The sequence below is a fragment of the Phocoena phocoena genome, chromosome 15 (assembly GCF_963924675.1).
Source record: "Phocoena phocoena chromosome 15, mPhoPho1.1, whole genome shotgun sequence".
Lineage (NCBI taxonomy): Eukaryota > Metazoa > Chordata > Mammalia > Artiodactyla > Phocoenidae > Phocoena > Phocoena phocoena.
This window is the reverse complement of record NC_089233.1, coordinates 66,595,744-66,727,487: the sequence shown is the minus strand read 5'-3', so window position 1 is coordinate 66,727,487 and position 131,744 is coordinate 66,595,744. Positions and strand designations below refer to the sequence as shown.

The 131,744-nt window shown below is 46.9% G+C and overlaps 2 protein-coding genes across 2 annotated transcripts; both read right to left on the bottom strand.

Moving 5' to 3' along the window:
• Positions 1–28,151: 28,151 nt before the first annotated feature.
• LBP (lipopolysaccharide binding protein) lies at positions 28,152–56,692 on the bottom strand. The gene is made up of 15 exons (XM_065893677.1): positions 56,530–56,692; positions 52,248–52,362; positions 50,963–51,091; positions 48,072–48,227; positions 47,401–47,464; positions 43,630–43,693; positions 41,259–41,350; positions 39,694–39,870; positions 38,056–38,115; positions 35,706–35,873; positions 34,250–34,317; positions 33,672–33,714; positions 31,448–31,511; positions 30,561–30,637; positions 28,152–28,531 (listed from the first exon to the last, which is right to left on the bottom strand). The coding sequence occupies exons 1-15, from the start codon at positions 56,651–56,653 to the stop codon at positions 28,487–28,489; spliced, it is 1,446 nt and encodes a 481-aa protein (XP_065749749.1). The 5' UTR covers positions 56,654–56,692; the 3' UTR covers positions 28,152–28,486.
• Positions 56,693–64,792: 8,100 nt separating this feature from the next.
• Positions 64,793–94,689, bottom strand: BPI (bactericidal permeability increasing protein). Its single transcript, XM_065891819.1, has 15 exons — positions 94,507–94,689; positions 91,899–92,013; positions 90,546–90,674; positions 88,905–89,066; positions 87,062–87,125; positions 81,486–81,549; positions 80,024–80,115; positions 76,630–76,806; positions 75,565–75,624; positions 73,967–74,134; positions 72,810–72,877; positions 70,631–70,673; positions 67,762–67,825; positions 66,632–66,708; positions 64,793–65,153 (listed from the first exon to the last, which is right to left on the bottom strand). The coding sequence occupies exons 1-15, from the start codon at positions 94,634–94,636 to the stop codon at positions 65,115–65,117; spliced, it is 1,452 nt and encodes a 483-aa protein (XP_065747891.1). The 5' UTR covers positions 94,637–94,689; the 3' UTR covers positions 64,793–65,114.
• Positions 94,690–131,744: the final 37,055 nt, after the last annotated feature.

Sequence of the window (131,744 nt, the reverse complement as noted above, 5' to 3'; positions counted from 1 at the left end):
TTGGGTTTTTCTGTAAGATGATACAAAAACCCGAACGAACTTTTTGGCCAGCACAATAATTGCTTTTTAAAAATGCAATGCAGTATTATTAACTAGAGTTACCATGCTGTACATTATATCCCCATGACTTATCTATTTTATAACTAGAAGTTTGTACCTTTCGACTCTCTTCACCCATTTTGCCCACTCCCTGCCCACCACTTCTGGCAATCACCGATCTGTTCTCTGTATCTATGAGCTTGTTTTTTCTTTCTTTAGATTCCACAGATAAGTGAGATCATACAGTATTTGTCTTTCTCTGTCTGACTTATTTCACTTGTCATAATGCCCTCAGGGTCCATCCATGTTGTCACAACTGGCAAGATGTCCTTTTTTATAGCTGAATATATATACCACATTTCCTTTATCCATTCGCCCTTTGGTGGACACTTAGGTTGTTTTTATGTCTTATAAATAATATTGCAGTGAACATGGTGCATATATCTTTTCAATTTAGTGGTTTTGTTTTCTTTGGATAAATACCCAAAAGTGAAATTGCTGAATCATATGATAGTTCTATTTTTAAATTTTTGAGGAAACTCCATGCTGTTTTCCATAGTGGCTGTACCAATTTATATTCTCACCAACAGGGCATGCACAAAGGTTTCCTTTTCTCCATGTTGAGCCGAAACTTGTTATTTCTTGTCTTTTTGATAATAGCTATTATTAAATATTATTTGATAACAATTCCAACAGGTGTGAGGTGATATCTCATTGTGGTTTTCATTAGTGATGATTAGTGATGTTGAGTATCTTTTCCTGTACCTGTTGGCCATCTATATGTCTTCTTTTGGAAAACATCTATTTAGATCCTTTGCCTATTTAAAAATCAGATTTTTTTTTCCATTGAATTTATGAGTTCTTTATCTATTTTGATTATTAACCTCTTATCAGATACATGATTTGCAAATATTTTCTCCCATTCAGTAGGTTGCGTTTTCATTTAGTTGACAGTTTCCTTCACTGTGCAGAAGCTTTTTAGTTTGATGTAGTCCCACTTGCTTATTTTCGCTTTTGTTACCTCTGCTTTTCATGTCAAATCCAAAAAATCAGTGCCAAGACCGATGTCAAGGTTACCATCTATGTTTTCTTCTAGAAGTTTTCTGGTTTCAGGTTTTACATTCAAGTTTTTAATCCATTTTGAGTTAATTTTTGTGTATGGAGTAAGAGTGGGGTCCAGTTTGATTCTTTTGCATATATATTTCCAGTTTTCCCAACACCATTTATTAAAGAGACTGTTCTTTACTCATTGTGTATTCTTGGCTTCTGTGTTGTAAAGTAATTGACCTTATACACGTGGGTTTACTTCTGGGCTCTCTATTCTGTTACATTCATTTATGTTTCTGATTTTATGCCAATACCACACTGTTTTGATAACTACAGCTTTGTAATATAGTTTGAAATCAGGATGTGTGATGCCTCTGGCTGTGGTCTTATTTCTCAAGATTGCTTTGGCTATTTGGGGTTTTTTATGGTTCCATATAAATTTTAGACTTGTTTGTTCTATTTCTGTGAATTATGCCATTGGAATTTTGATAGGAATTGCATTGAGTCTGTAGATTGCTTTGTGTAGTATGTATGTTTTATTATTAATTTCCTTCCAGTTTTATTGAGATATAATTGACATACAGCACTATATGAGTTTAAAGTGTACAGCCTAATGATTTGACTTACATACGTCATGAAATGATTATCACAATAAGTTTAGTGAACATTCATTATCTCATATAGATGCAAAATTAAAGAAATAGAGGAACTTCCCTGGTGGCACAGTGGTTAAGAATCCGCCTGCCAACACGGGGGACACAGGTTCAAGCTCTGGTTTGGGAAGATCCCGCATGCCATGGAGCAACTAAGCCCATGCACCACAACCACTGAGCCTGTGCTCTAGAGCCCGTGAGCCACAACTACTGAGCCCGCATGCCACAACTACTGAAGCCCACGCACCTAGAGCCTGTGCTCTGCAACAAGAGAAGCCATCACAATGAGAAGCCCGCACACTGCAATGAAGAGTAGTCAACGCTTGCCACAACTAGAGAAAGCCGTGTGTGGCAACAAAGACCCAATGCAGCCAAAGAAAAAAAGTTTTTCTTGTGATGTGAACTCTTAAAATTTGCTCTCTTAACAACTTTCATATATACCGTACAGCAGTGTTCATTATATTTATCATGTTGTACATGACATCCCTAGTACTTATTCATCTTATAATGGAGAATTTGTACCTTTTGACTGCCTTCATTCAGTTCCCCCTTTCCTCACCCTCTGCCCCTGGTAACCACAAATCTGATCTCTTTTTCTATGAGTTTATGTGTTTGTTTTTGAAGTATAACTGACCTACAACACTATGTTAGCTCCTGTTACACAACATGGTGATTTGGTATTTCTATTCATTTCAAAATGATCACCACCATAAGTCTAGTTACAATATGTCACCATACAAAGATACTGAATAGTTATTTACTATATTCCCCCCACTGTATATAGCAATCTATATGTGATTATTTTGAGTTCCTGATCTCTTAAGTTCAAATACATTTTTACAACCCTGCATTTTTACTTTCCCCACCCCCACATTTACTGTTTTCAACATCATATTTTACATCTTTTTTTGTGTGTATCGCTAAACTACTTATTGCAGTCATAGATGATTTTACTACTTTCGTCTTTCAACCTTCACAGTAGCTTTACACACTGCTAATTTACCTTTGTTGTGTATTCGCCTTTATCAATGAGATTTTTTCCCATTGTAATTTTCTTGTTTCTACTTGTGGCCCTTCCTTTTTCACTTAGAGAAGTCCCTTTAACATTTCTCATAAGGTTGGTTTGGTGGTGCTGAACTCTTTTAGCTTTTGCCTGCCTGTAAAACTTTTTTTTAAAGATATTCGCCACGTATTTCTTCTTTAGGTCTTCTTTAAAAAATTAGTTTATTTTTATATTTATTTTTGGCTGTGTTGGGTCTTCGTTTCTGTGTGAGGGCTTTCTCTAGTTGCGGCAAGTGGGGGCCACTCTTCATCGCGGTGTGCGGGCCTCTCACTATCGCGGCCTTGTTGTGGAGCACAGGCTCCAGACGCGCAGGCTCAGTAGTTGTGGCTCACGGGCCTAGTTGTTCCGTGGCATGTGGGATCTTCCTGGAGCAGGGCTCAAACCCATGTCCCCTGCGTTGGCAGGCGGATTCTTAACCACTGCGTCACCAGGGAAGCCCAGCCTGCCTGTAAAACTTTTGATCTCTCCATCAAGTCTGAATGAAAAGAGCCTTGCTGGGTACAGTGTTTTTGGTTATAGCCTTTCCCCTTTCATCACTTTGAATATGTCATGCCATTCCCTTCTGGCCTGCAGAGTTTCTGCTGAAAAGTCAGCTGGTATTCTTATTAGAGTTCCCCTGTATGTAACTAGTTGTTTTTCTCTTGCTGCTTTAAATATCCTCCCTTTAATTTTTTCCATTTTAATTATAATGTGTCTTGGTGTGGTCCTCTTAGTGTTGATCCTGTCTGGGATTCTCTGTGCTTCCTGGACCTGGATGTCAGTTGCCTTTCCCAGGTTAGGGAAATTTTCAGCTATTATATCTTCAAATATGTTCTCTGCCCCTTTCTCTCTCTCTTCTTCTGGGACCCCTATAATGTGAATATTGATATGCTTGATGTCTCAGAGATCTCTTAAACTGTCCTTATTTCTTTTTAATCTTTATTCTTTTTTCTTTCAGCTTCATTGGTTTCCACTAATCTGTCTTCCAGCTTGCTGATCAATTCCTCTGTATTATTTAGTCTACTGTTGACTCCTCCTAGGAAATTTTCTAGAAATTCCTTCTAGGTATTTTTCATTTCAATTATTGTATTCTTCATCTCTGGTTCTTCTTTATATTTTCTAACCTTGTTAAAAAATTCTAACTTCTCACTCTGTTCATCCAATATTCTCCCAAATTCTCTGAACATTTTTATGATCATTACCTTGAACTCTCTGTGGGGTAGATTGCCTATCTCAGCTTCACTTAGTTCTTCTGCTGGGGTTTTATCTTGATCTTTCATTTGGAAGATATTCCTCTGTCACCTCATTTTGCCTAATTTGCTCTTTTTATTTCTGTGTATTTGGTAGGTTGTTTACATTTCCCATCCTTGGAGAAGTGGCCTTTTGTAGGAGATGTCCTATGTATCTCAGCAGCACACGCCTCTCTGGTCACCAGAGCCCTATATGCTCTAGGGGTGCCCACTATTTGGGCTGAATGTTGTGGCAGACTGACTGCTGTGGGCCATCTGGTAGGTGTGGCCGGCACTTGGTCTGGTTTGTTGTCAGGCCCTACCTTGTGTAGAGGCTGCCAGCCACTGGTTGGCTGGCAGGGCTGGGTCATGGGGCTGCTGGCTATGTGATCCTGGGGGGTTCTGGAGCTAGTGCTGGCTCACTGGTGGGCAGGGCTGGGTTCTGGAGTGGGTGATTATGGGGCTGGGGGCCTCAGATTTAGTGTCAGCCTGTTGGTGGTGGGGCCAGTTCCTGATACAACTGGCTGCAGTATCTGGGATGTCCCAAGGCTAGTGTTGGCCCGCTGGTGAGGGAGACTGGATCCTGGACAGATGGCTGAGGGGTCCAAGGTGTCTCTTCTGTGAACTTTGGCTTGCAGGGGGAAAGGTGCATTAGAGGGAACACTGAGGACAGGAGGGAAATCATTTACTCTGCTTCCCATTTAGCAATCTGAAAGAAGCCACTTCTTGAACTATCCCCTGTCCTATCCTGTAGTATATCTAGGACAACTGGACAGCCTGGTGGGGTCAAGCAGAGGGAGCTATCTTCATTATCTTGGGCTGTCAAAACAAAATACCATAGACTGGGTGGCTTAAATAAAATAATTTACTTTCTCACAGTCCTGGAGGCCAGGAAGTCTAAGATTATTGTGCCAGTCAGTTTGGTTTCCCGTGGGGTCTCTCTTCCTGACTTGCAGATGGCCGCCTTCTCACCATGTCCTCACATAGCAGAGACAGAGAGAGACAGAGAGTGGCCTCCCTGGTGTCTCTTTTTGTTGTTGTTATTGTATTCATTGACCTGTTTTATATTTTAGGTTTCACGTATAAGTGATAACATACAGTATTTGACTTTCTCTGTCTAACTTATTTCACTTAGCATAATACCCTCCAGGTCCATCCATGACGTTGCACATGGCAAAAGTTCATTCTTTATTATGGTTTAGTAATATTCCATTGTATATATGCCTGGTGTCTCTTATGAGGACACTCATTTTACCAGATTAGGGCTTCCCTCTTATGACTTCATTTAACCTTAATTAGTTCCTTACTCCAAATACCAGCGCACTGGGGGTTAGGCTTCAACATATGAATTTTGGGGTTACACAACTCTGTCCATAGCAGGAGGCTTTGAAATTTAGTTTTCCTGAGCTGCCTGGGATCCTGAGTGGTCTAAGTAGACCTAGAGATGGCTGTGGAGCTGGATGGAGAGCTTGCTAGAAGGGACCACAGTACCAGAGTGAGATACCAGATCTGCCCTCTGCCTAAAATTCAGCATGTGCCGTGGTGAATTGCAAATGTTTATTAAAAGAATCAGTTGACTGTGCCTTCTTTTTGTAGGTGTCACATGAGTGTCCCAAGTTCTCCAGCCTTCAGGAGTCACCCTTTCCTTGAACATCCTCTGAATATCAGCTCCCAGATCTGCAGGAAATCCATTCAAGAGCCCAGTACATGCTCGTGTGTTTCCATAGATCCATCCTGTCGCTGTTGCATTTTTCTCTGCATGGCTCCATTGTGCCAGGCCTCTTTGTGGTCACCTACAGCCATTTCTTCACCTCTTCTCTCAGTTGCCGTTCTTTCCCTAAGCTATTTTGCTCTGAGCCCTCTGAGCAGCCATGGCTGGCTCCAGGACAGCAGACTCCAAACTCTGGCCTGATCTTGTTTCTGCCTCAGAAGCATGGGGTGCTGTGGCCTCAGATGCCATCAAGGTGTCTTCTAGCTCATCCAGGCAGGCCTGTTCTCAAACGTTCAGCTGGGAGAATGTGACAATTTTCTGGAGTTTGATAATCTTCCATCTTTCTTGGTGATCCACAGATGGTCTCACAACCCAGCTGAGTACTTATATTCAATCCCAGGGGATTCTGAGAAGGTGTTGGTTTGTAGAGGAGAAAGGATGGGAGATGATGGGGAGGAAGAGAAGATGTGGGGAAGCCAGAGAAGACAGAAAGAGGAAAACGTATTACAACTTAACCGAATTTAACTCAAACTTGAATGTGCATCCAAATCACCTAGAAGGCTTGTTAAAGCACAGCGTGCTGGATCCCACCTCAGAGTTTCTGATTCAGTAAGTTTGGGGTGGGGACCAAGACTTCGCATTTCTAACAAATTTCCAGGTGATACTGATGCTGCCGGTCAGGGGACCCTACTTTGAAGACCACTGACTTCATCCCCAAACCGTATGGGAGGCAGTGCACCCCCTTCAGACACAGTGTTTTGCTTCTCACAATGGGTAGACAGATCCGTTCCTTCTTAAATATCCTTGTGGCCAACAGCCAAGTCCATCTGTTTGTTCACATAGTAGCAAGATGTCCAACAAATCCCTAAAGAAACTAATGAGCAGCTTGGATCCAACTCTTTATTGTCTGCCAGAGGAAAGGCATCCATGCTTGGTAATGAGCCTTTGGTCTCTCTGCCAGGCTCTGTGGCCAGAATTAAGCACTTTGTCATCTAGCTGGTAAAGGACTTTCTTGACAGTATTGAACCAGAAAGTCTAACCAAGTCATGTACTTACATCCCATTATATTGGGGGAACAGTGGATGGTCTCTACTCTCAGAAACCTGTTAGTTTCCATCTTGGTGGTGTGCAGGACAGGAGAGGGTGTGTGTCCCACATCATGCAAAGTCCTGGGACGTGATGGCCGCTGCTCCCGTTCACACATTCCACCAGCATTTTGTAGCCTCCTGCATAGTCTGACTCTGAACTAAGTCAGAACAGGGCACAGTGACAAAATACATCCAGGATCTGCTTCAAGGCTAGGCCTGTGACACAGCTCCGTGCTGGGTGTATAGTGAACCCCCACGAAATGTCAGCCTTGATTATTATGAGTTTGATTAAGAGCAGAGCGTTCCCATCACGATCTGGTATAGAACTCTCTTGCTTGATGCAATTCACAATCTCCTTCTGGGAGGAAATTAGCATTCTTGATAAATGTTTAAGCAATTTTCTGATTAACTCTAACAAGATTAAAACCTCCTTGGAGAAATCAGCTACCCAAACACTCAGCTGATTATCAGACATTCTTTATCTTGTATTCAAGATACAAGTTTAATAATGCTTCTCCAGCCATTCTGTTTTCCTGGGAAATGTCCTTAACAAAAGGGAACTCTGACTTGGCTTTGTGGCATGATCAAAGTAAAACTTTGTCACAAGCTTATAACTAATTTATCTGAAAAAATTTAAAACAGTCATTATGGAGGTAGGACACAGGAATAGTAATTAACATTTTTAAGTACTTGCTGCTTGCCACATATTATAGGAAATGTCTTATATAGCTCATCTTTCTTTCTCTTTATAATGAGTTGGGTTATCGTAGCTCTGTTTTACTTATAAGATGCTCAGAGAGGTGAAGTGACTTGCCCAAGATCACACAGCCAGTAAACGACAGAGCCAAGTTTCAAATCCAGGTCTGTCTGAGTGCAGAGCTAGAGCCAGCAATAGCTTCCCTCTTCTGCCTCTGCCAAAGGATTATAGCGGGAGATGGAGAACAGGATATTCTCTGAGAGAAGGACAAGTATAGGGCTGTGGGACTGCACAGCAGGGACAGGTCCCTCCTAGGTACAGGGCTTGGGAAGGAGCTATGGGGGAAGAGGTTTCTCAGCCCAGAAGAGGATGTAGGGGAGGGGACACTAAAGACAGCAAAAAAGGCAGTCAGGAGCAATGGTCTGCACAGAGGCAGAGTCAAGGCCCAGGTATGTTTGGAGGATATGGTAGAGTTCAATCTGGCAACTGCAGGAGTGGTCCCCAGTCCTTTCAATAATGAGAACCGTGTCTTCTAGTGTTGTGGACCCTACGTGCTGCTAGTTGGATTCTTATGACTCTGGATTGACAGAGCCCATCCCATTTCTGTCACCTACTGGCTGTGTGATCTTGGGCAGATTACTTCACCTCTCTGAGGTGAAGCTTTCTTCATGTGAAAATTGGAAGGTAATAGTAGCATTTCTCTTATAGGATTGCTGTGAGCATTTAATGAGATAAACCATGAAAAGCACATGTCCAGCACCTACTAAGTGCTCTGTAAAAAGGTGAGGTTTTAATGTGTAACTGATTTATGGTGGCATTATGTCACTATTTTCTCAGTAGGGCTGTGAAATTTTTTTTTTCTTAGTGTAATTTCAGACTGCTAAAAAAGTTGCAAAAAGAGTACAAAGAATTCCTGAACACCCTTCATCAATATTATACATATATATACATAAAATTCCCTCCTGAACTGTTTGCAGGTCAGATGCAAACCTGTTGGCCTTTTACCCCTAAACACTTAAGTGTGTATTCCCTAAAAGCAAGGACATTCTCTTATATAGTCATAGTACAATGATTAAAATCATGAAACTGACACTTATACAATACTATTTTCAGCAGACTATATTCAGATTTTGTCAACTGTCCCATAACATCCTACATAACGAATGAAAATCTTGGATCATATATTACATTCAGTTTTCCTTTCTCTTTAGTCTCCTTGTAACAGTCTCCTGGTAACAGTTTCCCAGTCTTCTTGTCTCTCATGACCTTGACATTTTTGAAGAGTGTATATAGGCCAGTCACTCTCTTTAGGTTTGTCTGATGTTTCCTCATAATTAGATTCAGGTTGTGTTTTGGGCCAGAGTGCATTTCAGTGCATCACATCATTGTGAATATTTTTGTTCGTGCCTTGAAATAGGGTCCCCTCATGGGAAGAGGTGGGGGGCACTGGACCACCAGCACAAGAATCCACTGAAAGACTCGATAAACATGCAGACACCCCAGTACCCCTGAGAGTGTGGGCCAGGAATCTACTTGATGAGCCAGCAGCAGTGTGACCAGTTGTCTACTTGTCTACGTTCCTTCCAAGACATGGCCAGTAGATGGCGGTGCAGTGTGCACTTTCAGTGCAGCTTCTGCATTTCTGGAAAGATCTTGTGAAACTTCCTGTGAATTCAAGTTAACATCCACCAGGAGAGCTTGGCTGCTTAAGCTGCTCTCCCCTCCTGTCCCTTCGGAGTGACTTATCTTTTTTTTTTTTTTTTTTTTTTTTTTTTTGCGGTACGCGGGCCTGTCGCTGCTGTGGCCTCTCCCGTTGCGGAGCACAGGCTCCGGACGCGCAGGCTCAGCGGCCATGGCTCACAGGCGCAGCCGCTCCGCGGCATGTGGGATCTTCTTGGACCAGGGCACGAACCCGGATCCCCTGCATCAGCAGGCGGACTCTCAACCACTGCGCCACCAGGGAAGCCCCAGAGTGACTTCTCTTAATGCCCCAGGACCTCAAAGTGGTCAGAACTCACTTGGAGGTTCCTAAACTCCTCGAGGTGAGAGACCCCTCTTTCTGAAGAGCTAGCCAAGCAACTGTAAGATCATAATACCCCAACTAGCATTTACTGAGAACTTACTGTGTGACTAGCAAGACTCTCACCTTCTCATTTAACTCTCACAGCTACCCCTGAGAAGGAGATTGTTAACCTTCCCACAGTCACACAGCAAGTTCCCATCACCGCCTCCTGTTTCCGTCTTGGCTGGAACTTGTGCTTGAGTCAGAGTTGCAGACTGGGAGCAATAATGTCTGTGTCTCAGGCCCAGGCTCTGAGAGCTTGGGGAGCGTCCTGAGAAAGGAGGGGATGCCCTTCCCTGCCTTGGGGGCCAGGGTGACTGGGCAGGGAGCTGCAAGGGACAGACACTGGGTCAGTCCCCCTGTTAAGGGGGCTTCAACTGTTTAGGGAGGCAGACACGACATGGGTCACAGCACATGGAGGGCCAGTGGGCAGGCTGTCTAGAGACTGAGAGGCTGGAGGGACTGGGGGGCTTTCAAAGACTGGGGGTGAAACCGCACAACTCAGGTTGGGATTTGAACCCATGGGCCGGGACTCGAACCTGGCCAAAACCCAGATGGGGACTTGAATCCACTGTCTTTTAATTAAAATCACATATCTGGTCTCAGGACCTACTGAAGTTCAGGGTCTTTATGTCTCAGCAATTCAGTGAGAGACAAAGCAATAGGTAAAAGCTGGATTTCCTTCGAGGGATACACATTCCATAGACGGAGCATGGTGTGTCTCAAAAGGTGAGAGTGGCCCTGGGAGAAACACCCTCCACAGACAGAGTGTGGGCCATCTCAGAAGGCGAGAGGCCCCGAAATACGGGGTGGTTAGTTTTTATGGGCTGGGTAATTTCATAGGCTAATGAGTGGGAGGATTATTCCAACTATTTTGGAGAAGGGGTGGAGATTTCCAGGAATTGGGCCACCGCCCACTTTTTGGCCTTTTATGGTTAGTCTCAGAACTGTCATGGCCCTGGTGCCATTTAGCATATGCTAATGTATTACAATGAGCATAAAATGAAGCTCAAGGTATACTGGAAGTCAAATCTTCTGCCATCTTGGACCTAGTTGGTTCTAACCAGTTTATGTCACATCCAAAGGCTATGTCATTCTTTTAAAGGTTGTGCCTTGCCCCCTTCCCACCTGTTTCAGGAGGACACTGTGGGACATTCAGTCTGTGTAATGCTCATGATAGAGCAAATCATACTTGTTGAATTTGTTTCCGCTTATTTAATCCTTTTCTAAGAGGACTGAGGGGATTTTCAAGGGAAGAGATCCATGATATCGGGAGGATGTTGTGAAATGAGCCTGGAGACGTGGACAGGTGAGAATGTTTACTTGGAGATGTAGGAAGGTGGGGATTTTCACCAATGGGTGTGGTCAAGGGAAATGTCCTAGAAAGCAGAGAAGTTTGACTGGAGATCTGGAAGGCATCCTTATCAGTATGTACTTGTGTTGAGGTCAAAGCTGCACATTGTTTACGCAAGACCTCAACTCCCCTTCTTTGTTGTTAGCAGAACCCTGGATTAGTTGAAGTGGCCACCTGCCCAGCTAAAGAGCTACATTTCCCAGCACTGACAGCTAGTCCTGGCTAATGAGATGTGAGCCAACAAAGCTGGGCTGGTGTATTAGTCTGGATTCAATCAGGAGAGAAAAACCACATGGTAATTTGAATAGGGAAAGTGTAATATAAAGAATTATTGACTATAACAGAGGATTGAAATAATGAGGGGTTGCCTAGTAAGAGGTAAGGAGAACTCTGAAGAATACAGGTGAAGTAGCAGATATAAGGAGCAGTCATGACTCTCAGGGCTGAGAAAGAGCTTTCCCTCCCCTATGCCCTCCCCCCAGTGCTGAGGTCCAGACTTTGTTGGATTGGGCACAGCTATGGTTCACTGAACAGAGAAGTTACTGAAGTCTGCCCTAGTGGAACTTGCCAGAAAACTGCCCTCTATCATACAAGGGAAAGCTATCCTGATACCACTGAGGTATCTCAATGGAAGCACTTGAATACAAAATTGCCAAAGGTGGGGGTGCTGGAGGAAGCTACTGGCCTTTCAGTGCTTCTGGCTGCTGTAGACCAGGAACAGGTGCTGGAGCAGCTGCCTGTGCTGTAGGAGGCTGCTGAGTGACCCACCTGAGCCAGGAAAGGGTGGGCTCCTGGAAAAGCCCTCTAAAAGGGATTAGATTTGGCTAGTTTGTCCCTTTTGCACTTGGATCTTCCCTTTCTTCCTGCATCGTGGATCCAGAATGAAGAGGACTTGGCACAGAGCTGCAACTGACATGTCACGTGAGTGAGAAATAAACCACTGTGGTGGTTAGCCACTAAGATCTTGGGGTTGTTTGTTCTGCAGCACAACATGCTGAAACCTGACCAATACACATAAAGAATGTTTATATAATAATTGCCAGTTACAGTAAATAGAAATTTCCTGTTTTGTAAAATACTATGAGGAGGTGAGAATTATGGTTAAAGAAAGAGCCAATAAGGTCTAAAGCAAAGAAAAAGAGTCATAAAAATACTTCCTGGACATTAGAAACACTGATGCTTTCAAATTTATTACAGGAACAGGAGATGAAAGAAAAAAGAACAAAATGGGAAGGAGAAAGAGAAAGGTAAAACAGTAAAGAAAAAGCAAAGAGAATTTGAGAATACTGTGTTTATAGACAGCTCAACTGACTCCTTGGTATTGCTCGGGAAAATAAGAGGAATATTATTAAACCAGAGCAGCCCGGTTGCTGCTTATCTAGAAGCCACTTCGAATTGCCTGTGGGAGACACAATAGGGAGAATCTCTCTGTCCTCAAGACATGATTGAAGCCATTGTGCTCTCTCTCAAAGGCATCTTAACATGCCTTGTCTGTCCTCATCAGCAAGCACATGGGCTTCCCGCTGAACTCTAGTTTCAGAATGACCTTTGAGGTGTCCCCAAGGATCCATAAAGTTAATAGCTTTTATTTTGAGTCACACACTTCAGCACACAGTTTCTCAATTCAGTGAGGATCCAGCTATTGGCTTTCATAGAACGTGGCAAGAGACAGAAGCAATTGGCTTTGATGGGTATGAGGAGGAAAAGGTGGCAGAGTGAAAGCCCCGCTGACCCTCTCCAGCACCTTTCAGGTGAACAACAACAGCAGAGACAAATTGATGGAGCAAGTAACAGAAGCACGTGTCATCTGAAATGAACGCGGCAGAGTTGAGCAAATTGGCAAGAGTACCTTCCAGACACACAGAGATATCTGTAACACATTTAAGGAAGACATGGAGAGTCCCTGCCTATCTCCCGGATATTAAGTAGGTACAGGTTTCCTAAAAGCAAGTAAGAGGGTCTGGAAGGGTCTGGCCAACATCTTTACTTGGAAAGATGAGAACTCAGCAAAAGAGGACTCAAGAGTGTTAGGGAAGGTCACACCTTGCGACTGTGTTCAAGCCCTGGGTTGATGGGAACCAGGGCTGTAAGGATGACCCTGTAACTTTACCACCCTTGTAATTCTCTGAGCTGGGCTCCTATATCAAGCCAACAAGCTAAGGGCAAGGTGAGGAGAGAGGTGAGAATCACACTCTGATATCACCCTTGTACAATGCCAGCTGAACAGAGATGAATCAGCTCAACCACACTGGCTGAAGGGCTTTACGAAGAGCCACAGGTCACAAAGGGATACAGAGGATCCGAATCAAATAATGAATCAGGTTGCTATTAGTGATAATATGGCATCATGCAAACAAATGGATATGTAAACAGCGAATATGTCTCCCATTGAAACACCCATGAGAATAGGTACAAAACTTGACCATGGCTATAAAGAAAATACCAGTAATTTTCCCCCAAATAGAAATAGTAGAGACTTCTTTGACCACCAAGTAATAAAACCAGAAATTAAAAAGTAGAAATGAGACAAAAGCCCAACCATATGGGAAAATTAAACCCCCTCCTCAGGACTTCTCTGGTGGTGCAGTGGTTCAGACTCTGCACTCCCAATGCAGGGGGTCTGGGTTCGATCCCTGGTCAGGGAAGTAGATCCCACATGCATGCGGCAGCTAAGGGTTTGCATGCCACAACGAAGGAGCCAGGGAGCTGCAACTAAGGGGCCTGCATGCCTCAACTAAGACCCAGTGCAACAAAATAAATAAAATACTTTTTAAAACCCTCCTCAAAATTTATTTACTCATTTTAAAATCAAAGTATAGTTGATTTAGTGTTGTGTTAATTACTGCTATACAACAAAATGATTCAGTTATACACATGTATACATTCTTTTTAAAAATATTCTTTTCCATTATGGTTTATCATAGGATATTGACTATAGTTCTCTGTGCTCTACAGTAGGACCTTGTTGTTTATCCATTCTCTATATAAAAGCTTATCTGCTAACCCTAACCTCCCACTCCATCCCTCCCCCAACCCCCTCCCCTTGGCAATCACCAGTCTGTTCTCTATGTCCATGATTCTGTTTCAGTTTCATAGATAAGTTCATTTGTGTCATACTTTAGATTCCACATATAGATGATATCATATAGTTTTTGTCTTTCTCTTTCTGACTTACTTCACTTAGTATGATAATCTCTAGTTGCATCCCCTCCTCAAAATTTAAAACTCCATTTGAGAACAAAAGAAAGTCAAAATTGTAAGTTCAAACAAGATTGGAAAACAAAGATGAAAACACTATGTGTCTAAAACAATGAGATACAGCTAAAACCATTATGGGAGGGACTTCCTTGGTGGCCCAGTGCATAAGAATCCGCTTGCCAATGCAGGGGACACGGGTTCGATCCCTGGTCTGGAAGATCCCACATGCCACGGAGCAACTAAGCCCATGTGCCACAACTACTGAGCCTGCGCTCTAGAGACCTTGAGCTGCAGCTACTGAGGCCCGTGTGCCTAGAGCCGGTTCTCTGCAACAAGAGAAGCCACTGCAATGAGAAGCCCACGCACTGGAACAAAGAGTAGCCCCTGCTCACTGCAACTAGAGAAAGCCCACGCACAGCAATGGAGACCCAACACAGACAAAAATAAAAAAAACATTATGAGGGAAATTTCTTCTTAAACACTTATATTTCTGAAAAAGAAAAAAGACAAATATAAATGAATCAAGCATTCAAAGCTGGAAGGTACAAAATGAGCAACAAAATACATCTAAGGAAAGGGCTTCCCTGGTGGCGCAGTGGTTGAGGGTCCGCCTGCTGATACAGGGGACACGGGTTCGTGCCCTGGTCCAGGAAGATCCCACATACCGCGGAGTGGCTGGGCCCGTGAGCCATGACCGCTGAGCCTGCGCGTCTGGAGCCTGTGCTCCACAGTGGGAGAGGCCACAACAGTGAGAGGCCCGCGTACCAGAAAAAAAAAAAAAAAAAAATTTAAGGAAAGAAGGGCAGAATGAAGACAAGCAGAAATTAATGAATTAAAGTACGAAACAAAGGTAGAATTGGTAAATGGAAGAGTTGATTCATTGTGGAAAAAAACCCTACACAGTAAAATAGAGAAGGCACTAGCCAGCCTAATCAAGAGGAAAAAGACCACATACAGAGAACCCATAATTAGGATGAGAAATGAAAGACAAGCACGATAAGAGAACATTTTAATATGTAATTTTTAATTACATAAATAATTCATGGATACATAGGCATTAGAAGTAAAAGGTCAAAGAAGAAGAAAAAAAAGAGTAAAAGGTTAAAGTCAGCTCAGGCTGCCAGAACAGAATATCACAGACTGGGTGTGGCTTAAACAACAGAAATTTATTTTCTTATAGTTCTGGAGGCTGGAAGTCCAAAATCAAGGTGCCCACACATTTGGTTTCCTCTGAGGCCTCTCTCCTTGGGGTGCAGACAGTTCCCCTCTTTACACGTTTGCCCCTCTGTACACGAGCCTCTGGTGTCTCTTTGTGTGTCCAAGTCCCCTCTTCTTATAAGGATACCAGTCAGTTTGATTAGGGCCCAGCCTAATTTTAAGTTCATCGACACATTAAAAGTCCCCATCTCCAAACAGAGTCACATTCTTAGGTACAGGGGGTGGGGTGGGGTTTTGGGCTTTAGTATATGAATTTTGCGGGACACAGTTCAGCCCATGACACACTCTCTCCCTTTCCCCCCCTCAAGTTCCACGTCTCTCCCAGAAATAATATGATTAACCCCATGACATTTGCAGGGCCCAGGACAAGAGTCAAACCGAGGCCCACATACCATATATCTACATACTTTTTGTAAATCCAGCTAACAAACTATTAAATAGAAACGTTCTGTCCTTCTACCTGGACAAATATACCTTCATATTGACCTGAGAAACCACGTTTGGATTTAGAATTCCTGGACTCTCCAGCATTTCTTCCTAGAATGTGGTGTAGGGCCTCCCTTCTCTTCCCTTGCCTGGCTCCGTCTACACCACCAGGGCCTCACGCATACACAGATGGAGACTCCAACCTGCACATCCAGGTTTCTCCACACACCCCTCAAACGACCTAGCAGTGGTCACAGCAGTGGTACACTCCATCCTCAGGAAGACATACCTGAGGCAAGGTCCCCACAGACTCTGGAAGGAATGCTGGGGTCCCAGGAATAGGAAGGCTGGTCTAGAAGGAAGGTTCAGACTCTAGATGGGCATGTCCTCTGTGGATGTGGTACATCTGGAAGGAGGATGAGCAGCCCCTCTAAAGAGCAAGCCCGAGGGGGAGGTCCCTCTTGCTCAGGTCTAAGGGGAATACTGCTACAACTAGATATTAGTGGGTATCTTTTTAGACCATTTTACATCCATTTAATACATAAAAAGGAGATTCTAATTCCAAAATAAAAGCTTATTTTAAAAAACGGATTCTCGGGCTTCCCTGGTGGCGCAGCAGTTGAGAGTCCGCCTGCCGATGCAGGGGACACGGGTTCGTGCCCCGGTCCGGGAGGATCCCACGTGCCGCGGAGCGGCTGGGCCCGTGAGCCATGGCCTCTGAGCCTGCGCGTCCGGAAGCCTGTGCTCTGCAACGGGAGAGGCCACAACAGTGAGAGGCCCGCGTACCGCAAAAAAGAAATGGATTCTCTCTTTTTCTGAGACTTGCTTTTTTTCCCCATTCTATCTTGTAGATCTTTCCATGTCAGCATATATAGATCTACTTTATTCTCTTTAATTGTTGCATGATATTATACAGTATAAAGGTAAGGGGGAAATGATGAAGGCCCATTTAACACAATGCAATGTTAATCCTCTTGAAAATTTGGATGATTTAAAACCAAAATAAATTAAAAAAATAAAAATTCCCAAGACTGGCTTAAGAAGAAATAGAAAACCTGAACAGACTAAATGGAAGTAGCTGAGGAAGTTGTCCAAGACAACCCCATGGTTGACCATCTGTAAGCCAGGAATTAGACCCTAACCAGAAAGCAAATTGGTGGGACTTTGATCTTAGACTTCTCAGCCTCCAGAACTGTGAGACATAAGTTTCTGTTGTTAAAGCCACCCCAGTGTTTTGTTATAGCAGCCTGAGTTGACTAAGATAAATACCGAAAACTGACAAAGCAACAAAAAGAAATCCATAGACTAATTTAATCTACGAATATTGAAGCAGAACTTCTTCATGAAAGATTAAGAGGTAGAATCTAGTAATATAGTTAAAGAATAAAAAACTATAGTCAAGGGACTTCCCTGGTGGCACAGTGGTTAAGAATCCTCCTGCCAATGCAGGGGACATGGGTTTGAGCCCTGGTCCGGGAAGATCCCACATGCCGTGGAGCAACTAAGCCCGTGAACCACAACTACTGAGCCTGCATGCTGCAACTACTGAAGCCCACGCACCTAGAGCCCGCGCTCTGCAACAAGAGAAGCAACCGCAATGAGAAACCCACACACTGCAAGGAAGAGTAGTCCCTGCTCACCACAAATAAAGAAAGCCCGCACACAGCAATGAAGACCCAACACAGCCAAAAAAAAAAAAAAAAAAAAAAAAATACTTGGAACAGCTGTGCTTATTTTGCAAACTCAGCGAGAAGTTGACTTTTGCATAACTAATTAAAAACCCATTGGTGGGACTTCCCTGGTGGTCCAGTGGCTAAGACTCTGCACTCCCAATGCAGGGGCCCTGGGTTCGATCCCTGGTCAGGGAACTAGATCCCACATGCCTTGAATAAGAGTTTGCATGCCGCAACTAAAGATCCCGCATGCCACAATGAAGATCGAAGATTCCGTGTGCCGCAACTAAGACCCGGCGCAGTCCAATAAATAAATAAATGTTTAAAAAATAAAAATCCACTGATATTTTTATCTCAGCAAAAAGCCTCCCACTCTTGTGAAGTTGACATTAGGTGCCCATTTTATGGATGGGGGCAGGAAGCATGGAGAAGATAAGTGTGTTAGTTTCCTAGGGGTGCTGCAAAAAAGTAGCACAAACTGGGTGGCTTAAAACAACAGAAATTTATTGTCTCACAGTTCTGGAGGCCAGAATTCTGAAATCAAGATATCCATGGGGCAATGCTTCCTCAGAGATTCTGGGTAGAATCCTTCTTTACCTCTTCTTAGCTTCTGGTAGCCTCAAGCATTTTTTGACTTGAAACTGTATGTCTGATCTCTGCCTCTGTCATCATCTTGTCTCTCTGTGGGTGTCTATGTCCAAATTTATAAGGACACCAGTCATATTGGATTAGGGACCACCTGAATGACCTCATTTTAACTTGATTATCTCTATCAGGATCCTATTTACAAATAAAGTCACATTTTGAAGTACTGGACGTTAGGACTTCATCGTATCTGTTTTGGAGGATACAATTCATCACATAACGGTAAGTAATTTTGAATCATGGAGTAGTAGATCTAAAAGGGACTTTTTCTATGAAGCCACCCCACTCTATAGTTCCTCTCTGCATGACCTTAACCATGCCCAGGCTCTCCTAAAATGGAAAGTCACCAAAATATTAACTATGCTAATCCCTGCAACCCTTGATGACCCTTTAAAATGTAGGCCTCTCAGATCCTCTCTTGTTTCCTGCTGACCTGGGTTTCCACCCTCCTGACTTAACAGTTCATGGCTCATCTACCTCCCGAATATCCTCTGGAGCCCCAACAGAGGGCTTAGACCTGTCAGAAAGAGCGAGAACCGGGTGAGATATCCTTTGGGGAGCTCTGTGATCTGAACGGGAGTGATGTGAAAGTTAAGCGCAGGGGCACTGGGCATGTGCAGCACAACATAGACAAAGATATGGAGACAATTAACAGCAGACTCGAAATTGGAGGAGCTATGTGAAAAGGGCCTGCGGCAGCCCATAGCCGGGGAAAAGATGGGAAAATCAGGTTAAGTGACGAGAGACTTCAAATCAAATCACCAGATACATATTAAGTGCCCAACTCAGTACTGCAATGAGGCATGGGTGATACAAAGACGTAGAATATCAAAAAAAAAAAAAAAAAAAAGACATATCATATCTGTTTCCTGCCCTCAAGGAAAGTGTAATCTACTTACAGAGGTTAGACATAAAACTCAGGAGACGTAAGATAACAAAATATTTAAATAGCAATTCACAGTGCCACACAATCATTTGCTAAGTGAACTGTAGAGCTGATGACAAGCTTTTAGAATTCTGAACCAGGAGAGATTATCTGGTTATTTATGGTCTAGATAGGCTGCATATTTTCTTGCTGGGGGGAAACGAAGGGTTAACTGAGCAGGGCAAATCAATGAAACTAAGAGCTGCTTTCTTTACAGAGATCAATGAAATTGATAAACTTTTAGCTAGACTTAAAAAAAAAAAGATCCAAATAAAATCAGAAATGAAAGAGGAGACATTACAACTGATGACACAGAAATAAAAAGGATGATAAGCGACTACTATAAACAATTGGGTAAGCCAGAAGAAATGGAAACATTCCTAGAAACATACAACCAAGCAAGGTTGAATCATGAAGAAGTAGAAAATCTGAGCAGACCTGTAACTAATAAGAGATTGAATCAGTAATCAAAAATCTCCCCCAAAAGAAAAGCCCAGGACCAGATGGATTCACTGAGAATTCTACCAAACATTTAAAGAAGAATTAATGCCAATACCTCTCAAACTCTTCCAAAATATGAAAGAGGAGGGGATACTTCTTAACTCCTTTTATAAGGCCAGTGTTACCCCGATGTCAAGACCAAAGTCAGTACAAGAAAAGAAAACTACAGGCCAGTATCTCTGATGACTATAGATGTAAAAATCCTCAACAAAATACTAGCAAATCAAATTCAATGGCACATTAAAATTATCATACAACATGACCAAGTGGGATTTACCTGTGTGGGGCAAGGACGGTTCAACATATGCAAATTACACACCACATTAATAGAATGAAAGATAAAAATCACATGATCATCTCAATAGATGGAGAAAAAGCATCTGACAAAATTCAACACTCTTTCATGATAAAAACACTCAACAAACTAGGAGAAGAAGGAAATGACCTCAACCTAACAAAGCCCATATGTGACAAGCCCACCACAAACATCATACTCATTAGTGAAACATTGAAAGCTATTCCTCTAAGATTAGGACTAAGGCAAGGATGCCCACTATTATCACTTCTATTCAACATAGTACTGGAAGTCCATGATACAGAATGATTCAGGAATCCAGGCTGCTGGAGGCTCTGTCATCGTCAGTACATTTATCTCAAGTTACTATGGGTGTCAAATCTGGATGGGGAAGGGGAGAGAAAGAGAGAGAGAGAGAGAGAGAGAATGAGACTCAAATAGGGGTGTTTATGGGCTACACCCAGAGTGGCACACATCACTTCTGCCCACATTCCACTTGCCAAAGCTCAGCTACATGGTCACATCTAACTGCAAGGGAGGCTGGGAAACAGCTGTGAGCCCAGGAAGAAAGAGAAATGGTTTTGTGACTAGCTATCTCATCAGACTCTTTCATACCTACTCTTTTTCAGGTGAGGGAACTTAGGCTCAGAGAGGTGCTAGGTCACAGTGAGTAGAGAAATTGAGAGACCCCAGCTATATATAGTTGATGGGGCAAAAAACAAATGTGCGAACATAGTATCTGAAATTATAGACTGACCAACAGAGAAGCCAAAAATACGAAGTTACATAACTATTTTGAGAGAGGGACTGTAAGTGGGGCGGGTTAATGAAGTCAGTAATTTTGTTTAATATTGGTGAATAAAAAGAGAGAGGAGAAAGAGAGAGAGAGAGAAACAGGAACAGTACTTAATATTTGGAGGTATCCAGAACTAAAAACAGAAACGTTTAAGGAATTAAAAGTTCCCTCTGAGACCATTGCTGCTTATTATGGACCCTTTTGTACATTGATGTTTTTGTTCTTTTTTTTAGTTTAATTTTTATTTTATATTGGAGTATAGTTGATTTACAATGTTGTGTTAATTTCAAGTGTACAGCAAAGTGCTTCAGTTATACATATATCCATTCTTTTTCAGATTCTTTTCTCATATAGGTTATTAGAGAATATATTTTTTAAATATTTATTTATTTATTTGGCTGTGCCGGGTCTCAGTTGATGCATGTGGGATCTTCGTTGCCACATGCAGGATCTTTAGTTGTGGCATGTGGACTTCTTAGCTGCGGCATGTGGGATCTAGTTCCCTGACCAGGGATTAAACCGGGGCCCCCTGAGTTGGGAGCGGGGAGCCCTAGCCGCTGGATCACCAGGGAAGTCCCTATTACAGAATACTGAGTAGAGTTCCCTGTGCTATACAGTAGGTCCTTGTTGATTATCCATTTTGTACATTGATTTTTTTTTAAACATGTGCCTAAATTGCTTTGATTGACATCTTACAATTTTTATTTTTAAAAAGTAATATTCGCTTATGTAAAAAAAATCCAAACTACAAAATGGCACAAGGAAAATGAAAACTTCCCAACCTAATGAACCCTTTATTTCCACTCTTCAGAGGTAACCTCTGTTTCCAGTAACGGGTAACCTCCTAGAAATTTCCTGTGTACATATAAGCATTCATATGTCTATATCATCTTAAATAAAAGGAGATGATACCGTACCTACTGTTCTATAGCTTACACGTTCTACTTAATAACGCCTTGACATCTTTTCATGTCTGCATATGTAATCATTCTTCCCAGTGACTGCACAGCATTCTTCTGTGTGGATGCACCATAATTTATCTGTTAGTCTTTATCGAGGGCCACATGGGTTGCCTCCAGTTTTTGTTTTGTTGGGTTTGGTTATTGTTCTGCTATCACAAACAATGCCACAATAAACAGCCCACACAGCTCTGGTATAGTAGATGAATAAACCCAGAAAAATCGAACTTTGTTTCTAGGGGGCCTACATAACAAAAGACACTATAAGAAGTCTCGTAAATACAGACTGACGCATGTTTTGTATACTTCTTTGAATACATGCAGAAAAGTGTACAAATAATAAGTGTGCAGATAGATTGCTGTTCACGGAGTGAACTCACCCATGTAAGCAGCACACAGATCAAGAAGTAGAACACTGTCAGACCCCCTTAGGAGCTCTTCATGTCCTCTTCCGGTCGGTCCCCCTCCCAGGCAGCATGAGCTCTCTCCTGACCTCTGCTTCCATGAATGAGATTCACCTGCTTCTGAACTTGGTGTCAGTGGGCTCATCCAGCAGGTACTCCTTTGCGTCAGGTTTCTTTAACTCGGCGCTCTGTTTGTGGGCGGTGTCCACGTTGCTGTGCGCAGTTGAAGTTCTGTTGTGCGAATCTTCCACCACGCATCCATCCACTACTGATGGACATTTGGGTTATTTTCAGTTGGGGGTTATGGTGAAGAGTGTATATGAACACACCAGTATGTGTCTTTGGTGAACATAGCTGGGCATTTCAGTTGGGTGTCTGACTGCTGGGTGATGGGGCACATCCATGTTCAACTGTAGCTTATCCTTCCAATGGTTGTACCAACTTACATTCCCACCAGCAGTGGACAAGTGTTGCGGTTACTCCACATTCCTGATAACACCTGGATTTTTTCAGGGGGAGTTCTTAGAGAGGCACTTTTGATTGAACCGCAGGTCCTAGAAAGCTAGCTGGGGTTGGAGGGGTAGGGCTGAAAGAAAGCTGGGCTTGATTGGGTCTGGGGAATGCCAGTGATGGCTCTGGGACTAGCCCTGCACCCCAAGATGTGGTGGCAGTGGTGAGAGCATCCTTTCAAAAACAGCCTACCTGTCCCTGGGGTTTGTGATGATAGGTCTGCACTAAGGGTCCCATGAGATCACTTGAGGTGGGAGGAAAGCCTTCTCTAAGGGATGGAGAGAATCCAGCTCTGGGTTCTTTAGTGGCCATAAAGCAGACATCTGTTCTGCTGTGTTTTAATCCTCTGTGGGCTGGGAAAAGCAGGCCCACGTAGATATGCTGTGAGGGAAGTTATGTACCAGACTCCAAGGGAAATCCTCAGGATACCTTGACAGGTTCCTTTGTCACATGAGCCAGGTGCAGCCCCCTAATACAGTCAGCTGGAGGTGAATGTCAAGCCTATAGTTATGGGACAGGTGGGGATCTCAGAAGAGAGGTCTGGACCAAAGGCATATACTCATGAGTGGGGCTCATGGCAACCACTGATGGTCTTCAAATCCTTGGAGACTGAAACCTCCTTCTTGCTTATATCAACCAGAGTGGATTCTGAAGTTTGAAGTTAGGGATCCTGACCAGTACAGGACTTGTAGCACCAAAAATAACAGAGCTGGGGATGAGTCAGGGGGGCAGGAGATGAGGGCCCTCCAGGCCTGGTCAGATCACAGAGAACAGATATCAGTGTCACTGGCCTTGAGCTCAGTGTCTGAGGCCAGCAGTGTTTCGGAGCCGGAGAATACAAGACCCCTTGTGAAGTTAGAGGTAGCACAGTCACAAGACCACCCACCCTCACTTCTGATATCAATTGCAAGTTTGAGGGTCCCCAAGACCACCCATAAGTTCTATAATTGGCTAAAGGGACTCTAGAACTCACGGAAATCTGTTCCACTCCTGGTTACAGTTTGTTAAAGGGAAAGGATACCAATTAAAGTCAGCCAGTGGAAGAGGGGCAGAGAACAGAATCCAGGGAAGCTGCAAACACCGAGCTTCCAGTTGGCCTTTCCCTGTGGATCCGTGGATGGCCTTACTTTCTTAGCATCACACTGTGACAATATGCACAGTGTTGCCAACTGGGGAAGCTCACCCAAGCCTTGGTGTCCAGTCTTTACTGGGGCTCCATCTGTAGACATGGTTGACCACCCACGTGGCTGACCCCATCTGCAGCCCCTTTGGAGGTCCAGATGGTACCATGTCACCCAAAGTCCCCACCATAGTTCACACCGTTAACTGTCGGGAATGTGCAGTGCTCCCAGCTAGACAAGACACTCTGATCAGGCAGGACTTCCCAAGGGCCTAGAGATGACGTCTCAGGGGCTGAGGGCAAAGACCAGCCCCCTCTCTGAGCCAAGGTGAATTCTTTACTACATAACCCTCCCCCACGCCACTGCCACTGTCATGAGCCCACGTGAGTCCCCGCCCCTGCATACTCAGGAGGAGGGGGGAGGGTGAAAGAGGAGAGACTGAGAGCAAACACACGATTGCTAAATTGATGGAAGGGTCTCTTTAAATGGTTGGATTCCATTTCTGGACATTTATTTCACAGATGTACGTGCTCCTATGTTTCTATGGATGCATGAATAAGAAATGACGTATGGGTAAAGTTTTTCACGGAAGCACTATTTATTGTCAAAGAGTTCAGCTGAACTGGAGAAAGCTGGGCTGCCAAGTGTCGGAGGAGTTGATTAAAGCAACGACAAGCCAAAATGAAAACCACAGTGAAACCTTCAGTCACTCACTCCAATAGCATAAGCGAGCGGCTCAAACCAGAGAAAGCACCGACACCCCTGTTCCATTTCCCCCATGGGACAAGGTGCAGGTGGATCAGGGGTTTCGGTGCAAGTGCTGGGGTCGTCTCACTGATGAGGATCCCCAAAAAGAAACCACTGTCAGGTTCCTGGACCCTGAGCCAGGGAGGCAGGGGGAGGGAAGGGGGAAAGGGCTGGGAGTGGAAAAGTACTGAGTGTGAGTCATTATGGGGAAAATATCTTCAAGGTTCCCCCTTCTTTCCCTGACAGAGTCCTTGGCAAAGGCCTCTGGAAACCTCTGCCTAAGGTTTCAGGTAAAGAGACTTAGGAACGAGGGCTTCCCTGGTGGCGCAGTGGTGAAGAATCTGCCTGCCAATGCCGGGGACACGGGTTTGAGCCCTGGTCTGGGAAGATCCCACATGCCGCGGAGCAACTAAGCCCGTCCACCACAACTACTGAGCCTGTGCTCTAGAGCCCGTGCACCACAACTACTGAGCCCGCGTGCTGCAACTACTGAAGCCCGTGCACCTAGAGCCCGTGCTCCACAACAAGAGAAGCCACTGCAATGAGAAGCCCGTGCACCACAACAAAGAGTAGCCCCCGCTCACTGCAACCAGAGAAAGCCCGCGTGCAGCAACGAAGACCCGATGCAGCCAAAAATAAAAGTAAATAAAATAAATTTATTTTAAAAACCCCAAAACTTAGGAACAAAGGCTTCTGGGCTAGGAATCCAAATATGCAAAGAGCATAACTGTCCAGGGTGTCTGAGTCCTTGACTGCAACTCCCCTCAGAGACCACAGTGCCTTGTCTGGGCACCGAGACTGGGATGAGGAGGGTAGCTTTCCTCCACGAGGCCTGTCAGGTAAAGCCTTTGTAATTGCCTATGGTCAGGCCCCAGAAATCACACGTAAGATTTTGGTTAAAATGCTGGACTTCAGTTAAAATAAGGAGCTGGACTTCTCATTCATAAAAGCCAAATATCAGAAACAACCTAAGGACCCATTAGTAGGGGGTTGGTTAAAAAAATTGTGGTCCATCCCCACCAGGAAATCCGATTAATCTCTAAGAAAGAGGAAGTTGTCTTGTATGTCCACAAGTGTGGAACATTGTGTAGCTGTACGAGGGCTCTTGGGAAGTTAGTGAAGCGCAGAGCGGGAGTCAGTTTGTAACCAGGAGGTGCAGCATCTCCAGGGTGGCGTCTTAGTTTGTGTGGGCGTGAGCTCTATGGCACCATAACTATCAATGGTTCTTCTATAGTCTCTCGATGGTTCTTTGATAGCCCAGAGTTCTGATCATTAATATCAGAATGTGCTGTCCCAAGGCCAGTCCTCCTATAAGGTCTGAGCTGTTGAGGATACTTGCATGTCTATAGTCGGATTTCAGGGTGTCAGAACCTGCTAGGGGACCCCAGGACCAGCAGTGGTTGTCCTGGAGCTACCCCAGCAAGACATGATGACACTAACTTGAGGCTCTGTTACTGAATGAATGTGTTTAGTCTCATTGGGTAGGAATGGCCTTTCCTTGCTTTGCGAATGAGAAATATTTTGTTCTTTCACAAAGAATTGGTTTTTCCCCCTGTTTCATAGCAAACCCGGCTGCCCCGTACTCATCAAGTACGTGCCTGGGCTTCCCAGAGTCCTTTCTTGGGGCCATCCCCTGGAATGTCCTGGAGCGTTCTAGAATGCTCTGAAATGAAGACTTGCTTGAAAACTAGGCTGAGTTTCTTACAAATATGCAGAGGAGACCAACCCACAGCTTTTCCAGGCAATGTGGCCAACAGTCTCATATCACATCCAGGATTTTGAGCTGGTGAACTCCTACCCTATTGTACAGCCACGCGTGGGCCCCACCCATCTTACCAGTCACATGCCAACCTGAGTTCTACTTGCTGCCACTTGTGTTTCTTTGCCTGAGAGGTTTCTACAGATGCTAGAGCCCGCCCTGCCCAGACTAGAAGAATCAGAGAACTGATGTCCCCAGGAGCTCCCCTCAAACAGTGGTTGATGGGAGACGATGTACAAGCATCCCGGCAATCTCAGCCCTTGGGTGGATACTCTGAGTGTTCTACACTGGCTCCCAGAGTTTCCTGAGTGGGATTAAGGTGGTAATTGGTTTGATCATGAACACTTTAAAGGCTGCCTTCCCTTCCCCAATTTTTTTTCTTACAAATTTTTAAAAATTAATTAATTAATTTATTTATGGCTGTGCTGGGTCTTCGTTTCTGTGCAAGGGCTTTCTCTAGTTGTGGCAACCGGGGGTCACTCTTCATTGCACGCACAGGCTCAGTAATTGTGGCTCACAGGCCCAGTTGCTCTGTGGCATAGTGGGATCTTCCCAGACCAGGGCTCGAACCCGTGTCCCCTGCATTGGCAGGCGGACTCTCAACCACTGCGCCACCAGGGAAGCCCGTCCCCGCCCCCCATCACATTTTCTCTGCTCTACTGGTTATTTCCCTGGGATCCTCTTCCCAGTAAACTACTTGTACCCGCCTCCTTGTTTCAGAGTCTGCTTCTGGGGAGCCCAAAGGAAGGCAGGTGATAATCGCATCAGCTGTTTACCAGGACCTGGTTATGCCCTATCCTCCCCTCACCCCCAGAAGCTGGACGTGAACCCGCTGAGTCCCTAGTCACCCTGCAAGGAGGTATTCCCAGCAAATTTGACCGGGGAGGACACAGGCTTTAGAGAGGCCTTTCCCTGAGGCCCAAAGCAAGTAAGTTGGAGCCAAGACTGGCTCTTTCCACGGTGAGGCAATGTCCTGAAAAACAGACATAGGAACTGGGTCTGTGCTGCCTCTAGTTCCCCTGTGCTGACCGACTCAGTGCCTGCAAACAGGAGGATGTTCAGTAAGCACGTCCAGCCAATAAATATTGAATCCCCACTAGGGTTAAATAAATCCTTTTACATGGATTACCTAATATCACCATTATAAGAGTCCTAGGACATGGCTACTATTATTATCATCCTTATTTCACAGGATAAAGTGGGGGAAACGGGGAAAGGGACCGGTCCAAGGCCACGTGGCCAGTGCTGGATGAAGCCGAGCCCTTCACAGTCCATCACAGGATGGATGATGGTGGCAGACAAGTGAACAAAAGGGACGAGGCGAAGCCATGGCTCACCCCGCCTCCAGCTGGGTGACAGTGCATCGTCCCATATTGGAATGCATCTCTGTCACACGCAGCGTAAATGGGTCTATTCCCTGTGAATTATCTGCTAGCCGGCAGCTCCATCCACCTGCTCATTTACACAATTAAGAAAGCATCCAACGAGCTTTCTGATTCCCAGTCCCTGGGGGCCCAACTTGGAAATGACTGTTTGGTAAAGTCTGATCAAAGGCTGGCTGTTCAGTGATTAGAAATCACGGCCTCTTCCTCCAGGCTTGGGGCTCATAAACAACAGTTGGATGAGTCTTTTATTCGGGTCAGACCCAAAACCTAGACAGATCCATTTCCTCCTAATTTACACCCGTTTCAATGGGGAGGGCAGCAGGAGGCTGAGTTTTTGCTCCCGGAGACCCTCTGGCTCCTGTGTCTGCAGCAGACAGAGGGGGAGGGAGAGAGGGAGCACGTACTGAAATGAGCCCATGAACTGCCCCCAAACTGAGATGGACAATTGTCTTAGAGAGCCAGCATCAGCACCAGGTCCAGGGCTGAGCAGGGAGTGAATCCCATGTTCTCTCATTGAGGTCCCCACAGCAGCAGCGCTGAGAAATGGGAATGTGGTCAGGGTTCATCCTTGAAGACCACAGATGGAGCTGACCATCCAAAGACCCCTTAAATAAGAGAGGGTTGGCAGTAGGGGGGGTTCAGCTAGAGTACCAGATGGTTCCTTCACTGAGCCATTCAATAAATATTTATTGAGGACCTACTAAGTGCAAGCACTCTGCTAGGCACAGGGATCTGATGGTGAATAAAAAAGACCTGCCCTTGAAGATAGTACAGGCTAGAGGGGGAGGACGGTCCATCCTGGTGGGAAAGTAAAATCCAGAGTTAGAGGGGGTGTGGGTGTACGTGCTGAAAAGGAGGAGTGTGGGGACAGAGGCCAGTCCCCCAGAGCTGATAACAGAAATGGTCTTCATCCTCCCAGAATCTCCAGGAATATGCTACACATCTGGAAATGCAACTTGGCAATCCAGCTGTGGCCCCCAAGCCCTGTCTTTTGCCCTGTCCTCAAACTCTCAGGTACCGGACGTTGGTGCCCAAAAACAGGAAGTCCTAGGAGAGAAAAGACAGGACAGGATGGTAAAAGCATCCTCTACTCCAAAAAGATGCATCTCTGATTTAAAGGGAGGCCCATGTCTGGGGAAGCACAAGCTCTGCCAGAAACCAGGTCAGTGCATAAATCGAGCGTGTGCCTCTGTCCCAAGGTCTCCATAAAGCACAGCTTTTGCCAGCTACCTTCTCTAACGTGGCAATTTATCTGTCATCTCCCAAGCTGCTGCTTCCTGGAAGACCTTATAAATGTCCCCTGTGTCACCTAAATTCTCTCTCCTTGGTGAATAAGACAAAACTGTGAGCCGCTGGGGTTTATTCTCCTACTTCCTCGTAGGTTTCCATCACCAAAGGGGTGGGAATTCTGAACTCAGAGCAAAATCCAATTCTTTCCCACAGCAACCATCCCCTGCCTTTGGGGGTCAAACACATGGGCAGAGCTGACCTCAAATTTTTATTGGATATGATAGTATATACAGTTGACCTCTGAACAACTGCGGGGTTAGGGGCACCGATGGGTGGGAAAATCCACGTATAATTTAGAGTCAGCCCTCCATATCTGCGGTTCCTCGCGGCCGCAGTTCCTCATACACAGATTCAACCAACTGCAGAGATGGTGTAGTACCACAGTATTGTATTTATTATGGAAAAAAATCTGCGTATACACGGACATGGGGCCATTCAAACCCGTGTTGTTCAAGGGTCAATCTAACAAATTCCTAATGACTTCCATGGTGCCAAACTGAGCTAGAAGCTCTAATCTTCATAACTGCCCAGTGAGGTTTGGGCTACACCCCACTTTACACAGGGGAAAACTGAGGCCAGCTGCATGAATTGTCACTCAGTCCTTGCTTTGAACAATGATCTGTCTCACTCCTTATAAACTCTCAGCAATAGTTGGATGTTGAGTATCTCTGGATGCAAAAGGGCTCGGAATATTTGTTTTTCAAATGTCTCTGTTGATCTCTGTTTCAATGTTCCTGATCACTCTGCTGCCTGTCCCTCTCTTTAGTAGCTGTTGTTTGCTGGATGTTGACTATGTACCAGGCACAAAGCAGCCATCTCCTTTAATGCTCACAAGCCTGCCAACCCAGTCATCCCACCTTACGGATGCTCTTCTAGAAAGATAACCTGAAGCGTGGGGCACAGATGGCGCATAAAATGCTTGGTCAGAAGAGTGGAGAGTCTGGTGAAGAATCAGACATATTCCTTGGTATTCAAATAGTTAAGTAAATTATGGTCCCTTGCATGCTTGGGACAGAATTTAGCATTGGTGGGGGGAAGGAAGACTAGACTGCAACCAAAAGAAAACAGGTCTGAGCGCTAGCAAGGCAACTATCCATAACAAGAAAACAATTTCAAAAAATGCTTGCAGGAGACAAAAGGCTGGAAGGAAGTACACCAGAAGTCAAGCTATGAGTGTGGTGGGGCAATGGGTCTCTGAGGGACGGCACACCAAACATGTATCTATTAATACATCAAAGCTCTTCTACTTAAGAAATTAGAAGAAATTTTATTTTAATTAATTAATTAATTAATTTTGGCCTCACCACACGGCTTGTGGGATCTCAGTTCCCAGACCAGGGATTGAACCCGGGCCCTCAGCAATGAAAGTGCCGAGTCCTAACCACTGGCCCACCAGGGAATTCCCAAGAAATTAGAAGACATTTTAAAAACTTACTAATGGCTTTCAGAACCTGAGCTGTTGGCATGGCTAGGATTGCTGTATTTTTAAAACGAGCTGGTCTTGAGGTTCTCCCAGGTCACCCACGGCCGGGGGGCGGGGCGGCAGGGGGTGGAAAGTTGTGACACAGGTTGTGTCAAATCCCACCTGCCCCCATAGAGGTGGCACTTCTAAAGGACACGTGGACGGCCTCATGGCATCCAGCTGACCCTGAACCATCCCACCCCCGGGGAGGCTTTCCCAGCTGCAGGGCTGGCTGGGTCCCACCCACTGAGTTATAGCCTGCAAACCAGGAAAGCTAACCAACCCCCCTCCCCAATTCCTCAGAACCCTGCTGAACCCACTGACCTTGTGGATCTGGAGAACAGGGTCATAGAGCTGAATACGCTTTAGCAGAGGGAGGGGGAAGCCTTCTGCCAACTTATCTGGAGGTTGCGGCAGAACATCGAGAGACATTTGTTAATAAATAATTACAGAGACAATTTTACATCAAAAAGTTCCTCTCTGCAAACCCTATACATGGTATATTCCCATTTAATTATCACCAAAGATTGGGATTATTATTCCCATGTTACAGATAAGGAAATTGAGGCATAGAGTGGCCAAGTAACCTGTCCTAGGTTCCATAGCTAGAAAGTGGAAGAACTGGGATTTGATGCCAGGCAGACTGACAGAGGAGCCTGAGCCCTCAGCCATGGTGCTCTGTGGAGACAGTGGCAGGGATGGGGCAGCGTCTACTCATGATAAGAATCCAGTGGGCATTTGTTCTCTGCCCCCCACCTGCATCCTGCTTTCTACTGTAGCCAAATGAAGCAGGGTCTCATGCAAAGAGGGTTTAGGTCTTTAAGTTTTATTTTTTGACCAGGGAGATGGCAACTAACTGGGGAATGTGATTTTAGAGGTGGGCTGCCTTGTACCCTGTATATTAACTTGGTTCTCAGTCTCACCTGTCACTTCAGGGTGTGTATGGGCACTTCTGTGAGCCCCTCTTTCTCTCTTAGGAGGAGGTTTACTGTGTTCCAAAAACTGCCCCTATCCTCAACCCTCCTTAGAGGCCTGGAATGAGGTGGGGCTGACTTCAACACTCCTGTCTCACAGACAGGACACTGAAGCTCAGAGAAGAGAAGTGACTCGCCCAAGGTCACACAGCCTGCAGGAGAGCCCTGGTCCCAGCTTTCTTTCCCCGAAAGAGCAGTGTCCACTCTTGACTTGGAAAAATCCATAGTGATACTTACCATTGACCTTGGGGTAGAGGGTGTTGAGAAGGTAGTAATTGAGCAGCGCCTCCAACAGCTCCACCTGGTGGAGAATAGGAGAGGTACACCATAACCACATGTACCATCTTGCCCACCAACAAACCTCCAGAGAGGCCACCCCGTGGGTGGGGTGGTTTTGTATGTGTTGACATGGCAAAAGGCTTGAAAAAAAGCAAGTTTCAGGTAGATACCTACATCATGCTACTAACTGATAAGATAAAACTATTTTGAGATGCACATTTATATGTGTACAAAGGGATAGAAAAATTTGGAAGACTACCCACCCAACTATCTATCCTCCAGGAAGAACATCAAGGTTTGGCTTAGCCTTATCTTTAGTAGTTAATTTTTCTTTTTACAGTGGAAATGTTTTCCCAAGTTACTTATATAATAAAAAAGATTTTTAAGTCAAAACAAAAATTATGAAACCCAACTTTTGACACTCACTATGTGCCAGGTATAGGGCTCAGAGCATTACTTCTACACCTGATTCAATTTTCACTAGAACACTTCGAAGTTAATATTAATGTCCCCATTTCACAGATAAGAAAACTGAGGCCCACAGAATGAAAGTGACTTGCTAGAACTCAGGCAGCAGGGTCTGAATTTGAATCCAGATTTACCTGATTCTACAGGTCTTATTTTATTTTATTTTACTTTTTGCGGTACGCGGGCCTCTCACTGTTGTGGCCTCTCCCGTTGCGGAGCACAGGCTCCGGATGCGCAGGCTCAGCGGCCATGGCTCACGGGCCCATCCGCTCCGCGGCGTGTGGGATCCTCCCGGACCGGGGCACTAACCCGTGTCCCCTGGATCGGCAGGCGTACTCTCAACCACTGTGCCACCAGGGAAGCCCTACAGGTCTTATTTTTTACAATTGATGTTCTGGAAACATGATAGGATGTCTTTTTGTGACTCTTTACACATGAATAATTTACTTCATAGAACATTTTTACATGCCATGCACAGATACAATATTAGTGTGTCATTATTCACTTTAGCCTTTGTTCTCTGAAAGGAGTCATCCTTCAGGGTCCCTGTGGGCAATGTTTCTCCCCACACTCGATGTATTTTTTCCATTTCTACTTGAGGGAAAGTCTTGGAAGTGGGGGGCAGGTAAAGTGTGGTCAGAGGGAACCAGTATCCATAGGATGGTAAAAAGGTGTGAGCAGCTGCCATCACCCCACTTTCCCTCTTTTCAGAAATCTCTCCTCGATTGTTTCAGCCCACATAAAACTTCCCATTCTTTTTCCTCCTTTAATATGGCACCACCTATTTCATCACTTTTTCCTCTTTGTGGAAATCATCTTTTGGTTTTGCCTGCCCAGCACTCAATTCCTTTTTTTTAATAATAGTCCCTATTTTCTCCTGGGGAACCCTCCTTTCCAGTCTCAGTCCATGTGGTTTGGGACTGCAAATCCTGGCTTGGGGAGTGTAGATTAAACCAAGCTCAGCCAACTGACCTTGTCCAATTTCCGACCACGTGATTGGCTAAAGAATGGGCACATGACCAAGATTAATCCAACGAGGGCTTTTTTTTTTTTTTTTTTTTTTTTGTGGGTAAAAAAAAAAAGAAACTACAGGAAATTTGTGAGTTTTCCACCAGTGGGAAGAACCTGCCTGAGAATGAAGCCAACACAGATGAAAGCAGAATGGAGAGATATTCTTTTTTTTTTTTGGAATATATAGATTTTTTCTTTCTAAAAAATTGAATGAAAGATTCTTTAAATTCTGTAGTGCTCTACAATTTTCAAAAGTTTCACACGATTTTATATAATCCCTTAATAACCATTCTCCCCCTATCCCTATATCGCCCCTCTCCCCTCCCCTTGGAGATTCTTGATGTACTAATTTGAACACCTGGATCCAGCTATGCCTGAAACCTCTAGCCTTAGCTTTTTTGTTTTTTGGTTATGACCTATACATTCCTTCTGCTTGCTTAAGACACTTTTAGTTGGCTTTCTATTCTTTGCAGTTAAAAGAATTCTGTCCAATAGATGATTTAATTATACTGTCTTATATTGGGAGGTAACTGTTCCTCTGCCCTATGGTTCCTGTCTTCAAGAACTTCTATGCTTTTCTAGGGCAGAGAGTAACTCTTCTCCTTTTCTATTTTCTATTATAGGTGCCAAAGCATTATTTAGTAAATACTCTAAATTAATTATTACCCTAATCATTTCATAAATAAAAACAATAATAACTTACATTGAATACTCCAACTTTAGATTCTTTCAGTTCCACTTGTATCCTATAACAAATCAGAGAAGATTCAGAGATGTGGGCATTATGTTCAAGGGAAACCTAAGCAATGTAGGGATCCCCAGAAAGGAGGAGACACCATCTTGAGAAGGCACAGGGCCCAGGGTGTGGTAGCAGTGAGAGTGAAAAAGGTGATTGAGGAACCAAAAACAATGATACAACCTTACTGGGAAGACTTGCAGAGGGGAAGTGTGTAGCATAAAAGAACTCAGTCTCTATAATTTCAGGAAGTCAATATTGCCGATGTCTAAAATTCATAGATTAAGAAAAAGCAGTATTAGTAAATTCTTTAGAAATTTGGAAGTAATGGGGGTTAGGTGAAAAGGAAGTTTATGGAGGCAGATCCAGTTGGCCAAAGGAATTGGGCCAACTGGGGTAAAATTTAACTTTCCTTCCCAAACCGTGGGCCCCACGGTTTGACAGGGGGATCTGGTTACATCCCACCTCCAGCTACAGGGAATCAGCTGAAGCGTCAGATGGAGCCCAGTTGAGCGCCCCCCATGTAAGTCACGAGGCTGACTTACTTTTCTGGCTTCAGGAATCCAGTGATCTTGCTGGTGTTGAAGGTCAACATGACAGACACATTAGTGGCCTGGTAATTCCAGTAGAAAGAAACAGGTCTAAATGAAGGAGGTTGTCATGTACAGAACAGATAACTATGAGGACCTGCTGTCTCCTCTAAGCAAACATCTCACTGAGTTAAAGCAGGAACTTGCCCACTAGATTAGACTCCCAGGAAGCTCATCATGGGTGCTCAATAAACATTTGAACTTGGACTTGAATATTTTTACTTGAAATTGCTGACTATGATAGTAGCAATTAAACTTTGAACATACTACCAAGAGAAGGTATAGAGACCTATGCCTGGAGATCTCTAAAGGGACCATTTCTAGCTATCTCAGGGCCAAGATTCAGCCCGAGTAAATAATAATAGTAATGATAATAGCTTATGTTTTAATTTAAAATATATTGGGGACACGTAGTTTTTCAGGACAGAAGTCTGGTGTGTTCCTCTTTGCCTGGCAAAGCAATAAAGCTATCCTTTTCTGCTTTACCAAAATAATAAAAATAAAAAATAATAAAATAAAATATATTGACAACAATTTTGATAACAATAACAACAATATCAAGTTGCAGATATAACATCTGGGAGCAATTACTCTTCTAGAAATTTGTCTTGCTGAGTTTCAGACCTGGAACAAGAGAGCAAAGTTCTCCATCCTGTGAGCAGGACCCCCAAAAAACTCAGAATCCCTTCTCTGTTTGACAGGGTCCATTGAGAAGGGAGACACAACTCTCAATATTTAACCAAGAGGGAATTTCATACAGGGGATTGGTTATACAAATGATGGAATTGCTGAGAAGTTAAAAAAGAGTTGGAGAGGCAACTCAGAGATTAGCAGGGGTGGGAAGCTGCTTGCACCCCAGGACTGGAGGAACAGAGGGAGGAACTGGGGAGGCACCATGGAGGAGACACAGTCAGTGCCTGAGTCTCTGTCCAAGATAGAGAGAGAAGAAGAAATACTCTGGCTTCTTCCTTCCTCCCACCCTCTGTTCTCCTGACAGTGTCGTCCATTGGCTGACCTAGCTGGAAGTCAGTGCAAGGAAGCCTGGGAAATGTAGTCTTCAGGGGTCAGAGATAGCTACAGAGCAGAGCAACAGGTCAAAGATCCCCTCTGCCTTCCTCCCCACAATAGACCAGACTCACTTAGTTGGGCAAACATACATTAAGCAAATAAACCTGCAAACAGCTACATTGGTATCTTTACAATAAGTCCTATGAGGAAAAATAATAGGGTGCCACAAGAAAAAAAAATGACAAGGGACCTAAGGTAGATCAGGGGTAAGGGCAACCAAGAAAGGCCTATCTGAGGAAGTGATACTTAAGTTGAGATCTATCTTAAAGAATTAGCCAGGTGGGGAGTGGGGGAAAAAGCATGTAGGAAAAGGGAACAATGTTGCCAAGCCTTTGAACCTTACCACACCAAGCCGGAAGACGGGCTCCTTGACGGAGTTGGGCAGGAGCACAGAGGCCTCAATCTCCATCTGGGCAGCTGAGGACAGATTCCCAGGGCTGAAGTTCAGGAACGGGGCAGAGACCACTGTGCCTTGGAGCGTTAAGTTCGTGTTGGGGTACAGTCTGGCTAACTGAGGGCAGAATGAAGAAATTATGTCAAGAGAAGGAAACATGCAGGTTTGCTGGGAGACCCTTGAGGGAGTCAGATCAAGCTGAGAACACTTCTTGGTTGGTTTAATTTCCACAAAATGCTCTGTGCCTTTTTCTCTTGAAGGTATAACTGGACATCCTTCCACATCAGACATATGGAGTCTGTGTCATTTATCTCATGGATGCATTGTATTCCACTGTGCATGGGTACTGCAATTGATCTAACATTATTGCACATCAAGTTGTCTCCAAGGTTTTGCCATTTTAAAGACCACTCTCCTGTGTACTGTTGGCTATTATTTTGGGGGATACATTCCTAGACATGGAATTGCTGAGTCCAAGGACAGGGATTTTTTTTTTTAGTGGTATGCGGGCCTCTCACTGTTGTGGTCTCTCCCATTGCGGAGCACAGGCTCAGCGGCCATGGCTCACGGGCGCAGCTGCTCTGTGGCATGTGGGATCTTCCCGGACCAGGGCACGAACCTGCGTCCCCTACATTGGCAGGCGGACTCTCAACCACTGCGCCACCAGGGAAGCCCCAGGCAGGGATATTTTTAAATCTTCTGCCAGTTATTGATTGCCACGCTGTCCTCCAGAAAGATTAGGCTGATTTTTTTTTCACTCCACACCCCTCCCTGGGCAGTGGGTGAGAGCTCTTTTTTTCTCTATACCCCCATCACAGTCAGGTAACTGCACATGCAAAGCCCAGACACCACTGTTTCTGAAGCACAGCACACCTAGATCCCACCATTTCAAAGAGCTGGCAATTTTCCTTTTAATTAGAATTTAATTTGGGGTCAAGACTGTTCCTTTTACGGGGGAAGTTGGTGGAGGAACGACAGTCCCATGAGCCTTTTGGTTATGCAAATATAAAATCTACATTCAGTTGTAAAAGGGAGATCTTTAGAAGGTTGAAGAGGTAAACCACTTGACTAAGAAGGTGACCCGAGCTGCTTCTGTGTCAGGTTGATTATGATGTGAGCAGGAAGGGAGGGGAGAGTTTCCTCCTCTTTTTGGGCAAAAGGGATGTTGGAACCAGGATGAAGCCAAGGTCCCTCTAAAGCTAGCGCCGACAACATGGTGGCAGGTTGGGCTTTTGTGGGGCTCTAGGGAGAGAAAGGGCCTCTGTGAGGGTATGTTATGGAAGGACGTGACCCAGGTACCGCAGTATTTAAAGTTCAACCATTCTCCCACCGTTATAATTCCTCTCAGCCATCATCAAGCCTTCTGCAAGGAACTTTAAACACTACCACCTGTCTGAGCTGTGTCTTGGGGGGACTCAGAAGGTAGGGGAGAGGCAACAGGACAGGTGGATTTCCGTGGGATTAAATGAGATATTGAACATGAAGAGCTTAGTCCAGCAAAGACCAAGCTACAGGGTTATTCACTGCAACACTGATGTAGCAAAAGACTGGAAACAACGTAAATGTCCTTCCATGGGGGACTGATTACCCAAACTATGGTCCATCCATAATACAATGGCAGACTGGATTCCCAAGAAAACAAGAGTGAGGAAGCTCTTTATCTACCTACATGGAATCATCTCCTGGTATACTAAAAGAAAAAGTAAGGTACAAAATGGAGTGTAAAACATACCTCCATTTGTGTAAAAAAATGGAAGAAAGACATACATTTGTTCACATATACATAGAATAGCCCCAGAAAGATGTGTACGATCTGACAATATTGATGGACTCAGGGTGTGAACTGGATGTTTAGGGGACAGGAGTGGATGGGACTTTCCACTCTATAACCTTCTATGTCTTCTGAATCTTGAACAATGAGAATTTATTATCCATTTAAAAAATAATTTTTTAAAGCACCAAGAACAGTGCCTGACCCCTAGTACGCCCTCTGTAATTGCTTGGTGTTATTAATTAGGACACATTTTGTGGGACATGTCAGCATTCCTTGGTATTGTCAGAGATCATCAATGAAAGACTGGGCAGCCTGGGGTCCCACGAGACACAGGGCTCAGGCCCCTGTTATCTGGGCCTTGAAGGGAAGGGAGTCCCCAAACCTGTAGCACCACGGCCTTCACTGGGGGCCCCACTGCTGGCCTTCTGACTCTTGGTCAAGCTGAGAGGAGTGTGGAGGTTTTAAAGAAAACCCCTGAAGTATTGGGGGCTCAGCCTGCACCCTGAGGGCTGAGGGAAGCCTTACCCGGGGGCAGAAGGCGCGGAAGGACTTGGTGGTCAGTCGGATGTTAGAAGTAGGCGGAACCTGCGGCAAAGGGACACAAAGAAGTTTTAGGTGCTCCGGCCGGAGCCAAAGGTCTGAAGAGAGTTGGGGAAGTGGGGGGATATTCAATAATGTAGCTTCTTTTTTTTTTTTTGCGGTACATGGGCCTCTCACTGTTGTGGCCTCTCCCATTGTGGAGCACAGGCTCTGGGCGCGCAGGCTCACGGGCCCAGCCAGTCCGCGGCACGTGGGATCTTCCCGGACTGGGGCACGAACCCGTGTCCCCTACATCGGCAGGCGGACTCTCAATCACTGCGCCACCAGGGAAGCCCAATAATGTAGCTTCTTGACTGCTCCGGGTTACCATGGCAATGGCGAGATGCCTGTTCTGCATTCACCATGAGCACACGAGTCCTTGGGATCCTGACTGCTCTCCTTGGGCCATAAGTGACACTCAGGACTCAATCAGAGGATCCACAAGGGTGAGATTTTCAATCACGCAGATCTAGGTTTGACTCTTGGCTTCGTGACTATGTGATGTCAGGTGAGTGCCTTTACCTCTCTGAGCCCCAACTTCCTCACCTATAAGATGGAGATAATTATAGTCCCCACTTGTTGGGTCACTGTGAGGGCTAAGTGAAATGGTGGGTACAAAGCATCTAGCCCAAGGCTTAGCACATAGTGAGCGCTCAGTAAAACACAGCTACCGTGATCCCACCCACTGAAAGAAGGGACTGTACCGCAGGTGGGAAGGGTGACTCAAACATGGCCATAGAAGTAAAAGGCCTGGGTGTGGGTGAGTCAAAGGACACATGTCACTCCATCCATCACTGCTGGTCCTCAATTTATTACCAGGGTAGGCTGGACCATCCAGTTTGGACTGCATTGTGTTTCCCCCACCCTCCCTACATTGTTCACGAGGCCTCAGCTTTTACAAAGAGCTACAAGAAACATCCATCTAAACCCCAGAAATATTAAAGAAACTGAAAGAAAACCATGTGATCCACTCTAAAATTCAGTAACCTTCATACAAAGTCACATCTCTTTATACAAAGACACAGTTATTTTAGAGCTAAGTGCTCGGAAGACTTTGTCTCTCTTTTTTGCTGTGAATCACTAAATCATGTACCCTTTCCATTTTGGCTACAGGAAGCTCCTGCAGAGATTCGTGATATTAAAAAAAATCAATTTGGGGGCCCAGTGTCTTTATAAAATTGTGCTTTACTTTTAACTTGGTCTTTATTTTCTATTCTATGTAACTTTTGCATTTATCAGTGTATCTATTGTCCTGCCCCATTCACTAAAATCTTTTTTTAAACCTCCACAGACCATCAGGATGAAAGAAAGTATGAATTAGAATAACAGATCGAGTCTGGAGGGAAAAGTAAAAGACAGACAAGCAAGCCACAAAGTCTTCCACGATTGTTCTAAGGGAGAAAGAACTTTGACTTTGAGCTCTCTGGCAGCCAAAGTGAAAAGGGAAATTGTACTAACTTATATTTTCCTGCTCTTGATCTTTCTTTTAGTCATAATTTACTATTTCACTGATGTAAATGCGTGGAAAGGAAAGAAGAAAGGAGACAGTGTCATTTGTGGGAGCTGTTGTGCTATTATTCTCACCATGTCATCTGTGATAGAAAAGTTCAGGTATCCCACTTTGTGATAAACTAGGCTGGCGGTGTTGAAGGCATAATTAGAGATGGCAAAGTAGACCATTCGGCTGTGTTCTTCTGGAAGGCTCATGACAGGCGCAAGGAAGGCAACCGGGGAGCGGTGATCACGGCTAAAAATTTCACCCTGGAGAGAGAGATAGAATCCATTTGAACTTTTCTAAGTCTATCCCAGGGCTGGACATCTGAGCTAGGTAGTTGTCTATAGAGTCTGACGAGGGAACGTGGACTGGAGGCACTGCCTGAAACTCCACCATTAAATAAGTTTTCCTTGGAATCTAAAAAAAAAGGGTACAAATGAACTTCTTTACAAAACAGAAGTAGAGTCACAGATGTAGGAAACAAACTTATGGTTACCAGGGGATAAGGGAAGGAGGTATAAATTGAGAGATTGGGACTGACATATACACACTACTATATATAAAAGAGATAACTAATAAGAACCTGCTGTATAGCACAGGGAACTCTACTCAATGCTCTGTAATGACCTATATGGGAAAAGAATCTTAAAAAAAAAAGGGGGGCCTTCCCTGGTGGCACAGTGGTTGAGAATCTGCCTGCTAATGCAGGGGACACGGGTTCGAGCCCTGGTCTGGGAGGATCGCACGTGCTCGCGGAGCAGCTGGGCCCGTGAGCCACAGCTACTGAGCCTGTGCGTCTGGAGCCTGTGCTCTGCAACAAGAGGCCGCGATAGTGAGAGGCCCGCGCACCGCGATGAAGAGCGGCCCCCGCTTGCCACAACTAGAGAAAGCCCTCGCACAGAAACGAAGACCCAACACAGCAAAAATAAATTAATTAATAAAACTTCTACCCCCAACATAAAAAGAAAGAGGATATATGTATATGTATAACTGATACACTTTGCTGTATACCTGAAACTAACACAACATTGTAAATCAACTATAATCCAATAAAAATTAAAAAATAAAAAGGATGTTTTCCTTTGGATCAAAGTGTGTATCCAGAATCCCTTAATGAAACGATCCGCAGAAGCTTTGGTCTATTAACCTATAGGACCTCCTGGTCAGCTCCTCTACACCACTGAGGGCCAGCTCTGATTGACCTCACCTGCTTGGTGGGAAAGGTGAAAGAGGGGAGGAAGGGGGAAGGGAAGTTTCAAGGCCTAAGTGATGTAAGACAGCGTGGGCGGGGCTTCCTTTGTGGCGCAGTAGTTAAGAATCCGCCTGCCAATGGAAGGGACACAGGTTCGAGCCCTGGTCCGGGAACATTCCCACACGTCGCGGAGCAACTAAGCCCGTGCGCCACAGCTACAGGCACAGCCAAAAAAAAAAAAGCTTACAAAAACAAAAAAAGACACTGTGGGAGGATCCTGGCTCTGGGAACACCCCGCAGCAATCCATATCGCCCTGCCCTTGACACAGTGGGAACCACGGGTAGATGAGGACAGATCTGAAGCCAGGAGAACAAGAGGCCCCAGGAAGGGCTGACCCTGAGGCGACCCCGCACTGGGCCTGGACCCGCCCAAGACCGCCCCCCCCCCCCAGACCCTTTTACCTTAAGCATCACGTCCAGTATTTCCGCTGTTGCCTGAGGGGCCTCCATTAAGCTGTAATCAATCCCAGCGAAAGTGTCCATCTCCATGGTGACTGAACGGGGGAAGGGCAGAATTAGGAGGCAGACGAGGGAGAAGGGGTGAGGGCTCTGGCTGACCCACACTCTCTGTGACTTTCTTCAGAGCCCCCTGCCCCTCCACCTTAAGACCCTCCACCCAGCCCAGTGCTGGGGGCAAAGAACTCCTTTGCCAAGAAAGAGTTGACATGGGTTCTTCGGTTCCACTGGTGATTTAGCCACAAGGGGGCTGGTATGCTTAGCCCAGGGCCTGAGCAGTTTCCAGAGTCTCACATACTCACACAGTCACACACACACACACATAGACACACACACACACATACCCTGAGGGCAGGAGGAACTCAGGTCTGGCAGCCCTTCCACACCTAGGAAGCCACACAATAGGAAAAACTCTCCAGCCAAAGCTATTGCTCCCCAAGTTTACAACCGAGACCTTGATCTTCCAGGACACCAGCCTCCTACCAGTACGAACCAAATAACCAGGAAGGCTGGGCCATGTCCAAAGGGCCCAGAGACTCCGCTCCAAGGCCCTGGAGGGACGGGAGTTTTCTGTCCCAAGCACTTGGGTGTCTGTGCCTGCCTGGGTCTCTGTTGAAGGGGAATGTCAACAGGGGAATGTCAACAGGTGAGTGTGGAGGACCTGGGGGCCAAGGCATGAGAGAACACCTCAACAATTTGCCAGGGCCTGTTTCTGCCAACTTTATGTGTGTAGCCAAGATCCGGGGCCTCCACTTGCTACATTTGAAGGGGAAGAGGTGGTGTGAGGCGCTCCCTGCCCCACTGTTGGCAATAGCAAAGGACGGCAACAAACCTACCTATCCAGCAGCTGGAGACTTATTAAATAAATGGAGACATCCGTTAAGATAGAACACTGTGCAGCTATTAAAATGAATTCCCTGATGGTCCAGTAGTTAGGTCTCTGTGCTAACACTGCAGGGGGCACAGGTTCAATCCCTGGTCAGGGAACTAAGGTCCTGCAAGCCATGTGGCATGGCCAAAAAAAAAAAAAAAAGAGGTCTATTAAAACCACTTTGGAAAACTGTTTGGCAGGATCTGCTAAGGCTAAACCTATAATTTCTCTCCTGGGTATATACCCAAAGACATGCATCCACAGGAGCTAGAATGTTCACAGCACCTACCCACAATGGTCGAAAACTGAAACTACCCAAATGGGCTTCAATAGTACAATAGATAAATAAATGGAGGGACATGGACACGGTGGATTACACAGCAGGAGAATGAACTCACGATATGCAACAATATGGATTGACCTCATATTTTAAAGTCGAATAGGGCTTCCCTGGTGACACAGTGGTTAAGAATCTGCCTGCCAGTGCAGAGGACATGGGTTCGATCCCTGGTCTGAGAAGATCCCACATGTCGCAGAGCAACTAAGCCCGTGCGGCACAACTGCTGAGCCCGTGTGCCACAACTACTGAAACCCACACGCCTAGAGCCCGTGCTCCGCAACAAGAGGAGCCACCGAAATGAGAAACCCGCGCACCGCAACGAAGAGGAGCCCCTGCTCACTGCAACTAGAGAAAGCCCGCGCTCAGCAACAAAGATCCAACGCAGCCAAAAATAAATAAATTAAATAAATAAATAAATAAATAAATAAATAAAATGTGTATCCTTTAAAAAAAAAGTTGAATAGGGAAAGCCTCCAGCTCTTGATAAAAGACTCTACTGTATGGTTCCATTGATGTACAAAGTGCAAAGCTAATCTTTGCTAGCAGAAGCTGGGTTAGTGGTCACCCTGAGGGGTGGGCAGTGTCAGAAGGAGACACGGGAGGACTCTGAAAGGCCAGTCGTGTTCTGTATATTGATCTGGAAGCTGGTACGTGCATGTGATCAGTTCGTGAAAAGTTTCTAAAAACTCTTCACTTATGATTTGAGCACTTTTCTCTCTGTATTAACTTCTACACAAAAGTTTTAAAAAATGAGATCAATTTATATGTGCTGTTGTAGAAAGATCTCCAAAGTATACAAGTTACAAAAGAACAATGTCTCTATTATTATAGACTAACATATATATTCATAATTATGCATATTCACATATATTCATGAACAAAAGGAATACATATGTGAATGTATAGTCATGCTTATGTATGTGTATATTTATATTTGAACATTCAAAGGAAATAGGTTACCTCTTGGAAGAAAATTTGGGGAGAAAAGGGGATTTTAATTTTAACTTTCAACACTTCTCTTCCATGTAAGGTTTTATAAGGTACACGTACGCACTTATAAAAATAAGTAAAAATCAAGTATCCCAGGGATGGGTGGGGTGTCCTACCTGGCAGAGTTTGGAGGTAAGGCTGTAGGTCAGAGGTCACCGAGTCCTGGATTATTTTGCAAATCTGAAAAATATGGGAAGAGAAAGCCTGAGTGAGTTCCCTGGCTTTGGTCTGGCCCTGTGCTAATTGCCTTAGTTCCATTATTTCACTTATTTGCTAATTGGTCATTGATTCTACAAAAATGTATAAGTGCTTATGATGTACTGAGAAAGTAGAAATGATCAAAAACATGTCGGCCCCCATGTCGACCCCAATAGGGTCCAGCTGGACCTGTCAAAGTCCATCCCAGGACTGGAAATCGGAGCTAGGTAGTCACCTACGCAGCGGATGAGGGGACATGGCTAGAGGCACTGCCTGAAACTCCATCATGAAGGACCTTTGCCTTTGGGATGCCCTGGTCTCCCAGGGTCTAGAGCTGAAATAGCAGAACTAGACGATAAGTAGCAATGGCCACACAAATAAGTGTACAGCTAATGCAGATACTTCTTAAATGTCATCACTTAACAGGTTAGCTGGACTGATCAATAGTCCCCCTGTCCCCTGCTGCCCGTGGAAGCCTGAACCCTCCCATCCAGCGGACTACCACACGCACTAAGCACTCAGAATTTTTTGCCCCAGTTGAACGGCGTGAGTCTCAAGAAAAGGAAATGTGTGTTCTCTAACCTGTTTGCTTTCCTTGTTATTGCAATCACTCAAATTATTTCTTATGTAAACCCATGAAACACGACTGAGACAAGAGTCGTTTCTATGAAAACCTACGTTTTCTTTCCTTCTTCTTCTTTTTTGTTTTTTTTTTTTGGCCATGCCTCAGGGCTTGAGGAATCTTAGTGCCCTGACCAGGGATCAAATCTACACCCTCGGCAGTGAAAGCGCGGAGTTCTAACCACTGGACCACCAGGGAATTCCCAAAAACCTATAGTAAGTGTTTTGGAAAGGTGAGTTGCTTAAAGAAAATGCTGGTAAATTGGTGTGGACCGGAAAAGCTTACAAGGAAGACAATCATAAAAATCTAGAAGGATTCTGCATTGAGATTGCTTTGCAAATGTCTTTAGATTCTCATTGTGGTTAAAGAAATCTGAGCTGGAATGTAGCAGATGCCTGTTGAATGAAAGAAGGACCGTGCAATGCCAATCAAGAGACTGTTTGCAAAGAACAGTTCTGGGCCTAGGTCAACTGCATTTACATTTACTGTATCTTAAAACATTGGATTCATATGTAAATATTTTCTTTGTTCAGGTGTGTATGAGTGAGTCCTCACTTTAAACAGCTTTTTTGATTAACCAGCTATCACCTGTGGTGCAAACGAATGCACAGATACAGTGGAGGGAGGGGCACGTGGGCAGGGGGGTCCAAGAGCATGGATGGGGCCCTGGCCTAGTGAGGGAGTCACCGACGGCTCCCTTGAAGAGGTGGCATTTTAAGGGCAAGCTAAAGGGTGAGCAGGCATAAGCCAGGCACAGGGCTGTGGGGAAGGACTAGGCTGGGGGTTGGGCAGACAAGGGGTGAAATCTTCACCTCCCTTTGCAGCTGGCCTAGATTCTGGGAGAAGAGTTTGGTAGTGAGGAGCTGCCAGAAATAAAGGAAAGAGGTGGTGAGGAACCTTCATGGTTGGTTTCAAAGGAGCCAGGAAACTCTGTCGGCCTCACCCAATGGGGGAAGGGAGGTCTTCAGGTACTTCGGCTCCAGACATGCAGTACGGTCTCCCAGAGAGGCAGGTTGGGGCAGTGGTTAAGGGTGTAGTAGGGAAGTCTGAAAACCTGGGTTCAAATCCTGCTAAGTCTCCACTGGCTGTGTGACCTTTGCAGAATCTCTCTGCTTTGGGGTCCTCACCTCAGGATACAGTGACAAGGCCCAGTGCTTTCCAGGGTGTTTGGCGGGGGTGGGGTGAGGTTATAAGATGATGAGTATGTATGGCCCAGAGAGTAAGCACTCAGCAAGGACTCATTATTCTTAGCCCTGCTAGTCAGATACCACATCCCTCCCTGAATGGGAAAGTCAAATGGTCCTGCACCAGGCTCTTAGTTGCCCTGGGAGAAGGAGATTTCTGAAGCCCTATAAAGATCAGGGGTCAGGACTTCCCTGGTGGCGCAGTGGTTAAGAATCCGCCTGCCGATGCAGGGGACACGGGTTTGAGCCCTGGTCCGGGAAGATCCCACATGCGGCTGAGCAGCTAAGCCCGTGTGCCACAGCTACCGAGCCTGCGCTCTAGAGCCCGTGAGCCACAACTAGTGAGCTCACGTGCCACAACTACTGAAGCCCGTGCGCCTAGAGCCCGTGCTCTGCAACAAGTGAAACCACTGCAACGAGAAGCCCGTGCACCACAACGAAGAGTAGCCCCTGCTCACCGCAACTAGAGAAAGCCCACGCACAGCAACAAAGACCCAACGCAGCCAAAATAAATAAATAAATAAATTTAAGAACAAAAGATCAGGGGTCAGGGGAGAGAGATCTCCATCTTTCCTGAGACACCAGCCCCGACAAGGCCTTTGGTACAAGCTGCTCCCAGCTCCAGAAAATTCAAATCCTGACCTAGCCTCCTGTCAACAAGGTGACCACCGAACAAGTTACTCCACGCTCAGAGCCTTCTCCCTCAAATGTGGGACAGAGGCTGTGGTTAAGATCCAGCGGCATTGCCTATGTGAAGTGATTAGTACATTATTCTTAGCCAAGCCACAGGCTCAACAAATAGCCACCATTATTATTATAAATAAGAATAGTTATATAGAGTGACACATTCTGTATAACATTAATTATATTAATTTATCAAAATAATAATTATCAGGGTAACTTATTACCCTGATAATTATTATATTATTATTAATTGTAATATGGTACTATTTTTATATATTATTAATCATTATTATCTCCATCATCAGTAGGGGAGTATAAATCCAAACCACTGAAGAATATTATGTCCCACTCAGAAAGGCATGGCAACATGGCAATGGGGTGCTTGAGAAGGAGGCTGGCATATTTCCCAAGCTCACCTAGACCCCAGGACACCAGATAAGACAGGGAACAGAAGGCAGCTTGCTACATCCAATCTGTGGGGTCTGCATGCTATTCTCTCTTCAACCACCAGGAGGCACTCAAAGCCAAACCAGATGTTGTACCAAGAGCGGTGTGTGCGCCTGTTTTTTCCTCTGTTACTTTCTCCTTCCCAAGCACAGTCATTGCTACAGACACAGCTCCAGGTATATGATACCCTAGAAATGGGATTTTGGGGTGAAGTGAGTGAGTGCAAGAACTGAAAGTTAACATGAAACCTCTTTCTTTGAGCCAGAGATTCCAAAATTTGGAGATTTCACATAATTTTTTTAATGGGAAGAACTGACACTCTGTTGCTGCTTCCGCGTACAAAGCAGGTGCTCATCGCCCAGGTAGGAACCAGAACTCCCACCTGGTCCACACACTCCCAAAGTTTCCTGCTTGGTCTCTGAAGCCACCTAAGTGTTGATTTTCTTTTTTGCGTTTGTGGCCTGCAGGGCCGGGGTGGGAGTGAGCAAAGCCAAGCAGACGTCTCCATTTGGTCCCTTGGCCAAGCATCTAACCCGTTTCTGTCTAACTGGATAGACTCGGAGTCCAGAGACCTACATTTTGCCCCCAGCTTTGCCGCACACCAGCTTCATGACCTTGATTTGTCCTTTCTGGGCCTTGAGCCCAAGTGTGCCTGGGCCAGCCCCTAGGGCTGTTCAAGGCCAGAGCCCATTAAGGACTTGGGCCCAGCCCCTTGAGTGGCTCGGCAGCGCCAGCCACTTGGACATTCTTACCTTGCTCTCCAATACTCTTCGGAACTTGGACTCGATCTGATGGTGGAAGAGATTCAGCAGCCACCTGGGGAGAGAAGCACAGTGGATGATCAGCTGTGTGCCACTGAATGCAGGGACAGTGGGGCAGTAGGGAGAGCCAGGCCAGTCCCCAAGGGAGCCCTCCCCACCCCATTCTGGTCCCCTGCTGTGTCCCAGAATCCTGGATGGGATGAATATGCAGAGTCCAGTTCCCAGCACACTCACTGATTCAGTGCATCTGGCATCCCAGCCCCCTGCTGTGCCCCAAAGTCAGTAGATTTGGTGGAGGGGCTGGAGAATCCATGTTTTTCTAATCTAGAAAACTGAGACTTGAAGAGACTTGCTCAAGGGTTTATATATTTTCCACAAACTCTCCTTTGGCCAAAAGCCTTCGTGTTTCTTCAGTAGCCAGGTTGCACTTGCCTGTTGGTGGTGAAGTTTGTCTTTTGGTGGAAATGGCACGCCAGTACTCCGAGCTTAAATCTGCTTCTGTCAATTTCAGCAGGTCCCCCAAAGAATTACCTCCAAGTGCACGTGATATACCCATGCATTACGCCTGGACCCTCATGCTTATCGGTGACCAGGCCTTGGGCTGACTGGGCCTGTGGCTGCAGCCAGGGGTCAAGCTGGTGAGTGTCCCGATGGTGACCTACCCCAAATCTCCTGACATGTGCACCTCCACATCACGGATGTCGCTGCTGCAGCTAGAAACAGCGACCTTGGGTCTCCCAGAGGGCTCGCTGCCCAAGAGAAGATTGACTGAAATGGTGATGCCCTTGACCGTCACGTCAAAGGAGCCATCTAGTTTCCTAGAGGAGATAAGAGAAGTAGTAATTGATTCCTAGACTAGGGTCGGCCACCATTTGGGGGGAAAATATAAATCTCAATTCTTACCCCCAAATAAGTGAAGCTGCAGTAAAAATTTAATTACAAAAATTATTACAAATATTTATTACAAAGCAAAGATTTATTACAAATAAGACCATAAAAGATCAAGAAGAAAGCTTGGGTTCATTTACTTATGGTCAGGGATGGGCAAAAGCCTTTCTAGGTTAGATCTAAGTCTCAGCAGCCCTAAAGGAAATGGTGGATAAACTTGCCAGCACTGCAAATTAAAACTTCAGTGAACAGCAACAAAAAAATTCCATATGCAAAGTAAAAAAAAAAAATTGCTTCTTGATCCAGGCAAAGAGCTAATTTCCATGACATGTGAGCTAATATATGAGTTAATTTCCTTAATACACAAAGAACAAGCCTATACAAAGAAATAAGGAAAGGACAAAAGGAAAAACAAGGGATCAAAGATATGAACTGGAAGTTCAATTGCAAATAAGCACATGAGAAGTTATTAAAAATGAAAATAACAATGATGCCAGTTTTCACCTAACAGGTTGATAAAAAGTTTAGAAGTTTTCATACCCAGTGCTTGTGAAGATATGGGAAAACAAAACACCGGTTGGGAAAGCACATCTAGAACACAAGCTGGTGGGATCTATCCTGATTTTAACCACAAATCTTTGGCCCAGTAATTTTACTTCTAAGTCTTTACTCTGTGGCTTGTCTAGTCAAGATGTATGTGTGGGGCAGCTCACTGAAGCATCATGGGTAATAGCAAGAAATGAGGAAACAACCTTAAATGTCAACTAGTTGGGATAGGTTCAATAAGTTGTGGGCATCTATGCTCTGCAGCCTTTAAAAAGAATGAAGCCAAATGTGGTCTAGTTATACAGTGACATATTACCCATCCATACAAAAGAATAAAGCACTGATGCATGCTGTAGTGTGGATAAACCTCAAAAATATTATGCTACATGACAAAAGTCAGAAACAAAATGTCACATACTATACGATTTCATTTATATGTCCCGGATTGGCAAATCCATAGAGACAGAGGCGGGTTGGTGGTGGCCCAGGACTGGGGGAGGGGGAAATGGGGAGTTAGTGCTTAATAGGTATCAAGCATCTTTTGGGGTGATGGAAATATTGTGGGACTAGGTAGAGGTGGTGATTGTACAACACTGTGAGTGTACTAGATGCCACTGAATTGTATACTTCAAAATGGTTAATTTCATGTTATGTGAATTTCACCTCAATAAAAATATTACAGGGACTTCCCTGGATGTCCAGTGGTTAAGACTTCCCCTTCCAATGCAGGGGGTGCTGGTTTGATCCCTGGTCGGGGAGCTAAGATCCCACATGCCTCGTGGCCAAAAAACCAAAACATAAAACAGAAGCAGTATTGTAACAAAGTCAATAAAGACTATAAAAATGGTCCACATCAAAAAAAAAAAAAATCTTTAAAAAAGTTACATTAAAAAAAAGTTAAAAAAAAGAGAATGAGGTAGATGGTCATATGCTCATATAAGAGATCTTGAAGAGTATGGCCTCATTCCTGTCATGGAAATTGAATAAATATGCAAAATTAGGTGACCTATATACTGAGCATCTTTCTAAAGCAGTGTTGTCCAACAGAAATATAATGTGAACTACATGGGTAATTTAAAATTTTCTAGTAGTCACATTAAAAAAAGCAAAAGGAAAAAGGTGAGAATCGTTTTAATAGTATATAATTATCATTTCAACATGTGATCAATGTAAAAATTATTAATGAGATTTCTTATGTTCTTTTTTGTGCTGAATCTTCAAATATGGTATTTCACACTTACGACAGATCCCCATTTGTTCCAGCCACTTTTCATGTATTCAGTAAGGACATGTGGCCAGAGGCTACTGTATAGGACAGGGCAGGTCTCCAGTGTCTATATGGCCAGGTCACCCATAGTTGCCCTCCTGTTATGGGCTGAACTGTGTCCCCCCAGATTCAGATGTTGAAGTTCCCTCAGTAACCAGAATGTGACTGTATTTGAGACAGTGATTCAGTTAAAATCAGACCATTAGGGTGGGCTAGAGTCCAATCTGTCGTTCTAAGAAGAGGAGATTTGGACACACAGAGAAGCACCAGGGCTGCAGGCTCATGGAGGGATGACCACGTGCAGACATGGCAACAGAGCAGTTATCTGCAAGCCCAGGAAAGAAGTCTCAGAAGAAACTAAACCTGCCCACATCTTGATCTTGGACTTGCAGCCTCCAGAAGTGTGAGAAAATAAATTTCTGTTGATTGAACCCCCTAGTCTGTGACATTTCATTATGGCAGCCCAAGGAGACTCACCCACCTTCCATCCAAGGACCTCAGAGGTCAGAGAACAGTTCAAAGTGCTGGAGAGGTCGTGCCCCTGAGAGCTACCCTTGACCAATGGCAAACAGGAGGTTGGGGTACCTCAGAGGTGTGCTCTGCCTACACTGTCCCCAGGGGTCCCCGGGAGGGTTGAGCTCCAGTAGCTGCCAAGCTGACCTCCTTCTTCCCCACCTCATTTCTGCACACACCCTCTATGTTTCCTTAGGTTGCTCCCCAGATAAAGTATTTGCACTTGAATTCTTGCCTTGGGGTCTGCTATGGGGGAAGTTAGGAACACCTTGGACCCAGGAAGGGTGGAATGAAAGCCAAAGCCAAGGTTCCGAGGGCCCGGAAGCACAGTCAACTTACAGTATCCGCTTGCGCACCTTCCACTTGCCCTTGACTCTGATGAAGGAGTCGGAGATGGAGAAATGCAGGCCGTGGCTGGGGAGGGGCTTCAGAGCAGAGCCGAGCAGCTCACAGCTGTGGATGTTCAGGCTGGAGAGAGACCCACAGAAGCAGTATCAGCCCGGAGGCAGAGGCAGGTCCAGCCTCAGCAGGGGTCTTGCTCTCGCCCCCATCCTACGGGGACTAGACCAGCTGAGCCTGCATCAGACAGGCTTCTGGCTCCCCACACGTACTTGCTGTGTGCCCTGCGCTGACCAGGCAGCCATGCCAAGTACTTTACATGCATTATGTCAGTTTGTCTCACAGAGGGGTTCAGCACTGTTCAGGTTCCCTTTTACAGAGGGGGACATAGAACCTCTCAGAAGGGATGCATTTGCCCAAAGCTGCACAGTCAGGATCAGAGCTCATGTGGCCCTGGCTGGGATCCTGAGTAGGGTGCATAGATGCACCCCATCATCACTTTCCTCCACACCTCCAGGTGGGGGAATCAGATTCAGAAGAGGCCGAAGGCAGCCCCAAGAAGAGACACAAAAGGGCTGAGAGAAGCAAACCAAGATGACGTGGATTGTGGAGCCATCAGTGGGAAGAGAATGGTCAAGTTCCATCTTCTTTGCCCAGTACACAGTAGGTGCCCAATAGATGTTTACTGATGGACTGAATAAAAAAAGGACTGAATGAAGCCATCAGTGGTGAGCAGAGAGGTGCGTGATGAGCTGTGGGCTCAATTGCCCCCGTTCCATTGTCAATCCTTCAAAGAGTGTTTGATGCCATTTTTTAAAAAAGCATCAGCTGCTCAGGTCTAAATATCCTTTGAAGACTCAGCTCAAATGCCACCGTGTTCAGGAAACTTTAGCTGACTCCTCCAGATGTGCCAACCTCAGGGCTAAGAGGGCTACTACATCTAAAATTTAAGGTTTATTTAAAACAATGTTTAAGGTCTGCCTTCCCTTCCAGGCTACATCCAGTGGCCAGGCCAGAGCCTGGATTATCACTCCAAAGAGGCAGCAAGTTATCCCCATTTTACAGATAAGGAAGCTGAAGCTCAGGTCACACAGCTAGCGGGTCTTCATTAATATTTGTTGTATGAATGAATGAAGGGGCCCAAGTTCCTCCCGGAACTTCCCTCTGAATTCTGCGAGGAACCATCCCACCGTCTGCCCCAGAGATGTCCCGAGCCAGTCCTGGGGCTCTCCCTCCCTTCCTCTCCGGACCCCCCGGCCCCTGCCCAGTCACCTCAGAGCCCCACCTGTGGAATTCATAGTGCGCATTGCCGAGGTATTTGATCTTGGCGTCCCCACTGAAGACGGGCAGTGTGACATCATGCAGTTTACTCTGCAGAGTCACCAGCTCCTCTTGGGCCACTGTGGATGGGAAAAAGCTGGGAGTCAGCCTAGTCAGCCTGCCTCCCTCCCTCTAAACCCTTCAGTGGCTCCCACCTGCCCTGGGGAAAGAGGTCTACTTCCTGATTAGCATTAATTGCAGTTGCAGGTTATTGAGCCCCTCTAGAGCACCAAGTAGCAAGAGAAACACACAGGAGCATCACTGCGTTTCTGGTGGGGTAGTTATGTTCATGCCCATGTTAGGGATGAGGACACAATGTCTTTGTCAGCAGCTCCGAGAGGGAGGAGTGCTGTGTGCTTGGAGGGTGGCCCTCTTTCCTGCCCTTCATGGCATCTAGCCTGTGTAGAATAGGCTGTAAGGATTGTAGGGCTAGGATTCTGGTGTTGGCACCTTTCTGGGTGGGTGACCTTGAGCAAGTTTTCGGTCAAATAGCAATGATAATAATACTTTCCTCATTGGGATGGCATGAGGGTCAAAAGAGATCATTGCAAAGCAAAAAGGGGCTGACAGGATGAAAAGCACCCTTGCTTATCCTTTTTGACCCACCTCCTGGAGAAATGGAAATAAAAACAAAAATAAACAAATGGGACCTAATGAAACTTAAAAGCTTTTGCACAGCAAAGGAAACCATAAACAAGGAGAAAATATTTGCAAATGAAGCAATGGACAAAGGATTAATCTCTGAAATATACAAGCATCTCATGCAGCTCAATATCAAAAAAACAAACAACCCAGTCCAAAAATGGGCAGAAGACCTAAACAGACATTTCTCCAAAGCAGATATACAGATTTTCAACAAACACATGAAAGGATGCTCAACATCACTAATCATTAGAGAAATGCAAATCAAAACTACAATGAGTCAGAATGGCCATCATCAAAAAATCTACAAACAATAAATGCTGGAGAGGGTGTGGAGAAAAGGGAACACTCCTGCACTGTTGGTGGGAAGGTATATTGATAAAGCCACTATAGGGAACAGTATGGAGGTCCCTTAAAAAACTAAAAATGGAACTACCATATGACCTAGCAATCCCACTGCTGGGCATATACCCTGAGAAAACCATAATTCAAAAAGATAAATGTACCACAATGTTCATTGCAGCTCTATTTACAATAGCCAGGACATGGAAGCAACCTAAATGTCCATTGACAGATGAATGGATAAAGATGTGGCATGTATATACAAGGGAACTCAGCCATAAAAAGGAACGAAATTGAGTTATTTGTAGTGAGGTGGATGGACCTAGAGTCTGTCACACAGAGTGAAGTAAGTCAGAAAGAGAAAGACAAATACCACACATATGTGGAATCTACAAAAATGGTGCTGATGAACCCAGCTGCAGGGCAGGAATAAAGACACAGACATAGAGAACGAACTTGAGGACACAGGGGGCAAAGGGGAAGCTCTGACGAAGTGCGAGAGTAGCAGTGACATATAGACACTACCAAACGTAAAATGGATGGCTAGTGGGAAGCTGCTTCATAGCACAGGGAGATCAGCTCCATGCTTTGTGACGACCTAGAGGGGTGGGATAGGGAGGCTGGGAGGGAGGGAGACACAAGAGAGAGGGGATGTGGGGATATATGTATATGTATAGCTGATTCACTTTGTTATACAGCAGAAATTAACACAGCAATGTAAAGCAACTATACTCCAGTAAAGATGTTAAAAAATAAATTAATTAAATTAAATTTATTTCAGAAAGCACCCTTGCTTGGTGCCTGACACATCAGGTACTCAGTAAATGCAGGGTTTATGTCATTAAAAATATGGAAAGGGGCTTCCCTGGTGGCGTAGCGGTTGAGAGTCTGCCTGAATGCAGGGGACGCGGGTTTGTGCCCCGGTCCGGGAAGATCCCACATGCCACGGAGCGGCTGGGCCCGTGAGCCATGGCCGCTGAGCCTGCGCGTCTGGAGCCTGTGCTCCGCAACGGGAGAGGCCACAACAGTGAGAGGCCCACGTACCGCAAAAAAAAAAAAAAAAATATATATATATATATATATATATATATATATATATAGAAAGGACCAAAATGTCCAACTCTGGAGGACTGGTTACATTTACACAGTGGAAAGGAGCAAAGGGCAAATTTTGCCTGATCTAGTGTTTCAATATAAACAGCATTCGGTAGGACCTTCTGTTTATCTGAGGTATGAGAGACCCAGGATTCTGCCCTCAGGGAGGGTGTGTATACACAGATGACCAGGGGTCTCCCTGACTCCGCCTCATACCACTTTGCAGTCCTCCCTCCAGCAAATGCATGAGCCGGTCTCTCTGCCAAAATGCTATCTCTTGTCCCTAGTTAACGTATCTTTTCTACCTCACCTCCTCCAAGAACCCTTCCTTGATTTCCCTCTCTCTGTCCCCAGCCAATCTGGGCTCCCAACAGCTCTACCTGAGGGAATATTATTACCCCAGTGAACAGATAAGGCAATTGAGCCTCCATAAAAGTGAGGAGCAGCCCTCCATCAAGTGCTGAGGGGAGCGGTATATAAATACCCTAGATCCCTTGCCCCTTGGACAGGTTATTTCAGAGGCTTTGTTTTAGCATCTTTTTTTTTTTTTTTTTTTTGCGGTACGCGGGCCTCTCACTGCTGTGGCCTCTCCCGCCGCGGAGCACAGGCTCCAGACGCGCAGGCCCAGCGGCCATGGCTCACAGGCCCAGCCGCCCCGCAGCATGTGGGATCCTCCCGGACCGGGCACGAACCGGCGTCCCCTACATCGGCAGGCGGACTCTCAACCACTGTGCCACCAGGGAAGCCCTGTTTTAGCATCTTTTAAAAAAAATGCTACAAATGAATCTATATACAAAACAGAAACAAACTCACAGACATAGAAAACAGCATGGTTATGAAATGTGTGGGGGAGGGACAAATTAGGAGTATGGGACTAACAGATACAAACTGCTGCACATAAAATAGATACACAAGGATTTACTGTAGAGCACGGGAAACTCTATTCAGTATCTTGTAATGACCTATAATGGAATATAATCTGCAAAAAAAAAAAAAAAAAGCCTGAATCAGTTTGCTGTATACCTGAAACTAACACAATATTGTAAATCAACTATATTCCAATTCTTTAAAACTGAGGTATAACATCCGTAGAGGTGTAACCTAAAGGGCACTAATCTTAAAGGTATTGCCAGGTAATTTCTACATGTTTATGCACCCATGTAGCCACCGCCCAGAGCAAGATGCAGGGCATTCCCAGCACCCCTGTAGGCTCCCTGTGCCCCTTCTGGGTGGTAACCACCATTCTGACATCAATTTTTAAAATTTATTTATTTATTGGCTGCGTTGGGTCTTCGTTGCTGCACTTGGGCTTTCTCTAGTTGTTGCGAGCGGGGGCTACTCTTCGTTTCAGTAAGCGGGCTTCTCATTGCGGTGGCTTCTCTTGCTGCGGAGCACGGGCTCTAGGCATGCGGGCTTCAGTAGTTTGGCGTGTGGGCTCAGTAGTTGTGGCTCGCCGGCTCTGGAGCGCAGGCTCAGTAATTGTGGCACACAGGCTTAGTTGCTCCGCAGCATGTGGGACCTTCCTGGACCAGGGCTCGAACCCGCGTCCCTGCATTGGCAGGCGGATTCTTAACCACTGCTCCCCCAGGGAAGTCCCTAGTTTTTTTTTTTTTTAATATATATTTTTTTGTTTTTTATTTATTTTTTGGCTGTGCTGTACAGCATGTGGGATCTTAGTTCCCCGACCAGGGATCGAACCTGTGCTCCCTGCGCTGGAAGTGCAGAGTCTTAACCACTGGACCGCCAGGGAAGTCCCTGACATCTAGTTTTAAGGCATATGTTTTCAAACTCGAGCAAAAATTTTCCAGCGGAACTGTTCCCATCACTGAGGCGGTAGCTGGTTTAATGATAAGCCTCTCCTGGCCACCTTGCCTTTCTCATCTCACATCACTACTCTCTTACAGTGTTTCCCGGAATCATCTCCCAAATCAACTACTCGCACCCAAATCTTTATCTCTGTTGGCTCGTGGGGAACCCAGCTAAGACAAGTAACGTGCCCAAGTGGCCCAGGGGTTGGGTGATGAGGCCAGAACCCGAGCCAGGTTTGCCTGGCCAGGAAGGCTGCACCACCCCAAGGGAGAGAGTCCCCTCTGTGTCCCCTGCCGTACCCAGCACTGCCTGGGGCCAAGCGGGTCAGCCAAGTCCAGCCAACAACCACAGCTCCTTACCATACTCCAAGCCCTTGTCGGTGATCCTGGCGACCAGGCCAGGATTGGCACCCAGGGCCCCGGGGGTGGATGTGAGCAGTATTCCCAGCAGGAGGGAGGACAGGGCCCCAGCCGAGGTCCCCATCCTGGGCTCCCAGAGGGCTGCGCCAGGTCTGTCGCAGCCTCAGGCTGGGCCCAGCTCCCTTAAGTAACTGAGGCCTGAGCCCTGGGGCAGCTCCTGAGTGGGGCGGGTTCCTGGAATCAGGAAGGGGAGGCCTAGTGACTGGAACCTGCTTGCGACACTGTTGGGGTCATGGGTCATACTTAAAAGCCTGTTGTCGCCGCCCCGAGTGAGAGGACAGGTTGGCCTGGGCCCAGGTGACACTGTTTGTCCCCTCTTCCCACAAAAAGACCCCACGTTCATTTCCAGGAAGGCCCGGTTTTATAGAGGCTCAGAGGGGCCAGGTCACCGGCTCAAGCTCACACACCCGGCAGGTGGCAGAGCTGGGAGTCCAAGCCAGCTGAGTTATATACTCACCTGTTTATGTGAAAAAGAAATCTCCGCCCCACACCCCTGCTTCCCATCCCCTATGGGAAAACAGGCTCCTTAAGCCTTGCTAGTGGTAAAATCTTCTGGAAGGCAACTTGGCAAATCCTTAAACACCTGCATGCCCAGTGACCCAGTAATTCTACTGCTGGAACTTGACTCTAAGTACATAATTAAGTCAGTGTGGAAATATGTCACAGCGGTAGGATGCCCTTTGCTGCTCCGTGTGACTTCGGCAAGGTCAGAGTGGGACCCTAAGGCGTTCAACAAAAGCGCACTGGGTATACTAACTCTCATACATTTAAAGTGAGACTGCAGAAATAAATGTATTTCTTGATACTTCAGAAACATGCTTATGAGGCGCCCATTGCCAATGGCGTCATAGGGTGAGGTTCTATTTCTTTGTTCTATTCTCACGTTTGCCAATCTGGAAAATTCTTAGCAAGGAGTTACGAGGGATTGTTTCTGGTTGGATGGGCAGGATTATGGGTGTTTTGAAAATCTTTCTGTTTGCTGGTATTTCAATTTTTATTTTCTTGGGATATATTGTATTTGCAGTAAGTAGAGAAAATAAAATTTTATTTTGGGAAACAAAATTTATAGTAGGGATTGTGCTTAATTTGTAGGGATCTCTCGTCTCCCAAGGACTCCCTATATACGTGAGTTTTGTTTTGCCCCCACCTCCAGGAAGCCTTCCCTGATCACCTCAATATTTCCCTGGATTAGAGGAAGGTCCTCCTCTGAGATCCCAGAAACCTTTGCGCTTTCTCCATCATAGCATTAACCACTCTCTGCTTTTCTGTAATTGTGGTACTTTAAAAATAAGCCCACAAATTCTCTGATGCTCTTTCCATCAACAGGTGGGGTCTCTGTGTCTTCATCTTGAAATTGGGTGGGTCTTTGGACTGCCTCAATACACTGACTGTGGCAGGAGTGACAGGGTTTCTTCCCAGTGGGTCATAAAAGGCACTGGATTTGGGGTTGGGATCAGAACTTCCCACGCTGAGCACAGGGAAGCCCACACTGGGGCCTCTCTGCTCCTCTGTGTCCTATTGTTTCTGTCCATCAGGCTGAGGTTTTTGGGCTCCTGTGTCCCACCCCCCAATCCCCCTGCAAGAGGCCTGAGTGCTGCTGAGGGCAGGGCTGAGCCTTGTGAATCCTATGATCCTTCCAGCTTCGGGTGGGAACTGGCAGGAAAGCAGCATTTATTGAGCGCCTACTATGTGCGGGCCACCATGCTGGTTATGCCACACACCCCCTCTCGGCCCTGCAGCAGCCCATTATGGTGAGTACTGAAGTCTTGTTTTGAGCTGAAAAAACTGAGGCTCAGAGGGGTGAGGTGATTAAGCCATAGTCACCCAGCGGGGGTTTGAACCCGGATCAGTGGGATGCCATTCCAAAGCGATGGTCAGAGAAGGCTTCTCTGAGGTGACATGCTGAGCTGGGACCCTAAGGATGAGGACGATGTGGCCTTTGGAAGAGCCATTCCAGGCCAGCAAAGAACAAGGACAAAAGCCTGGCAGCAGTGTGCCTGGGGGCATCTGCTCCCTGGACTCTGCCTGCGGAGGTAGGGAGGGGCGCTGGGCTGGGAGCTGGGAAACCAAGGTTCCGATCTGGCTTCTGCCTGGCCATGGGGCCCTCAGCAAACCTTGTCTCCTGTGCCCAAGTTTCCCTCTGTAAAATGAGGGGGACAGAGCAGGTGACTCCCACGGGCCCTTCCAGCTTGGAGACGAGGGAGGACATTCTAGAGAGTGAGGACATCATGGGGACACAGATATCACTCTTCTTCTGGCAGAGGTCTGAGAATGTCCAGGCTGGGGGCTGTTTGCAGGGGCAGGAGTTCCCATAGCAGTGAGCTTTGGACCTTAGAACTCCCCGGCTGGCCAGAGTGCCCCATGGGCCCAGGCCCAGCCTCCACCACCACAGGTGCCCACCCCCAGGTCAAGGTCCCTGCTGGTGACCCGGGACCCAGCAGAGGCCCCTGGGAGTAGCATGAATCCAACGCTGGTCAGAACCCCTGGACTTTTCTCCTACCAGTCTGTCCATCCACCTCCAGGAAAGCCAAAGCCACCATCAAGTCCTACAGCAGAGAAAACGCTCTCCCTTTTAACAGGAACGGTGTTCAGTGTGTTCTGATTACAAAAGTCTCGAAAAGAATTTGGAAAACCCAGAATTTGGAAACCACAGTGCCTGGAATACTGAGCAGCACATAGTAGATAATTGAGTGAATGAACGTAAATGGGAAAAGTGAAAGGTTAAGGGCATGGATGCTGGGACCAGGTGGCCTGGCTTTGAATCCTGGCTCACCCACTGGGTGACCTTGGGCACGCTAACTCAGTTTTCTCATCTGTAGTTGGGCTCAGCCAAAGGCCAGCATGGCAGGAGGTTGGAGGTTAGGAAGAGAGCAGGGTCAGGCCCTTCTCCCTGCTTCCTCCTTGCTTTGGATTTTAAGTCTGGCCGTGGTTGCCTCACTCTTGACACTCCTCTCACCCTTGGCTCCAGCCTCCCCATCTCCCCCCCAGGCTGGGACTCCCCTACTGCTTTCTTTGCTGCTTCAAGCCTAGGGAGGCTAGTTCCTGGGGGCCTCCCATCCTTCACAGGTTTCCTTAAGCCTGTCCCCCAGCTCTGTAAATAGCCCCTTCATTCGAATCCCGAGAACCATCTGAGCTGGATTCTGATTTCCTGCCTAGACCCTGATGGACACAGTTGGTACACTGAGTATTTCTTCTGTTATTGACCTTTTGTAGCAAATGCCTTCCTCTCGTGGAGAGCTCTGAATTCTTTTCCAAAGTCTGAACAGGTCTTGTGCGGGAACAGTAGCCTGTGAGACAGAACTAAAAGTACAGAGGAGCCCTCACTCTGCCACCAAGGATGTCTCTGGGGGCCGTCTTCCATGGGGAGGTGAGATCCTCTTGGGTCTTGTAGGTCACACGTGGTTTTGCAGAGGAGAGAGCCGAGAGCGTCCAAGAGAAGGAAGCAGGGTGTGTCGAAACACAGAGCCAGAACATGTGACGCACTGGCAGCAAGGAAGCCTGGGTCCCTGTCTAGGCTCTGCTCCTGATGTGCTGTGTGACACGGGGTAAACCATGCCCCTCTCTGATCCTCACTTTGCCTCCAAATGCAGATGAAGGTGTTGGACTAGGACAGTGTTCCTCGGATCCCAGGGATCTCATTTATTTATTTTATTTTAAAATTTATTTTCATTGACATATAATTGACAGGTAAGTTTAAGCTGTACAACGTGTTGACTTGATGTATTTATATATTGTAGTACGATCACCACTGTAGCGTTAGCTGACACCTCTATCGCAGCACACAATTATCATTTCTTTTTTGTGGTGGGAATAAGTAAGATCTAGTTTCCTAGCAACTTTGAAGTTTATGATACAGTATTGCCTGTAATCACGATGCTGTGCTAATTAGACCTACAGGACTTAATTATCTACTAGTTCCAAGTTTGGACCCTTAAATATCATCTCCCCAGTTCCCCCCTGCCCCAGGCTCCCAGTAATCACCATTCTACTCTCATTTTTACGAGCTCAGCTCTTTTAGATTCCACATATAAATGATATCATACAATATTTATCTTTTTTTTTTGGTTAGCATAATGCCCTCAAGGGCCATGTCGTTGCAAATGACAGGATTCCCTCCTTTTTCATGGCTGAATAATAGTCCATTGCGTATAGATATACAAATTCCAGATGTGGAGATAAGGGAATGCTTGTAGACTGTTGGTGGGAATGTAAACTGGTACAGCCACTAGGGAAAGAGTATGGAAGTCCCTCAAATGATTAAAAATAGAACTGCTGTATGATCCAGCAATTCCACTTCTGGATATATATGCAAAGGAAATGAAAACAGGATGTTGAAGAGATATCTGCACCCCAGTGTTTATTGCAGCATTATTCACAGTAGCCAAGACATGGAAACAACCCAAGAGTCCGTCAATGGATGAATGGATAAGGAAGTTGTGGTATGTATATATACACCAGGGATCTTGTTAAATACAAATTCTGATTCATCACGTTCCTTTGGTAGCTGAGACTCTGCTTGTCTAACAAGCTCCAGGTGGTGCCAATCCTGGACTGTACTTTGAGAACAATGGACTAAGTGGGCTCCAAGTTCCCTCCAAGCTCAGTGATTTTATACCTCTGTTCACTCTTATTTTCGGCGCAGTTTTCTGTGAGGGTGCCTGCACTACTGAGCACATCGGCTCTAGTTGAAGAGAAGGATGTCGTGAAGACCTGCCTTTTTGGAGCTCTGTAGGCACTTTGGAGTTTGATGTCTATGGCTGCCCCCTCTCTCAACCCAGTCACCTGCAGCTCTGTGATGTGTGTGCATGAACACGCACACACACACACACACACACACACACACATGCATGAGCCCTGAGGCATGCGGATTTACAGAAAAAAAAAATAGCACTGTCAGTGCCGATCCAATGTGGTTTGAGATTGTGTCACCTATTTGGGATGCCAGGAGATGTCACCTACTGAAGCAGGGCTGGCCATGAGGACACACAGCCTCTCACCCCGGGGAAACTCTAAGGAACTTGAAAACCCTCGCATGTCTCCCTCCACCCCTTCTCCGCCTCTGCAATTGGCAGCATCTAAAATCCGAGCCATAGCCACATTTCACCAGGTCTTAATAGCTTTTGGGACCCTAAGGAGCTTCTGCTAAAATGAAAATGTCTCAAAAAAAAAAATGAAAATGTCTCAGCAAGAAAAGATGCTTTAATAGTTGCCAGAGTTCACTTTATTGGATTCCTTTCCTGGAAGTCCAGAGGGCCCTTCCTTTTACAGAAGGGGAGGCTGAGACCGAGGGAGGGAAGACCAGCCACACAGTGAATCCATCACTGAACCCAGATTTCTAGCCAGGCAGTGGTTCTGATTCTTGGGTTCAGGCCCATCCAGGCAGGCAGCCCTGGATCATACTTTGAAAATCATGACAAAGTGGTTTTGGATTCAAATCCTAGATCATTTAAAAACTAAATATTTATAGAGTGTCACCCGTATGGCAGGCATTGGGAAGAGAACTGTGGCAAGCCAGATATAGTCCTTACAGTAGAGTGAGGATTAGTGGGTTTATTAATACTTAGTGCCAACTTTGATTACTGCTTGTCAGATACTGTACCACAGATTTCACGTAGATTCGATTCTCATAACCACGCTCTGAGATGGGTATTATTATGATCCTAATTTTACAGATGAGAAGATTGAAGGCCAGAGGCTTAATTGCTCGAGGTCACACAGCTGGTAAACAGCAGAGCAGGGATTTGAATCCACGGTGTCTGGGACCACAGCTTCTGCTTTTAACCACCATGGCATGAGCTCATCAATGGTACCACTCATTCCTCACAACCACCTCACGCCACAGGGGAGGGTAAGGTTTTACCTCTACTTTTCAGAGGAGGAAATAGAGGATTCGAGAGGTTAGTGCCAAAGGGATTGGGTTGACACCTCTTCTTCTCTCCCCCTGTAGGGTACCCCTCCTTCATATTTACGTCAGCACTGCCAAAAGGAGCCCCAAGTGGGCAATGCTTAACCAGAAGTGAAGCTGCTCTGATGATGAGCTTTTAGGCAGTCCACAGTGGACAGCTCAATTCTTTTTTTTTTTAAACACCTTTATCATCATATTTCATAACAGCCACCCACTTCAAGTGTACAGTTCAATGGGTTTTAGTATAGGGTTGGCCAAAAACTTCGCTCGGGTTTTTAACGGAAAGAGCCCAACGAACTTTTTGGCCAGCCCTATATATTCACGGGGTTGTGCAACTCTCACCGTAATCTAATTTTAGAAGATTTTCTGCACCCCCCCCCACCCCGCAAAGAAACCTTGTACCCATTAGCCATCATTTGGAGTGAGCAGTGATTAGCCTGAAGGGAGAAGCCGCTCTAACAGTGGTTTTGAAGGCAGCGTGGCAGATAATTTGGAGTGTGTTGGGGGGATGCCCCTCACATCAGACCTCCAAACAACTGCCTATTTCTCAGCCACTAGTAAGAGGTCTCCAGGGCACACTGTGTTCCACTCACTAGTCTTTTTTTTTTTTTTCCGTTGCTGTGCATGGGTTTTCTCTAGTTGCAGCGAGTGGGGGCTACTCTTTGTTGTGGTGCGCAGGCTTTTCATTGCGGTGGCTTCTCCTTGTTGTGGAACACAGGCTCGAGGCACGTGGGATGCAGTAGTTGTGGCGCACGGGCCCAGCCGCTCCGCGGCATGTGGGATCTTCCAGGACCTGGGCTCGAACCTGTGTCCCCTATACTGGCAGGTGGATTCTTAACCACTGAGCCACCAGGGAAGCCCCAGCCTGGTGCCTTTTTACAGTGCACTGCCTAGGCAACTGAAACCAGTAGTCCTGCCTTCAATATGCCAAGCCCCAAACAGGCAAGATTTGGACATCTGGGAGGAGTGGAAAGAGCATGGGCTCTGATGACATAAAAGTTAGGAATCCCAGCTCAGCCACTTACCAGATGTGTAATCCAGGGAGTGACTCAATCTACAAGGACTGAACAAATCTCACCCTGGGGGATGGAAAGTGCTGTGAGGATTAAATGAAATCATTAGTGTGCTGTGCTTGATCAAAGTCCCTCCCTTCCCCTGTGTTGCCCCAGAGTCTCTACCTCCATTTAACAGAGAATCAATGATGTTAGCAGAAGCATGTACATTTTTCTTTTAAAATTAAAAAATGTCTTTTATCTGCTTTTCCTCACTGCAGTGTTTCTCTCCATTTTTACTAGCACCAGCCTGGATGAATTCTGAAGGACAACAGACTCCTAATTTGTGCCCACCCTCTTCCACTCTTGCCCCTCTAATGCTTTCAGAAGTCACAAAAAAAAAAACATATTTAAAACGAAATCTGGTCATGTCATCCATACACCACTGCCTGCTTCAAACTCTTCTTCATTTTTCTGGTCTCAGACCAAAATGTCAACATCTAAGGAGGCTTTCCAGGAATGTTCCACCAGTTTCAAGTACAGTGCTCTTAGGCTCCATCTAATGGCCTGAGATAGCCACACCTGATGTTCCATGATAGGAAATGGCCCAAAGTCCCCAGGGAAACTCACCAAGAGTCCAACAACAGTCTGGGCTGGTAATCGGGCTTCCATACCAGCCTGGAGAGTCATGGGGAAGTGTTAACTGCAGCTGAGAATGTGACTGACTAAAAACTCCAAAGGCCTCTGTCCCCTGACTCAGTGTTCTGCTTTGGGCCCAATGGCTGGGCGGGAAAGCATGGACTAAGAGAGCCATCAAGGTGGAGCCCAAGTGTGGGGCAGAGAAAACGGGCTGTGCAGGATAAGCGCTCGACAGCGACCCCGCGTGGTAGTGACAGGAGCAACAGCCGCGGTAGATGACTGCACAGGAAGACAATGGGCGGTGCGGAATCACTGTTCAACAGCGACACCATGTGGCAGTAGCAGGAACAACATCCCAATGGACAGAGCCACTCTACAGACCTCTGCCTGACATTAGGAAGCAAGACCCACTCTCTTTGGACTAAGTAAACCCCAATTATTCTTGGGGATTGTTGAATGAGGGATGCCCTCAAAAAGGGACAGTGGGAGTTTCTGCTAAGGAAAGCATGTGGGGGGCTCAAGAAATGAATTAGAGAACTAAAAAGAGGTGATTGTATCTTGGCCACACTGCGTACAGCCAATGAACGAATGGATGGACAAGAAGAAACCATACCATCACACAGAATTCCACAGAAAAAACAGGGTTTTTGTTATTTTTCTTTTTTAATGTTGTGTGAAGCACAAAGAGAAATATTGTGATTACAATTGAAATGCAATTCCTGGAGGAAATGTCCATGCAGCCTTAGCCCTTGAAAGAAATTCATAATCCCTAAAATACACAACACACACTTTCCCAAGGAACAAGGTTCCCATGTTTAGATCATTTCTGAATCTGAGTTCAGAGACGTTTGCAAGAGTCTCCGAGTCAAGAGCTAGAGAGGGAAGCCTGGAGGGAGGCAGCCCGTGCCCCATGGGGCCTGTCAGGGTTAGGGTGCTGACAGCCCCTCACCTCCCGATGTGACTGACAGCCCCCAGCACCCATGGGGACTTCAGCTGTAGCGGACGTCTGCACCGAACAGGAGGAAATCCTGGGGGAGAGATGAGAAGGCTGTCATCAGCCAGAAGTGTACCCCTCATCTGTGAATATGGGGACGCTGGGTTTTTAGAAGGAAACTCTGGGAGCCTGTCTGTCGGGAAGGAGAGAGTGGTGCCTGTCTGCTGACAGAAAGGCAGGAGTGAGTGGGGCGGGGGGCACCTGGCATCCCACCCCTGGGGTCTGCACATCAGTGGCTGCCAAGGCCCGTGAATCTGTCAGCAGCTTCTCTGCCAGCTGTTTTCTTCTCAGACGTTGAGACCCCTGGGCTGCTGGGAAGGCCTTCACTTGTCATCCCTGCCTCTTGGCAGCTCCAGGGAGCCCTCCTTGCAATCACAGTTGCAAAACCACTTCTCTTTTGCTCCTTCCTGCCCTTCACTCAGAATTATCAGAAATGAAGGAATTAAATTGTGCCTATGGGGTCATTTTTTAATTTTAAGGATGAACTTGGTAAAATGTAGGGAACATGGGGAATGTGTTTCCTCTGCTCGCTCAGCTATTTCTCTACTGTCTCTTAGCCCTGGCAGTTCTCCCATTAAGTTTAAAGAATCAGGGATTGATGGGATGGATGTGGGGGGTGAGGGAGAGGGAGGAAGCTGGGCGGAGGTTTCCCAGGAGGGCCACCAGGACATCAGGAAGCCATGCACAGCGGTAAGGAACGTAAGAGTGGGTGATGGTTTCCTTGCAGAGTTATCAGCTTTGTTGGGACACAGTGGGTTTAAGGATGGAGGCACCGAGGAAACCAGCATATGTACACTTTGGGCACGTAGAAGAGACTGGAAGCACGGCCGGGTCACCGGGCGGCACAAAGGTGGCTGTTGAGCCTGAGTTGATGAAAGTGACCAGAGAAAGCAATAGCGGGGGGAAGGGCGGAGGCCGGGGCAGAAACCCTGGAGAACTCCCACTGGTAGGGGAAGGAGGAACCAGCAAAGAGACCAAACAGCCCAGTGAGAGGTGGCTGGAAAACCAGGAGAGGGAATCTTCAAAGCTAAGAGAAGAAAGCATTCCATGGATGGGGAAAATAGTGTCAGAGGCTGTCGGGGGGTCAGGGTGAGGGAAAGGGAAGATGAGGCCGTCCATTCCCGTATCTTAATCTGCCAGACCCTGCGCTTTATACCCCAGGGCCTAGAAGGATGCTGGATGCAAAGGAAGGCACGTGACACCTACTTGTCAAGTATTTAAGTGCATCCGCCTTATAAAAGAGGCTTTGGGGCCACCACGTGAGTTCCATTTTTACCAAGGGGAGGGTGGGAGTGGTGCAGCCCATGGTTAAAAGCAGGGACCTGGCTTTGACTTTGGACTTCATGTAATGGCCGTGTGGCTTTTCTGAGTCTTAGCCTCTGTTCTCTGTTTAGTAACAGCGCCCACCCTCTGGGATTATTGAAAGGGTAGAAAGCGCTTGATCCAGAGCTGACATGGAGGAAGGTGGCTATTGTGATGGGAGGTTTGGCGAAGGAGAGCTTGGGGACTCACCTGGTGAGGCTGAAGCACCAGGTTGAAGAGCTGGATGGAGGCGGGCAGCGGGAGAGGGAAGCCTTTCTGCAGCTTCTCTGCATTGGAGGTTAAGGTAGAGGTTAAGGTTAAGGTACTTCCTCTGTAGGGAAGCGGGAGGTAGAGGGAGCGGCAAGGATCTGAGACAGACAGCCCGGCCGGCCGGCAGCTCCCCTGGCCCGGCTCTGGGAAGAAACCTGTGAAGAGGCTGCCTGGAATCTTCCACTCTCTCCTCCACCGCGCTCTGAGCACCCAGGACTGGTGAATTCCCACCCGCTCAGCCCCAAGACCACCCTCCTGAGGGTGCCGGCATGCTGGTGCACACCCAGCCCGAGTGACAGCAGGAGCGGCTGCTTGCTGGGCTGTGGAGGGCCCCCCGGGGACATGGGATGGATATGCACATGAAGCCCCTCCACGTTTAGGATGAAACTGGAAACGGGCTGTGGTCCAGCTCCCCCATCCCGCCACATTCTGCTGTGAAACTCTGGAGAATTCTAAACTCCAACCTGGTCCCTCAGGTCATTATGAAGCTGCATTTGTCAAGGTAGGAGGAGAAGCCAGAGACTATACATAATAATTTGTTGTCTTCATTTACAATTTCTAAGTGTTCTAGTTACACAGCATGGGGGCCGCTATTTGTGCCCTTGCCCCTGGCTCTGCAAAGGTCAGGGGTTTCACCAGTGAGTGAGCTGAGTGGAAGCGTTATCCCAGGTTCGCCCTTCTTCCTTGGTCCTTCTCTCTCAGAGGTGGAAAAAGACCTAGGGCTCTGGCTTCAGGGCTGGGATCAAATCCCAGTTCCATCTCTCACCTTCTCTGTGACCTGGAACAATCACTTAACTTCTCTGATCTCCCATTTCCTCCTATGAAAACTGGCGCCTTTGCTATCCCCTGTCTCTAGGGGCTGTCTCAAAGGCTGGATGGGCACATAGGAGGAACTCAACCGTTTTTCCCATCCCTTTTCTGGGTCAGATGCCATTTGAGGCTCATTTGAGGGCACCACCTCCAGCTACCACAGCTGGGGCTGGGTATTGGGTGGTTTCAGGACCGAACCCCACCCCCACCCCCCCTCTTCCCCAGGACTGAAAATCAATCCTTTCTCCAAAACTCCTTACTGTTAATCTTGGGAATCACGACAGTGGGCACAACGTAGTTCATGATAGTCTGCAGCAATTCAACCTGGGGGTCACAAGGACGATGGGACACACATCAGGGCATTGTAGCACCAGCTGTCCTCCATCACCCTCCCTCCCACCCAGGGCAACCTCACAGCTGGGAAAACCGCTGAGAGATGGACACAGGGGTGACGCGAAAACTCTGCAGTTCGAACAAGGTCACCAAAGTGACCCCTTTTGCTTTAAAGGTTCCAGATACAAATCACATTCTAGACTGTAGGGGGCAAGGCTGAGGTAAGGAAGGTCGTCTCAGAGTATTTAAATGTGAAAAACTTTGCATAAGAAAATGCACCCGCTCAGACACTGTGGGCTAGAGAGCAAACTAGTTCAAACTTTTGGAGGGCTATTCGGCAATGTTCATCCAAAGCCTTAAAAATGTGTGTGCGTGGTGGGCCAGCAAACATGCCTCTAAGGCATTTATCCTAAGGAAATGAAGTAGTGCGATAGATAGGACCAAAACAATAAATTAACAGCAACCTACATGTCCAACAATTGGGGAATCATCTGGGGAACGTGGTGGCACTTTGATACTAAGAGATACTATGCACCTATTAAAAATGATTTTGTAGAAATATAATTATCAGCACAAATTATTCGTGATATATTTTTGAGTAAGAAAAAGCAGGCTGGTGTATAACTGATTCACTTTGCTGTACAGCAGAAACTAATACAGCATTGTAAATCAACTATTCTCCAATAAAAATGTAAAAATAAAGAAAACGTAGGCTACAGAAACCATGTAATTCCATTCTGTTATTAAATATGCATAGAAAAAAGTCAGGAAGGATGTACTCCAAATTATTAATTAAGTGGTGAAGACAGGAATGGTTTTTATTTGTTTGTTTTGCAAATCTGTAGGTTCTGACTCTTCTATAATGTATATGTTTTGCTTTTGCTATAATTTAAAAAATTCAAAAATAATGTAACACCCTCAAGATGATCGCCTGTAGTGGTGACATTTACACCTTGTAAATATGTACATTTTTGTTTCTAGAACAATTGAGTTTCCTTCCCCAGACTGTAGTTCCCTGGGCTCATCAAATGTGGTGCCCTTCTTCTCATGAATCTGGGAACTTTAAATTTTTATTTTCTGCGGAAGCAGAAGTTAGTTACCGACTGGGTCCAGCTGCCACCATGAGAGCCTTGGCACCAGTAAATCCATGAAAATACACTGAGGTTGCTTTGGGTCCTTCTGTCTGTTGTACTCTTATGAGATGGAAATGGCTGGCTGGATTTCCATTGGATTTGGAGGGGATGTTGGGACTGACTTCAGGGCTGGGTGGCTTATAAGGCACCCACTCAGCAGAAATCTTGGGGGGCATTTCAGAGATCTAAGGAAATGTTCTCCAGAGGTTTAGCAAGAGGCTCTCTGGAAGATTCGGGCCATGTGCGGTAGAGTGCTGTGGACAGAATTAGCACACTGTGGCTTCTAATGGAAGCCACAAGAGCGATGCTCATTCAGGTCGGCTGTTGAAGTACACTTGACCTGCTATCTACACGGGCAACTCCCCACCAGTGCCAGAGGGTGGTGATGGGGGAGCAGCAGGGGTGAGTCTATTGGATGACAGTCTGTGATTCCGGGTAGTGGAATCATCTACTTGGGCTGGCAAGACACCTGTCATCTCCCTCCCACCTGCCCTACTCAATCTCTAAGTGACTCTGCCATTCATTCGCCCAGCTGCTCAAGCCAAACATCTAGGAGTCATTCTTCATTGTCTTTTCCCCCCACCACACACATCAAATCTCTCACCAAGTTCTAATTCTACTTCCAAAGTGTGTCTCCAATCCACCATCTTTCTCCTTCTTCCTGGCCTGGACCCAGCCTCCATCATCTCTCACATGGGCAAATGCACCTGCCTCCCCAACGATCCACATGGTCTGACTCTCGTCCCCCGTAATCCATTCCCCCCATCCCAGCCAGAGGCATCTTTTATAAAGTATACATCAGATCATGTCACTCCATGCAGGAAACGTTCACCAGCTTCTCGCTGCCATTTGAACACAACCTGTTCTAGTCCAGAAAGCTCAGGCGAGCCAGCCCCTGCCTGCCTCTCTACAGCCCCTACTTGCTTTTTCCAGCCACACTGCTTCTCTGCATTCCCCAAACATGCCAAGCTTGTTTCAGCACAGAGCCTTTTCTCCTTCTATTCCCTCTGGCTGCAACAGATCTTCACCTTGCAGGCTCCTTCAGCCCAAATATCACCTCCCCAGAGAAGCTTTCCCTGATCACATGGTCTAACCCTTAACCTCCCCCATCACTTTCTACCCCACCTCCACTTAGTTTTTCCTAGCATTGATCTTGACTGAAATGATCTTCTTCATTTCTTATTGTCTGTTTCTCTACTACAATGTAGGCTCTAGAAGAAGTCACTTCTTATCTAATTCATCAGCACATTCCCACACCTGGGGAACAGTGCCTGCCACATAGTAGGTACTCAATAAAGTAATTAACTCATTTATTCAACAAACATCTGTTGAGCAGATTTTCTGTACCTGACTGTGCACATTTAATCCCATTTAAAACTCACCACACTAACTCAGGTGGAAAGGATTATCCCTGCTTTGTGGGGAAGATATGAAGTTCACAGAGGGGAAGGGACTTGCCCAAGGCCCACAATTAGTAAGCTTGGAGCAGCAATTCCAGCTCGGGTCTCTGTGCCCACAAAGCTCCCTGCATCATTACTTCACAGGCAAATTATATGCAAATGAACCAGTGGTCTGTTGAAATGATGCTATGAGCCCAGGTGCCCTCAGGACAGTTATCTCAAGATCAGAGGAAGGAAGGAGCCACCAATGGCCTCAGACTCACCGGGAAGGGGCCAACGTCCGAGTGCTTCAGTTCCAGGAGCAGCCTGTGAGAAGGGGAGGGGGAAGTGGAAACCACCATTAGCCTGACTCATATTAGAGTTCAGTTGCTGGGGAGAAGGGGCCCACTCTGGTAGATGCTGTCTGGTTTTCCCATCCTGTATCCATTCCCCCTTTCTATGGTGACAGCCCCCTGATTTTTCCTTTTGGCCAGTCACCCATTCCCTACATTATTAATGCTGGGTTCCGGGGTGGGCTGGCCAAAGGGCAGAGTCTATCTCCCCTGCCACGGTGATTGCTTTAAGGATTGACCTCTAGCCCATGCTGGTCCAATGAGAGTTGGTCCTAGGACTTCTGCTGGAAATATTGGAAGTGAGGTATTCTCTTTTCTCCAGCAAAATTAGGGAGATGCTGGTAACAATTTTTGCCATCACTTGGTGACAGCCTGCTGGGAAATGAAGCCAGCATAAGGGATAGTAAAGCCAAGAGATCAAGAGAGTCAGAGTTGTAAGGATATCATTTGAGCACTTGGATCCACCCTTGCCTGAAATCCTTGGACTTTTCAATTATTTGAGCCAATAAACAATCCCATATTTGCAGACTTTATGGCATCTTAACAATGATCTTGGAAATAGGTAAATAAATGGCTATTTATTGAACCCCTATCATTTGCTATGTTGGTTGCTTTATCCGATTGAATTCCTGTAATACCCAAGAGCCAAGGGCCATCACACTCCCATTTTACAGATGAGGTCCTTGACGCTCAGAGAAGTCAAGCAATCTGTCCAAGGTCACACAGCTAACATCCAGCCAAGTAGAATTTCAAACAGGTCTCCCTGATGTCAAAGCTTTTGTTGTCTCCAGTACCCTACAAAGTTTGAAAACTCTTGCCTATGAACTCCCACCACCCCCATCCCTGCATATTTTAGAAAGTCTGTGTTCAGCCATCACCCAGCTCTATTTTCCCCGGCTCCTCTACTTGAGCGGCCCATGGGTGTTTCCAGGAAAATTAAATCCACATGTTTCTAAAGCAGTAACACTTGTCAAAATGATGCCAGGGGAAATAAGCAGCACGTAAACCTCAGGAGCCAAACTCAAGGTTAAGAAGGACAGCTCTGTGCCAGAGAGAAGGCAGAACTGGGGAGGAATGTGGGTCGACTCAATTTAAACAGTGTGAAAGCAACGAAGATGTAGACGCCAGGTTGGAATGCAGGGGTCACCGCATCGACTCTGTGCGTCTCCCTCACTCTTGACCTCTGTGTATCTGCTTGTCTCTCTCTCCTCTTTCCACCTTTTGTGTCTCTCTGTCTCTCCTGTTAATGTGTCTCTCCATCTGTCTGTCTGTCTTGCTCTCACTCTCTCTTTCTCTGCGTCTCTCCCTCCCTTCCCTTGTCTCTCTCTGTCTCTCTGTCTCTTTCTGACCCTCCCTCATTTCTGATTTTTTTTTTCTTTTTCTGTGTGCCCCTCTGTCTTTCTCTTTTCCTCTTGCTTATTGTATCCCTCGAAGTGTTCTAAGCACTGCAACACATATTAATACCTCATTTCACCCTCAAAATGATGCTGTCGGCAAAGAACAATTATTGGGCTTATTTTACCAGCCAGGGAAACTGACTGAAGTTTGGAGAGTTCAGCGCTTGCCGAAGGTGAGCTGCGCTTCCAAGGCAACAGGCTCAACCTCAGAGCCCACATCCCTAACCACAACCTCCTCTGCTGGGATTCCAACCCAGGCACGGATTCCAGAGTCTCCCAGCAGGAGTTGGCTGACGAAGTCCCAAGGAAGGGTGTGAAGAAGTTGAAGTGTTTTCCAAGTGCCAAGGAAGGCCAGGGACGTGGAGTGGCTGGGGGCTGGAGCAGAGTCATCAGCTGGCACTGCCCAGCCGTGAGTGGGCCTAGGATGGGGTGGGGGGTGACCTGGGCTGCAGGGCTTTCAGTGCTAAAACTGGGACACTGCAGACAAACCGAGATGGTTGGTCACCCTATACTGTGTGGTCTCAGGTCACTTCATCTCTGAGCATCAGTTTCACAGTCTGCAAAATGCAGATATGGTGCCCACCACACGCTGTTTGAGGCTTAAATGTCATGGATGAACAGGAAAGCTTGGCACGTTGTAAGGTCATTGCTAGCCCACGGGCACCAAGAACAGGTGGGCAGTCCCCTCCTCGCGTGCCCACAGGCCCACTTACTTGTCCAACTTGAGCTCTCCAACAAGCCTGTCTGACCTGGCACCAATATCCACAGAAACGTTCACGTACTGCAAAGAAACAATCCAGGAAGTGAAGGCCCCTGACTCAGGGGCTGCGGACTCTGCGAAGCCTCCAAGACCGGAAGGTAAGCTTCACAAAGGCTCGGCAGAGGATCCCACCTGCGGGACCCACGGAGGAGAGGACTCTTCCTTTTGCAAACCTTGTGCTTGTTGATGAGTCCTGGCCTGTCAACCAATTACCATTTTCTCCCCCTGCTTCTGAGACCATTTCAGCGTTCCCAGGCCACTCCCGTGGACTGTGGGAGACACGCTGTGGGGCTGGAGTCCAGGCCAGCCCTATTCCCACAGACATTCATTCATTCATTCACACAACGAATGTTTACTGAGTCAGGAAGCCAAGATTCCCAACCTCAGCTTTCCTGCCCACTGTCTGTGTGGCCTTGGGCAACCCCCTCAGAACCCACTGAATCTGCAAAGTGGGGAAAATGGGCCTCAGCCTGAGACTGGGCAGACCTGAGTACCTCCTGGTGGGGAGAATCTGGCCCTCGCCTTCAACTGCCAGAGTGGGTAGCACCAAATGTTTGCGGCGTGACAGAGCGATCAAATGAATGAATGCACAAGTCAGTCATGGAGTAAATACTTGAATAAGTGAAGGATTAAACTCACAGAGGACAGAATAAAGATATGCATGGGTGAATAAATGATAAAGGAATGAACGAACAAATATACAAATGAATGATCAACTGAACAAAGGTATAAGTAAATGAATAATGGAATAGATGAATGTATGTATGAACCAGCAAAGATATAGTATATTTCAAGATAGCAGTCAAATGAATAATTGAATGAATAAATGAATGAACAAATCCACAAATACATAATTGAATGACCAAAGATACAAGTGAATGAATTGGAAATAGTACGCATATTTCAAGCCAACGACGGAACGAACAACGGAATGAATGAATGCCGGTAGGAGTCAGAAGCAGTAGGACAGTGGCTCCAGTCTCAGGCCCTGGAAACACACAGTCCAGGCTTGAGTTTGGGCAGGATTCACACTGGTCCCTCTGACTCTGAGGGCCATGCTCTTGGCCCTGTCCAGGGCTCCCCATCTGTTCTCACCCGGGAGCAGCTTACCATCTCAAGCAGGAAGAGGGGGGCCAAAGAGGAGTCTGGGCGGACAGCAACGGCCTGGGTATCCAGGGCAAAGGTGAGGTGAAGGCCGGTGGGGCACACGGCAATGTTCGGTGGGGAGGAGACCCAGATGAGGAGTTGCATCTTCATGTCAGGGAACATCTTAGCCACCTGCAGCCCCCAGCAGGGACAACCAACAAAAGGGGCAATTTTATTAAAATGTTTCTAAATCCAATCTTGTCCTGGTCCTGCATAAACACCACCAATGTCTTCCCATTGCTTTTGGAATAAATCGTAAAGACTGCATAATTCAGCACTTGGTTCCCTGCCAACCTCACGCCCCATGCTTCTACCTCTCGCCCTTTAACTCCAGCCACAAGGGACTTCTCTTCCTCAAATATGACCTGCTCTCTTCCCATCTAAAACCCTTTGCACTCTCTGTTCCCTCTCCCTGAATGCTTGTCCTGTATTCTTCCCTAGCTTCACTCTTTTCCTTCCTTCAAGTCTAGAGAGCAGTGGTGACTTCAAGGGGGAACAGAGGAGAGCTTTGGCAACACCCCCATCTCAGCGAGCATCCAATCCTCTCCCAGGTAAATTCACAGTCTGAGTAAAAAGAATGCTATTGTTATGCAAATGAAGCCTCAAGACAATTCCCCTGGCCCCCTACCAGTCACACCTCCTCTACACCAGTACCTCCTGTATAAAAATCTCTGGAAGTGCCACCAACGAAGAAGCCATTATGGACTGAAAGTTTGTGTCTCCCTGCCCCCCCACCATCCCCCGCAAACTCATATACTGAAGCCCTAACCCACAGTGTGACTGTATTTGGAGGTGGGGCCCTAAGGAAGTAATTAAGATTAAATGAGGTCATCAGACTGGGGCCTGGTCCAACAGGATTTCTGTCCTAATAAGAAGAGACACCAGAGCTTTCTTGCTCTTTCTCCATGTGCTCAGAGGAAAGGCCATCTGAGGACACAGCAAGAAGGCAGCCATCTACAAGCCAGGAAGAGAGCCCTCACCAAAAACTGAATCTGCTGGTACCTTGATCTTGGACTTCTTGGCCTCCAAAACTGTGAGAAATAAATTTCTGTTGTTTAAGCCAGCTGGTCTGTGGCATTTCCTTATGGCCGCCCAAGCAGACTGACAGGCCTTCCCCCGCTGCCTTGTCTGAAGTGACCTCATCAACTTCAGCCAATTAGTGTTGGCTTCACTTATCACAGTCTGCATTTTCTTTTTTATTGTTTTGGGTTTCTAACAATAATTTTCTCTCTCCACTGGACTGGAGCTCCAGGAGGGCAGGGATATGGTCTGTTTTGCTAGATGCCCAGCACAGGGCCCCAGAAAGGTGGTGGGCACTCAACGAATATTTGTTGAATGGATGAGGCCTCAGCATCTACCCTCACACCTGATCACGTGGGTGCTTGGAGCCTTTCTCTGTACCGGGGACGGGCTGCACGAAGCTCTTTCCATACTCTCGGGCTGGGCTGCCTCTGGATCTGGAGAGGGGCGCTCTCGGCGGGCCGCTCAGCAGAGCCCTGTCCTACTCAGCTCCCCCAGGCCTCCTCACCAAGCTGACTAAAGGGGAGCAGATCCTTTCTCACCTGGGGTAGGAGGGTTCCAAAGGATTTTGTTGTCAGGAGGAACTTGGATTCCTTCGGTAACTGTAGTGAGAGAAGAAGAGAAAAGGATCTTGGGAGATTATGTTATAGATTGGGTGGCAAATTCCATGTGAGGGGTGAGAGGCTGAATATACAAACAGACCATGGCCAGACCACATATGACAATAGAGTGCCGACCCAGAAGGGTCAGGGCATGATCAGTGACTGCCAGCTTCCCTATTTTTTGCATTGATAAAGTCAAATATGCTGCTCAAACCAATCCCATAGGCTGCCCGGCCCATGCACACGTTAGCCCACCTCCAGCTTCCCCGCACCGACAGCCTCCCTAAGAGCCTACCTGAAGCCCTCCCTTTTTTTCACTTCAAAGCTTTCCTGCCCCCTGTCTGCCTTCGATTCTCTGCCAAACGCAAATGATAGAGGTTGACTCCCTTGCCCTGAAGAGTTCTCATTCGGGTGGCTGTTCTTTATTTCCACAGGGGGACATGTGGGGGTCAGCATCCCTTTGGTGCCTCTACAGAGAGGGAGGATGTGGCATCTCTTCAGGGAGCAGCGTAGGAGGAACCCTGTGCGGGCGGTGACCAGGGTGGGATCAGGTTGCCCCTAGACTCTGGAGAAGATGGTCGTTTCCTCATTTTACAGATGGGTAAACTGAGGCCCAGAGCAGGACTCAGCTACAAATATACAATGAGGATGATGACGATAACGGTGATGTGATGATAAGGCTGGATTACAGACCAACACATGGCAAGTACTCAGTCAACGTTGGCTGTTCCTGTTAGTATTCAGAGGACTTCCTCCGTGCTGATAAACCCGTGCTGGGGCTGCACAAGCATTCATATCTCATTGAACCCTCATTACACCCTTTGGAGGAAGTAGAGGAAACCGAGCTTCTGAGAGGCTGAATAACCACCTAAGGTCACCCAGCTGGAAAAGAGGGGAGCCGGGATTTGAACTCAGGTCTGGTTGACTCTAGAGTCCAGACCTTGATCTCCCCAACTGTGAACGAAGACTCAGATCCAGACCGTCTCTGAGCCCACCTGGCCTTACCGTGTCATCGCTGAGGGTGAAATTCAGGACTCCAGCCTCTTGATACACGAGCCCGGCCGTGTTGAAAAGATATTCGGAGATGGCCAGGTACACCATGCGGTTGTGGTCGTTGGGAAGGGTCAGCGCCGGCGGGGCAAAGGGAGGGGGCCCGCGGTGGGCCAGCCTGAAAAACTCCCCCTGGGGATGGAGGCGGCAGAGTGAGCCTGGTCATCCTTCAGGAATTACAATTCGATGTCTCCATTCCAAGAAAAAACGAGCTAAGGATACCAATCACGTATTCACAGAGGAGAAAGCCATGGCCAGAAACTAACAATAGCATCTCCTCCTGGGGCTACGTTCTAAGTGCTTTTCCCACCAACACGGTGAGGTAGGTGAGATTATACTCATTTTACAGGAGAGGGCACTCAGGGAGGTGAAGTGACTTGCCCAGGGTCACTCAGAAGGGTGAGTGGCAGAGTCAGGAACTGAACCTGGGCAGCCAGAGTCCGGCAAGCACACGCCCAACCACGCCGTTGGCTCTGCCTCAACCTCGCAAAGAAGCGCAGAAATTCTCCTAAGAGAACAAGGAGGTTCTGTTTGTTTGTTTTCATCTATCAAATTAGCAAAATTTTCAAGAGAGAGGTAAACTGCTTTAAGTGTGTGTGTATTTTAAGCTCAGACTACCCAGTTTTTGGTGAAAGCATTCACGTGCTGCTGGGGATTATATGTTTATGTTTCTGAAGAGCAATTTGGCAACACATTGCGAAAACAGATCACTTATTTAGCTAAAGAAACAAGAATGTTGAGTTATAAAAAAGCAAATTGTAGATGGATACATATGTTAGAATGCCATTTATGTAAAGGCCTATAAAACATACTATATACACATTATTGACACACACAGGCAAGAAGGACACACAGGGACATCATCCGTGTGATTCCCTGGAGGGTAGAGGGTCCCCAAGGGGGCCTCAGCTATTTATTTCTACAATGTTTCATTTCAAAAAAATCAGAGGTGAGTATGACAAAATATGTAACATGTCTGAAATCTGGGTTGTGGGTACGTGAGAAGATGCAATAGTCTCTGTACTTTTGGATCATTTCATTATTTACAGTTAATGACTGTGACACTCATATTATAGAATAAATACCATATGCAACTCTTAAAAATATCAGGTGTAAAAAAAAGACAAAAAAAGAAAACATAAAAGACAAAAATTAAAAAAACAGGTGGACTTATGTACCAAAGAGGAACCGGCTCTAATGTATATCATTAGGTGAGAAAAGCAAGTGAAGAACAGTGTGTATTCCTACGTGCAAACAGATTCTCAGCAAAACTAGATGGGCTTTCACATACATGTATGTGAATGCTTAGGACCAGGGGACCGGAGGGCTAATACCCTCCACGGCTGACAGCCATTACCTCTGGGCAGGAGCCCCGAGTGGGGATAGGGGGCAATAAACAGGACATTCTCATTTGCTAGGGATAAATAGGAATTGTTTTAATCTTTTATTCCATCGTATCACTTAGATTTTTTAAAAAACTATACTACTTGGTCCAGCAATTTCACTTCTAGGAAATAGTCAAAGATGGGCAGAGATCCAGCTATAAGGATATTCGAGGCAGCTCTGGTTAAACTTGTGGGAGAAATGGAGAGAGCACAGACACCCCAGGAGGGGGCACTGTCCACGTACCTTACCACAAGCTGTCCACTGAGAGACCCAAGAGCCAGTAAAAGGGCTACGGGAGGACATTTCACTGATAGATGTTCATATTATACTGTTCTGGTTTTAAAAGTTGTGAAACAGAATGTAAAATATGACGTATACATGCATGTGTGTGTATGTACTTCTACGTCTATATATGTGGTTTTTATCTGTATTTGTTTCTGCCTCTGTTACGCATGTGTGTGTGTGTGTGTGTGTGTGTGTGTGTGTGTGTGTGTGTGTAATTTCTTGTGTCTCAGCAGAGACAAGGATTGGAGGGTTGGGAGACTGTAACTTGTGTGTCAACAGTGCATATCTCTGAGTTGTAATATTAGGGTAATCTCTCTTTCCTTCTTCCCTTCCTTCCTCCCTTCCTTCCCTCCTATTTATTTCTCTGCTCCTTTGTGTATTCTACATTTTCTTTTTGACATCAAATGTGTTTTAGAACAAACAAGTAAATAGTAAACAAACAAGCCAATCATCGATTGTGGAGGGACTGAGGTACATCCGGAGGGGATTCAGGGAGTGGGACTTATTCCAGCTGAGGAGGTCCGAGAAGGTTGCTCGGGGAGCGACAACCCAGCCCACATCCACTGGAGGATAAGAAGAAGCCAGTGGGGTAGAGGAGGGCATGGGAAAGAGGGGAGTCCAGGCAGAGGGAATGGACAGGACGAAGGCCCTGAGGTGGGAACTAGCTGGATATGTTGAGGAAGTGCAAGGCCAGTGAGTTTGGTTGGAGGCTGGAGAATGAGGGGGAAAGTGGCATGAAATGAAACTAACTCCATCTATCCATCCATCCATCCATCCATCCATCCATCCAATACATATTTACTGAGCACCTATTATATGCCAAGCATAGTTTTAGGTGCTACACATACAGTAAAGAATAAAGCGGGCTTCCCTGGTGGCACAGTGGTTAAGAATCCGCCTGCCAATGCAGGAGACACAGGTTCGAGCCTTGGCCTGGGAAGATCCCACAGGCCGCGGAGCAATTAAGCCCATGTGCCACAACTACTGAGCCTGCGCTCTAGAGCCCACGAGCCACAACTACTGAGCCCGCATGCCACAACTACTGAAGCCCACGTGCCTAGAGCCTGTGCTCTGCAACGAGAGAAGCCACCGCAATGAGAAGCCCGCGCACCGCAATGAAGAATAGCCCCCGCTCGCTGCAGCTAGAGAAAGCCCGTGTGCAGCGACAAAGACCCAAAACAGCCAAAACTAAATTAAAAAAAAAGAACAAAGCAATCACAGCCCCTTTTCTTTCATCACATTGAGGGAGAAAAGCTTGTGACCGTGTGTACTAAGTGCTGCTGAGAAAAATAAAGCAGGATATAGGGGAAGAGGAGGGCGCTATTTTAGCAACAGTGGTCTGGGAGGGCCTCTTTAGGGAGAAGATATTTGAGCAAAGACTTGAAGGAGGAAAGGAAGAGTTTCTGTGGATATCTGGGCCAGAGCCTCCTGTTTAGAAGGGGCAGCAAGTGCAAAGGCCCTGGGGAGGGAGCAGTCACAGCATACTTCAGGAATCGCCGGAAGGCCAGTGGGACTGGAACCGGGAGAAGATGAGGAGAGTGGGCTGGGGAGAGCAGTGAGGATGGATAGGAAAGGGGTGGAGTCATGAGATCTGTCTCCAAGGATGATGGGGAGTCTGTGGGGGGAGGTGGTCTGAGGCAAAGGTGTGAGGGTGTATGATTCTTGGTGTAAGTCTTACCTTCAACAGCACATCCAGGTTATCAGCTGTGGCTTTGGGAGGTGCAACTAGAGAGTAATCGATCCCAGCCACGTTGTCTATTTTGGTTGTCACTAGGGGGAAAGAAGATGGACCATGAACTGGCTCCCCATGGCATCTTTGGGGCCTGGGATGCAGGGGCAGCATCCCCTAAAGTTGAATCAAGACCTGCAGTGCTAATTCCATTCCTACCTCCTCCAGGGAGCCCTCCCTGAGGTCTCCTTAAAGGAAAATGAGCCCACATCCCACATTCACAGATATCATCTCTCTCCCTTCTTCCAACAGCCCAGAGACGTGGCTAAAACACAGAGTCAAGGAGCAGAAAGACCTGGGCTTGAATTGAAATCTATGTGACCTTGGACAAGTCCTTTCATTTCTCTGAGCCACATTTTTTCATTTGTAAAATGGGGTACTACTAGTGACCTTGACAATGCCCTGTGCATGGTAGGAACTCAAAAGCCAGAAGGGATCATTATTAGCAGTGATAATATCCCAGGCTGAGCCCAGACTGGCTTTAGGTCTGAGTGGTTTCTCTGTTTCCCAGCAGTAATCAATGAGGATTAAATAAATATTGGTTTCTCCTTTAGCCCTTCCTCCCCATGTTAGTGGGGAATAAACCGAGTCTCAGAAAAGGTAACTAGTCTAAGATGGCAAAGCTGGTGAGTGACAAGGCTGGGACTCAAGCCAAAATCTTTTTCCTGCCTGGTGAGGCCAAACCCTGGACACTGCAACTGCACTGAACACGCCCAGGAGGGGCCCTGTGCCTGGAGGGGCTGGGGCGATGCCTCGGGGAAGGGAATGTATCTGAAATGGACATGTGCCATGTGCCAGCCAAACCAGGCTCCACAGGGAGGCAGCCCAGGCAGCGGTTTGGGGCACAGGCTTGGGATCCTGTTTCTGCTTCTTACTGCCTCTTGACCTCAGGTAAGCCTCGGCTCCTTTCTGAGCCTCCGTTTCCTGGTGGTAAAATTGGGACAAAACAGTGATCTCAGTGGGGTGTTAGGAGGCCGAGAGGAAACCATTCTGCTGGGTACATGACACATGGTGAGCACTTGGCCATACGGGTCCTCCCCCACCTACTGCAGCCCTTCACCATTTACCAAGCATTTGGGGAAAGAGAAGATTGTCCCCATTTTAAAGATATGGAAACTGAGGCCCTGAGAGGGGAAGTGATCAGCCTCAGATCTCAGGCCAGCTATGTATCTCTGGCTCCAGAGGGCTGCAGGTATTTGTTGTTTGGCCCCTGCAGAGCTGCTTTTCCATTAAACTTCTGGACCTGCCACAAGGACCTGGCCCAATAGGGGATCTGATGCCAATTGCCATTTGAAAATAATCTGTGCTACCCATTCCCACCCAAGCCCAGGCCTGCCTAGGAAAATTGCTGGCTCCATCACACTCTCCCTGTGTCCCTCACCCCCTCCCCCTTCTACCCCAGCCTCCTTACCTGGCAGTGTCTGGAAATAAGGTTGCAGCTTGGAGGATACGGTACTGGTCACTACCTTGCAGATCTGGGGAGAACAAAAGAACTGATCAGCAAAGTTTTCCTATAGTGGAAAATGTCCTCTGAGAATAATTATCCAGACATGTTTTGCTCTTCTTGAATGTTTTCTTGAAAATCATAAAACTACTCAAGTTTCCCTTTTCTCTTTGGCCACCAGGAAGCTCAGAGTTCAACATGTAACTTGGAAATAGTAACTTTATATGACTGTATGACCTGCACATCTGCATTTTATTTCCTACTCTGGCATGGAGCTTTCCTGATGGGTATTTATGTTTTCTATTTTTTAATGTGAGATTTTGTTTGTTTTTGTTTGCACTCAGACCCTTTGTGGAATGAGGTGGTGAAAAAATGAACAGGAGGTGGTCAGATGTCAGCCTTCCCCTGTGTGTGCTTCTAGGAGCAGGAGGCAGGTCCTCTGCTCAAGCCTGGGTGGGCACCCTCATCTTTGCTTTGTGTGGCCAGAGAAGACTTCCCAGCCGTTTCCCTCCCATAACTCATAGGGGAACAAGCACTGGTCTGAGAAGCCCTGGGTCACATGTTGATTTTGCCACTGAGGAAGTTACTCCATTTCTATGAGAAAAGAGACCCTTATTTTCTCATCTGTAAAATGGAGCGCTGTGGGTTATATTTTCCATTCCATTTGCTCTTCTGGAATGTGGCCCTGTCACACCCATTTAGAGGTGGAGTCTGTGAACTCTCCCCTACAATCTGGGTGGGCGGGGTGGCTACTTGCTTCTAACCAATAGAAAACAGCGCAAGTGACATTGTGTAACTTCCCAGGTGAGGTCATAAAAGGCTGTGCAGCTTCCACTTTGGTCTCTTGAGATGCTCCCTCTGGAACCCATTGATGAGCTGTGCAAAGCCCCAGCCCCATGGAGGGGACACAGGTAGATGCTCCACTCAACAGCCCCGGCTGAGCCGAGCATCAGGTCTTCCCAGCTCAGGCACCACGGACATGAGCGAGGATCCCACTGGATGACTCTAGCCCCAAGCTTTGGAGCTTTCCCAGATGAGGTACAGACATCATGGCGCAGAGACAAGCTATGCTGGTCCCACTGTGCCTGTTGATTTCCTGATCCACAGAATCCGTGAACATTATCAAATGGTCGTTGCTGGATGACGCTGTATTTGGGGCTATTTGTTTCGAAGCAATAGCTGGAATAGAGGATTAAAATCACAGGCTTCCTTAATTTGACCCATTGGGGCTGATGGGGTAGGTGGTGCAGTAGGTGGCGGTGGTCAGATAAGCCCCGCCTTCACGACGTTGCTCCCCCGACGTCTTGAATGACCTCATTCATCCAACGGAGTCTCTCCAGTCCTTGCATTTCTTGCCTGTTGGGCAGCCCCTGGCATGATGGGTCACTGTCTCTGACTGAGGACCCTCCCCGCTCTCCACCTGGCCCGCTACTTCCTCTTCCTCGGACACCCTGTGAGCTCCTTTTCCCTCGTGAAGATGTTGATCTCCTGGGACTCCCCGCTCCTTCCACCCAGGAGCCCCTCTGGAGCTTGCCATACATGCCCATGGCCCCTGTGGGACATTGTTGGTCCACCGCGGGGGTCCCCTGAGCTTGGCATGACAGCTCCCTACACACCCACCAACTCTCCCTGCCTGAGGACTTTAATCCCTGGACCTTGCTCCCAAGTGCCAAGGAGTTACAGCAGCCAGAAAGAGGGGTGAGAGTTGATGGATAAATACCCATCTTCCCCACCCCTTTGGGACAGTTCTGAGGTGTGTGCATCTCTGAGCCCCAGCTGTCCAGAGTGGTAGCCGACTCAATAATGTTCCTGTCCCCAGCTCTCTTCCCCACCCCTCGCCTGGGATCCCCGCCCAATAAAACACTCGCACCTGAATCTTTGTCTCAGCCATGCCTGGGGGGACCTTGATTGGGTGCCCCGCTCCACGTCCCCAACCTGCGGCCAGCACCCAGACCTTGGTTTGCAGCCAGACATCTCCCCTGAGCTCCAGCCTGAGAGTCCAGCTGCCTCCTGGACCAAGTCCCTGGATGTCCCGCAGGCCCCCAAGGCCAGCACATCTCAACCAAACCCGTCAGGTTCCCACTCCTCCACAGTACTGGTCCCCCTATCTGCCCACAGGGCAGATAGAGCACCTCCACACTTCCCTCCTGCCTTCCCCACTGTCAATCAAGTTATTTTATCTGGGGCGGGGGAGGGAGGAAGGAAAGGAAGGAAGGAGAAATTTTGGTTTTCATGGAGTGTGTTTCTATCACATAAAACTCTGGATGTCCCAAGGAGACTAAGAATGTCGCTCTCGGAGAAACCCGTGCCTCTGCTCCAAGTGGCCCAAAGGTGAGAGCAGGTGGTACATCTGGCAGCGAAGGGCCAGCTGGACACCTGGGCTGCCTGCCCTCAGCTGCTGCCCTCCAATGCCAGTTACTAATGAGGGCCACCAGGGGGCTCCAAATCACAGCAAATCACACGGCAGCCTGGCGCCTGCCTGTCCGCTGCCACCCTCCTCAGCCCCCACCCCCATCCACACTCTATATAGACCCTTCCTTCCCTCAGACGCCCACTCTTCTCTCTGAATTCCTGGGGAGTGGACTCCCAAACTCATTCCTCGCCATTTCCAGGCCTTCGTAACATCAGGGACACCCTGACACTTCATTTATTCATCCATCCATCCATTCATTCATTCAGGCCCATACTCTCTTCTAAACAATATCTTAGACTAATTAAGAGCTTCATCTCTGAGGTGGGGTGGCATGGGTTTGAAGCCCAGCCCTATCACTTCCTCTATCTGTGTCTCGGTGTTATTATTGTTCCGCTTGGCTGCTCTCAAGGGGTCACTCTTAAGGCGTTAACAAGAAATAATCTGTTTCAATAGTTCTTTACCTTAAATACATGCGAACACTCCCCTCATACTATTACTTAATTACAAAGATGGTTGAGTTATGGTTGAGCCAGGCTGGTGGGGAGCCTTCACTATTTTAGTAATCCTTACAACGGCTTGGTGAAGAAGGTATCAATGTCCCCATTTTACAGATGGTGAAACTGAGGTTTGGAAAAATCAAGTGATTTGCTCAACATCACACAGCTAAGCCCTGGAGCCAGAATCAAAGCCCAGAGACTCTGACTCTAAAACCTGTTTTATAATCTCCTCTGTTATGCATTTTGACCACCAGGCACGGATTTTTTTTTTTTAACTTTTGACAGAATGCCTTCAGATAGATGATCTCACTTGATGGATGTCTCCCTACCCATGTTGTCAGTGCCTTTCACTGGGAGACCAAGGTCTCCCACCTGGAAGACTGCACAAGCCTCCTCAGTGTCCCCGAGACTCCTGGTCTCTCCAGCCGTTCTCACGGCAGCCAAAGAAGTTGTTCTAAAGCACAGATCTGGCCAGGTCACCCCTTTGCCTAAAGCCTTCAATGGCTCCCCATTGCCCTTTGAGAAAACTCAAGCTCCCTTGTCTTGGGAGACAGGCTCAGGGGTTTCCTGGAGACTGACAATTTATTAATGGAAAACTAGCCCAAGGAATGGCCCCTTTTCTCAGCTGAAGAGGTTGGCTTGTGTGGGGTGGGGGTTAGGGTGAAGGTAGGCTTGGGAAGCTCTGGTCCGTGTCTGTCTTTCGTACCAGTTCCAGCCTCAGGACATAGTTTGACCACACTCTAGTCTAGCAGCTTCATCAGCTGCACGTTTTCTGGGTGGGTATCGCTACCAAGGGGGTTCGGGGTTGGGGGATGGGGAAGGAGGCTGGAGGGCTATGAGGAGAGGGGCTCAGTGCAAGAGAATGGTAGTTTCTCTGCAGGGGAGAATGATGGGAGAAGAGCAGAGGTGGTCCAAGCATGGGGGAATTTGCCGTGTGTGAGTCACATGACCCTTTCTTAGTTTCTCACTGGATCCCCAAGAAAATTGACATGACTGATTTTTAGAGCTGGACATGTGCTTTCCAAGGGCTGTGGGGGACTGCTGAAGAGGTCTGGGTGAGAGCAGAGATAAACCCACGCACATATGGTCACCTTATCTTTGACAAAGGAGGCAAGAATATACAATAGAGAAAAGACAACCTCTTCAATAAGTGGTGCTGGGAAAACTGGACAGCTACATGTAAAAGAATGAAATTAGAACACTCCCTAACACCATACACAAAAATAAACTCAAAATGGTTTAAAGACTAAATGTAATAAGGCCAGACACTATAAAACCTTTAGAGGAAAAAATAGGCAGGACACTCTATGACATAAATCACAGCAAGATCCTTTTTGACCCACCTCCTAGAGTAATGGAAATAAAATAAAAAAGAAACAAGTGGGACCTAATGAAACTTAAAAGCTTTTGCACAGCAAAGGAAACCATAAACAAGACAAAAAGACAGCCCTCAGAATGGGAGAAAATATTTGCAAATGAAGCAACTGACAAAGGATTAATCTCCAAAATATACAAGCAGCTCATGTAGCTCAATATCAAAAAACCAAACAACCCAATCCAAAAATGGGTGGAAGACCTAAATAGACATTTCTCCAAAGTATACATACAGATTGCCAACAAACACATGAAAAGATTCTCAACATCATTAATCATTAGAGAAATGCAAATCAAAACCACGATGAAGTATCACCTCACACCAGTCTGAATGGCCATCATCAAAAAAATCTAGAAACAACAAATGCTGGAGAGGGTGTGGAGAAAAGGAACCCTCCTGCACTGCTGGTAGGAATGTAAATTGATACAGCCACTACGGAGAGCAGTATGGAGGTTCCTTTAAAAACTAAAAATAGAACGACCATATGACCTAGCAATCCCACTACTGGGCATATACCCTGAGAAAACCATAATTCAAAAAGATAAATGTACCACAATGTTCACTGCAGCACTATTTACAATAGCCAGGACGTGGAAGCAACCTAAATGTCCATCGACAGATGAATGGATAAAGATGTGGTACGTATATACAAGGGAACTCAGCCATAAAAAGGAACGAAATTGAGTTATTTGTAGTGAGGTGGATGGACCTAGAGTCTGTCACACAGAGTGAAGTAAGTCAGAAAGAGAAAAACAAATACCACACATATGTGGAATCTACAAAAATGGTGCTGATGAACCCAGCTGCAGGGCAAGAATAAAGACACAGACATAGAGAACGGACTTGACACAGGGGGCGAAGGGGAAGCTCTGATGAAGTGCGAGAGTAGCAGTGACATATAGACACTACCAAACATAAAATGGATGGCTAGTGGGAAGCTGCTTCATAGCACAGGGAGATCAGCTCCATGCTTTGTGACGACCTAGAGGGGTGGGATAGGGAGGCTGGGAGGGAGGCTTAAGAGGGAGGGGATATGGGGATACATGTATACATATAGCTGATTCACTTTGTTGTACAACAGAAACTAACACAACACTGTAAAGCAATTATACACCAATAAAGATATATATATATATATATATATATATATAAAAAAGAGGTCTGGGTGAGAGCAGAAGTGTCCAGTGATGCGTGAGGTATGTGGACACAGAAGGCCCCACCCGCTCTGACAGGAGGTGAGATTCTGAGCCCCTCGTACCTTGCGGTTCATGCTGTTTCGGAGCGAAGACTCGATTTTTTTACGGAAGAGTTGGATCAGCCACCTGGAGATTGACACGTGGGGACATGCATGAGGCTTCCCAGGTGTCCCTGGGATGCATTCAGAAGGCTGCCTCATCTGGGAAGCCTTCCTCCCTTTTCCAAATAAACCTAAACTCCCTCATCCCTGGCCTCCAACTCTGTGCACCCCCATCAGACACTTCTTCCCCTGTGTGCAGTGACCTGTTTCTGAGGTTATTTCTTCAACAGGTGCACGGCTGGACCCCCATCCCATCTCAGCCTCAGTCCTCACCACTCCCTCTCTCTGTACTCCAGCCACACTGCTTTGCCGTATCCTCCTGCGTGCTGTGCTTCCCCTCACCACAGGGCCTTTGCACATGCTGTTCTCTCTGCTTAAAACACCCATTGTCCCCAAGTTAATTAACTCCTACTTATTCTTTTCATCTCAATTGAAATGTCATTTCATCAAAGAAAATGAAATGGCCAGCCCCCAGACTAGGTCAGATCCTCCAGTTCTATGTGTTCATCGCACTTTGTATCTCTTTTTCTCAGTTCTTATTGTGAGCCATTCATTAATGCAATGATTTGATTAATGTTTGTCTTCCCCACGGGCTGGAAGCTTCAAAAGAGCGGGGACTGTGTAGCTAAGACTCTGGGGCCAGCAAGTCCTGGGCTGAATCCCAATCCCTTCTCAATACTCACTAGGGATGAAAACTCAGGTTATTTCCTATTCTTTCTGTGTCTTGTCTCCTCTGAATATGGGGTAATAATTGACGAACTGCACAGAGTCATTGTGTGGATTGAATGAGATAAGGAACATGCTTGAAACAGTGCCAGGCACGCAGTAAGTCTCCAATCGCTGTTAGCAAGGCCAAATTTTTAGTGACCACTGCTATTTCCTGAGCAAAATGCACAAGCCTGGTGCATAGCAGATTCTTAGTCGATGGTCATTGGATGGATGGAGAGATGAATGCTTGCAGGCTTGTGGTAAGGATTGTATAACTTGGTGCACTTAAAGTGTTTAGTGCACAGCCCGGAGCATAAGTGCTCAGTAAAGTTTGCTGAATGAATATTGAATGAGCGAGTGACTCTTCAAGGCAGAGATGTGGTGTGTTCCATCTGTAGACCCCTGTCCCCTTACACCTGAGGCCTGGCATAGAAGTGGCATTTGGGATGTGTTTTCTGAATACAAGAATAACTAGGACAGGGACTGCCCTGGTGGCACAGGTTAAGAATCCACCTGCCAATGCAGGGGACACGGGTTTGAGCCCTGGTCCGGGAAGATCCCACATGCCGCGGAGCAAGTGAGCCCACGCGCCACAACTACTGAAGTCTGCGCGCCTAGAGCCCATACTCTGCAACAAGAGAAGCCACCGCAATGAGAAGCCCGTGCACCGCAGCTGAGTAGCCCCCGCTCGCCACAACTAGAGAAAGTCCATGCGCAGGAGTCCATAACTCCTCCCTCTGGGATGAAATGAGTTTGGGATAAGACAGTATGTGTGAATGTAGTTTGTCAACTCTTCTATAATGTGAGGAAGTATTGTTATCATTTTGTGTGTGTGTGTGATCAGTAGTGAAATGATAGATGTGAAACAGCCCAAGTGAAGAAGTAAGCAATTCTTGTTGTGGGGAATGGACACACCCAGCAGTCCTTGTAACAGAAGGCAGACTCACGCCCCTCTCCTCACCACAGTGTCTGTTTTCTCCCTGGATTCACCACAAAGGAGAAGACCCAACACAGCCAAAAATAAATTTATAAAAAAAGAAAGAATAACTAGGACAATCCAGTCCCTCCTCCCATCCACAGCCCCAGGAGATCATACCCCAGGCTGCTGCGTGAGATGCGTACGCGGACACTATTGACGTGGCTGCTGCAGCTGGAGCAGGTGACTGTGGGGTGGCCTGAGGTGGGGTCATAACCCAGCTTGAGACCAGCCAAAATGGAGATGCCCTCCACACTCAGGTCAAAGTTGCCGCTGACTTTGCTGAAGGGAAACAGAAAGAAAAGACTTGGAGCAAGCATTTTCTTCTCGCTGCCATTCAGACTTCACACCAATGCTGGAAGGCAAGTTTTGCTATTATCTCCACTCTGGGTGAGGAGATGGAGTTCAGAGAGGGAAGGCAGCTTGCCCAAGATCACACAGCAGCTGAGTGAAAGAGCCAGGATTCCAACCCGAAGTTTGAACCCGTGTCTGCCTGGCAGAACCCTGCTCTTACTGCCTCAGCCTCTGCCTGTGTGCTGTGTGGCACTGAGAGTGTTCCTCAACCCCTCTGAGCTTCAGTTTCCTTAACCAGACCCTGGACCAGCAGTGGGACACCAGCTTTGCCACTAGAAAGCTGAGTTTGGGGGACCAATGACTTTAATTAATGCCCTCATTCATTAAATGGGGTTAATAACTCCTCCCTCTGGGATGAAATGAGTTTGGGATAAGACAGTACGTGTGAATGTAGTTTGTCAACTCTTCTATAATGTGAGGAAGTATTGTTATCATTTTGTGTGTGTGTGTGTGATCAGTAGTGAAATGATAGATGTGAAACAGCCCAAGTGAAGAAGTAAGCAATTCTTGTTGTGGGGAATGGACACACCCAGCAGTCCTTGTAACAGAAGGCAGACTCACGCCCCTCTCCTCACCACAGTGTCTGTTTTCTCCCTGGACTCACCACAAAGGAGAAGTTGATAAACTGACAGGTCAGTCTGAGCCACTGTCACTGCTGCACAGTCACTGCAGGAAGGGCCCGATATTTAGATTCAGAGCTGTAGTTTGGATGATCTGCCCCAATTTTCACCTCTCCCTGCACCCATACCCTCACCATTGCCTACCTTGGGGGGATATGTGTGTATTTCCATGCTCCTGACTTTGGACTTGACCACATGACTTGCTTTGGCCAATGGCATACGAATAGAAGTGACCAAGGGCCAGTTCAATCCCCCCCAGGCCTTAAGGGGAACTGCATGTTTCTGGTTGCCCTTTTTGCACCTCCACCATCACTAAATATGCTCTGGGTAGCCCACTGGTCCAGGGAGGAGGAGATACCTGTGTAGCACTGCTACCTCAGCTGAGGTCGACCTACATCAGGGAACCCCAGCCGACACATAGATAGGTAAGTGATGATATATGACTTGTTTTAGGTCACTGAGTTTCGGTCACTGGTGGTTTGTTACAGAGCGATAGCTAATTGATAAAGGGGTAAACTAAAGGTCCCACTTAGCCTTCCATCCTAAGCCACATGCACCAACTCAGCCTTGCCCGTGCCCTGCATTGAGATGTGGGGAAATTCTCCGCTATTAACCAAGGGTTATGTTGAAAATTCTTCTGTGAAAAGTTCCCCCAGGAAGTCTGAGGGGGCAAATGGTAACGGGCCAGGCAAAAATTGGGCATTCTCGAGACCTTGGCTCTCATCTCCTCCAAATATCACCAAGAGCTCACCCACACACTCAACAAGCACTGAGCTTGGACACGCACATGAAATTCTTTCGTGCCTTCCATTTGCCACTCATCTTGATACTGGCATCTTTGACGGAGAGATCAAGGTCTTGACCAGGCGATGGTCTTATCTGGGAATTGGGAAGCTTGAATTCACGAATAACCAAGCTGCAAAGAAGAAATGATCAGTTAGTCTCTAAGTGTCCCCACAAGGACTCAGTCAGTGGTCAGTGCAGACCCATTCCCCTCCGTCCCGGCTCTTTACCCCAGTTATTCCAAAAGAACCCAGAAGCTATGAGAGCAGCCTGGGGAGCTCTGTGGTTAGGCTTTGAAGTCAGACAAATCTGCATTTGAACCCTGCTCTTCAGTTTACTGCTGTGTGACCCCGGGCACATCACTTAATCATGCTGACCCTCAGTTTCCTCATGTTGTAAAATGAGCACAGTAACCTCTGTCTTGCAGGGTGTGTGACGATCAGTGAAGATTATCCCAGTGACTACGATTTCTGTAAAGGGTGGAACATGTCTGCCTTGTTTTCACTACTGTAGCATAGCCTGAGGAGTCAGACACATAGTAGGTGCTCAAAAATATCTGTTGAATGAATGAGTGCATAAAATTCTTTAGAGGACATTTATGGATTTCTCTCCCCAGCACCCATACCCCTCTCTCGTGATAACAGAAGTGCCATTTTACTTTGGAGGAACCCTTCCCCACATCTAGTCCGTGATGCTCCAGAGAAAGTTGACTTCGCCGCCATCTTCAGGGGGTGGAGCTTGAGACTTCAGCACAAGCTCCTTCGTGTCTTCTATCCCCCTGGCCACAGTGATTGGTCCAGGAGTGTGTACATAGCCTAAGACGGACCAATCAGAGTGAATCTTAGGAGTTTTGCTTGAGCTGTAAGGAGAAGGTGCCCTCCTCCCACAGGGCTGGGAGTGCTGAGAAGACGCTGCCGAGTGCTTCGCGGGGAGGCCCTACTCAAGAATTAGCCCTCCCGAGGGAAGCGGTGCTGAGAGGTGGCAGGAGAGAAACAGGGTCCAGTGACATTTGAGCCTTCCTCAAGCTGAACTTGTGAGCCAATACCTTCTGGTTTAGGCCATTTTGGACTAGGTTTTCTGTCCCCCACCCCTAATCCTAATTAACACGTGGACTTGGCACAGAGTTTGGGGGTCCGTGACATCCCCGCAGGAGTCACGGTGAGTGCCTGAAAGACCGTTTGTGTGGTTTTCTCCACATGCAGCTTGGGGGATTGGATCCCCTTGGGATGGTGTAAAGATTAGCTTTGGGATCCCAATGTCTCTGAGTTTAGGAGTCGGTGGCTCTGTGAGTCTAGGTCTTGGTGGCCCCAACACACTACAGTCCTGCACACGGAGGACTGAGCTTGACGGACCTTACCTGTAGAAGCTATACTTCCCTTTCCCAAGGTACTTCATCTTAAAGCTTCCTGAGAAAGTGGGAATTGTGACCTTCTCCAACTCCTTCTGCAGAGTAGTCACTCCCTGCTGGCAGGCTGAGGGGAAAGAGCGGGGTCAGTGGTCAGAGGTGTACAGCCTGTTCATGGCAGGGACGTTGGGATTGGAAAGATCTAAAGCAGGGCTCAAGTTAAGGTTTTTGTCAAGGGCCCCAGAGCAAATATTTTCTGCTCTGTGGGTCTTACTGTCTCTGTCACGGCCACTCAGCTTTGCTTTCATTGCACAAAAGCAGCCGTAGACAATACGTCAATGAATAGGTATGGTTGTGTTCCAATAAAACTTTATTGATGGACACTGGAATTTGAGTTTCATATCATTTTCACATGGTGTGAGATAGGATTCTTCTTTTGATTTTTTCCAACTGTAAAAGCCATGCTTAGTTCCTGGGCCATGCAAAAACATGTGTTGGTCCAGATTTGGCCTATAGGCTGTCATTTGCCAACCCCTAGTTTAAAATATCACCCCCTCCAAATGCCCTGTCATGCATCCTGCAGGTGTTATTGAACATCTGCTCTGTGCTCTGCCCTCACAGATACTCTATCTCTCTGGCTTTCAGACTCTCTCGCCACAGGACCTTTGCATGTACCACTCCTGTTGCCTAGGAAACCCTTTCCTCTCATCTTCACCTGGTCATTCTAGTCATCACTTCCTCTAGGAACTTTCTCTGACTCATCAGATGAGAGCGAGCCCCCTTGTTATCATTCTCATGGTGCTGTGGGCATCTCTTTTGGAGCTCCCATTACCGTTTGTAATTATGCATTTATTCATGTGATTTTTTTACTACTATCTCTCTTCCCTACTAGATGTAAGCCCCCCAAGGTCAGTGGTAGACGTCACGGACGTCCCCTATCTTTACCACAGTGACTAGAACTTAATACCTGTTGGAGGAATGAATGAATGAATGTTCCAGGGTCAGGAATTCTGCCATCAGTTATTACGTGGTTAACAGCATCGAAAAACCAGTTAAAAGGCAAACACGTTAAATGAGAAGAGTAAGTAGTAGGATGAGGGATCCCAGGAGCCAGTTAGGAAGTAGTAAGAATAATAATAGTAAGAATAATAATAACAGTTATCAAGCTCTTACTCTGTTCCAGGCACAGTTCTGGGCTCTATACACATATTAAGTTACTGAATCTGAACAATCCTGGGTAGTAGGTCCTGTTACGACTCCCAGTTCACAGATGAGGAAGCTGAGACTCAGAAAGGTGACCACACAGCTGGCAGGTGATGGAGGCAGGATTGGAATCCAGGCCTTCTGGTCCCAGAGCCTGTGCCCTGGGATAGGCCTTCTGGGGGTTCAAAAGTAAACAATGCATAGATTGTCACTGCCCGGAGGGAAAAGAAAATGTGGGATGGCCACGATCTGTGGGTCTGCAGCGGCCAGGTCTCGAAGGGTCTCTAATGCCAAGCCCAAGACATCCACTGAGGGCACTAGGGAAACGCTGAACAGTGTAAGTAAAGGGGGGAATGGGCAGCTTTGCCGTATTTCACAAATCTCACTGGTTGCCGCATGGGGTGTGAGTAGAAGGGGGAACCGAGGCTGCTGTGACAGGACATGAAGACTTCTGGGCTTAAAGGCCGAGCCCAAGCCTCTGCTCTCTGGAAGACTTCAGAACCACCCCAGCTCTGGGTATAGAGCAGGGACATAATCCTTTCTCTTAGCTCATGGGGAACCTTCCATCTGCACCCCTGGGATTCAGAGGTGTCCTGCCTGGGCTAGGGTAGGAATTCAGGGGTGGGATACCAGGTCCCTTTGGTCCTGTCCTGATTCTCCAGGGGTCCACCGCGGCTGTGGTTCTGCCTTCCGGATCTGATTTCTCTGGCACTGGCTGTCCCCCACTGTTCTGCAGTTCATCTCTCTGTCACTGAGAGGCAGCATTGAGCAGCCCCACCCTGGTACATCCGACAAGACCAGAGCTCAGATCCAGGCCGCCCACTTCCCAGTCCCTCCTCCGAGTTTGTCTGCTCATCTGTAAAGGTCGCTAGTAACAGTACGTCCTTTTAGCACAGTGCCTGGCACCGATCTGAGCAGGTCAGAGGGCTGCTTCATGCCAGTCTCTCCTCTATCTGGGCCTGGATGCAGGGCCTGGGGGACCCTCTCTGGGTCACCCAGATGGCTAGTATGCACAATATGGCTGCCAGCCCCTGCCCTGGGGGAGGGCCTCCCCACACTGAAGACTGAGCCAGGGACCTTGAGACAAAAATCAGGGCTGAGAACCAGCTTGGAAGGAAGTGAAAGGCCTAGAAGCCCGAGTTGGGTATTGCGTAGAGGGAGGGGACCGTGAGGGACCTGAGCACTGGACTCAGAGTCCTCCAGGCCAGGGCTCCAATCCCGGTGCTGCCACTTCCAGCCCTGTGACCTTGGGTAGCTCACCTTATCTCAGCTTCTTCATATGTAACACAGGGGTAAGAGGGCCTCCTTGGAGGAGCTGTGAGCAGGCCATACACTGGATGTAAAGGGCTGCACACAGCAGGTGCTCAATCAGTGCTCCTCAGAGGTTGGAGGGGAGAAAAGGAAGGCATCCAGTTACCGTAGTCCAGGCCCTTCTGGGTGATCCTGGCCACGACGCCGGGGCTGGTTGTCGCTGTCACAGCTGTGCCCAGGGCGGCCAGTACCACCAGGGTCGCCCACCTCCATGTGTCATCAGGGCCCCTGGCCATGTCTTTGTCCTGCAGAGCTGCCAAAACCTCGAGGCCTTGGAGGGGACCCAGGGACCTATAAATGAGGCAGCTGGGGAAGCGCAAGTCAGTGAAATGCAGAAAAGAGGAAGGAACGCTGAGCAGGGGCGGGAGAAGGGGTGGACGGCCGCCTGCCTGCGGTCCCCCACCATGGTCGGGGCCACAGCCCCAGAGCAGCCAGCAGTGGAGCCTAGGAGCCCTGTGTCTGTGTGTGTGGTGTGTGTGTGGTTCTATGTGTGGTTCTAAAATTACCTGCAATCCCTAACTCCAGAGAGGACAAGCAGAAGTGTATTTTAGAGCATTTCTCTCCCCTCTCCCCACCTTTGGTAAGTGTAGATAGAGTGTGTTTTTCAACGAAGAAATACGGGATCACACTGATCAGTTCTGTAAAGTTCCCTTTCTTCAATGAACAGTATGTAGGGTTCTGTCTCCTTCTACCTGCACTGCACGGTATTTCATTGCTTCCTCGTGTGTGTGTGGTGTGTGGTGTGTGTAGGTTGAGACTTCTGGCTCTGTGCTTCATTCTCCTCCCTAAGCACCCCTTCTCCCTCCCTGAACCCCCACCCCAATCCCTTTATCTAAGGACTTCCTGGAAGCTGGGTGGTAGGTACATCAGTGCTCATTATATTTTTCTTTTCTTTTTTTTAATGCTTTACTGAGGTTCAGTCGAGAAATAAAATTGTATACAGTTGGCCCTTGAACAACACAAGCTTGAACTGTGCAGGTGCACTTATATGGGGATCTTCTTCAATAAATACATGCTGCAGTACTACACCATCTGCGGTTGGTTGAATCCACAGGTGTGGAACCTTGGATATGGTGGAACCGCATATACGGGGGGCCGACTCTTAAGTTATACATGGATTTTCGGCTGCTGTCAGGGGGGTCAGTGCCCCAACCTCCGCATTGTTCAAGGGTCTAGCGTACATTTAAAGTGTACAAGGTGATAATTCGATAAATGTGTACATTGTCAAGTGACTTTCCCAACCACGCTAGTTAACTCGTCCATCACCTCACATAGTTATCATTCTGTGTATGTAGTGAGAAGGTTGAAGATTTACTCTCTTAGCAAATCCCAAGTGTACCATAGAGTACTCTTAGCTATACTCACCTTGCTGTTCATTAGATCCCCAGAACTCATTCATTTTATAACTGAAAATTATATTTGTCTTTCTATTTTTGATTCCCTCGATGTTTTCCACGGTAAAACATTTAAGGAAACAGAACATGTATTATTTTCTTGTCCTGAGAGGCAAAAATGGTAATAATTAAATGCTTGAATTTTGGAGTCTGGTATCTTAACTCTGGTTTTAAATCTCAACTCTGCCACTCTGTGGTTGTTTGACCTTGGTCAAGCCCCTTAACCTCTCTGACCCTCAATTTCCTCTCTGTAAAGTGGGGATAAACAGAATACCCTCCCTCCCTGGGTTTTTGTGAAGACATAAAGGGCTTTAAACCACGTAAAGCACCTAGCACAACACCCCTGCATAATAAGCCCACAAATGGTAGCTATTAATGTCACTCTGGCTTTAAAAGTAATCCATATTCATTGACCAAAATTTGAGAAAGAACCAAAAAAATAAAAATTACCTGCTAATCCCTAATTCCAGAGAGGACAAGCAGAAGTGTATTTTAGAGCATTTCTCTCCCCTCTCCCCACTTTTGGTAAGTGTAGATAGAGTGTGTTTTTCAACGAAGAAATACGGGATCACACTGATCAGTTCTGTAAAGTTCCCTTTCTTCAATGAACAGTATGTAGGGTTCTGTCTCCTTCTACCTGCACTGCACGGTGTTTCATTGCTTCCTCATCCCACAGTTTTCTTCACCAAGCTTTTGTTTTTATTCCTTTTTACCGCTTCCTTTGACAGATGTGGAACCTGAGGGTTCGAGAGGGGAAGTGTTCTTCCCACTGTCAGACAGCTAGCTGCTAGCAGAGCTGGGATTCAAACGCAGATGCATCCCACACCATCCTGAGTCCTTCAGTGTCTTGGGGGTTGAGGGGGGCGGTGACCAGCACATACTCCCCATCTCCACACCAGCTTTCCCGAAGGATCTCTGTCTGCTCTGCCCCTGCCCCTCCCTTTGCAGCAGCCTCAGGCCCGGTGTGGGCGGGAATCCCGCTGGGCAGCCGTACCATCTCCATGGTGATTAGAGGAGGGGCGGGGCTGCAGAGGGGGAGGATGGCTTCTCTTCCGCTGAGTCCTCATCAGCCCCCTGGCGCCCTGTCTCCCCGACTCTGATTTGATGAAAGCCTAATGAAGCCCATTGAGCCAGGAGGACATGAGACCTCCTGAGTTTTTTGGTTTTTTTTTCTTTCTTCTCTTCCTCTGTATCTAAAAGGGTCTCCCTTCCTGCCCCCGCCTGCCACAACAAGAATCCTTCTGGCTTGCTTAAGAATGAAAACAGTGACCATGCACAGAGCATCTAGTATGTGGCAGACACTTTACATATATTGTCTCCAAGCCTAAAAACAACCTGTGAGGGTGGGATGATTATTCTCCATTTTGGAGTTGAGGAAACTGAGTCACAGAGCGATTATGTCCCTATCAAGGTCACACTGTCTTTCATGGAGAGAAGAATCCTCCCCTCTAGCTTTCCAAGAGGACTTGTCACCCTGGGTCCTCACCCTAGCTCTACCTTCCTGGGCCCCCAGACTCACATGTCTGTATCTGTACAAGGAAGATAGATGCCAAAACACATAGATCCATGACTTGTCAGAAAATTAGATATGTGAAGAGTTATCTTACAGTTTTGAACACCTGCAGCTCTGACTGCCCCAAATTCCTGAGTCCCCTGGGTCCAGGCAGATGTTGTATCTGTGAGGGTGTCAGACAGGAAAGAAGTATTAAGAGGAAACTCACATGATGACTTACACTGCCACTACATCAGAATCTTAAAACCAACCGGCAAGTTTTTGAAGCAGCCAGCCCCACTGGCTTCCCTCTGATCAGTCAAATCCAGTTGAGTCCATCAGCGACCCTCTGGCCTCCTTTTCAGCTCTGCCACTGGCCATGGAGGTGTCCTACTGCTTCAGGCCTGACTCTCTACTCGGTATGAGTGACAATGTCTTCAACCCAAGGAATAGAAATCCCCAGCTCACGTTGGCTTCAACAATAAACACATATAATACCTCAGAGACAAAGTCCAGAGAGAGGGCAGGTTTGAGGTTCTGATTAATTCAACAGCTAACAGGACTTCCCAGAGGTCCAGTGGTTAAGACTTTGTGCTTCCACTGAAGGGGGTGTGGGTTTGATCCCTGGTTGGGGAACTAAGATCCCACATGCCGTGCAGCCAAGAAAAACAAACAAATTTGCAATAAAAATGGGAATTAAAAAAACAATTCAACAGATAACAGACATTTACCATCTCTCCACACCTGACTGCTCTGCTATCCTAGTGTCTCAGATTTACCCTCACACTGGCTTCTTTCATGGTTGTGTGAAATCAAATTCACATTTAATGGCAAGACAAGAAAAGTTAAATGTAAAAAAATTTCTCTGGGGGCTTCCCCGGTGGCGCAGTGGTTGAGAGTCCGCCTGCCGATGCAGGGGACGCGGGTTCGTGCCCCGGTCCGGGAAGATCCCACGTGCCGCGGAGCAGCTGGGCCCGTGAGCCATGGCCGCTGAGCCTGCGCGTCGGAGCCTGTGCTCCGCAACGGGAGAGGCCACAGCAGTGAGAGGCCCGCGTACCACAAAAAAAAAAAAATTTTCTCTGCCCTTTGGCCCCCTCTCTCCCCTCTACTGTGCATTGCGTTAGGCATTGACCGAAATTTCCCTGTTGTGGCCCATCACCTTGTACTTGCATATCTGAATTGTGTAAAATGTCAATAATACGTCATCTGACGTACAGCCCTCTGTCTCAAAAAACTTCTGTAACTGTGTTTTGACTTCTAATGGGTGGAACAGTTCTCAGAGCTTTCTGAGATGCTGTTCCTGGGTTTTTTTTTTTTTTTTTTTCATTTTTTCATTTTGTTTTGTTTTGTTTTAGATTGAAACAATACAAGCTTTATTCAGTGGCCAGAGAATGGAGAAGCAGGAACTAAGTTCACAGATTAACTTCTCCAGTTCCTGGGTTATAATCCTCAACTTGGCGTGAATGAAATTTTTCATTTCTTTCTTAGATCTACTGATTAATTTTTCATTGACAGTTGCAAGATGGTTGCAGCAGCTCCAGCCATTGCGTCTAAACAGGCTTATTCCAATGTCTCCTCCTCCTTTTCCTCCTCTTCTTCTTCTTCCTCCTCTTTTTTGGTCTTTTTATCATTACTGTAAAATACTTCAAACATATAGATAAGAATAGACTACCCAGGTTTATAAAATCTTAACATTATGCCATATTTACTTCTTATAGTTTCTTTTAGTTCTATGAATTGTGATGCATATATAGCTATGTGTACGTAACCAGGATCACAATAAGAATATAGAAAAATTCTGTCATCCACTCAAATTCTCTCCTGCTCTCCCAACTCAACATGGCTTAAATCATAGGAAAATATATTACCTCAGCAGGAGTTTAGAGGTGGGATGGGTCAAGAGTGGTTAATTCGGGGGCTGGATCTGTCCATCTTTCTACTCCGTGCTCCTTAGGATGTCGAGTTTTTCCAGAGGAAAGTCCATTGGGCTTGGAGCCCTGGGTTCATAGTTCCAGCCAGGCTACCTGCTCTGGTCAAGTAATTTGACCCTTCTGAAATTTGGGTTCCTCATTTAAATATGGGGAAACAATGTCCATCATGGGGGTTGTTCTGAGGATTAAATGAGATAACAGGTGTGGATCAATTTGCGTAGAGAAGGTGCTCAACAAATAGTCATAACTTAACCTTCATGGCTAGCTGGCTGGAGAGTCCTGGAGCCCGCAGGAAAACACACTACGGGCACAACATACTGAGCGCTCGGTCCTCCGGTCTTTGGGTTTGGGCTGGACATGCGCAGAGGGAGAGGAATCCAGGGCTCCCATGGCCTCTGTGAGCTGCCACTCCTTGGCCAGGCGCTCTGCAGAGGAACACCCGCTCCCAGCACAGCAAGGCAGTTAGGAGTGGAAGCTGAAACCTCACTGATCTGGGTGCAGATTCCAGCTTGCCACTTACTCACTCTGTGAGTTTGACCTTGTCACTTAACCTTGCTGAACCTGTTTCCTCATTTGTCCCCACACTCCATCCTCAGGGGCAGCTCTTCATCAGGCCCCGATGCTCAGCTGTGACCATGAGGTCACCCTTGCGGTCAGTGGAGACCCGATAAGCTTCTCCCTCCCCCTCAGCCCCTGGTCCTCCAGCTCTTTCCCTCCTGGTCTCAACTTCTCTGTGGGTCTGGCTTCTGGTGTATGTTGTCAGTTATTTTCTGATCGTGGATTGGGGATGCAGGAACAGGAAGGGTCTCGTGGTGGGTCCGAGGGGTGGAGGGGAGGAGAAGAATAGGACCTTGTGGAGATCAGGCCTCAAGGTGTGTAGTATCTAAAAGGCAATCAGACGTTTTGTACCATGGAGAAAACCTCTTGAGATGGTGTCTCCCCTACCTTGTTATGGTAAAAAAAAAAATCTCTTTCTGAGCTTTAAATCTCAGAAAAAGACCCCTTTGGGTACCCTGGTCTTGGATGTGAGGGCAGGTCTTTCTCATGGTGCTGTTATTTATTTTTTTATTATTACTAGTGCAGTCCTGGAGTCGATCACAATGAATACAACAAACTAGTGAATATAATATAAAAGAAGCAGACTCAGGAGAACAAACTAGTGGTTACCAGTGGGGGCTGGGGGGACAATAGAGGGGTGGGGGAGCGGGAGGTACAAACTATTGGGTGTAACGTAGGCTCAAGGATGCATTACGCAGCCCAGGGAATATAGCCAATATTTTATAATAATTGTAAATGTTATAAAAATTAAACATTTAATAAAACCGATGAATAAATGAAAGAAGGGTCAGAGCCCAGCATAAATTCCAGACAATAAATGTATGTAGACTGAGAAGGACAAGCTCAGCCTGACAATCCCCAGAGGCTGCCAGGAGGAGTTTAGAATTGACCTTGGCCCTGGGGTGGCAGCCTTGGGGTTCAGAGGAGGAGGGCCACTTCTGAGTCTGAAGGCATTAGCTTTGCAGGAAGGACAGTTTCTGGGGAGAGCTGAAGGCCGAGGGAAAGGGAAATAGAAAGCAATGTTGTTCTCCCAGGGGGCAGAGGGGAGAGAGAGTGTCACTCTTGCTTCTCCACTCGCTCTGGAAGCTGAGAGTGTTGGCTCTAGCAGGCTGGGCCTCCTCCAGCCCCACGGCGGATCACAGGAAGTAAAGCAACACACAGTTGCCAAATGTCCAAGGAGCACCCAGAACCATTTCGCCTCAGCCACATTAGGAAATAGGTGTGTGCTCAGCCAGCGCCGGGGGACTGTGGCTGGTAAAGAGCAAACCGCGGCCAGCCTGGCCCTGCCCAATGGTGGTAAGAGCACGGAGATGGAGGCACAGGCGGGCTGGGACCACGGAGGGCCAGTGAGGGACGGCCTGGCTTTGAGCCCTGGCTTGCCTCTACGCGGCTATGTGAACTTGGACGAGTCTTTGCTCCTCTCTGGGCCCAGGGTCCTCATCCATAAGAGCAGCCTCCTCTTTGGAGGGGTTTAAACCACACTGGCAACCATGCAAACCCTTGGCTAACATTCCCCCTTTTTGTTTTTTTAAATTTTATTTTATGGTACGCGGGCCTCTCACTGTTGTGGCCTCTCCCGCTGCAGAGCACAGGCTCCGGACGCACAGGCTCAGCGGCCATGGCTCACGGGCCCAGCCGCTCCGCGGCATGTGGGATCTTCCCGGACCGGGGCACGAACCCGTGTCCCCTGCACCGGCAGGCAGACTCCCAACCACTGCGCCACCGGGGAAGCCCTAACATTCCCTTTTAATAATCCTCACCCATCCCTGAAAGTAGGTATCACTGGCTCCATTTCGCAGGTGAGAAAACTGAGGCTCAGAGAAGTTAAGTAGCTTGCCCGAGGCCACACAACTGAGGAATGGCACATGGGTGTTGAGGGCCTCAAAAAGAGGGGAGGGTGCACTTCCTGTTGGGTTGCATGATGGAGTTGACTCTGCAATGTCAGGACTCCCTGAGAAACACATCCCCTTAGCCCCCTGAGCATTTTCCATGGACCGTTTTGGGGGAGGCCAGGTGGAGGGAACAGGTAAGCAAAGGCACGTTGTGGTCTTGTTCTGAAAGCCCACTGACTCCCAAGTTTTTCAAGTATGAAGGTCCTCCGTGATGATAGTTAATGTTTGCAACCAGGAGGTTGAGGAAAAGCCACTGCAGATTTAGCCACTCTTTTATTTTTTTATATTTTTTTATTGTTTAAAGGCACCAATGTTGCATCTCTGTGCCTTTATTCAGTAGTCAGGACTTCCTCTGACCACAGCCGGGAAATGTTCTCTCTTTTTTTTTTAATTAATTAATTAATTAATTTGGGGCTGTGTTGGATCTTCATTTCTGTGCGAGGGCTTTCTCTGGTTGTGGCCAGTGGGGGCCACTAGCCACTCTTTTAAATGAATTTGCATTTTTCAGCTCAGAGTTTAGACATTTGAGATGAGGAGCCAGGGCCACGTTCAGGTGATAGTTGATAGTTTGGCAAAGGGAGCTCTAAACGCCTAAAACTTGTGCTGCTGGTTCCCCGCCGCCTGGCCCCCACTACACCTGGGGAGCTGAACTCAGAGACTGTCAAGCTCAGAAACCAAGTACTGATTCATTGTCAGCTGGACCAGTGGCCAGTGGCTTAGCCTGGCCAGGAGCACAGACGCCAGGGGGACGGGTCTCTTCCCATGGCTCATCCTGTCCCCTCCCAGACTTTGACTGACTGCGTGGTGGAGAAATCCCAACAATAGTTGGCTTGCGTGGAGAAAGAGCCGGGGGAGAAAGCCAGAGCGAGCTTGGGTTTGGCTTACTGGTCACAAGGCACAGAGCAAAAGAACAGAGAAAGGGCACTTGGGTGTGCGGCCCTTTAGCCCCAGAGACTCCTGCCCACCAGCAAACCAGAACCCATCAGCATCCTGGAATCCAGCCAACTGGAGTAGCAATTCCAAATTCCTAGGGGATGGGGAAAGGTGGCGAGAGCAGGGCAGCAGGTGGGGTTGACAGCATTTCTTACCCTCCTTGGGGATGTGAGCTGGCTTCCAGACAACGCTTCTTGACTATCTGGGTTCACAGATCCTTTGAAAGAATTCAGATCCTCCATCCCCACCTGCACCACAGCCCGAGGCCAGGACTACCTTGGTGACAGTAGGAGCCATTAAAGGATTTTGAGCAGAGGTGTAACATAAGATAATTCTTATCTTAGATAACATTTATGGAGCATTAGCTCTGCAAAGGCACATGTTACGTGTGCCTCTCAATTCATTTTAATGAAGTTCACTCTGCCTTCAGACAAAAGGCCTGGAGATTCCTGCGATTCTGTGAAGCAAATTTTTATCCTTTCCATACATTTCTTTTCCTGCTCAAATCAGCCACAGTTGCCTCCTGTTGCTTGCAGTTAGGATCCCTGGTTAGAACAATCTCCATAATTGCCTCGTGTGTGCGTGCGTGTGTGTGTGTGGTGTACACAAGCTTGCATGTATGGATCTGCAGTGACCGCGGTGATAAGAACCACGAGAAGCCGTGTACCGGGTTCCGTTCCCGGGTGTCTGATAGTCTGAAGGTGGAGGATTCTTCTGAGAGAAAAGGGCAGGCAAACATTAACAAAATGCTTCTGTGTACCACCTTTCATTGAATCCTCTCCACCCAGGAAGGGGTTAACATTTGTATTTTTTTATAGAAGACGACACTGAGGGTCAGGAAGGTTGTCAAGTCTTCAGCACTACTAAGCATGGAGCTGAGGACAAGTCCAAACCCTGGCCTCCTCCCACGGTACCCACTATCTGTCCCCTGGAGCTCATGGGTGTATCTTGAGGACTAAACGTGTGGCCGACTGGCCAGGTAGGGTCTTCATAAGGGGCAGAGTGCTCTGCCAGCGTGGGGCGCTGTGATTTCTGTAAGTACACAGAAAACCCTGGCTGGGCTGGTGAGTCCCACCCCCTGCCCCACACACCTCCCCAGCGTATCAGTGGATTCTGACGTGGGCCATCCGTGGCCTCTGAAAGAGATCTGTCCATGGGGTGCCCTACAGGGCCCCGTTGGCCACCTACTGCGCGCCTTGCCCCGTGGTGTACCTTCCCCGAGGAGTGAACAACAGTGGGCTCTGTCCTGGAAGTTGCTGCCAGTACAACTGGGGTTGAGATGACCGCTGTAAAATGAGGCCACCACAGCTAAGCCTTTCCTGTGTGCCCGGCCAGAGCTGGAAATCTCCGTCTGTAATGGACATGGATGTTGATGACTGGAGGTGCCCAGGCTCTGCTTGAGCCCTGCCTGCTAAAGAGAGGCTGGCTCAGCTTCTTCCTGTCCTCCGCCCTCTGAAGAGGGAGCTGCAGGGATCTGGGGGTTCTGAGTGGCAAAATGATGAAGCAGGGGTGGGGGAAGAAAGAGGGAAGAGACCAGGTTCCAGGGCTAGCTCTGGGGGATGGCTCTGTAATCTACATATGGATAAAAGGATTCTTACCTGTTTTGCTCCTAAGTAGCTAGACTGGCTTCTGGCACACAGTAGGTGCCTGTTGGCTGAATTAAGGGAGACCTCCAGAGAGATGATAGCGATGGTGGTGAGGGATGTGAACTGTTGAGGAGAGGGAAATATTAAGAAGGATCTCCGGAGATTGTGCCTTTTCCTTTCTGGGTGCTCTAAATCACAATGAGTTGTTTAAAAATTATTTGGGGGATATCAGGACAGTGACCCTGTGAGCACCACATGCCCTGAGATGGGACCAGCAGGCTCATACACATACATCTATCCGCGGGATTTTCACAGCACTCCTCCTAATCATTTGCCGAGCACTTAAACGGTGCCGGGCATCGTTCAAAACCCTTTGCACACGTGTGCGTGCTCACATACACATACGACATCCTGATGAAGGAGGCACCATCTTTATCCTCATGCTACAGAGGAGGACAGAGAAGTTGAGTTCCTGGCCCAGGGACACACAGTTGATAAGTGATTAATTGCGAGTCGATCCAGGGGGCACCAGAGCCCACCCTCTTGACCTTATCCTCATGTACTAGAGCCCAGGGTGTAGGGCCCCTGCCTGGGAGACGGCCAGGCTGCCTTGTGGCAACTGAAGGGGGCTTCAGGGTCTGAAGTTCTGCCCCCCTGTCCCAGTCTCCTGCCTTGTCTGTTCAGGGAGGAAAAATAAACCCTGAGTCCTGGGGCTCAGGTTCGTGTGAGGGCTGCTGTTTTCCCAGCTATGGAATGGCCGCATCCTCCCAGCCTCCTGGACTCCAGTGGTTCCAAGGAGCCAGGACAAAGCGTGGTCATCGGAAAATCAGCAAAAAGAGGGGCAGGGCTTCCCTGGTGGCGCAGTAGTTGAGAGTCTGCCTGCCGATGCAGGGGACACGGGTTCGTGCCCCGGTCCGGGAAGATCCCACATGCCACGGAGCGGCTGGGCCCGTGAGCCATGGCCGCTGAGCCTGTGCGTCCGGAGCCTGTTGCTCCGCAACGGGAGAGGCCACAACAGTGACAGGCCCGCGTACTGCAAAAAAAAAAAAAAAGGAGGGGCAAAAGAAAATAAAGATCAGCTGTGACCCCTCCGCTAGGAGAGACGTGGACACCATTTCTGGTGTTGAGCCAGCAGTGTGTCTTCCTACCAGTGTGTGCATGTATGTGTGCATTTGTGTGTGTGTGCATTTGTGTATATACACACAAGCAGATGGAAGTCTATTACTTAGTTGTGTGCCATGGATATTCATTTGACAATGTTGGGAATGTTTTTCCATATCATTAAATGTTCTTACACAGCATATTTTTTCTAGCTTTCATGTGGTTGGCTTGTTTTAATTTATAAAGGTATTATACGCATCACATTATATGCATCACCTTTTATTCTTAGCATTTGTTTAATTGAGGTGTAATTTGCATACAGCAAGTCACCCTTTTTAGTGTTTATGTCTGAGTTTTGACAAACCCATAGTTGTCTAATCACCACATAATCAACATATAGAACAGTTCCTTCACCCCCAAAAGTTTCTTTGTACCTTTTTGCAGTCAGCCCCTCCCACCAGCCCTACCCTGGCAACCCCTGATATTTTCTTTTTCTATATATTTGCCTTTTCCCAAATGTCATAAATGGAGCGTATAGCCTTTTGAGCCTCGCTTCTTTTACAGAACAGAGCATGGAGGTATATCCATCTAATAGCAGTGTTTTGTTTGTTTTTTAAATTTCTGAGTAATATTCCATTGTATGGATGTATTACAGTTTGTCCATTCACCAGATGAAGGAATCTGTTTGTAGTTTTTGGTGATTACGAGTAGATCTGCTATAAACATTCACATACAGGCTTTTGTGTTTAATTTTTTATTTCTCTTGGATAAGAACCTAGGAGTAGGATTTCTGGGTCCTACTAACATAGGCAACATTATTTTTTAACATAGGAAAAGCTAATTGTGTGTTATTTATGTTTGTCTGATAGCACTGTGAAAAACTCGAACCATACACATAAACTGCTGGTATTTTAACAGAAATTCTTCCCCTTCTTTGAAATGTATTTATGAACAGATTGTATAAAGAGAATTATACTATATATGTGGTTCTACAGTCTGCTTTTCTCAGTATTTCTTTCCATGTGTGAACGAAAAATGTTACCTGCCGTATCAGTGAACAAAGGAGGTTGTGGCCAGCAAGCCATCAGCCACTGCAGCGCCCCCAGCTGTGCACCCTGAGGGGCCTCAGGATGGAGAAGAAGAGGATACTGGCCCTAGATAGTTAAGGTGCGTATCAAAGGAATGATTTCAATGAACCCAGACTCTTGCATCTTCCCATACATACAAAAGCACTAACTTCATTAAGTTGAGATGTTTGTTTTTTCTTTAATTAACCATAATCTTTTGATGTTCTGACTACCTGGTTTTTGTTGCAAAATCTCCTATGTATCCTGGCTTCTCCCTTACCTCTTCAGAGCAGTCCCTCAGAGCTATCTGAGAGGCTGCCTCCTGGGCTTAAGTCCTCAGCAAGTCTGCCAAATAAAACATAATTCTCAACTTTTAGGTGGTGCATTTTTTTTCAGTCAACATATGTCACCACATTGAAACCTACCACATCTTTTTAGATTACTATACAGTGTTCCAATGCACGGATGTACCATAATATATTTAAACAATCCCCTCTTGTTGGAAGTAGATAGTTTCCTTTTTTTTTTTTTAGGTCTTATGAACAACATCCTTGAGCTAAGTGTTCTTTTGCATTTATAGTTATTCCTTTAGGATAAATTCCTAGACGTGGACTTGCTGGGATGAAGACTTGCGTGCCACTTTATTTCATTCTACTTTTTCCTTAACACTTTTTTTCCTCATGCATATATGAAAAGTTGGTATACAACACAACCTGCCTTGCAAATGCAGAAGGAAATATTGGTCTTTCCAATGCCAGAATAATCGGCTATTCATAAGGAAGAGAATGAAAACGATTCCCTACCTCATGCCATATACGAAAAACCCATTCCAGATGAATTAGGAATTTAAATGTAGTGGTAACGCTTACAACTTTAGAATAAAATGTAGGAGAGCATCTTTATGGAAAGATCCTTTAACCAAAGCTTTTAAAAACAAGATACAAAAGGTTGAAACCGTAAAGGAAATATATGATAAGTTTGACTACATGAAAATTGAGAACTTCCATTCATCAAGAGACCCCATTAAGAGAATGAAAAGACAAGTCACAATCTGCTATATTTGCAACACACATAACTAACCAAAGAGTAGCAACTATAATATGTAAAAACACCTATGAATCAATATGAAAGAGACTAATAAATAACACAATAGAAAATGAGCAAAAATATGAACAGAAATTTCAAAAAAGCAGAAATGATCCATAAACATGAGAAAAGACACTCCACCTGTTTTGTGCTCATCTCAGTCTATCAATAAGCAATGTGGTTAGACCGGCCTTTGTGGTTCTTATTATGATTACAAGATGTCCTTCAGAAATAACCATCAGGAAACTCTGAGAAAATAAAGGTTTATTACTTACAGGATCTGAAAGTACACAGCACACCTGGGGCCACACAGCAAGGCTGCAAGTAGCAAGAGAGAGAACACATGTGAGGGCCTGGGGTTCTGCTTTTATTGGGGTAGAGGGTGGGGGCTTCAGGTTTCCTGGGCTCTCTCTCTATTGGTGAATTTAAAACATAAGAGGGGGAATGTAAAGTACAGGAAGAGAAGAAACAAGTGGTCCATATGGTCAATTATTGAAATTAACCAGGATCTCTAAAACAAAGGAGCCTCAGTGGGGGATGTGGGCCTTGCTGTTTACCTAGTTGTTTATTCAAGATAGCCCTCTTTGAAGTGGATGCTTGGGCACTTCCATTACAAAAGGAAAAGCCAGCTGTCAAGGTTTACACTACAATCTACCCTGTGATGTGGAGGCAACAGACTCAACAATGAGTCAACTAACTGCCTGGATAGCTGGATGCTAAACGTCAGGGGTAGGGCATGTTTCAACCCAGAAATTACACACCTAAATAGGATTATAGTAGCAAATTCTACAATAATTATACAGCCAATAGTCTGAAATCCAGTTCGTGGCCATTTTCTCAAACTTGAAGGGCCTCGTGATGGAACTAACTCAGTGATCTGGGAGCCCTAGCAATCTGTTCAAAGATTTGAGTAGTAGTACGAAATATTTTAACATCTTGGGCCATTTGCTATAAGTAGGTTTGAACCTGTCCTGATTTGGTAGATTGCTCCATATCTAATTGAATCAGTCTCTTAGTCCTGACAATAGGTTGCTTCAGTTAAAGGGTTGTATCTTCAGTTGGCTGTGAGTTCTCCAAGTTAGGCCAACATGGTGCAAGTACTTGCCTAAGAGGCATTTCTGTGGAAACAAAAGATTCTGAGTTTTGAAGGCAACCAGTTGAGAAGATTTCTAGATGCTGAGCTTGAAGCATCTTCAGATGGAGTGAGGGCAGGCGGTGGTGATCTGACAGATTTTCCTGGTTTGCAGTTTGAATGCCTCTGGTGATCTTTCTGAGGGGCCCACATAGCAACAGGCGTGAAGATCATCTATATATGAGCTGGTGTGGTGATTTCTCTGAAGTTTATCTCAAGTTGTTCCACTTTAGCTTTTGCGACTTTGGGAAAGGGCAGTTTTAGTTCTCAGTGGTTCCAAGTCAGAAAGGGGGAGAAAAATTGGAAACATTAGTTTGGAGGGTTGGAGCCAGATATCAGAGGAAATGAAAAGGGTTCAGTATCCATTCCAGTGTACAGGTAGAAAACAAAACCACAAAGACCACTAACAGAACTAGAATCTAGTATCCATAAGTGTGTATTATAGTTTCTACAGAAACATAATTTTTTTCTCTACGGTCATCCATTTTTCTATCAGAGACAATCAAAGTAAGACTAATTTGTTCACAAAAGAAATCTAGTCTCATTAAACTTGGCCTTATTATTCACATAAGTGCAGCAAGAATAGTGATTGACCACACAGACTCTTTTATGTCTGATTTGCTGGAACTTTTCATAAGGAATCTCAGATTGCACTTTTAAAGGCTAGGAAGCCAAGCCAAACATTTACCATCAGACTTTGCCTGCAATACCTGTAGATTTAGATGAATTCCTCTCTTCTCGAGGTCTCCCAAATATCCTGAGGTTCCTGGGCCTGCCAGGAAGTGACCTTTCTTACCCACTTGGTAAGGTTGCCAGAAACCCTATAAGAAAGTTGCCAGGCTGATTTTCCAAGGGGCTGTTACTGGGCAAGGGCTCATGTGCCCCTGGTGCAGAAAGCAAACTCTTTAACAGTGAGTGTTTGCAACAAAATAAGGGTTTATTTTGTCAGGCACCAGGCAAGGGAGTGGGAGACAAGTCTCAGATCCACTCCAACTTGGTCTTTGAGTTAGGGATGTATTAAAGGGGAAGAACAAAGAAACTGGGATTAAACGTCCTGTTGGGACATTTCTGTAACATTTCTTAATCGTAGTTTTGGAAGTCAGAATGTCTTTGGTTTACAATTCTCAGGTCAGGTGGTCCATGGCTTGGGGGTCTGTTACTTCATCTTGCCCTGGAGAAACAAACTGAATTTGTATATTAATGATGATACTATAATGGCAATTTTAGTACATTAACGATCTTATTGACCACAGCAATCTTAGTCATCTGACTCTTGTTGATTAGTGTTTGGTTAGCACCGGATTGAAGTCAGGGGGGATGAGAAAGGGATCGAGGTCAAAGGAGACTAGGAGGGGAATAAAGTTTTGGATAGAGAGATTAATCATACACTCAGTAAGGGCACTCAGTTTTAGGGAGACTTGGTGTTGGGCTCTACTGGCTCAATATAGTCAGCCTTAGTTCCTTAAACCTGGTCACGTGTATTTTTATGCACATTTTCAAATACGATGTTCCAGCCAAAGCCTTGGTAATATAACCAGTGATTCAAATTGTATCCTGTCACAAGGAGAACAGATTCTTATTGAACTTATGCAAATAATTATACTGCTATCAATGTAAGAATACTCAGTGAGAGTTTCTAAATTCTGGAGGGATCAGGGAGTGAGAAAAAAAAAGTACAGCTGACCCTTGAACAACATGGGTTTGAATTGTGTCAATCCACTTATAATCTTAAATTACCTCCTGGGGTTTTAAATTTCAAAGACATGGGGAGATGTATATCTTCAAGAGACAGAGAAAGAATGTAAGTTTTCTTCTAGAAGTTTTAGTGTCCTTTGGATGGTTTTGACAGTCCCAATAAACTGTAGTAGCATTGCCCTGCAATTAGGGAAGGCCCCTGTAAAAATAATTCCTTTGGTTCAAGGTCAGATGGGGCCTCTTCAGGGTTGGAAGTGAAGAGGGGGTCTTTTGCACCACAGTGGTCACGGAAATGATAAACCCATTGGACCAGGTCAACTTTGTGCACCAGGAGATAGGTCTCATCTTAATGTTTTTCATTTGCTGTGAGCCTTAGCAGTGATCCTCACTGGAGGCCTCAGTAACCCTGACAGCTTTTCCCTTGGTGGCAGGGACTCCTAGCGAGGTGTGTTTTTTAGTTTTGCCCCATTCAAGGGAAAGCCGAGGGGACTTAGGATCTGTGGTATCTTGAAGACAATAAGCGTGTAGCCTGGATGGATCTTTAAGAAAATTATGGAAGTTAGGGTCCTCAGAGATACAAACCAGTTGATGCATTTTGGCAGCCATGAATAATAATCTGAAGCCCATTTCGGACAAACAAACAAAACCTACGATAGCCAATGAGTTCCTCTCTCTACTTCTTGTTGCATAAAATCTTTAAGAAAGGTTTGAATTTTGATTAAGGTACAGTTTCTGATCTCAGTTTCTACCTCTTGATTTCTCCTGTTACCTTAATCTTTTGTGTTGTTGCTGGCAAATTTTGGATGACATCACTGTGAGCCCTCTTTCACTTCTTTTTTTCCCCTAGGGTATCCCAAGAGACCTCTTAGGGATTGGCTTTTGCCAGCAACATCACGCCAGGGATTGAATCCGTAGTAAACCGAAGAGCAACAGTTGTGAGTGAAGTGGTGACACAGAGACCATAGGCCTCTGTTGTATTTTCACTCTGGTGTTCCCGTTGGTTTCCGGTTGCAAGGCTATTTGACTCCTGGGGTAGGACACGTAGTCCAGGCACAACCCACTGACTCAGTGGTTGCAGGCTGAGGTCTCCCACCCTCTTTGTCCTCCTTACTTTTTCTTGGTGCCTTTAGCCCAGAGCCTCTCCCTGGGCAGTGACAATAGCCTTGTGATCCAATCCACCCTCCTTAGCTCCCCTTAGTCTTGAGACGTGGAGGACCCTTATGCACATTTATAGTCAATTAAAGCCTTTATAATCAGTTGTCTAATTGTCTCTTGAAACCATATGTCCTTGATCACGCTGCTCTGGGGAGATCTTTGGATTATTATGGCGGCCGTTACCTTTTGGGTTGGATACTGCAGGCAACACACCACAGAGGCAATATGCAAAAGCACATAGCAGGGCTTTTCTGGTGGCGCAGTGGTTGAGGGTCCGCCTGCCGATGCAGGGGGCGCGGATTCGTGCCCCGGTCCGGGGGGATCCCACATGCCGCGGAGCGGCTGGGCCCGTGAGCCGTGGCCCCTGGGCCTGCGCGTCTGGAGCGTGTGCTCCGCGGCGGGAGAGGCCGTGGCAGTGAGAGGCCCGCGTGCCACCAAAAAAAAAAAAAAAAAGCACATAGCAGTGCAACAAGCCCAGCAAGCGGTGCTCTTTCCCAGATGGAGTCCCCACCTGAGTCAGGTGGTTAGTAAGAAGGTTGCAGGTAAAAGGGGCATTCCCCTTGATTAATCGCAAGGGCAATCATAGAATCCAGCCAACTTTACTAATTGTTGTGTGCTGATCTCAGCCCATCAGTAAACAGTGCTTGGGATAGACCGGCCCTTGTGGTTCATATGATTGCAAGATGCCCTTCAGCATGAAAAAATAAAGGTTTATTACTTACAGGAACCAGAAGTTACACAGCACATGTGGGGCCACACAGCAAGGTTCGAGCAGAGAGACAGGGTGAGGGCCTGGGGTCCTGCTTTAATTGGGGTCAAGGGTGGGGACCTAGAGTTTCTCAGACTCTCTGTTTATTGGAAAATTTGAAGCATAAGAGTGGGAATTTAAAGCACAGGAAGAGGAAACAACCAAAAACAAGTAGCCCAAAAGGTCAGTTACTGAAATCAACCGAGATCTCTAAAACAAAAGAGCCTCAGTTGGGGCAGGTGGCCAGGCTCTTTACCTAGTTCTGTGGCCAGCAATGTGTTTATTTGAGATAGCCCTCTTGGAAGTGGATGCCGGGGCAATCAAAGCTTAAGTCAGCCACCTCCATTACAAAAAGAAAAGCCAACAGTCAGGACTGACACCTGATTATCAATCAAAGAAGTAGAGATTAAGACCCAATCAGATATCCTTACATACCCACTAGATTGGCAAAATTTTGAAAGTCAGATGGCACCAAGAGACAATGAGGGTCTGAAGGGAGCTGGCAGGCATGTAAACTTTGGAAAACAGTTTTCCGTTATCCTCAGTAACACTGAAGATGCTGTGCTTTGACGTGAATGTATTTGTACGTGCCCTTCCACTACTAGGTTTACCCAAAAGAAGCACATCTGTATATCAGCGATATCTGCAGGGATACTCAGAGAAACGTTGTTCACAACAGAAAAACAACAACCGCGAAAACCTGGAGAAGATGCAAGTATCCATCCACAATAGAACATACTTACATTGTAATTTGCATTGTACAATATACATTGTAATGTGCAGACAATGAAGTACTATACAGCAGTGAAGGCAAATGAAACTGTCTTCTGCTTGTGTTCACATGGATGAATCTTAAAAGCAGAAGTTTCGGGAGGAATGGGAGGAAGCAACGCGCAGAGGAATGTATTCAGTATGACTCCATTTATATAAAGTTTGAAAACAGACAAAGCAAAAGAATATTTTGTTTAGGAAATTATATATAAAGAGTAAAACTATAGCGAAAAACCAGGGAATGGGTTGTCCGAGGTGAGGCAGCAGGGGCATGGAGGGAGGCGGGCATATTAATCGTTTTGTTTTCGTTTTGTTTTGGCCACGTAGCACAGCTTGCGGCTTGTGGGGTCTCAGTTCCCGACCAGGGAATTGAACCTGGGTCGCAGCTGTGAAAGCCCAGAATCCTAACCACTAGACCACCAGGGAACTCCCTTAATTGTGATTTTTATTTTCTGTTATCTTATGGTGTTTTGATATTTTGAAAATCTTGCTGGCCCAAGAGAGATGGCACTGCAGGGTAGCCAATTCTTAGAGATAGCAAAGGGTTTCTCCAGGAGTGTGCTTTTTACATGCAAACCAACAAATTCAGAGTCCATACCCACTACTACCCACTTTATCTAACTCTCACACACCAAACCAATACTTCCCTGCCCTAAATCATCCAGCTAACCATGCAACTAGAGACCACCCCTACAGCCATGGAAACCCCTGTAAAGGAACTTAAGCTCCCTACATCCTTGCTTCTGCCTCCTAATCACCCAGGTGTCTTTCTCATGTGATGCTGAGTGGCCTGGGGCAACCCCCTTCCCTTGGAAAGTGTAAGTAATCAATTCTTTTTTTTTTTTTTGCAGTACGCAGGCCTCTCACTGTTGTGGCCTCTCCTGCTGCAGAGCACAGGCTCTGGACGCACAGGCTCAGCGGCCATGGCTCACGGGCCCAGCTGCTCTGCGGCATGTGGGACCTTCCCGGACCGGGACACGAACCCATGTCCCCTGCATTGGCAGGTGGACTCTCAACCACTGCGCCACCAGGGAAGCCCAATCAATTCTTTTTTCGGTGACGTTAGCCTCTCTGAGTCGTCACTCAGTCACCTCCATAAATTAAAATCTGTGGGTACAATCATTGAGACCGGGGGATTTGATCGGGGAGCGGCATACAGAGATCTTCAAGGTAACAGTAAGGTCCTACTTGTTAAATGGACTGGTGGGTTCAAGGGCATTATCATTATTCTTCCAACTGCACATATATGCCTTTGTATTTGTGGTATATTCCACAATAAAAATGAAAAAATCCATAAGCATTTTTATTTATTATAAAAGTAACGCATCGTTGCACCAGCGTTAATTTCTTAGTTTTGATAAATGTACTATAGTGAGTAGGATGGCAACATTAGGGGAACCTAGGCAAAGGGTGTGTTGGAATTCTTTATACTGTCTTTGCAAGTCTTCTGTAAACCTGAACTTACTTCAAAACGAAAAAGTTTTTTAAAAGTACTACAGAGGGACTTTCGTGGTGGTCCAGTGGTTAAGACGCTGCACTTCAGGGAATTCCCCGGTGGCGCAGTGGTTAAGAATCTGCCTGTCAATGCAGGGGGCACAGGTTCGAGCCCTGGTCCGGGAAGATCCCATATGCTGCGGAGCAGCTAAGCCCGCGAGCCACAACTACTGAGCCTGCGCTCTAGAGCCCGCGTACCACAACTACTGAAGCCCGCCCGCCTAGAGCCCGTGCTCCACAACAAGAGAAGCCACAGCAATGAGAAGCCCGCGCACCGCAACAAAGAGTAGCCCCCGCTCGCCGCAACTAGAGAAAGCCCGCGCGCAGCAACAAAAACCCAACACAGCCTAAGATAAATAAATAAAAAAAAAAAAGACTCTGCACTTCCATTTCAGGGGACGCGGGTTCGATCCCTGGTCGTGGAATTAAGATCCCGCATGCGCGATGTGGAAAAAAAAAAAAAGTACTGAAGAAGCCAAACCATGCAGGGCCTTCCTTGGAGGCCACTCTGAAGTGTTTGGATTCTGTCCTCTGAGCAACAGGGCATCACTGGAGGGTTTTCAAAAGGTGGGGCAGAGTCCAATGGATGTGAAAAGACAAAACACAGCTTCTCATAAAAATTGAAGACAAAAAAACCCCAAAACAAACCACCGCACAGCTTTTTTTTCTTTATAAGCAGATATTCATTTTTAATTATTATTTATTTATTTCTGGCTGTGTTGGGTCTTTGTTTCTGTGCGAGGGCTTTCTCCAGTTGCGGCAAGTGGGGGCCACTCTTCATCGCGGTGCGCGGGCCTCTCACTATCGTGGCCTCTCTTGTTGCGGAGCACAGGCTCCAGACGCGCAGGCTCAGTAATTGTGGCTCACGGGCCTAGTTGCTCCGCGGCATGTGGGATCCTTCCAGACCAGGGCTCAAACCCGTGTCCCCTGCATCGGCAGGCAGATACTCAACCACTGCGCCACCAGGGAAGCCCCGCACAGCTTCTTAAGAATTTCCGAATTGTCATAATGTGGAGGCAGAGCTTCCCCGCCGCCAGATGGAGATGGCCTTGACTGACCCCAGGCCATGTGGTCCCTGTGACGGTGGACACATGGTGGGGGGAACGTCAGAGAGAACACAGCATCCATTGATGGAGTGGACAGCGGTGGGGAGGGAGTGTCCCACAGCCGTGTCATAGGAGGGTCCTGGGGGAGACAGGGAGGAAATGGGAAGGACAGAGGCTGCTGGGGCTGGTGGGGGATTGGGAGGGAGGCCTGTGGGCAGAGAGGGCTGGGGAGCCACCACCCTCAAGCTTCCTGTGTCCCTCAGCCAAGCCCTCAGCCTGCAGCTCCATCAGCAAGTCTCCTGCTTCAGCTCCCTCCCTCCCCTCCCTGACACTCATGCTGGTATCTCCGCCTCTTCACTCCCTCCCTCACTTCCTCATAGCTCCCAGAAGAGGCCCAGCTCTCTACCTGGGGTCTTGTCCCACTTTCCTGAATTTTTTTTTTGGCGGTATGCGGGCCTCTCACTGCTGTGGCCTTCCCCGTCGCGGAGCACAGGCTCCGGACACGCAGGCTCAGCGGCCATGGCTCACGAGCCCAGCCGCTCCACGACATGTGGGATCTTCCCGGACCGGGGCACGTACCCGCGTCCCCTGCATCGGCAGGCGGACTCTCAACCACTGCGCCACCAGGGAAGCCCTCCTGAATGTTTTTGAGTCTTCTCAGCTCATGAAATTCTTCCTCGTAAAATTAGATGAAACTTTCCTTTGATCCCAGTCCTCCCTCCAGCTATCATCCTCCACCCTCTCCTCAGCCAAACCTCCACAAAGCCCCATTTGTCTCCTTGGCCCAGACTCCCACTTCCTGCCCTCAGGCCACCCCTCCCCACCCAGCCCCTGGAACCTTCTATCCCACAGATAAGAGCCACAGCTTTCCTTTGGCCTACTCATCCCTAGTGCTGCTATCTCTCTCTCCATTACACCCCTCACCTCCTGAGGAATCATATACTTATTGGCTTATCATCTGTCTCTCTCACTAGATCATAAGGTGATGCTATGAGCTGAACTGTGTTCCCTCCAAATTCATACGTTGGAGTTCTGTCTCCCAGTACCTCACAATGTGGCCTTATTTGGCGATACAGTCTTTAGAGAGGTAATCACGTTAAAATAAAGTCATGAGAGGGGGCCCTAATCCAATATGATGGGTGTCCTTATAAAAAGGGGGAAATCTGGACACACATAAACACAGGGAGAAGGCTTTGGAACATGAAGATGGCCATTCATAAACCAGGGAGAGAGGCCTGGAATGGATTCTTCTCTCAGAGCCCTTGGGAGGAACCAACCTTGCTGACGCCTTGATTTTTCAGAGCTGTGAGAAAATAAATTTCTGTTTTTTTAGCTCTGCAGTCTGTAGTATTTTGTTATGGTGGCCCTAGCAAACAAATCAGCTGACAACAGCAAGAACTTTGTTTTGCTCACTTCACTGTTTCCGATGCCAAGAACAATGCCTGGCACACAGTAGGAACTCAATACAAGCGTCTGTTGTTTGAAGGAATGAAAGAACTCCTTTCCAAACTCAATGGACACTTCTTCCAGTCACCTGATAATTATTGTTTAAAATGTATTTATTAGAATTGGGGAAACATGTAAAATATACAAAGGGATTAAACAGTGAAAGGCATATCTGCCCAGAAATATCCTATGAAATAAGCATCACATGCTCATGTAGATGGGTGGCCTTTGAAAGACTTCCACAAATCATCGTGTACCAAACATGCTGCTGGGCACTTGATGGTCTTACTGTCTTCATCTTGTGAAGCCAGCCCCGAAGATGACCCCCAGTGACCCCTGCCTTTAAGTAGAGTCCCCTCCCACACTGAATAGGACTGACTACAATAGGATATTGTGGAAATAACAGTGTGTGAGAGGTGAGGTCATAAGATATTGTGGCTTCCACGTGCTCTCTTGGATCACTTGCTGGGGGAGGAGGCCAGTCGCCACGTTGTGAGGCTGCTCAAGCAGCCCCGTGGAGAGGCCCGCTGGGTGAGGAACGGAGGCCTCCTGACAGTAGGCAGCACCAAATCATCAGCCATGTAAGTGCGCCATCTTGGAAGCAGGTCTGTCAGCCCCAGTCGAGCCTTCAGATAACTGTAGCCTTGGCCGCCATCTTGACTGCAATCTCGTGAGAGACTGAGCCAGAACAGGGCAGCTAAACCTTCCCAAATTCCTGATCTGCAGCAACTGTGAGACACAATAAATGTTCACTGTTGCTTTAAGCTGCTGAATTGTCAGTCATTTGTTACCCAGCAGTCGATAACGAATACAGTCTTGACGACAGCTCCACATCAGCCCATTGAGAGCAGCGCCATTCTGTTTAATGCCTGACAAAGATCCCATGGGCATATTTTAGTCCCTGATTGAATGTGTCTCTGAGAGCCCTTAACACAGCTTGTCTTTCTCCCGTTGAAGCATCCCCTGGTTTCACCCAAAAGACTCTCTCCTCACTTCCTTGGGTCCCAGCTCCCTGGTTCTTACTCCCTTGTGGGTGTCTGTTCCACCCCTTAAATGCTGGGGCTTCCTGGGGTTCTGTTCTGGGCCCCCTTTCCTTCCCATTCAACATTCATGAACCATCTCAAATGACCCATCTGTCCAGCCTCTCCCCAGCCCCTCATTATGCCGTCAACTCTCCAACCCCCATCTCTGTCTCAGATCCCTCTAGAGCCCTACATCATATCCTCCCTCTGGACAGGGGCATCCCACAGGAACCCCAGGCTCAGGAGTTAAGAATTAAATGTATCTTTTTCCCCAGTCCTGCTCGTCCAGGTCCAAGTATGCCTCCAACTAAGAGATGGTCATGCCTCCCACCTATAACCTGATGCCATCCTGGACACCTCCTTCTCTCCCTACAATAGCAACCAATTCAGCCTTGTGTATTTTGCTTCTTGGAGAGCTAGTTTAGCATTTCTTTTCTCTTCCTCATCAACCCCCTCAGTCCAGGCCACCATCTCCTCCCACCTCAACAGCCATAGCAGCCTCCTCACTGGTCTTCCTGCTGCCATCTGCTCCATTCTCTAAATGACAGTCAGAAGGACCTTTAAAGTCCACATTTGACTTTGTCCCCTCCTCTGCTTAAATCTTTTGCTGACTTATACTTTCCATAATGAAGAAAAACAAAATTCTTAACATGTTGCATAAGTTCCTCCTTGAATTGACGCCCACCAACATTTCTCCATCTCACTCCTGCCTCAGGACATTTGCACTTGCTACTCCCTCTTCTTAGAACACATTCCACTCAGATACTTTATGACTCACTGCCTTGTTTCCTTTAAGTCTCCACTAATGGCCATTTTCTCCAGGAGGCCTTCCTGTCTGCCCCTCATGAAACAGGAAACCCCAGCCTCTTACCCTACTTTATATTCCTCCTCAGCACTTATCACCTCATGCATGTTATTTGCTTGTTTGCTTACCAGTTTGTGTTTTTCTCTCCTTCCCACTAGAATGTAAGTCCCACGAGGGCAAAGATTTTGTCCACTTTGTTCACTGTGTCCAAACCCAGTGCCTGAAAAAGGTCCAGCATATAGCAAGCACTCAATAGATAGAATCAGTGAGTGAAATTCTACTTCTTCCTCCCTCAGATTTTGGGCTTCAGCAACACTGAACTGCTTTGGGCTGCCCAAGCACAACGTGCTGTTTATCACCTCCAAGCCTTTACTCATGCTGATGCACCTTCCTGGAGGGCCTTTCCTCCGCTACATAGATATTTCATAGGATTCCTTGAAGAGTCTGCTTGGGTTATCACCTCCTCCAGGCAGCCTTCCCTGATTACTTCTCCTTTGCCTGGTTAAGTACCCTTTCCTGGGCTCCTGCAGTATCTTGAACATCTCAATGGTCAGACTTATCATTGTGCTTTTGAAGGACCCGTTTGTTGCTTGTTTGCTTATTGTGAGCATCTTGTTAGCAAACCTTCTTTCTGGTAAATCCTTAACATATAGTCTGGTAGAGTCAGTGCTGAGTGAATGCTTTTTTTTTTTTTTGCTGTATGCGGGCCTCTCACTGCTGTGGCCTCTCCCATTGCGGAGCACAGGCTCCGGACACGCAGGCTCAGCGGCCATGGCTCACGGGCCCAGCCGCTCAGGGGCATGTGGGATCCTCCCGGACCGGGGCACGAACCCGCGTCCCCTGCATCGGCAGGCGGACTCTCAACCACTGCGCCACCAGGGAAGCCCGTGAATGCTTTTATGACTGACTGAATGAATGAGTTGGCTTGGGTCTAGCCATAAAAATTACTCTGTGACTGTGAGCAAGTCCACAGCTCTCTGTGGACCTCAGTTTTTCTCAATCTGTGAAACCAGGTGTCTCACCAACCCGCTGTGTTTATGAAAATATACAATTTCCAGTCCCAGCCCTGGAGGTCCCAATTCCGGAGAAGGGACTTCTACGTGTAAGATACCCCATGGGTCATTCTGATGTGGCGACAGCTGGACACCGTGGCTTCTGAGACCCCCTTCTCACTCTGCAGACCTGAGGCTCTGCTTTGACAAGAAACCAGAAAGGGAAAGTGGCACTTGATAGCCCTTGTAGAATAGTCCTGGGGGATTCCCTGGGGGGTGGGGGGTAGAACACAGGCAGGAAGAAAGTGACCTTCCCCCCTCTCCTATCAGCCTTGCAGATTGAAAGAGGAGGAAAAAACAAGCACAGCTGCACAGGACAATTTAGCCCTTTCATTAGGAGCTAAGTTCTTGGCTGGCTGGTGGGAAGAGGCCGCAGGATGACCCTGGCCCCCTCCCTGTTGCCATTGCCATAGCACCATCTGCCCAGTTTTTTCGCACTGCCCAGGCCTTTACACCCCAGCGAGAGGCCTGGGGTGTCCTTGGGTGGCCCTAAAGCCTTGAAGTGGGGCCACAAGGGGAAGGGGCGTTCTCATGAGAAAAGAGGGGGAAAGAGCTAGAGATTTGGTGAAGGAGACACTTTAGGGCTGAGAATTCCAGGGATGAAGGTAAATCAGGCTAAGCTGTGGCTGTTGGGGGCATACATAACTTGCGAAGCCCCACATCCTATTTTTTTGCAGGTCTGCCACTCCAAGGTGATGCGGGAGAAATTCTACCAGCCCCTCGAGCCCCACTTACCTTCTCTGTGAAATGGGTGTCCCCATAGTGGCAGCTTGGGTAATATTGTAAATAGGCCTGTTGTGTGCCTCCCATTTCCAGCACTCTGGAATTTGGGGGTAGATTCCTGGGCTAGAGGTCAGGGTAGAGGGTTTGAATCTTGATCTGCCATGGACACTCTGTGTGTCCTTGGAGAAGACTATTGCCCTCTCTGGGTATTTTTGCAAGGTAGGTGGGAACAGAATCGAGGCTGTCTAAGGCAGTTTGTACCTCGATTACCTTACCTTGCCCACATACGAAGAGTATTTACTACCAACAGGATTTATCACTGTTGTTGTTGACCTTGATCACCTGGCTGAGGTAGTGTTTGTCAGGTTTCTCCATGTAAAGTTACTCTTTTTTTTCCTTTCCATCCTGTGCTCTTTGGAAGGAAGTCACTATGTGCAGCCCGTACTTTAGGAGTGACAAGTTATGCTCCATCTCCTTGAAGGTGATGTATCTACATAAATTATTTGGAATTCTTCCGCAAGGAGATTTATCTATTTTCTCCCACTTATTTATCCACTCATTTATTTATATCAGTATAATGCTTTATTTTCTTGCTCAAATTGTCCCAGCTTTGGTCATTAGAAGCTCTTTCAGTTGGTTCCTGTGTCCCTTTTTTTTTTTTTTTTTTTTTGCAGTACGCGGACCTCTCACTGTTGTGGCCTTTCCCGTTGCGGAGCACAGGCTCCGGACGCGCAGGCTCAGCGACCATGGCTCACGGGCCCAGCCGCTCCGCGGCATGTGGGATCTTCCCGGACCGGGGCATGAACCCGTGTCCCCTGCATCGGCAGGCGGACTCTTACCCACTGCGCCACCAGGGAAGCCCTCCTGTGTCCCTTTGACATGCTGCCATCACTGCGGGTTTTGTTTGTTTTTTAGCACTTCCTTACTTTCTGGCACTGCAAGATGATCCAGGCTTATCTTGTGTATTCCTATCCCAGTCTTAGAATAAGCCACTTTTCCAAGGAGCCCTGGTTCTTTTATTGGAGAATGGTATTAGAAACCAAGCTGTGGATGCTAGGTGGGCTCATTGCTACCTGGGTGTTGTTGTTTCTAAGCCCTCTCAGCTGATGGAGCAAAGAAATAAGTGTGTATAGGCTAACTTCTGTGTACACACATACCCATACATATTTTTATACGTATCTATCAATCTACCAATCTATCTACATCTGTATCTACGTTAAGCTAAGCATGATGAGTTCACATGGTCTCCAGCTCTGATCCATTACCACATGGATCAGTCCAGTCCCTTGCTTGTCTGTAACTTCTCACTCCCATAGTGAGAAACCCACACCATTCTTCTTCTGATGATCAAATTGTCTGAACTTTGGCTGATGGAAGTCCTTTTAAGCTGGCTCCTTTCACTTGGCTTCATCATTCTTTGAAGACTTTCTTGCTTCCCGACACAAGACATTTCAGGTTCACCTCACACCTTCCCTGCACAATCCTGGAATCAGCCATTTCTCTAAGAATGTGGGTCTCCTTTAGTGGGGAATGGTATGTAGGAGCCAAGATCTGAGCACTGGGTATGCTAATTGCTATGGCAGTGTTCCCTGGCCCTCTCAGTGGGCAGAGCTAGAGAATATGTGTGTGTGTGTAAAGCAGGAGCTCACACCGGTGTCTCCAAATAAAACTCATAGCCACAGACCCTTCCTCTGTTCCATATTTTAAACTTTCATTTCCCATAGTGAGAACCCAGGTTACCAAATCATCAATATATTTACTCATTTCTTCTATCAGACAACAGAGATAGTGGTTTCAGAATTATAACACCAATACCTTTGCCAAGTACTGCTAATTAAAGTTTCTTTGTAGTTCTCTTTGTTCTTAGAATATATCCCACTAAGAATCTAGGGATAAGAGTTCTGTGGCCAAACTTACTTAAATTAATTGTTTTATTTGTGTGGTTATATTATTAATTTTTTTTTTTTTTTTTTTAGCGGTACGCGGGCCTCTCCCGTTGCGGAGCACAGGCTCCGGATGTGCAGGACCAGCGGCCATGGCTCACGGGCCCAGCCACTCCACGGCATGTGGGATCTTTCCGGACTGGGGCACGAACCCGTGTCCCCTGCATCGGCAGGCGGACTCTCAACCACTGCGCCACCAGGGAAGCCCTTATATTATGAATTTGACATACAATTAAGCTCATTTTTTTCTCTTTGTTTTCAAGCTTAGGGTCTAGGTTTTCATCTTCTCATTTAATTTTTGAAAATGTAAAATGTTTACATGGTTAAAATATCAAAACTGTATAAAAATATATTCAGAGAAGTCTCACTCCCATCTCTTTATTCTCTACTGCATTACCACAAACTCCTTATGAGTAACTGTTTGGGGTTGGCCAAAAAGTTTGTTTGGCTTTTTCCAAAAAACCCAAATGAACTTTTTGGCCAACCCAATAATAAGTTTCTGATTTATCCTTCCTGGGTTTCTTTTGCATGATCAAATAAATAAATACATGCGGAAATATATAATTAAATTTTTTTTTCTTACATGAAATGTAGCATACTATACATAATCCTTTACACTTGCTTTTATTTTATCTTTTGGTTTAACAATGTATGTTTTAAATCACTCCCTACAGGTTCATAGAGATCTTCCTCCCAGCTTTTATGTCTGCATAACAATTCGTTGTATGGTACCAAAATTCATTTTGCTATTACAAATAATACCTCAGTGAATAATCTTTTATGTAAGTTTAAAAATATTTGTGTAATTATAGCTTTAGAATAAATCCTAGAGGTAAGAATCCTGGGTCAGAGGGTACAGCATGTCATTCTGCTGATGTTACCAAATTCCCACCAAGGATATATGAGGGTACTTATTTGCTCAAAGGCTCATCAACACGTGTTGTCAAGCTTTTGAACATTTGCCAGTTGGATGGATGAGAAATGGCATCTCAGTGCAGTCTGATTTGCATTTAAACTTCTCATATGTGTCAGTCCCATTCGTATATACATTTCCCCAGAAGTGCTGGGCCATTTCAAACAACCCCAGTAGACTGGATTTCAGGGTTGACCTAACCCCACGTTTGGCTGGTGGTCATGGCTCCCGTCACGCCCAGGGCCAGTGGGGTCTCCACAGAGGATCGCAACCCCTCACTCCCCCTCTCTGGTTCCTGAAGGCCACTGACCCTACCCTCAGCCCCCCACCAGGCAAGGGAGAAACTGCTTCCTCCACACAAAGAAGACTCTGAGTGAAGAGCATGTGACTAGGCCTCTGAGAAATGCTGAAGTCTTGACCTCCTCCACAAATCAGAGGGCCAGCTGGGGCTGAGGAATGACGACGCCAGGACCTCAGGGTGCAAAAGACTGGGGTGGGATTGCTTTCCGAGGAAGCTGGATCTGGAGACACAGGGCACCCAGTCTCCCCGGGATGATTGACACAGCCTCTCGCTTACCTCTCAGACTTAAGGCTCTTCCACTCCATCCTCCCCTACCTGGCTGCCTGTGTGACACGCCTAAAACTTAGAGATGACTATGGCACTCCTGTGTTATGAAATTGTTTTGGCTTTCTAGTTCGGATCTCACCTCTACTCACTTTCTGAATAGAATCTCCCTCCCTCCCTACATACCTTATATCCATCCATCCTCTCATCCATCCATCCATCCATCCATTTATCCCTTCATCCGTTCATCCGTTCATCCATCTGTATTAGTTAGATGCACAACAAATTACCTCCAGCTCAGCATTTGGAACAAGAACTTATTTTTTTACATAGTTTCTGTGGATCAGGAGTTTGGAAGCAGCTTAACTGCATAGTTCTAGCTCAGGGTCTCTCATGAGGTTGCAATCAAGTTGTCAGCTGGGGCTGCAGCCACCCAAAGGCTTGTTGGGCTGGAAGGTCCACTTCCAAGATGGCTTGCTTGCATGGCTGCTAAGTTGAGCAACATGGTTATTGACAGAAGTCCTCAGTCCCTTGACACATGGGCGTTTCTGTAGAGCCTCTTGAGTGTCCCAACAACACGGTGGCTGGCTTCCCCCACAGCAAATGATCCAAGAGACAGCAAGGTGGAAGCCACAATGTCTTTTATGACCTAGTCTCAGAAGTCACACACCGTCACTTACTCCACATTTGATTCTTTCAAGGTAAGTCTCTAGATCCAGCCCACACTGAAGGGGGCTCCACTTTGTGAAAGGAGGAGTGTTAAGAAATTCGTGGAGACTTCCCTGGTGGCTCAGTGGTTAAGAATCCGCCTGCCAATGCAGGGGAAACAGGCTTGAGCCCTGGTCCAGGAAGATCCCACATGCTGCAGAGCAACTAAGGCCATGCACAACTACTGTGCCTGCACCCTAGAGTCCGCGAGCCACAACTACTGAGCCCACGTGCCACAACTGCTGAAGCCCGCACGCCTAGAGCCCGTGCTCCGCGACAAGAGAAGCCACCACAATGAGAAGCCCACGCACAACAACGAAGAGTAGTCCCTGCTTGCCACAACTAGAGAAAGCCCGGGCACAGCAACGAAGACCCAATGCAGCCAAAAATAAATAAATAAATAAATAAAATTTTTTAAAAAAGAAAGAAGTTCGTGGGCATGTTTTAGAATCACCATGCTATCCATCCACCTAGCTAACAAACATTAATTGAGCACCAGTTGTGTGCCTGGCCTTGTGAGCAACTCATAGTCCAGAACCTTGAAAAAAGCATATTATCTGGATCAGGGGTACAAACTCAGAAGTCTGCAGGGTCCAGGAAGTAGCATGAACAAGTAAAGTGAACCAGATGAGGGCTCTGGTGAGCTGCCTACCAAGTGCCTCAGCGAAGGGAGAGGTTGCTGCCCAGCTTCAGAAGTTTATGTAAAGCCTCCTTATTTTTAGACACTGACAGCTGATTTGATTTGGTTTTTTTTAAACCTTCTGTTTGCCTGGTTTGGCTCATATGCCACCAGTTTGCAGCCACATTGAATTTTCTCAATGTTCTTCCCAAACATTCATTTATTCATCACAAACATTTGAATGCACGGGGCCACTTTCACACATTACAGATACTACCTGCCATCAGCCCCTGCACACCCTGTTTCTCCCCACAGTGAACTTCTATTCTTCCTTCACAACCCCAGTGCCAGTGTCCCTCCTCTGGGAAAACTCCTTGGACCCCACCTCTAGGGGGTGTTACTGGTTCCCTCCTCTAGGCTCCTAGCATATTTGTGTCCACAGCTCCATTTCAGCACTTTCCTGCTTCCTTTACCAGAAAGTGAGCTCCTGAGGGATGAATGAAAAGACAGGTGCTGCTGAGAAGAGCGGGGAAGATTGTCTGGGGCCACCAGGCAGGCCTTCCCAGAGGAGGTGGTCCTGGGAGGCCTTGGACCTCCCCTCAGCTGGGGGGCTCTTGGCTGCCTCCCCAGATTGTGAGGGGCGAGGTCTGCAGGCCCTGAGGAGCTCCAAGTGGCCAGGGACGGGGACATGGCTGGAACGAGAAAGCCAACTCCTGGATGAGTCATCCATGGAGTCAATCCTACAATAACAAGAAAGGGCTGGACTAGGAGAAAAAGAGACGGTGGGTGGGGGGCTAATGGATGGACTGAGGGAAGCAGGATGGCCCTCAGTGCCCCCTGCCTTGGGGTCTCCAGCCCCAAGTTCCCCTGGGGCCTTGGCTCCTAGTTTCCACTGCCCTTGAAGCCAGACACTTCTCCAGCCCTCCATAGCCCCCTTGCTGGTGGGTCTCCCTTCAGCCCCTGCCTTCCTTCTACTGTGTTCTCTACCCAGCAGCTAGAGGAATCTTGATTTTTAAAAAAGCGGATCACATTACTCCCTCCTTAATTCCCTCCATGGCTTTTCAGGGCTCTAAGGAGACAATTCGAACTCTCTGTGATCTGCAGAACCCTGCCCACCTCTCCCACTTCTCGTGTCCCTGTCCCTCTCACTCTGCCTCTTTTGTGCCTTCAACCTGCTCTCCTGCCATAGGACTTCTGCGTGTGCTGTTCCCTCTGACTGTAATGCTCTCCCCTGCCTTCTTTCACTAGTTAATGCTTCCTCTCTTGTCAGATCTCAGCTTAAGCCTTCATGGCACCTCTCCCAGATCCCTAGAATCTACTGGGTTCCTTGGATATGTACTTATTTTTTCCCTTTAACAACCATACCCCCATTTGTATGAAGTGTTCATTATTAAGATTTGATCCCTTACCACGCTGTGTGCTACACGAGGGCAGGGACCCTCTGTTATGTTCACCCTGCTACTCCAGCTCCCAGTACACACGCTGTCCCTGGAATAGAGTGGGCAATCAATCAGTGCATCTCAGGAACCACTATCCCATGCAGGACATGAAAAGTGCTTGTGGCTATTGCCTCACAACAGGCAAGGGAGGGAGCCAAAGCAGAGGCTACTGGTTCCATTGTACAGCCAAGAAAACTGAGGTTCAGAGAATTTAGGCAAACCCCCATGATCCCCCAGGGAGGTAGTGGGTAGCTAGGGACTTGAACTCAGGGCCCTTACATATATATCATGGGCTCCTCTTCCATGAAGCAGTTTTAAGAGCTGACCAAGTAAGAAAGATAGTAGTCCTGGCTGGGCAGTGTGACACTGCGTGAGTCACTCCTCTCTGGGTGGATCTCCCTGCTGTAAATTAGGACGGTTAAACAAGTTAAGTTTTAAGTTTCATGGGCCCTGAGAGGTTTTGTTCTCATGGATTTCCTTCTCTGTCCCTGCTACCAGATTGTGGGCATCCTAGGAGAAGTTGGGACAGTGTCTAAAGCACCTGTGTGTCCACAGGCGTCCTCCACTCCCAACCCAAGACCTGGTATCAGGGAGCTCACTTAAACATCATATTTTCCCCTGTAAGAAGAGAAGGTCACTGAGGAAGAAAACCATGTCTTTTCTGTCTTTTTTCTTCCTGCTATTTATGAAGTGGGCAATGATCATCAAAGCTTTTGTTGGCTTAACCTGCATTTCCATCTCCCTCCTTCTGGTTTCTTCGAGAAGTTCTCTCCACTCCATGCAGTCCTGGTAGAGCTACCACCATGTGTTCCCACCTGAGGGGTGGGCACAAAATCTATTCTGGCCAATCAGATTATCCTTGTTACCCTGACCATAGTGATTGGTTCAGGAACAGACATGTGACCCAAGCAAGGCCAATCAGGATCTTCCCTAGAATTCGTATATAGATGTAGGGGAAAAAACTTGTTGTCATTGTACTAGGACCTGAGTAAGCCTGGAGTTCCTGGAGGCCTTCTTCCTTGGCCACAGGGAAAAAACCACCAGAAGAATGATGACAGACCTCTGGCACCAGTTCTCACTTTTAAGACCCTAAATCCCTTTTTAATTTAAGCTAGGTTGAGTTGAACTTCTGTCATTTACAATCAAGAGTCCTTGATGGGTAAGGCCAATTTCATCCAGGGGAGGCCATGGGTTATGTTACTGTGCCCTTCAGCCTCCCTGATCTGAGTCGCTCTTGGCCCCCAGCCCTCACAATCATCTCTGTGCCACCCCCTACTGTCACCATCAGAGAAGAGGAGCAAACCACTCCTTTCCAGCCCAGACTTACGCAGCTCAGTGTTGTGTTAGTTGCAGCCTCTGAGAAACAGAAGCCAGAGACAGAGTTAGAAGTGCAAGAGATTCATTGGGGGTGATGCTTGTGAGGAGGATAAAGGGGAGAGGGAGCAGGGAGAGTCAAGAGCCTTCAAACCATGCCACAGGTTCGACATCTGAAAGGAAAGGGGGAGGAAAGGAGGATTGGGTAGAAAGAACTTCAGCCCGTGCTAGAGCACTGAGGAAGTCTCAGCCAGCCCGATGGGGGGCTCTGGCACAGAGGCTGTTTATAGAAGAGCCCCATATCAGGCAGAAGGGGCAACCCTTGTACACAGTGTGCTCAACCAGGGGCTGCCCAGGAAGCACGTGGCCTCAGCCACAAGCTGTATCCTGAGTCATCCACAGCTTTCTGTTGGAGGGACATGTGAGTGGCACACTGCATGGCTGATACAATATGTTGGAACCTACTCATTTTAATAAGGGTGTGTAGCGGGCAAGATTCAAACCCAAGCTTTCTGTCTGCAGAGCCTGTGTCTTTTCCAGTGTCAATCTTCCTTGTACATTAGGGACCACAGATGGTAAATAAGCCTTGTCTGTAATGCCAGCTCATATTGATTGGTAGCAGCTGCCTGGGCTCTGTGTTGAGGAGGATTCTGAGGCTGCTTTTAGGTTCAGCAGGAAGTTCCATGATTGATTAATGATGTCTACTGTGGGTAGGAGAGGCGTGAATGTACACACGTGTGCCAAGTATTTGCTATCCTGATAGCAGGAACAAATAAGTATTTATTGAATGAATAAATTCTGAACCCCATGACTTTTTCTTTTCTTTTTTTTTTTTTTTTTTTGCGGTACACGGGCCTCTCACTGTTATGGCCTCTCCCATTGCGGAGCACAGGCTCCGGACGCGCAGGCTCAGCGGCCATGGCTCACGGGCCCAGCTGCTCCGCGGCATGTGGGATCTTCCCGGACCGGGGCACGAACCCGTGTCCCCTGCATCGGCAGGCGGACTCTCAACCACTGTGCCACCAGGGAAGCACCGCCCCCCCCACCATGACATTTTAAAAAAATTAGGCAACTGTCTTCCCCCAAGTAAGACTGTCCCCTGATGAGATGTCCTGGCATCTGGCCCTGGGAATCTCAGAATCATAGTTAGAGCTGCCACTTGCCAGGGACCTATTATACGCCAGGCACTGTGTGAAGCCCTTTCAATGCATTATCTCATTGGATTCCCACTAAAATTTCATGAGGAGAGGATTATAACCTCCATTTTATGCTGAGGATACCGTGGCCTCAATCTGTGCAAGGCTACTCAGCACATCAATAGCAGAGCCCGTTTCCACATCCCTTCCCGGTTTTCTCCACTCTACCATACGTAAGACCGGCGATGGATTTTGTTATTTCTCCAAATTCAGTGTAGCAATTGGAGCAAGACTCAGTTATTCATTTACCAAAGAGAGAGGAAAAGAATACTTGAATAGTCCTTGGAAAATCCTTTGGAAATTTCCTGAGAGATGAACCAAATCCAATCCAGCAGTTAAGTCCATGTATTTAGAGGCTGATTTCAAAACCATTCGTCCCTACCACAAACACCACCATTTTATGTGTTGTATATTAATTCTGCTGTGTACCAGACACAGTGCAAAGCACCTTACACTCATTAATTTACTTAATCCCCACCATGATCCTAAGAGGAAGTAAATATTATTCTCTCTGGCTTACAAAGGATGAAGCTGAGGCTCAGGAAGGTGAACTTTTTTGAGGTCACACACAATACGAGGTCAAGGGTGTATGGATATGTATGTGTGTGTACAGTTTTGGTTGGATGTGGAATTGAGCCATCTAAGTAGAAAGTATTTTTGGAAGAACATGTGATAGTAATAAAGTTGCAAAGAATGTCAAGAGACCCAAGGAATGGACTTTATAATGAGAACTTGTGGTTTATATGCAATTTCAGATCCATTCCCGCCCTTCATATGCAGCCTAATTTACTTTTGGATGACCAGCTGTTCCTGATATGTTCAGGGTTAGTGGAACCTTGGGCACATGGCCCAATGAGCATCTCTCTTTAAGTCTTTGAACCTGTCAAGGAGAGACGCATAGCTTGGGATTCATTGTGGTAGCACAGGAAGATAGTTTGTACCATCATTTCTAGAAATGGATAGCCTTGTTCAATTTTGGACTCCACAGTTAACTCCTAACCACCTTTAGGCAAGCTACATAACCTCTCTGTGCCTCAGTTTTTTTCTTCATCTGCAAAATGAGGACAATAATAGAATCTTCATCATAACTCTGTATTACACACTTAGAGAAGTACCTGACACAAGGAAAGTTCTACTTTGGTATGTTTGTCTGTCTTGATGTAATTCCATTGGTCATCAAGGGTTTACAACTCATTCCTGCCAATGAGACTCCTGGAGCATCTCACTTATCTTGCGTTTTTCAGAGGATGGACCCGAGCCTTCTCACTGATTCTGTGAGCACCCGATACTCCACCAGCCCTTCATTTCTCTGCCTAACTAACTCACAGTCAGTCCTGCTGCCTGCAAACCCAGAACACTAGATGTCATGTCAATTCTGTCTCGCTGCAAAGCTGGAAATCTAGAACCTCCAAGTTACGATCCCCCCAACTCCCAGCAGAATTCTGAACCTGACATCAACAAGTCTGTTCTCTCGAAAACTCGGGTCTGGAGTAGTGATACCAAAACCATCCAGACCGGCTCTTGCAGGCTGGAGACGGTTTATTTGATTTCTGAATACATACCATCGAGGGATTCCCCCAGGCTGAATGGCATGGTGGAGCTAGTGGGGATTCTTAGTCCCGAATTAACATGAACGAATGGAGGTCCAGGGATGTGAAGGGACTTGTTAAAAGTTACATAGCAAGATGGAATGGCTCCTAGCTCGGGTTCTATCTGCTAAAAGACTGGTTAACCTATGTGGGTTGGGAGATGGGCTGTGAATGTTGCTTGGACTTTGAACTTAAACCCTTACTACTATACTCTGTTTTCAGTTCTTCACTTACTCCCAATTTTTTAAAGCTTAGTACCACCTCAGGGCCTTTGTACATGCTTTTTTTTTTTTTTTTTTTTTTTTGCCTGGAACTCTGATTCTCCCCCCCACCCCATCCCTCACTCTTCACCTAATTCCTTCCTCCTTTAGATCTAGGCTTCTCTCCTCCTTCCTAGACCACCAGCTCTAGACTGATACCCCTACTGTGCCCAATGCTAACATTTGTCTGTTCCCTTATTAGCAGTTCCCACACTCAGGTATTACTTTTTTCTGTTTCTTGCCAGTCTTCCCCACTAGGTTGTACATTACCTGAGGGCAGGGGCTCTGTCTTGCCCTGGCTCAGTGCTTGGTACAATGTTTGATAAAGTAATGGGTGAATCCGAGAGTCATCCAACCAGAAATAACTTTAGTTATCGTCTAGTTTCCCAGTCTCCCTCCAAAGCTGAGGCCTAGCAGGGAACAATGGCTTGGCCACAATCACACAGCCAGTCGCTATTTGAAAGAAACAAGACCAGAACGCACAAACAGCCGCCATCATCTCTAAGCCACGAGTTGGGTGGTCATGGTGGGGTGTAGGTGGGCTTCACAGGGGAAGGGCGTTGGGACATATGCTTGCTCCTCGCCACCAAATCTAAGAGGCAGGTACCATCATCACCATCACCATCATCATCAGCATCCCCATCTTACAGATGAGGAAACTGAGACTTA

Bases quoted from the DNA above. Each gene is read 5' to 3' on its own strand.
- LBP (XM_065893677.1), bottom strand. From the start codon at position 56,653: ATGGGGACCTCGGCTGGGGCCCTGTCCTCCCTCCTGCTGGGAATACTG. The intron at 48,228-50,962 runs GTAAGTTGACTG...TATCTCCTCTAG, and splicing joins AAGGTGCGCAAGCGGATACT to GAAACTAGATGGCTCCTTTG. The intron at 28,532-30,560 runs GTCAGTGGGTTC...TTTCTCTCCTAG, and splicing joins CTGTTCTCCAGATCCACAAG to GACTTCCTGTTTTTGGGCAC.
- BPI (XM_065891819.1), bottom strand. From the start codon at position 94,636: ATGGCCAGGGGCCCTGATGACACATGGAGGTGGGCGACCCTGGTGGTA. The intron at 81,550-87,061 runs GTACGAGGGGCT...TGTTCTCCCCAG, and splicing joins GAAACAGCATGAACCGCAAG to ATCTGCAAGGTAGTGACCAG. The intron at 80,116-81,485 runs GTAAGGAGGCTG...CTTTCCCCCTAG, and splicing joins TTATTTCCAGACACTGCCAG to TGACAACCAAAATAGACAAC.